This window comes from Ursus americanus, chromosome 7 (genome assembly GCF_024610735.1).
Source record: "Ursus americanus isolate L20-20 chromosome 7, mUrsAme1.1.p, whole genome shotgun sequence".
Classification (NCBI taxonomy): domain Eukaryota; kingdom Metazoa; phylum Chordata; class Mammalia; order Carnivora; family Ursidae; genus Ursus; species Ursus americanus.
In genome coordinates, this window is record NC_142133.1 from 65482980 (window position 1) to 65613588 (window position 130609).

The 130609-nt window shown below is 47.5% G+C and overlaps 1 protein-coding gene and 1 non-coding gene across 2 annotated transcripts; one reads left to right on the forward strand and one right to left on the reverse strand.

The window, feature by feature from the left end:
• Window positions 1-12680: 12680 nt before the first annotated feature.
• DPYSL5 (dihydropyrimidinase like 5) lies at window positions 12681-103975 on the reverse strand. Its single transcript, XM_045809236.2, has 13 exons — window positions 103831-103975; window positions 64349-64613; window positions 39666-39824; window positions 37265-37444; window positions 36381-36449; window positions 34595-34639; window positions 32755-32830; window positions 31670-31826; window positions 26449-26590; window positions 25117-25259; window positions 22431-22638; window positions 17542-17710; window positions 12681-15721 (listed from the first exon to the last, which is right to left on the reverse strand). Exons 2-13 carry the CDS (start codon window positions 64607-64609, stop codon window positions 15636-15638), a joined length of 1695 nt encoding a protein of 564 aa, XP_045665192.1. The 5' UTR covers window positions 64610-64613; window positions 103831-103975; the 3' UTR covers window positions 12681-15635.
• TRNAN-GUU (transfer RNA asparagine (anticodon GUU)) lies at window positions 82888-82960 on the forward strand. The gene has a single exon. It is a non-coding gene; the product is annotated as a tRNA-Asn (tRNA).
• Window positions 103976-130609: the final 26634 nt, after the last annotated feature.

The following is a 130609-nucleotide window of genomic DNA, read 5'->3' on the forward strand; positions in this document are numbered from 1 at the left end:
CATGTTGCAGAGAGACAGAACTCTTTTTTTTAAAGATTTTATTTATTTATTTATTTATTTGAGAGAGAGCATGAGTGGGGGGAGGGGCAGAGGCAGAGGGAGAAGCAGACTCCCCGCTGAGCAGGGAGCCCATCGACCCTGGAATCATGACCTGAGCCGAAGCCACCCAGGCGCCCCAGAACTTGGTTTTACCTAAGGAGGTACCATTGAGCAAATAGAACTTCTGGGGAGTGTGACGTGTGCCTGGTGAAGGCACATCTCTATCGCTGGGCCTGATGATCAATCAGGGATGTGGTAGAAATCTCTGCAGAGGTGAAATCAGATGTAGGAAATCTCCAAACTGAGAGAATCCACCATGAATTCTTCTTGCAAATCCTCTCTTTTTTGTCAGCTGTCTTTTATCAAGAGCGACAGCAATGCTTTCTGGGTGTTCCGCCATTTCCGAGAACCACTTCCAGCTAAGTCTTTACTGCACATAGTCACAAAAGAGCAAATACAGAAGCAAATGGCTTTTCTTGTCAACTATTGGGGATTTTCTCAGGACCGCCCCGTCTGGACCAGTTGTTCCCTAAGCTGCTGCGTATCCGTCTTCCAGAGGTTTCCCTCTACCGCCATTCCTTACCATTACCCAGAACCTGCTATTTCTTCCATCCCATATTTTTCTATTTTTTATTATTAGTTTAATATGTTGGGGCACGTCATCAAGGACATTCCCAAGAAAGATTAAGAGGCAAGTCAATCTTTTCAATCTTGCATGTCTGAAAGTGACTTTTTATTGGCACTTGGTTGACAGAATATTTGGGTATAGAACTCCAGGATGGAAATTATTTTTCCCTCAGAATGTAGAAAACATGCTCCATGATCTTCCATCTCCTAATAGTTTTGTTGCTAAGTCAGGTGACATTCAATTTCCAATTCATTGTATGCAGCTAGTGTTTCTTTCTCTTGCTGCCTCTCAAAGCATTGTTTTCATTGTTTAGAAATGTCATGGTGATGTCTCTTCGATCCGGAAACTCATATCTTTCAGAAAATCTGGAAATTTTCTTCTGTTATGTCTTCAATAAACTCCCTTTCCTTGATTTTTCTGTACTCCTATTTCTGGAACTGGTGTTAGACAAATTGATCATCTAATCTTCTTGCTTTTCCAATTTTTTTTTCTGGTCTCTTTTTCTAAGTCTGTACTCTCTGGAAGAGTTCTTGGAATTTTTCATTTACTCCTTGATACATCTCATTTTCCTCTGAGATAATTTGTTCTTATGTTTGTTTTGTACTGTCTCTCTTTTGAGGGTTTTTCTTCATCTTCAAGAGTAAGACATAAACAGACTGACTGGAAGGTTTGAGCTCATGGATGGGGCATGTTGGCTGCAGTGTTTCACCACAGAATTGGATACGAACTGGCCAAATCATTGCAGGACTCTCCAGATACCAGAAAGTGGGTATTTTCTCCTGGGCCAATTGGCTTGCGCAGAGGAATGGTCAGATTTCTCGTCTGGGGGTATACAATGTTCTACACTGGTTATGGGAGGGGACAGGGAAAGGAGGCTGGGGGAGGCTGATCTCACTGGTCAGCACTCTCCTCTGCACTAAATCCACCTAAATTTGTCCTCTCCCTTCAGCACCTGGAAGGGGGTGGGGCAGTTGCTCATCAGGGCCGCAGGACCTACGGGTCCTATTGCTCCTCATAGGGGATTTTAGCCAATCCTCCTGCTTCCACGCCTTGGCCTTTGGAGACCCCTAGAGCCTCTACCCTGGATTCTTCCCTGGGTTCTGGGGTGTCAGGTGGCTTCTTATTGGCGGCCCCCATCCTGGCAGAAATGTCAGCTTTCCTTACACTGCAGAGTTAGTTACCATTTCCCCCCCACATTTCTGTTGATAGCCCTCATTTGCCGTCATGTCATTTCCCATCTCGTTTTCCCTAGGGCTTAACACCTCTTTTGAATACCATTTTAGTGAGGATTTGAGACGGGGCAGAGAGAAATATATTTGTTACTCTGCCATATTTAACCATCAATCTATTCATTTCTTGAGTAGAAATTTCTTGTTTTGTTTTGGAAGCGTAAGATGATAAATTTAACTCAAAATACCACTTTAGCTGAATACCACAATTTTAATATTTCGTACTAAAACATTTATATTTTGCATAAACACGACTTACTTGTATTTTTCTCTTTAATGGATAAATTATTCAGCAGCTTAAAGCAGTTTCTAAACATCTGGGTTTATTGAGATTGTAGTTCACGTCTAATTCAACTGCAATGTGGGCAGAGAACGGGGTCTGTGCAATATTGATGCTTTGGAATTTTTTGACTCTTGCTTTGTGGTCTGGTAAATGGTCCATTTTTATAATAAATTCTCTCTTTTTATTGTAGTAAAAGACATATAAAATTGACCATCTTAACTATTTTTAAGTGCACAGTTCAGTAGAATTAAATATATTTACGCTGTTGTTACATAGATCTCTAGAATTTTTTCATCTTGCTGAACTGAAACTCTATTCCCATTACTCAATTCTCCTCTTGCCCCTTCTTCAGCCCCTGGTACCTGCCATTCCACTTCTATTTCTGAGTTCGACGACTTAGATACCTCATATAAGGGGGATCGTACATTACTTGTCGTTTTGTGACTGGCTTCTTCCACTTGGTATAATGTTCTCAAGGTTCATCCGGGTTATAACATTTGACAGGATTTCCTTCATTTTTATTTTTATTTTTGTTTATTTATTTATTTATCCTTCATTTTTAAAGCTGCATAGTATTCCGCTGCACGCACGTATCATCTTGTTAATCCCTTCATCTGTCAATGGACATTTGAGTTGCTTCTACCTTTTGACGATTGTGAATAATGTTATGATGAACATGAGTGTGTAAATTTCCTCAAGATCTCTCTTTTCCTTCTTTTGGCTGTATACGCAGAAGTGGGATTATTATGGGATATGAGGATAAGGGCATAGGGATCATATGCCCTAATCAATTTTTGAACACTTCCTTACTTTCTGGCATTATAAAATGTTTCATCACGTTCGTTGCAGGAATGGAATTGCTGGATCATATGGTAACTCTATGTTTTACTTTTTGGGGAACTGCCAGACTGTTTTCCAAAGTGGCTGCACCATTTTACATTCCCGCCAGCGGTGTGTGAGGATTCCAGTGTTTCACATCCTTGTCAACACTTATTATTATCTGACTCTGATTCTAGCCATCCTGACCGGTATGGTTTTGGTTTGCATCTTCCTAATGATTAATGATGTTCAGATTCTTTTCATGTGCTTATTTGTCATTTGTAGATCTTCTTTGGAAAAATGTCTATTCTGATCTTTGACCCATTTTTAAATTGAGTAATTTATCTTTTTATTGTTGAGTTATAAAGAGTTTTTTATGTATTCCAGATACAAGTCCCTTATCAGATACATGATTTGCAAGTATTTTCCCTGGGTTGTTGTTTTACTTTCTTGACAGTGTCCTTTGAAACACAAATGTTTTTAATTTTGATGAGCTCAAATATATCTATTTTTTCCCTCTGTTACTCATGCCTTTTGGTGTCATATCTATGAATTTGTTGCCAAACCCAAGGTCATGAGCATTTATCCCTTTGTCTTTTTTCTGGGAGTTTTATAGTTTTACCTCTCATGTTGAAGTCGTTGGTCTATTTTGAGTAAAATTTTACATTTGGTCTGAGGTAAATATCTAATTACATTCTTTTTTTTTTTTTTAAAGATTTTATTTATTTATTTGATAGAGACAGACAGCCAGCGAGAGAGGGAACACAAGCAGGGGGAGTGGGAGAGGAAGAAGCAGGCTCCCAGTGGGGAAGCCTGATGTGGGGCTCGATCCCATAACGCCGGGATCACGCCCTGAGCCGAAGGCAGACGCTTAACGACTGTGCCACCCAGGCGCCCCTCTAATTACATTCTTTTGCATGTAGATATCCAGTTGTCCAAGCACCATTTGTTGAAAACACTATTTTCCCCCATTAAATCATCTTGGCATCTCAATATTCTGCTCAGTTGATTTGTCTGTCTGTCTTTATGCCAGTACAGCTTAGTACTGTCTTTTTTTTTTTTTTTTAAGATTTTATTTTTAAGTAATCTCTGTATCCAGCATGGGGCTTGCACTCACAGCCCCAAGATCAAGACCCGCATGGTCCAACGACCAAGCTAGCCAGATGTCCCCTGTGTTTATTGTCTGGATCACTGTTGCTTCCTAGTAGTTTTCTTTAAAAAAAAAAAAATCATTTGTGTTTTAAATTCTAGTATAATTAATGTACAGTGTTATGTTAGGTTCAGGTGAACAAGATAGTGATTCAACACTTGTACACGTTACTCAGGGCTCATCGTGGTAAGTGTACTCTTCAATCCCCTTTACCTATTTCATCAGTCCTCCTACACCCCCTCCCCTCTGGTAACCTCCAGTCTGCTTTGTAGCAGCTTTTAAAATCAGGAAGTGGAAAAAATTATGTATCAATTATACTCAAGTTTTTTAAATCAAAAATAATAAAAAAAAAGAAATTTCAGTATAAAAAAATAAAACAAAATCACGAAGTGGGGTTCTTCCAACTTTATCTGCCTCTCTCTCCGATCTTGGGGGCATTGGTTTGCCCTGGGTCCTCCCTGTCTTGTAGATCCAAGAAGCCTTGCTGATTTTTCAGTCTGTTCAGCGTTTTACTTGTGGTTGGGACGGAGCGGCACCTTCCAAGCCCCTTACAAGCAGCAGGGGACACTGTCATGTACTTTGTTGTAAACCTGTTACACTCAAAGTAAAGCATTTTAACTGAGGGGAAAAAAAGGTACATTTTTAAAGGTATGAACACTGTGACCCTTTACAGATGTATATTCTGTCACTTCTTCAAATAGCCTTTTCTGATCTCGATTGTAACCGTAATACCCTCCCTTCTCCAAGTGAGTATCATGAGATCTTTCCCCTTCCTGGGTCTTAAGAAGCCTCTTTCCTTTACTGGCCGTAAGGCAATTCCTGGAGAGGGTCGTAGTTTATACCAATGGAGCAAAAAAGCCTATACTTTTGACTGTTAAGGAATTGAGAAGTGAATAGTCATGAAGCTATCACTTGGTGAGTGCTTGACCTCCTTCCTCCCTTCATGCAGAGCCTCGGTAAATGACAAAATCTAATTTTCAATTCTGTACCTGTCTCTTACTTCCTGCAACATTTTATTTTATTTTATTTTTTAAAAAGATTTTATTTATTTATTTGACAGAGAGAGAGAGCACACAGGGGGAGGGGCAGTGGGAGAGGGAGAAGCAGGCTCCCCACTGAGCAGGGAGCCTGATGCGGGGCTCGACCCCAGGACCCTGGGATCATGACCTGAGCCGAAGGCAGACGCTTAACCGACTGAGCCACCCAGGAGTCCCTCCCGCAACATTTTAACATCGTCATGGCGGGATCTGGCACAACACGGACCCAGAGAGTGGTGGCAGGGCGTTGCCAGATGAGGCCTGGGTGTACACACGTTAAGACCGTCTGATGTCTTGCTCTCTAGGCATCTTTCTTTCCTCCCCTCTGCTGCCTGGGGATGCCGTGGTTCAGCTCCACTCCTGGGGTGTTGTTAGTTAAAAAACTTTGCCATATAAGGTAAGCATCATAAATGAAGCTACCTCTCCCCTTTTTTTACAATTTTCCCACATGATTTTTTAAAATGCTAGAATTCCCCATTTTCACCCTTAGGTTAGACCAGGGTTTCTTAAGCTTGGTGCTAGTGACATGTTGGGTTGGACAATTCTTTCTTGGGGGGGGGGGTTGTTCTGTGGATTTTAGGATATTTAACAACACCTCTGACCTCTATCCACCGGATTCTCTCACCCTCCTGGTTTTGACAACCCCGAATTGTGTCCAGACATTGCCAAATGTCTCCTGGGGGACAAAGTCGCCCCTGGTTGACAAGCACTGAGCCAGACTGACTTAATGGGATGCTTCAGCTCAAGAGCCTGAAAGGGAGCCCCACATTTGCTCAGCTCATGTTAAACCATTATAAACCCCAACCTATCCAGTTTGTTTAAAAAGCAGAACAGGCACAGCAGAGATGCCCCAAAGTACAATTTTGTACTGACAGTTCCTGTGATCAGCACGCCAGGTGAAGCTGTGATGGCTATGACAGGGTGAGTTCGAAAAGAAAGGCCAAACCCTTTCATAGCTCTCCACCCAGATACCTGGGAGAAATGACCAAACCATATGTTGGACATCAAGTCAAAACTAAAAAGTGCTCCCAAGGCACAAGCTTAAGCCCTCACAACTTAGATAAGAGACAGGCCCTGACTGCCCACCAGCCCACGGTGGGAAAAAATTAGCTCTAAAGGCCTGGCCATTGGAAAAGTAAGTAAAAAGCCTCAGTAACCCCCGCATGTGGGGCTTTGTCCTAAAACGTCCTTGGGGGAGCTTCCAGATCTTTCCTTCTGTGGGCATCAGGAATTCTTGTGTTGTACAACTGAGGCTCTCGAGGTCCTGCCATCGACGTCTCCTTTCCCTTGGGGATCGAAGTGCCCCCCGAAGACCCCGCTGGGTCCTCCCCGAAGACATTGTTCCCCAGCGACTTCTGCTCCCACAGCAGTAAAGGGATCCGAGACTAACTGCAGAAGTCTAGTTTACGGAAAAGGGCTGCTGCAGTGCCTTGAAACTTGGTGTCTTTTGAAATTGATCAAAAGGGAACACCTCCAGTGCCGTCCATGTTGTAGCAAATGTTGAGAACTCGTTCTTTCTGATAGCTGAGTAATATTCCATTGTATATTTTAAATTTCCTGCTGGTCTCATTTAAAAAAATAAAAAGAAATAGGAATTGTTAGTTTTCAATAATATGTTTATTTAACCCAGCTATCCAAAATATGAGTTTAACCTATAGTAAACATAGACCTTGTTGAAATATTTTGCATGCCTTTTTTGTATCAAGGCTTCAAAACCCATGTATGTTTTATACTTACAGCACATCTTAATTTGAATACTAAATTTGCATCAGAGATACTTGATCTGTTTTTGTATTTAATAAAATCTATAGCTGAAAACCTAAAAAAAAAAAAAAAAAAAAAGGAACACCTCCCCTCAAGGTAAGGGGACGGCAAAGATTCTGAGGACAGTTCAAAACCAAGAATGCGAATAAACGGAGAGGCATGGTGAAATTTACATATGCACCAATGTAAACAATTGTTTTCCATTTTGAGGCGATCTTTAATTTACAAGTGAAGGATCTGTTTCTTCCCAAAGGGGCTTGGAGGGCTGTAATTCATATAACATGTTGTCAGAAAGAAAAATATTGTTCAGAAATCTCAGGGTCTCAAGAACGATCATTTGCTTCTACTAGTAAAAATGTGAAGAATTTGCATTTCCAGGAAAATATTCAATGCATTTGCGTGATTCAAGCCAGAAAGGCAGTATGACAGTGTGTGTGTAATTGTGTAAAGCTAAAAACTATGAAATTTAAGATGTTTTTAAATCAAATTTTTAGCATAGTCTTAAGATCAAAAAGAAAAATTCCTGATAAGAACAGGTTATAGGGCAAAGAATAAATAAAAGGCAAAGACGTTTCTAGAAAGTTGGTAGTTGACCCAGAGATCTCCACTCCTTTCGTTGGTAAGAGGATCATTTGTAACTCTTACTGCTGTTTTAAAATGCTGTTTCAAATTCGGGAATTTGAGAGGATTAACCGCCTCTCAAATTAAAAAGATATTTTAAAACATACTATATAACGTTTCAGCCAGGAAATTCAATGAGTTCATTTTTTTAAACATAATTTTGCTTTCCCCTCCTGAGATGATAATCTATGATGTGAGATCAGGGATTTTGAATTTGGCCTAACTGATTTCAACACGAATTTGAGTATCTGCACTAAAATGAAATAGCTAAAGCATTTTTGTAAATATGATGTGAGACACAGTGTTTTGATAGTAGTATAAGACATTGAGACTGAAATGTGCCACAACTGGAAAAATGTGTCTTTTATCAATTCATTCACTAAAACTCAGATAATCCAAAATTACATAAATCCATAGAAAAGTTTCAACTTAACTTCCTGTGTAGCATTAGAAGAATAATATACATTGGGGCACCTGGGTGGCTCAGTCGGTTAAGCATCCGACTCTTGATTTCAGCCCAGGTCATGATCTCAGGGTTGTGAGTTCAAACCCTGCGTCAGGCTCTACGCTCAGTGGGGGAATCTGCTTGATTCTCTCTCTCCCTCTGCTCCTCCTCCCTCACCCTCCCCCCAAAAAAGAATATATGTTTCCCCAACATTAGCTTATTAACTTTATCTGCTTAGTGTCCTAGAATTTCTAACTGAATTTTGGAAGTTTGAATTCAAATAGCATTAAGGTAGTAGATACTTTGTATTTATCCAAAAGTATTTATCCAAAGGCCTCATGAAATTGGGTTATATAGTGAAGATAAAAATGTGTGTGTGTGTGTGTGTGTGTGTGTGTGTGTATGCATGCATTTGTGTGTGTGTAAATGTCTACATTTTGACACAGGAGTTAAGGGTTCGGATAAAACCTCAAGAGCCTGTGTTTAATGTGACTATTTCTTGTTAATCACGCACCATTCTAAGACACCGGTATCTTCTTGATCTCCCATAGTCAAATTAAAGTCTTTGCAACTGATACTGAATAAAAAAGAAGTCATAACTAGGAGAATCATTTAGCAAATGCCTACAAAATTCAGTACAATACATAGCATGTTATATGTCCTTAGTTGCTTAAGAAAGTTGCATTAAAAAAAAAAGATTTGCTTATTTACGTATGTGACAGACAGAGAAAGCGCAAGCAGGGGGAGTGGCAGGTAGAGGCAGAGGGAGAAGCAGGTGCCCTGCTGAGCAGAGAGCCTGACTCAGTTTGCTTGATCCCAGGACTCTGGGATCGTGACCTGAGCCAAAGACAGGCACTTAACCGAATGAGCCACCCGGGTGCCCCCAGAAAGTAGCATTTTGTGAAAAAAGGAGCTTGGAGGTCTTAAAAGGGAATGGTGTAAATTTAAAAGGCAATGCCTGACTTTACCCCGGTGATCAAGGTCAACATCAATAGTAATAAATCATGCCAACAGTATTGCCTTCAATATGATGTGGTAAAACACACTTTATTTCTGTGGTCTTCCTCCCCCGAACCCCTATACCGGACTAACCTTTTATTTGAGAAAAACAGCAGACCCGTTCTAATGGAGGAGCATTCTACAAAACACCTTGACCAATACTCCTCAAAACTATGGAGATCATCAAAAACAAGGAAAGTCTGAACAACTGTCACAGCCAAGAGGAGCCCAAGGAGATGGGACAGCTAAACGTATTGTGGTGATTGTGGTGTCCTGGATGGGATTCCGAAACAGAGTAAGGACATTAGATAAAAACTAAGGAAATCTGAATAAAGTATGTTTTTTAAAAAAGATTTTATTTATTTGAGAGAGAGAGTAAGAGTGTGTGTGCACGAGAGAGAGAGAGAGAGAGAGAGGGAGAGAAAGCATGAGTTGGTGGGGGGAAGGCAGAGGGAGAGGGAGAAGCAGACTCCCTGCTGAGCAGGGACCTGACGTGGGGCTTGGATCCCAGGACCCTGGGACCATGACCCTAGCCGATGGCAGATGCCTGGCCAACTCAGCCACCCAGGCTCCCCTAACGTATGGGTTTTAGTGAATGAGAATGTGTCAATCAGTACTGGTTCATTAATTGTAACGAAAGTGCCACATGCATGTGAAATGCCAATAACAGGGAAAGCTGCTGGAGGGTATGTGCGATCTCTCTATACTAACTTTTCAGTTTTTCTGTAAATCAAAAACTGTTCTAAAAAAATAAAGCCTATTTTTAAAAGAAAGCTCTACAAAGCCAGAATTTGTTAAAATTTAAGGAAACCTTAAAATACAAAGGCTCTAATGTACTCAAAAACATGTAGGAGGAGGCAGAACTCATTTGGCTGCAACTTGCGTGTAAATCTTGCACTAATAACTACGTGGTTGGTGTAGATGGACCGGATTGTGATAAAGCGAAAATCTGGTACCTCTCTGGAAATCTGAGCCACTTGAGTGGAGCGAGGAAGCGGGCCTTCCTCACACCCTCTTAGGTGCCAGGATTCCCAGCCAAAGCCCAGTGGGAACTTAGACTTGGCACAAGGATAGAATTGAGAAAAGAAAGACTTTCACGAACCCAAACCATAGTATTAACAACTTTGTGTTGCAAGAACCCGCACATAGTAGGTATTTTGTGAACTTGTAAAAAAATTAGGGCCTGTTAGCGCGATCGCCTCATAACTAATTTAAAATGTGTACCTTAACATTTCGGACTTCGAGATGAAATCTATATTCATGTTTGGCAGCGAAACATCTAATGAACCTCTAAGTTCACCATATTTTTGGGCTTAATTGGCTAGATTGGCAGTAATTATTCAGCACCTAGGAAAGGTGCTTAAAAAGGAAGTAGAATTTCAAATGTAGTTAGAAATGTCGTGAAGCGTTCCATTACGTGCATCGATGGAATCAAAGTCCCCTTGAAAGTAAATGATAAAAGTCGATAGACTGACCATTTTTAATGCGACAGTAAATTAATAAGCTAAACTGAAAAGCATAGGAAAGTGCCCCTGCCCTTCACCCCTCTGCAGGACCCACAGCCACTGAGACCTCATGAGACCTCCCCGAGCTGTGAGGACTCAGGGCTTGTCACAGGACACCCTTGTCCCCACTCACTGCAGAAGGACCCATTTTCCCCACCTCCCACATCTGTCAGTGGCGGAAAATTTTTAACTCCTGCACGAATGGCCTGACGAATATATAGGCATGTATGAGGTGGTCATATGATTTACTGCCCAAACCACGACATATATGAAAGGGGGCAATATTCTGGAGCAACAGTCTTAACCCAGAACTGTCCTGGGACACCCACAAGATCCCGGCAGGTATGTGTGGTTCATGAAAATACCGGGGGAAAAATGAAGAAATCAGCTTCCATCGTAAGACGGTATCAAGTCTCAACAGAATGTTAGATCCTTTCATGTTTTAGTGGGAAAGCACTAAAACCCTTTCAAATGTGTGATCAGGAACACTGTCGAATAATCTTTTATTAACCTAGTACTCTAGGATCTCCCTCCCCTCCCTGTGTATCACCAAGTTTCTTCTTTATACCTGGGGTGCCATGAGGCTCTCCCGTCTCCTCCAACTACAAGGCAATTTTTAGTGTTAGGTTATACTTTTGTAAAAAAGTCCTCCTGGGGGCGCCTGGGTGGCTCGGTCAGTTAAGCAGCTGCCTTTGGCTCAGGTCATGATTCTGGGGTCCTGGGATCAAGTCCCACATGGGGCTCCCTGCTCAGTGGGGAGTCTGCTTCTCCCTTTCCCTCTGCTGCTCCCCCTGCTTGTGCTTGGCTCTCTCTTTCAAATAAATAAATAAAACCTTAAAAAAAAAAAAGTCCTCCTGTAATTCTGAGTAGAGAGACTGAGGGTGAAAGTTGCCCAGTGGCTGGCTGGTGAGGTTTCCCTGAATACAGATAATCCTATAACTGATCTTGGTAGATTGCCTTATTTTAAAGTCTGTGGCCTTATTATTTTCCCACAACTGCATACACACAAAGGCCTGCTGTGTCTTTCTGGGTATCTTTTATTTTTTTCTCTATCAACCACCCCATGCGGTGCCCATGGCCTGGCAAACATATGACCACGTTATTTTTCATCCAAACGCTTGAGACCAAGGATTTTTGGCAGTTAGTCAAGTTCTGGTGTGCGCTCACGTTAGGGGAAATCAGGGTAATGCAGACACTTTGGCCCAGTCCCATGCCAGGGACTTGGCATCCTTTGCAAGCCAGGTAATAGTGTTTCCATCTGGCTCGGAAACCCCACCGGAGCTAGTACATACAGCTCATTTCATGATGGCCAAGTGTTTGCCCCAACTACAGCACCCCGGGTATTTCTCTCAGTTGTGGCCTTATTTGCAGGGTTGATTATTTGGTGAAAGCTGGGAAAATTCCCTTGCCACCAACGATTTTCTACACTGCCTAAAATGCCCTCATTAAGGTTTTGTCTTCTGGGGCTAAGAACGAAGTACAAGTGACCGTATAGCGGTGGAAGCAATGGTTTCACTCTTCGGTGTGGGAGACTTTGATCCGGTGATCCCCTCCAACGTCGGGCTGAGATCTAGACAGAAGACAGAGGAGTCTTGGTGCAGGTGGAAGGGGTTGGAGGGTACAGTGGACCAATCCAAGGGGGGGGGGTGGCCTGGAGAACCAGAGAGCAGCCTGGAGGGCCTTCAAAGACACACTGGCCTTGGGACAGTCCTCCGTCCCGTGACCTTATGAGGCCACAGCTCCACTGGCCAAGAGTTCCACCGTGTGAAGAGGGGCTATGGGTTTCCAAAATGGTAGCCAAGACTAGGCAACAAAGGGTAAGTGGGGAAAGCCTACTTTCCCCACCTTTTATATGTAATGCTTTCCCCCAATTTTCCCTGTTTTAGTTAACTCAGCAAACTTGTCCTGGGAATCTGGCACCAAAAGCCTTGGTTTTGTTCCCGCTGGGAGTTGAGCGCTGAGCACTGGGCACGGGGCCCCCGCCTCTCAGCTGTTTTTCTCTGCAGACTCGGCTCAGGCCTCCCCGTGAGAGGCTACCTGCCACCGAGCACGAGCGAAGAACCGAAGCTGAGTTTTCTTAGCAACTGAAGCCTCGCGCCTGCCCCTGGGGTGGAGTCCCCCGCCGAACTCCCTCTTCTTTGAAGAAACACAAGAGACCGAGTGAGAAGTAGCTACAGTTTACTACAAACCTGCACCAGAACACAATGTGTCAGGCTGTTTTGTGTTTGCCTCGAACAGGTGGCCAAAGCACAGGACCATGTGTCGTCTTGGGGGTGACACAATCTTAGCACCATGACGTTTACAGAGGAGTGAGAAGTCACTTGGGTGCTGGAGGCTCCATCCCGACCCCAGGCTGTGCCTGCCGCCCGGGCAGCTGGAGGGGTTTGGGTTTTCGCGTGCTTCTGTGGTTTCTGGGTCAGTATTGGAAAAGCCCTCATCACGGCATTGGCTTGACCGAGACCTACTGCGGACTCCTAGCACTACACACACGCACACACACGCACACACGGTAGCACAATTTTCTGGTAACTTAATCCCACAAACCTAGAGAGCAGCTAAGGCAAGAACAACAGTATTTATTCAGCAAGTACAAGACCAGTTTGAGCGCTGCATTCAGTGCAACCAGAGACCCTTTCATTCCAACCAGGAGCAGTGGGGCTGCTGACGGAGCTGGCCAGAGCTGGCCGGAGCTCTGCACAGGGACAGGGGATGGGGGGGGCTGACCATTGCTTGGGTCCCTTGAACCTCCTTCTGATTTTCATCTAGAAGCTCCTGGGCAAGGGCGGGGTCTGTGGAAGGATCGGGGGTATGTATGTGTGGGGGGGTAAGATGAGGTGGAAGGCCTGTGGTGGACCACTGCAAGACGTGGTCTCCCAGGGCCATCCCAAGGGCCATGCATCTCTCGGGCGGAGGCACTCAGAGAAGGTAAAGCTTTCTTAGCCCAAGCAGCGATGCTGTGCCCGCGGGCTGCCACCACTGCTCGGCTCTTTGGCATCTGCCCAAGGCCCATGACCCAGCAACGGGCTGGGATAAAGATGACGATGTGCGTTGTACCGAGGGGTCTGTGTCATGGCTTCCTAGGCCCAGATCCCTACCTACTGTCCCCGTGGCTGCCACCCCCCATGAGTGAGGGTTGCCTCTGCTCCCTGGGGTACCGTCTCCGTCCTTTCAACTCCTAAGTGAGGACGATGAGCAAGAAGTGAGCAGGGAGGTGGTGGGAGCAGCTCAAGCCCCATGGCAAGTCCCCGACATTTGACCAGTTCTGGCTCAGACAGCGAACGGGCGCTACTGGTTTACACGAAAGATCTATCTACCTGTGCAAAACAAAGCAGAAGGCCTACCACGGGAGTGAGTCTTCTGGATGCTTAAATTCTCAGGTGGGATCTACGAGAGACGTCACCCACTCTTCCTTTCCACAGCTGGGGTAGACAGCCAAGCTCTTAAGGATCGTCATGGACACTCGTGGGGTCAGAAGGCCTAGACTTTCTGGGCCTCATCTGTGAAATGGGGAGAAGAACACGTGCTTTGCTGTCATGTGGAGCAATGGAGAGCTCGTATATGGAAGTGCTTTGAAAGCATGTGAAGCACTGAAGAAATGTGCAGGGTAGGACCACTAGCCCAAGAGCCCCAGGGCAAGCCCGGGGTGCGCAGAGCCAATGTGCAACATGAAACCACTTCCCCGACCGGAGGGCAAGGCTTGAGACGGGCAGGCGCCCGGTTGCTTCCCAGCTCACTCGGGGTGGATGGAGATCACCCAGCCTCTAGCGTTTCCTTGGAAACCTCCCGGCACTTCGGAGGCAGGGAGAGCCCAACTGGACGTGGGAGGAGACGGAGGTCACGAGGAGGGGAAGGGGAGGTGCTGACCCCAGGAGGCCATAGCACCCGGGCAGCAATGTGGGTTCTTCGGCCTGGTCCTGCTGGCCTGGCCTCCTTCCCTGGCCTCTAGCCTGCTCCCTCCAGAGTCCAGCTCCCCCTCTCTTAGCAGGCATGAGGCCTCTTGCCAATCACACGGGAGGAGCGGCTGGGCCTCTGTCCAGCCGGGGGAGTTTACAGGAAGCCGGGTGTTCGGGGGTGTCAGTGCTGGGAGTGCCCGGAGCCCGAGGTGGGAAGGGCGGCTCTGCTTCCCGGAGGACCCAGGGCTGGCGTACTGGGCATCCCCTCAGAATGTAGGAAACTACCCCAGGAGGGAAGTGGACGGGAGGAGGGCCTGGGACAGGGCCGTGGCAGCCTGGAAGACTCCAGGTGGGGAGGAGAAGGGCCCGTGAGTCCAGCTCCTCAGCCCGCTCCTGGTCTGTGCGCCAGGCTGTCTGGTTGGCGACGAGTGCAGCGTCTCTTAAGGTCCACATCTACTCCTGTTTCTATGCTATGCTAGTGACACGAAGCTCCGTTATTTTTCACAGGATGCACGAACAAGTCAAACCAAACCACTGCGCAAACCAAACGTGCAAAACAAAATCATGTACAGGCGCCTGGCACCAGCCCCGCGCCCCGCCCAGCGCGCCCCCCGGGGCCCGTGACTCCCAGAGGCGGGGGTGGGAGGAGGAAGAAGCCTGCAAAGGGTGCAGTGTCCCCACCCCACCCACCCGGGGGCCAGCATCGAGTCAGGAGAAACGGGACGCCCTGGGCATGGCTGGGGAGCCAACGCCTGTCTGACTTGGGAAAAGGGACCACAGGGCCTCCCTGCGGGAGGGGGTCCTTTTCCTCCAACACACGTCTGCGAAGTGCTCCGGACAGCTGGCGGGGCAGCCAGGGGGCAGGGCACTAAAGGCTGGGCTTTCCGAGCCCAGCACGTGGAGGCGGGTGTGAGGGGAGGGGCTGGGCCGGGCTCTATGCATTGGGCTCTGTGCATAGTGTGGGTTTCCTGGGCCCCAACAGCCTGCCGAGGCCAAGGCAGGAAAGGACTGCAGCGGGAGGAACACATCTCAAAGTGCCTGTTAGGGTTGGCTCTAAGCACAGTGAATCACGTGTCAGACATGGGGAGGGCCCCCCGGGTCCCGTGGCCCCCTCAGGTGGAGTGCCGCCCAGCCCAGCCTCTCCCACCCCCTGCAGCCGTGGCCGGAGGGTGTGCGGGCTGGTGGCGGCGGTGCGTCCTCACTTGGGGGGCTGGTCAGTGCCTTTACCAAATGCCACTTGACCTGCCTCCAGGGGGAGCGAGGATCCGAGCCGAGGCTCGCTTTGGAACGTGGTCATCGATTTGAGAACCTGCAGGGAAGGAAGCAGAGGGTGAGCCCGGCTGCTCTCGCCTGGGTTATAAATGCACAGTCACCATCTACCGGGGGAAGCCGGTAAGCCCTCTGCGGGTATGATCTAACTGAATCCTCACAACTCCATCCCGTTTTCCAGATGAGGAAACTGAGGCTCAGGGAAGTTAAGTGACTTGCGCAGGGTTACAGAGTGTGTAAGTGGTTGAGCCTGGATTCGAACCTGGGTCTTTCTGATTAACGGCCCCACATGTCTGGCAGGTGGTCTCTTTTGGGGCACACAGACCATGATCAGCCCGTCAGCCTGTGGGCCTTTGTATACACACCTCAGTGAGCAAGACAGGGAGAAGGCTGGGCACGCCATTGTTCTGGAAAACCAAAGAACCACACCCCAAAGGCCCAGCATCTTGAAATCCCAAGCCTTAGAGAAGAGGCTTGGTGTCCCAGGGAACGAGTGCGACATTCTTCAGTCCAGCCCATCCAGAACAGACAAGGGTAGGTGTAAGGAAGGTGAGAGGACGCCTGATATTTGCTACGTCGGAGAGCAGTCCTGCCCTGAGATGTGGTGGGAGAAGCCACTGGCCAGCAGGCCCACAGCTCTGAGCACCTTGAGGCTTCTCGAGGGGCTGGCTGATGCAGGAAGGGCCGTGCCCAGGCAGCCGTGGGAACCGACACCTCCCGGAACGGCCCTCCACACCGCAGATTCCTCTCTGACTCCAGCACACCTGTCTTGTCGCTGGTGCGAGTGGCAGTCGCCCTCAGGGTGGGGGAAGAATTATCTTGGCAACGAGACTGGCTCTGAGGATGGAGAGGATCCCTCCCCCAGACTACAAGGTCCTCAAAACAGAAAGCATGGGACTTTTGACCTGAGCTGCTCCCAGCACATAGGGGGGCACAGAGGAAGCTCTGCGGGCAGCCCTGCTTCCCTGGTACTTGGCCTCTCGGATTAGGGCAGCTTGCATGTGCCCGTAAATGCCACACCCTGTGTGGAAGGATCTGGATCTTGCTCCTTTCACTGTTCGGGCTCTAGTGCGGCCCTTGCAGAGCGATGCCAGGCCTTCACCTGGTCTGGCTCTGAAGGCCGCTCAGCGTGTTCAGGGACCCCCCCCCCCACCCCCAGCGGGGTCCCAGTGCCCATCAGAGCGGCCTGCAGGACCAGGCCACCTTCAGCCTCTGCTCATTCTCCGGGAGGGCTACCGTTTTTGTGGCAATGACCCCCACCTTTCGCTACTGCAGAACACCTGGGATAAATAAAGTCCCAGAGCACAGGCACACCCCATATAGCATACACGGTATTGCAAATATTACAATTGCTGGCAAAAAAGAAGGTGCTGGGGGGGCGCACATGGGGCTGAGGTGGGGGAGGAAAGGGAATAACAGAAACACTTCTTTCAGAGGCTGGTGATGAGCGGGGATGGGGACAGAGACACCGCAGTGGGGGTGCAGTCCCACGTAGCCCAAGTGGGTTAGCCCTTCTGAGCTCTGGTCATTTCCAGGGCACCCACTGTGTGCAGAGCCCTCAAGATGTTTCGAGGGAAAAAAAAAGTGTCTGGACTTAGAAACCATGGGGAGAGCACCAGACGAGCCATGGCCTCTTGGAGTGGCTGGTGCCCAGGGACCGGGAGAGCCCTCCTGCCCCACCTAATATTTGTGTGTCTCTAATGTGGGCCGTGGCACTCCTCTGTAGACACGAGATGGTGGGGGGAGGGAGAAGATGGAGAGGGAAAGCTGCAGAAGTCCCTCTGCCCAGCCAGGCCTCTGCTCCTGCTACCCCACCGCGGGGGAGACGCAGGTCCCAGGCAGAGGGGCCCTTGCTCTTACCGGAGAGGCTGAAGCTGGACTCATGAAGGTCCCTCATGCCCCCGTGTCGGGTCACGGGCCGGGTGGGGGTGTCTGCGAGCGGCGTTCCCATCTCTTTTTTCCCAGGATGCACGACGATGGCTACATCCCCCAGGTAGGGAGTACGGTCCACTCCCTTAACCTTTAAGGTCTAGTGAAGGGCGGAGGAGGAGAAAACGGGAAAAGAGGACACCGTTAGAGCCCAGACGCTGTCGCCAGCATAGCCTCCTCGATGGCTGATGGGAGGTTGGATGCTGCCACTCTGCTCAGGACCCAAATGACCGGACGCGACAAAAGTTCCTTACCTCTGGAGCTCAGGGAGTAGAGGATTCTCTTACCTCCTAAACAGTGTGTTTGTGTGTGTGTGTGGGCACATGCGAGCACGCTTGCATAAAGGGGTCTCTGCTGGCTCCCTGTCAATATGGGTGAATCCTTTCCAAGGCAGCAGGTAGATTTCTGAGGTATTCCCCTCACCTGGAGCAACGTTATCCCCTCACCTGCCAGGCTCCCAACAACTTTGTGGGGATAGCAGCAAAATATAGCTGATTTGGAGATGAGACGCCCCCAGCGGCAATACTCGCTGATTTCGTACTCACAAAGGCCGTCAAGTAAGAGCCTGCGTCCGGACAGTTTGGCTTCCGATCCCAGCTCTGCTACGGGGAAGCTCTGTGTCTCTGTCCTTATTTGTAAAATTAGGATGATGACAGTACCTATTAGTACTACATACAGAATTGTTCTGAGAGCAGATGAATTAATATACCTGGAGCTCTCGGAACTGCTCTGGCACATGGCAAGTGACATAGAGGGCCAGCGGCCCGTGTATGGCAGAGGTCATTCACGCGTGCTTATTTGTGACAAAAGGTGCTACTGCAAGGAGGACAGAGCGAGTTGGAGTGTGCGCAGAGGGTCTGACGAGCAGTGTCGACGATCCACACTCCCCCAGGGACAGAACCCCAACCTCCTTGCTGCTTGGGGTTTACTGCAAACTTGCTGAAACAATACATATGGGGAAATCCTTGAAGGAGCTCCTGTCTACACACATATTCCTTCACGTTCTCCCCCAACAGAGCTAGAGCTTAGCTCAACCCTCAGAACGTTGGGCCTGGTCTGCACTGTTTTGGCCTTTATTGGGCAGCACGTTGACATCCTGGCTTTGGAAGCCGGGGCCCCAGGGGTGAAGGGTGGAAGCGCGGGCTGGCTGAATCCTGAGCGAGTGACCCCGGCAGGCCACACCCCGGCTTCTGGCAGCCGCCCCCCCCCGCCCGCACACCCACCCCGCCACCGGAGATGCTTTCTCACCCAAGGCCTATGCTCTTTAGGGGCCGATCATTGATAATTTTTGGAAAACGAGACTTGTTGTTAGCTTTCTTTCTGTGCCCACGTGCATTCTTTTACAGAAAGGCTGCGGAGGCTTTTGCTTGGGAACCTGACATTGTCATTGTAATAAATGCTTCAGAGAGAGAGATTCTGGTTTGAATTTACATCGATCCTGGAAGCTGGTGGTCGTCCTGCGCGGCTGGCCCGAGGAGCTGTATTGTGACTTGGTAGTCATCTCACGTTTTTATGAGGTTGGCTTTTAGAAGGGCTTACAATACCTTCTCTGCCCTCCGTTGACCCTATTTCCTGACTAAAATATCTTTTTTGGAAAGACCACAGAACTGTCATCAGATAATCTTTTTTTTTTTTTCCCCCGAATTGGAATGTAATTCACGTACCATGAAACTTGCCATTTTAAAGTATACAGTTCAGGGGTCCTCGGTGGCTCAGTTAGTTACGAGTCTGACTCTTGATTTCGGCTCAGGTCATAATCTCGGGGATTGTGAGATCGAGCCCCATGTCGGGCTCTGTGCTCAGCACCAAGTCTGCTTAAGATTCTCTCCCTCTGACTCCCCACCCCCTCGCACTCTCTCTCTCTCTTCCTCAAAAAAAAAAAAAACAACCAATAAAGTACACAATTCGGTGGTTTCAGTGGTGTATATTCACAACATTGGGCCACCCCCACTACCATCTCATTCCCAAACATTCTCATCACCGCAAAAGCAATCCTCCACCCATTCCCCAGCCCTGAGTAACCACTGACGGATTTTCTGTCTACGGATTTCCTTCTTCTGGACATTTCATATAAATGGAATCATAAACTCTGTGGTCTTTTGTGACTAGATTCTTTCACTTAGCATTAGGTTTTAAAGGCTCCTGTCTGTGGTGTGCAGTATGTTAGCACTCCGTTTCCTTTTCTGGCTCAGTAATATTCTACCATATAGATATAGCTCGTTCTGTCTGTCTGTTCAACAGCTGACGGACATTTGAGTTGCATCCACTTCCTGGCCTCTACAAATAATGTTGCTAAGAACATTACACACAAGCTTTGGTGTAGATACATATTTTAATTTCCCTTGAGGATAAACCCAAGAGTAGAGCTCATTTGGTAACTCTAATATCTAACTTTTGGGGAACTGCCAAACTGCTTTCCAAAATGGCTGCACCATGTTACATTCCCGCCAGCAATGAATAAGGGTTCCAATCTCTCCGCACCCTAACCGACACATATTATTTTCCAGCTTCCTTTTTAAAATGACAGCCACCCTTTGTCAGACATTCTAGTTTGTGAATGCCTCCCCCTTCCTGCTCTTCTTGGCACACCCTCCAGAGGCTGGTTGAGGCCTCCTGCCCTTGTCCACATCCGCGGAGCAGACAGGAGATGGGACCATTCAGCTCCTGACAGACCCTGAGTCTGCTTTTGGATTGAACACTGTGATAACTGAAGTCATGGTGTTTTTTGTTTTTTTTTTCAGGTAACCCAAGCCTGCTCCCCCACAGCAGATCTGGCTTTGGATTTTTTCCTTTGTTGGTTTACGGGAAAGAGGGGTCTTTCATCATTCTGAGATCTCTGGGCCCTCATACACGGAAAGCCAGCAGAATTGATCTTTTCGTGTTCATATGCCCTGTTTACTCTGACGCTTTAGATGACTGCTTCTCAAATATCAGTTCTACATGCCCTTACTTCATCAAGACTGGGAAGGAACCAGGCAGTGGTGGAATCTTGAAGGCCCACAAGCCGGCAAATCAAGAGGAAATCAGCGGTCATGGACACGCTCACATTTGCCTCTTGAGCTTTTGGGAACCCAGAACTACCTGTTTGGCTGAGGACTTAAAATTCCACCTGGAAATCAGGGGAGCCTGGCTGGCTCGGTCAGAGGAGCATGTGACTCTTGATCTCGGGGATGTGGGTTTGAGCCCCACGTGGGGTGTAGAGATGACTTGAATAAATAAAATTACAAAAAAAACCCAAAAAACTTCTACCTGATAATGAAAGATGGGGAATGGAAACTGGCCCTCTCCTGCTCTGGCATTGCCCTGGTCCCGTCACACACACCCCTCCCAGCCCAGGAGGGCTGGACCATAGTTTGTGAAAGAAAGCTGTTGTTTTCGTGAATGAACTTGTACAGAGGGGCTCTGCTGAGGACCACACTCGGGGTGGAATGAAGTCTTGGTCAGGGCCCCGAAGAGTGCAAGAAGGCCTATTTGCCTTCCATTCCAACTGGTAGAACCTTCCTTCTGGAGCTGGGGGCTTGAGGCCAGCCAGAGTAGTGGGTGTTCAGAGAACATCTGGAAGGGCAGAGGCTAAAGCAACCAACTGCTTCTGAAAGCCTTTGGGTGGTTTCAGGAAGGAACCAGAAGGGGGACAAGGAGGGGAGGCCTGAGGCACCGAGTAAAGAAGCTTGGCTTTTGCGTAAAGGACTAGAGAACCAAGAGACTAAAAAAGTTTGGCTGAAGACGGAGGTCATATGATCGTTTCGTGGCAAGTGTGCCAAGCCCCAGGCAGCTTTTAAAAGGCCTATTCCTGAGGTACTGTTGAGCAGATTTCTAGAGCTCAGTCACATGGCAGCTGGGTCTATTTTCAGTCAGGGTCCTTTATATGTCTGGTCCCTGTTGGAAGCCAGAGCTGATGATGAGTGGAGAGCACGGGGCCTGGGAATAGGAAGCTGATGCTGGTCTGGGACAGTGACCACAATATGGGGTGTGGGATGGGGATGGGGAGGTCACCTGGAAGGGTCCAGAAAAGGTGCCCTTGCCAGCGGCTACTTAGGGCCTCCGGCTGAAAAACACAGACCATTTCACTGGGTCTCACCCCTGCACAGACAAGCGGCTGATAGACAAGGCTGAGCTGGGAACTACCTTCAGGCCTGCAGGTCGCAGCACCCGGAGCTGTCAGCAAGAACTTGGGCCAGATTCTCCAGGCCGGCTCTCAAAGATAAGGCTGGACCATCAATCCCCAAGCAATGAGGGTACAGCCAGTCTTCCTTTGGGTGACTGTGTCTACTCAGAGGACAGAACCCTCTGACGGGGGACGAGGAGAAGCCCAAAACTTTGGTGATCAGGGTGCTTATGGAATCCAAGGACTGGGTGGGACCCTTGAGATATGAACTGTTCCAGACCTGGCCTGACCATTTGTAGTGTTGGAGGGGGAGGTCAAAACCTGGGAAATCCTACCCACCCTACTATGGTCACAAGGGAGGTGGGGTTTCAGGGAAAGAGCAAATCCAGGGCAAATATGGTAACTCAGGGCAAGCCAGGAATCCCACTGGAGGGTGGGCAAGAATCCTCCTAGAGCCTAGATGTTGGGGACATCTGTGAGGAGCTTGTAGCATTCCCTTAGCTCCAGGGGAACTGGCGACTGTTCCCACCACGTTTTACTTTGTTGGAGGAACCCCTTTCTGTTCTTTCAATTGTTCCCAAAGTGACCATTCCAGGCAAGAGGATTCAGTGGGAGAAGAGAGTGAGAACATCTTGGAGATTTAATACAGTCATTATCGAATTCCCTCACAGGGGCTTCAACCTCTTCCCATACCCTTCTCCTTCCCTCATCTTACCTTTTCTCTCTGGACTAGCTTCTTGTAGACAGTGTCTGGGAAGGACCTCAGGGGATAGAACTTGCCAGTGCCCTCAGCACACATGAAGACACCATTCTCGTACACGACTCGCCCCCGGCTGATGGTGACCAGCGGGACGCCGTGGCAGCGCATGTTTTCATACAGGTTGAAGTCTCCTCCCTGTACCTGGGTGCTGGCTGAGATGGTCCTGAGGGAGAGGCAGGGGTGGAAGAGAAAGCTCTGAGAGAAGGTAAAGATGTCTCAGCTCAGTGGGAAGGAATAATCCCCAAAAGCTGGTTGTTGCAGGCCGAATTGCATCATCCCCCAAATTTATATGCTTTAGTCCTCACCCCCCGTCTCTGAATGTGCCTGTATTTAGAGATAGGGCTTCTAAAGAGCTAATTAAAGTAAAATGAGGTCCGATGGGTGGACCCTAATCCAATCTGACTGACGTCTTTATAAGAAGAGCAAATTCAGAGACCAGACATGGACACTCATAGAGGAAAGACCATATGAAGACAGAGGGGGAAAGACAGCCATTTACAACCCAAGGGAAGAGGCCTCAGATGAAACCAACCCTCCCGAACCCTGCGGACACCTTGACCTTGGACTTCTAGCCTCCTAATGGTGAGAAAATAAATTTCTGGTGTGTAAGCTCCCCCAGTCTGTGGTAGGGTTAGGGCAGCCCCAGGAAATTAATCAACTGGGCTAAACTCTAGCATTGTTGTTGTTGTTGTTGTTGTTATTTATTTATTTATTTTTGAGAGAGAGAGAGAGCGCGCACAAGCAGGAGGGGCAGAGGGAGAGGGAGAGAGAATCTCAAGCAGACTCCGTGCTGAGAAGTGGGGCTCGATCTCATGACCCCGAGTTTACAACCTGAGCTGAAACCAAGAGTCCGACGCTTAATCGACTGCACCAGTCAGGTGCCCCTAAACTCTAGGGGTTTTTCTGCCAATAGCGATCAATAACAGCCACACCTCTACAGCAACAGGGACCAGCCCCAGGCATCAGGATGCAGAACACAGCTTCTCGAATGCTCTTATGGAGAAGACAGCGTGGGTATCCTGGCATCAGGGCGCGTGGTGGTACACAGGGCGGACTTTCTTTTCAATTCAACCTATTTTCAAAATTCCATTCAGTGGTTGCCTATCTTGCTCACTTCTAGCTTGTGCACCTGGAAAAGTGCCTGGCCAGGAGTGGCACTTAAGAATCTCTTGAGTGGGGGCGCCTGGGTGGCACAGCAGTTAAGCGTCTGCCTTCGGCTCAGGGTGTGGTCCCGGTGTTATGGGATCGAGCCCCACATCAGGCTCCTCCGCTGGGAGCCTGCTTCTTCCTCTCCCACTTCCCCTGCTTGTGTTCCCTCTCTCGCTGGCTGTCTCTATCTCTGCCGAATAAATAAATAAAATCTTTAAAAAAAAAAAAAAGAATCTCTTGAGTGATTGAATGAAATTTAATATGAAAAAACAGTTTCCATCTCCCCTGCCTGGATCTCTGAGTAAAAACCAGGCTCTGTGTCCTGTGGCGTGGTGGCTCCTGACACACTTCATCCACTCGCTCAGCTCGTGGTCACTCATGCTGTGGCCGTTGAGCACAGTGCACTCAGGAGTACCCAACACTCTCCATGAGGGAAGCAGGGGGCGGGTGGGAGAGCCCGGAGCGCCAGGGTGTCTGGTTCACCTGCTTCTCAGCTCTGTGATGTGCGGAGCCCTCTACTCTCTGGTCTTAGTTTCTTCAAAAGGGAAATGGAAATAAAAACTCCAGCATGAGTGTTTCTTGGGGCTGTATGGAAATCGAAGGAGCTCACTGATGTGAAGCCGCTTTGAAATGCTGTAAAGAGCGGTACCCAGGGGCGCCTGGGGGGCTCAGCCATTAAGCGTCTGCCTTCGGCTCAGGTCATGATCCCAGGGTTTTGGGATCGAGCCCCGCATCAGGCTCCCTGCTTGGCGAGGAGCCTGCTTCTCCCTCTCACACTCCCCTTGCTTGTGTTCCCTCTCTCGCTGTCTCTGTCAAATAAATAAATAAAATCTTAAAAAAAAAAAAAAAAAAAGAGCAGTGCCCATGGAGAACCACTGGAGCAGGTCTTAAGACTCTCTCGTCCAGGGTTGGTTAAGCGTTCGACTCTTTTTTTGTTTTTTTTTTTTAAAGATTTTATTTATTTATTTGACAGAGATAGAGACAGCCAGCGAGAGAGGGAACACAAGCAGGGGGAGTGGGAGAGGAAGAAGCAGGCTCATAGCGGAGGAGCCTGATGTGGGGCTCGATCCCGTAACGCCGGGATCACGCCCTGAGCCGAAGGCAGACGCTTTAACCGCTGTGCCACCCAGGCGCCCCAAAGCGTTCGACTCTTGATTTCGGCTCAGGTCATGATCTCAGGGTCATGATTTAGAGCCCTGCGTTGGGCTCTGCACTGCGTGTGGAGCCTGCTTAAGATGATCTCTCTCCTTCTCCCTCTGCCCCTCCCCACTCTCTCTCTCTCTCTCTCTCTCTCTCTCTCAAAAAAAGACTTGTCTGTTCATTGCTGCTTCCCTAATGCCCAGACCATGGCAGGTCCTCAAATATTTGTTGAACTGAACCACACCTCAGGGTCAGACTTCGCTATGCTAGACGCAGGGTGAAGATGATAAGCTTGTGGAGTTTTGTAATCTAAGTTCCTTAACATCCCATGGAAGCTAGCAGCAGGTTTTACTTTGTGGCTTCTGGATCCCACACCACCACGTCGGCATCGGCTCCAGGGATGATGCGGCCCTTGCGGGGATACAGGTTGAGAATCTTTGCTGCATTGGAACTGGTAACGGCCACAAAACGATTCTCATCCATCTTTCCTCCAACCTGAAACATTGCAGAAATACCAAGTCAACCAAACCCTGCGTGTGCTTCAAGCCCCTGGTCACCCTTGCCTCCGGCCTGTGGCCTTTGAGTTGGTCAGAACAATGGTGCCGAGAAGGACAATGACGTGGGCACCATGTCAGATGAGCCAATCTGGCTGGGCTCAGTTCCCAGCCCTTGCTCACTCCTTACTCCTTCATCCAGCGACAATGGTGCGTGGGCCCTTTGCAAAAGGCTGTCTACCTGGCGGAAATCTACCTCCTGTTTGCACAACCAGCTCTACTCATGTGCTCACTATGGACAGGTCGGTAGCCTCCCTTCATCCACAAAGGGACATATATTCTGTTCTCTTGAAAAACATCTTCCTGCCTCACCCACCAATGAGAACACTGTGAACTCCCTTCAAGGGCGATTCCTCAGCCACTCCCGCGCCCCCCTGAGCTGGTGGCCTAGTCTTGAGGACTTCAAATCTCCTTAGGTTCATACTTTGGCTGTAGTTAATCTGTAATAGGTCAAGACCAAAAATACTTACTCTTCATGGGGAGAACAGGTGGTATTCAAATGAAGTCCTAGTCCCTATCTTTTTTGAAAAGCAATTAGACAAAATATATAAAAAGCCTTAAAATGTTTATATCCTTTGGCCCAGAAATCTGCTTCTAGGAATCTATCCTAAAGAAATAATTAGAAATGCTGACAATATATATACTCATGAACAAAGAAATTCTCGGCAGCGTTATTTTTAAGTGCAAAAATTTGAAACAGCTAAGAGTTCCAAACGTCAGGGAAGGATGAACAAATGTGGTACTTCCATTGGAGGAAATGTTATTTAGCTATTAAAAAAGAGGTTTTAAAATAATTTTTACTGATATAGGCAAACACTCAAGATAGACTGTTCTATGAAAAGAAAGATGAACCCAGTTATTAGAATAACATCTAGCCCACACATAGAACTAGAAAGAAATATATCAAAATATTAATCATTTAACTTCTCAGTATGGAATTATGGGGATTTTTTTCCCTAATATTTTTCTGTATTTTCCAAATTTCTACAATAGGCCACACTACCTTTCTGTTCGGGGGGGGGGGGGACTTTTTGGTTTTGTTTTTGGGTGAAACAAGGAGCCATTGGCGCAGCCCTCCAAAGAGTAAAAACCTTGTTGGGACTTGAGCAGGGAGGGGACCCGGAACATACCACTCCTCTCTCCCAGATGACGCTCATGCGGTCCTGTACGCCACTCACTCCGTGCGGGATCTTGGTGAAGTCCTCCTTGCCCATAGCTTTCTGCTTCGTAGTGAAAGGCCGGTGATCTGATGCCACAATGTTCAGAGTATCACTGGATAGAGAGAAGGACATGACTGGTAAGGGAGGGAGGCCAGAGTCCCAGAGGGCGGGGACAGACGCAGGGGAAAAGCCTTCCCTTGGGTTCCAGGCAAAGCTGACCTCTGAAGTATGAGCTCTAACAAGTTACTTAATCTCTGTGAACCTCAGTTGACTCATCTGCAGAATGGGAATATGGGCTGAGTGTGACACCGACTGTCAGCGTCACAGGAGACACTGATGAGAGCCTTTGGGACGTCAACTTTTAAGAGTGAAGACCATGAGCAGAGAAAGACTGAACTTAGCATTTTGCTCACGTGAGGTGGTTTCACTGCCACAGGCCCAGATGCCAACTTCCTCTCATCTCCTTCCTCAACCCCTACCAGTCCCTGCTGGCGACAAGCATGTGCTGGGCAAAACATTTACAGGTTCAATGTTAAACTTTGCTAATAATTTGCAGCCGTAGCCTTTCTTGGATGTGGGGGCTCGAATGGCACAGAAGGGGAAAGGAGGGCCAAGACAGAAGAGAAGTCTGCTTTCATAAACCAGCCATGATACGCAAGTCAATCAGTTTGTCACCCTGCCCTCCATGACCATCAGACGGTTACTGAGGCTGGCCTCCATGCAAGGCTGTGGGTGGCTATGGTGCGGTGGGGTTCTCCGGGGGTTCTGCGCAGAGACTCAGGATGGTGAGACCGTGCACGGGGCGGCAGACTCTGCCAAATGAGGGTGGCAGAGAACCAGGCCATGTCCAGAGATCTCTGCAGGACGAGGGTTCAGGGGTGGTGAGGGGCGGAGAGGGAAGGACGCCCACGTTGTCCAGGCCAGGACAACCTCAGGAAGAAACACTGTTGGAGGGCAGGCAGGGTCAGGCTGGAGCATAGGGGGTCATGTGGGAGAGGGGGACAACTGCTGGGACCACACAGCAGGAGTCCTGAGACTCTAGTTTCTTTGTAGGAGGCGATAAAGCCTTGGGAATGCCTGTGGGCCATGATGTCTGCCCAAATACGAAGGGGAATCTGGGAGAAGGCATTCACTGGCTTGGTGACTGTATTTGTAAGGCCCTCAGACGATTCGGGGTCACGCTGCACATTGGGCTGTCTCCATGGGGGCCTGGCAGGGCTCATCAGTCACAATTGTTGTCAAATGACTAATGCCCTTGGCCAGATCCACAGTGAGCTGACTGAGCTCTTCCTGAGGCATGGGCTGGTGTCTTCCTTACCCAAAGCTGCTGTGTGGGGCTTTCTCAGAGACTGCGCGAGGGACTCCCCACACAGCAGACGGTTTGTTCTAGCGTGTCCCAGGGTTGCCCACACTCCCTGGGCCTGCAGAATCCAACATTTTCACCTTCTTCTCAGGGGTCTTCCAGACACCCAGGCAGGGATCAGATCGGAAGAGGTGCCTGTTAGAGTCACCAGCTGAGGGTGAGGGACCTCAACTCCCATTCTTTAACCAAGTCTTACCGAGCACCCACCTTCAAAAGAGATTCCTACACAAGTAGGTGCCCCTGGGGCAGGTGTGAATGAATGTGGTCACATTCTAGAAGGGTTTTTTTTTTTTTTAAGGTTTCTTATTTATTTATTTGAGAGAGAGAGAGAGAGAACACGAGCCTGGGTGGGGGAGGGGGGAGGAGAGGGAGAGGCAGACTCTCTGCTGAGCAGGGAGCCCCACGATGCAGGGCTCCATTCCAGGACCCTGGGATCATGACCTGAGCAGAAGGCAGATGCTTGATGACTGAGCCACCCAGGCACCCCCTCCAGAAGGGCGTTTGAGGTCACCTAGGTGCTGCCCTGAATCTAGGAGATACGACACACCCAACCCAACTTCTTTAAAGTTTAAAACATGACTGGCTTTGTGAAGTCCTTTAAAATTTTACATAGTCAAATGAAAAAACTTCTGGCCCCTTTAAGAAATTAGATTTTACACAGAGAACAAACTGATGGTTGCCAGAAGGGAGGGGGGTAGCGCGAAGGGCACAACAGGCGAAGGGGAGGGGGCTGTACAGGCTTCCCGTTCTAGAATGAGTAAGTCACCAGGATGGAAGGCACCAGCACAGGGAATACAGTCAGTGGCTCTGCCACAGTGTCGTACGGTGACAGATGGTCGCTACGCCTGTGAGCCCAGCGTAACCCAGAGAGCTGCCAAATCACTATTGTACCTCAAACTAATGTCACATCATGTGTCAACTGTACTTCAAGAAAAAAAAGAAAAAAAGAAAGGAAAAAGAAATTAGATTTTAAATAAAGGATAAATCCTCCCATCCATAGATTGTGCTTTTTACCCTGATATATAAGAAAACATAACCTAGGGGCGCCTGGGTGGCTCAGTCGTTAAGCGTCTGCCTTCGGCTCAGGGCGTGATCCCAGGGTCCTGGGATCGAGCCCCACGTCAGGCTCCTCAGCTGGGAGCCTGCTTCTCCCTCTCCCACTCCCCCTGCTTGTGTTCCCTCGCTCGCTGGCTGTCTCTCTCTCTGTCAAATAATAAAATCTAAAAAAAAAAAAAAAGAAACACAAGAAATCATAACCTAAAGTAGATCGTGACGAAGCAGCACACGAAGCAGCTAACTGGTGTCCGGGTTTTCTATCAAGTATTTTGTACAATATCAATTACCAACAACAATGCGTCCTAACAAAGACAAAATGAAAGGAACCGTAAATTCCTGTAACTCACGAAAATGGTAAAACAATGCTCCAAATTCTATAAAATTGCACACTTTCACAACATGCGCTGATTTTAAAAAGGGATTCAAACTATTCTCAAAGCAGTTCACATGAAATTACAATTTGACTTGAGAGAATTTATTTACATAATTTAAATTAAAAATAAGCTAGACATAAAAACTGAAATCATTCAATTAACGATACTCTTTTCCCCCCAGCCTATTTGAATTTGGGTGGATGGGGGCATTTACCACTTTCTGATCTTCCAGGAAAATTGCCTGCGGCAAGCAGAGGCGTTTCAAAAAAGATTCTTTGACGTTGGAACTGAGCCTAAAGTATTACAGTGGGCTCTGGATACTTGTTTGTTTTTGTTGTGTTGATAATGATGAAAAGGAGGCTGGTTTTTCCCAATGAAAACCTTTTTTTTTTTTTTGTAAAGTAGGCTCTGCTCCCAGCGTGGAGGCCAATGCAGGGCTTGAACTCACGACTCTGAGATCAAGACCTGAGCTGAGATTGAGTCGGTTTAGACGGAGTCATCCAGGCACCCCTGAAGAGCATTTTTTTTTAAGGTTTTATTTATTTGACACAGAGAGAGAGAGAGAACAAGCAGGGGGAGCAGCAGAGGAAAGGGAGAAGCAGGCTCTCCCCTGAGCAGGGAACCCAATGCAGGACTCAATCCCAGGACCCTGGGATCATGATCTGAGCCGAAGGCAGATGCTTAACCGACTGAGCCCCCCAGGAGCCCCCCTGAAGAGCATTTTTTAAAGTAAGAGCTGATCTGCCATTTCTCCTCTCTCGTGCTCCCTGGTTTATTTCAGCCCGTAAGGGCGGCGGCTGCTCAGCATCCCAGGGATGGAAAATCCGTGCTGTGCTGTGTGCAGACTGCCCCTCTAGGGGCCTCCTTCTCCCTGAGGCCTTACTGACTGCACCTCACACCCCTCTTTAAAGTGTTAACACAGCAGAACGTTGAGTGGGAATTTTCCAATTGTTGGCAACCAGGATGGGAAAGTAAGGACGTGGATAAAATAAGTGCCCTGTTATCTAAAGACAGCAGCCTTCAGCCGGGGCTGGCTACTTCCCTCAGTTAGCCCCACCATCCCCTAGAAGAGAAGAGGCCTAGCCACACTCCCAGGTGTATAAAAGCAGAGGACAGGCAGGGAGACTGAGGTGTTGCAGAATGGAGAGTCCTGTGGTCTTTCCTTCCCTTTTACTTTTAGGTTTGAGTGGCCTTCCCTACTTCTTCTCCTAGCAGTCAAGGAAGGCACATTCCAACAGGTTCACCCACGGAGAACAGAGGTGATCATAGTGGGCATTTGCCTGGGAGGTGAATCAGTGGACCCACCCCGAGCCTGAGTGAGGAGAGCCAGTGGGATGGGGACAGCCTACCCTGCCACTGTAGAAAGTGGCAAAGCTGGGTGAGCTCTTGCTGGGCCCGAGACACTGTAGAAGGTGACCAGGCTTGAGCTGCCTTCCAGGGTCCTCGTTTGCGGGGACACCACTAGTTCTGGAAGCTAGGAAGGTGCAGGAGGAAGAGGTCAAGCTGGACTCCATCTCCCGGAGCAGGGGATTGTGTGAGGGAGGCAGAAGAGAGCCCACACCGGCCATGTGCCCTGCCCAGGGAGGGCCCCAAAGGACAGTCACTTTCTGCCTGAGAAGCAGGAGTATAGGCTGGTGTTTGGGTTTGGAGAAGAATCCCCCAGCCCCGAACTGGGCACGGGGAAGGGAGGAGATGGATGTTTAAACTAGACTGGACTTTAGTCACCAAAAGGGAGAGAAAGCAACGGATTCTACCCAAAATGTTACTAAAGGAAAGAAGCTGCAAACAGTTTGGGACGAAACAAAAGCTTTTCGTGTTTGTGTCCCTCTGAATTCAGACTGTTGGTTAAACCTTTGCCTTTAGATTCGGATCACGTGGGAAAAGTAGTGTCAGACAAAAGGAAACTGGAGGAAAGGAGATCTGGAAGGGGAGGGTGAGGGGAAAGAGGGAGAGAGGACAGAAGGTAAAGGGAAAAGAGGAAAGAAAGGAGGGAGACACATGCAAAACACTGAGGAGGGAGAGTGAAGAACAAAGAGACAGAAAGGTCCACGTATATTCTGGGACACATCCCACAGCCCTGCAGTGGTCTTCAGCGTAAAAAGCAATGTCCCTTGAAATTCTGAATCACCACTGTTCACACTTTTCTATATGCTCTTGGCTCTTACACGTCAGAAGCTCTCATTCCAAATCAAGTGGTCAGGGAAGCCCCATGGGATGGCGATTAGCTGACGGGCTCTGGAGAAGGGCAAAGTCATCCCACGGGCACAACGAAATGAGCTCTAAGTCGGATGCGGGGCCGCTACAGCACCACCGCGAAGAGCTACAGATCGCTGGGAAGGCCGCTATTACGGGGTAACAATGCGCTCTGGGGCCACAGCGCTCTCCGCAAGCGTCTTACTTGGCCAGCAGGCTCATGAGGTAGGTGGACGTGTTGGTGTCCAGTCTCAGGGGAGGCACCGTGACGTAGGCGGCCGCGTGGGACCAGTCCTGGTGGTAGTAGTGCAAGCCGGTGAGCGTGGCATGCGCCGTGGTGGTCTCGGCCAGCACAACCTTCCCTGCAAGAAGAAAGGTCAGACCGTAACTATGAAGCCAGCGACCAGTGAGGTCATGGCTCTGAATGGTCCTCAGTGAAGGAGCCGAAGTCGGAGAGAGGAAGGGACTTGTCCGAGCTCACGAGGGTGTTTGAGTGCACAGCTGGGTTCAAGGCCAGAGTGCTCCGTCTCACCAGGCTGGCTCCAGACAAGAAGAGAAGGGCAGGGCCGCTGAGGAGGGGCAGCGCTGAGGGGCGCTTGGAGGAGCACGGTTTGGCTAGAGCACTGGTGCTGCGGGGCACTGCTGGGAGGGAAGGGGGCAACAGTGCAGGTGGGACACGCAAGGGGCTCCCACTAGGGGAGAGGCGGGAGGCGAGATCTCACAGGCTGGGAACCCTTGCTCTGATTCATATCCCCAGGTCTATGACTGTGCCTTTGTTTCTCCTGTTAGCAGGACCTCACTGGCACCCTGAGCCGGACCGAGACCACAAGCACATATAGAAACCTCCAGGCGCTGTCTGGTGCTCAGCAACAGCAGACACACAGGTGCCCCGGGGCTTGTACACAGGGTGCTGGGGACAGGGCTGCGGCGGAAGTTGGGCTCATATGCTGTTATTCCTCCAGGGACTTCCCAAGCATCCCCTGAAATGTCCATTGGAACTGGTCCAGGATTTTATGTCGGTTACCAAGGCAACCGCTAGTAAAATCCAAGAGACCAAAAAAGATAGCAATTAATGAGTTGCCTGAAAACTTGGAAAATTTGACCAGACCCAGGGGAGGGGACAGATACTCGTGCAGAGGAAAACACTGGTTCTAAGGCACTGAACCCAGGCTAGTGCAGAGTGCTTCCGACGGTGACAGGAGACAACAGGGCATACACTGGGCTGGCTGGCCCCGGAGGGCTGCAATCCCACCACACATGCGCACTGGCTATTCTGGCCCCAGGACTCACCTTGCATCTTAGCAGCTGCGATAACGTCACCGGCCGAGATGCTGGACACGTTGACCAGGTAGATCGGGCAGTGAGTCTAAATAAGGAAACCCGGCGGGAAGGAGAGCACATCAAGCCCACGCACCTGCCGCGCACGAGCACAGCCCCAGCCACACCGGTCCTGGCCCCGGCATCTCCCCCTGTGTCTCTCAGCCCCACTCTCGGCGGGAGGGTCTTCCACCGGGAACGCGGGGCTGGCGGCCAGAGCACGGACCGTGTGAAGCAGGGAGGAGGCAGGCAGCACCCAGCCGCAGAGCCCAGTGCGAATGTCAGGGCAGGAAGTCGGCCGAAATCAAGATGATTTACAACATAAAACAAGCGACTGTTTTCTGTTTGTGAGTGTGAAGACCTAGAGACAGTCGTGGATTATACTCTGCATCTAAAATGACAAAGCCCGCCGGGTGAGGGCGGCTTTATCGGCAGAGAGAATGCACCCTGGGCAGGAAACAGAATACAGGAGGTTCTGGGTTCAGAGTCTACGTCCGACAGGACTGGTCTTGGACACCTGGATTATAGTATCGATTAGCCGGACGGCAATGGTCCATGGCTTCGCTCCTCTGGGCATATGTTTAAGCTAAAAAACAGGAAGCTGGCCTTGTGCTGTTCAGATCTTTCCTTACTCTGGAGTAAGTTTCTGTCAGGGAGTAATTGATATTGTAACTCTCATTGCGCCAGTAAAACGATGTCCTTGTCCAGCGCCCAGACTTGTAAATTGCTCATGGACAATTTTTCCCAAATGTTATTCTGATGCCTTCTCTGCTCATCAAAATGAGAGGACAGAGAGCTTAGGAACTGGCCCAACGCGGCGTGCGCTTGGCACAACTTCGCTAATTCTGAGATCTGCCGGGCCTCCAACCTCTGTGTTTCCCCTGCTGTTCCTAACACCACCCCTCAGGCTTACACCCTTGGGGGGAGTCCATGTCTTTCCAGAGGAGAGGTTCTGGAGCATGAGTGCCCCCTAGAATCAGGGGTAGGCTATTTAAAACAGATGGCTGGGCAACTACCCCCTCCCCCCGTTTCTGATTCAAGAGGTCTGCACAGGCCTGAGAATTTGCATTTCTAAACTTCCAACAAATGCCAATGCTGCTGGTCCAGGCACCACACTTAGAAAACGTGAGGGTTCAGATTCTCTGAGCAAATCGAACTCTACGCTGATCTTCTAGAAGGGGAAATAACCTTGGTCTAGCGCTTGGCTGTTTGTAAAGTGCCTTTCCTGCTCTGCCCCCTCTGAGCCTCACAACCATCCCGTGCGAAGGAATATTACCACTCTGATTTTGATAACAAAATAGTGCATCAGAGTGGTTGAGTGATTTGCATATGCTGAGAGCTTGTATTTGGTAAAGGCCTCACAACCCTTGCTCGCTTCCCACCACCACACTGCGTCTGCACCCCCAGACCCTGAGCGATACCAAGGAAAACTTCTAAGTGGTCCAGAGGCAGAGGTTTAAATCACGGTTTTCTAAGCAAACATCTACCAAATTCCTCTACCGGAAGCAGAGTTCAATCGCAGGGGGGCTCTGTGGCGCCCAAACCCACCTGCCGCCCATGGGAGCCATTTCCACTTGAGCAGTGAAGCCAGACCCAGCAAGCTCAAGGGGGTGGGAGAGAGAGCTGGCGGAAAGGACTTCTGCCAGGTCTGTGGGAACAAACAGCATTTACCCAGCCAACGGTTCTGGGGCCCTGCGAGTCAGGCATGGTGTTGGCAGCCAGGGCAGAATGGGACCCCACCGTGTAGACTGAAGAGTCTGGCTTCTGATCCCAAAGTCAAGAATGGGTTGAGGGCAAGCCGGGGTCTACTCACCCTGTTTGCAATGGTGATAACTCGGTGAGTGGCTTCAGCTTCCAGCTGTTAGAAACAAAGGACACGAAGGAAACAACCTTCACCATCTCTCCCAAGTAAGCCCACATCTGCTCAAGAGCCCACTTTGTAGAAAGTGCTGGAATATTCAACACAAGAGGTGGAAGGGTCCACCGCACCCACAGGGGCTGCAGCCCAGGAGCTCCACGCTCCAGCCGCTCTGCTCACCGAGAGAATCTGAGGAGTTAGTACGACAGGCATATCCTCGCTCGATGCTACTCAGGCCTCAAATAAAAGGCAACAAAACAAAAGCAGAAGGAAACCTAGAATCCCATCTCTGTGTTTTCTGGTGTATTCTCTCCACAGCCACCTCAGCATGGCAGCAAAGGAACCATACTCACTAACACCGCACTGGAAGTTAACCCAGACCCGGGTTTCCGAACCTCAGCACTGTGGACGTTGTGAGTCAGGTAATTCCTCACGGTGGGGGCTGTCTGGGCACCGCAGGCTCCTGAAGCAGCATCCTTTACCTCTACCCACTACATGCCAGCAGTACCAGCCCAGGTGGGACAACTGAAAACATCGCTAGACGTTGCCAAAGGTCCTCCAGAGAGCAAACTCTCCCCCGGTGTGGAGCCTTTAACCAGTAGACGATGACAGTGTTGACTCATGCTATTAATACCCTACAGTCAAAGCCTTGCTCTTGCTCTCCGATAACTGAACAAAGCCCAGGCCTGTGCCTACCCGCCTACTCCTGTTCTCACAGGCACGCTCAGGGCCTTGTCTGACAGATGGCAGTGCCCTCACATCCTATCTCTGGCTCCTCGTCCCTCATGGACATCCAGCCACCACTCTGCCTTCAGAGAAGGCTCTGAAGAAATGGAAAATAGCTTTCTCCTCAAGAAATGGCGGAGGATGTCTGAACAGGGTCACAGGACAAGAAGGCATTATTTGTCCAGTGTGGGCCCTCCGGAGCAGAATTCTCTAGCAGGGAGGGGGACTATCGGGGATGTGTGTGGACGCCCTGCAACACTGAGCAAGGATAAAACCACAGGGCAGAGGGATGGCAGGGCTTTCCGTTACCATCGCGTGGGTCACAGGGTAATAAGGGGCAGAGAGCACGCACATGAGTGTGCCTCTGGTTTCTGGTGGGAAGGGTCCAAAGTTTTCCTCAGATGCTCAGAGGGATCTCATTCGGAAAACGCTGAATCACTGGCTTATAGTCTGGAATTTCTTTTTTTCTTTTTTTCTAAAAGATTTTATTTATTTATTTGACAGAGAGAGACAGCTAGAGAAGGAACACAAGCAGGGGGAGTGGGAGAGGGAGAAGCAGGCTTCCTGCCGAGCAGGGAGCCTGATGCGGGGCTCGATCCCAGGACCCTGGGATCATGACCTGAGCTGAAGGCAGACGCTTAACTACTGAGCCACCCAGGCGCCCCTGGAATTTCTTCTAACACCTGAAGGCCCTTTCACTCTGTCTTTTCTCCCCCCCACCCCACCCCCTGTTCAATTTTGGGGAAGGCCACCCCTGCTGTCTCCCTCAGATCCCTGAAATCAGAATCAAATCAGGTGGGTCTGGTTTCCCCCAAATTGTCTTTCCCAAGGAAGCTCAAGGCCACGTCAGCCTCAGCAGGGAGGAGGCTGTTCCCTGAAAAGCTTCCGGAAGAGAATTTCACCCATGGAGAAAGCGATAATATATAACTTATATTTGCTAATGTCTCTTCTATCCTAAAGATTCTGTGAATTCATAGGAAAGAAGCTGACAAGAGGCACAGAAAGTTTTCCTCACCTCTTCTGGGCGGCTGATCTCGATTCCTTCTGGGCCTGTGATACCCAAATCTAGCGCCTCCTTGGCACCCTGAATAAAAGACAGAAAACTGAGAGAACCATGCAGATACGAGAAAATCACAAACCCCAGGGGCACTAAAATATGCTGGACACAGCCCATTCCAATAGGCTTGCTACTCTTCTCACTTCTGTAGTATTCATCTTCCAGAAAGGACAGAATCAGTACTGGGCTCCCTTGCAATAAGTCTTGAGTCTCACTTCATAAGGATTGAACATTTTTTTTCCTCTTAAAATTACAGTTGTGTAATTTTGGGACATCCAAGACAGTCGGTCTGAAAGTCAGAATTGCCCCCACTGAAAGTCTAGTCAAATCTCTAGCTTCCAGCAACACCTAGATTAACCCTTCCCAAGTGTCCTATTTAATTTCCAGTAGTACAAAGGGGCTCATCCACCAGTGAGGAGATTGCTAATAATATCTCAGCTCCTCTGGGGTGGGGGTGGCGGGGTAACAGGAAAGCAGAGAGCTGACTCTCATTTATTTTGATGTCAAATCTCATTAGAAATACTTCTTAGAGGTGCTCCAAATTCTTTTGCTATAATGGAATTTAAATATCCTATCATTAGAATGAAGACATCATTTCATTATCTAAGACTCAGAAACCATTTTGGACTGTAAAGAGATTTTTGTTTTACAGACAGTAGACAAGTTTGGATTTTCTGGCCTAAGATTTGTCATCTGGGGTGTCAACATCTCACACCTTCTTTTATAACTTATTTTGTCTGAACAAAAGCACGGGCTGGTGATGGCTGCTCAGGAATCCCCCTGAGAACTGTCTGTACTGGTGCCCCAGCCTCCCTCCTCCCCAATATTCTCTATTGCCTTGCCTCGGCCACGAGCTCCCCATTCTCAGCGTGGACTCGGGGGATGGCTCCAATGTCCTTGCACGCATGCAACACCTGATACAGCTCACTGTCCCGAAGCATATACAAGTCTTTGTAGGTCATGAACATCTGGAATGAGTTGACACCCTTCTCCCTCACCAGTGTCTCCATTTCTGCTTTCACCTGGAGAGCAAAACGCAAAGCAATGCCACGTGAGTACAGGTGTTCAAGAGGCTGACTGGCGGATGCCGGCCCAGGATGGAGGAGTTGTGGGTCAGTTGGCGGAGTGACCATATGACCACCCGCCACCTCGCAGCATCTCACTTCCTCACAGGCTGCGGCTATGAGGTCACGTGAGCAAACGGATGCAGAAGTACTTTGAAAACTGTCAAGTGCGACACAAACATAGGAACTATATTGTTACTGTCCAGGCTTGCTTCTGCTGTCCCAGAGGCGTGTCCTGTGTTTCTGACTCCAAGCCAGTCTTCTTGGTAAATGCACTAACATCTTTTACTCCCACGGCCTGTGCCCCCTGCCCTCGTAATGGAAGTGGTATTACAAAGAAGGCACAATAATGCTAAAAATCCTGAGCGCTGGGGTGCCTGGCTGGCTCAGTCAGTGGAGCGTGTGACTCTTGATCTCGGGGTTGTGGGTTCAAGCCCCAGGTTGGGCATGGACATTACCTAAAAATAAAATCTAAAAAAAATAAAATAAAAACAAATCCTGAGACCCAGGGGAAAATCTAATTTAGGAACATGAACAAAGCTACGTGACTAAGGAGATTCATCCCTATATTATTTATAATAGGAAAAATGGAAGCAACATTGGTCTGACAATAGGAATATAAAGTGAGGTTTATCTCCTCGGCAGGATGTGAGGTGGCCACTGCCCTGATGGTCATGAAGACCGTGCAGCCAAACCGAGAACGCTCCCACTTACATGAAAGAGTTACTGTGTGAAAAGCACATATGAAAAAAAAACAAAACTGGAAGGCAATAAGCTACAATAGTGGTTGTGTTGGGGGGTGACCAGATGATGGGCTTCTTTCCCATTTTTAAAATCTATAGATAGAAATTTTTTGGTAATAACAAAAAAGAATTTGAACTTCTAGAGGCGTGGAAGTCCCCACAACCTCCGGGGACCTAAAGATGTGACTGAGGATCGGAATGGACGCTCTATTCCAGGCCCACTCCAGGGGGAGGGACTAGAGAGGCTCGGGGTAGGGTCCATCCACCCAGGAGGGTGTCCAAAATAAAGAAAACCCCCACCTGTGGTAAGGGCTAACTGACATTCAGGGTGGCCTGTGCCTTAACCCAATACCATGAGGGAGATCTTCATGGTGTGAGGCTTGGGGGGCCTTCGAGGACCAGGTCGGAAATAATGGAGGACACTGGGTGAGCCCCACACTCACAGCTAAAACCCAAGGGCAGAAGTCCATGAGGCTTTTAATTACCATCTGGGAAGGAATGGCCCTTTAAGCCAGGCTCCACAGCTGAAGAACTTTGTAAAATGTCTTAATGCTTGTTTTTTTTAAATTAGATTCCATGCCCAATGTGGAGTTTGAACTCAGGACTCTGAGATCAAGAGCTGCACGCTCTACGGACGGAGACAGCCTGGCGCCCCGATGCTTGTTTATTTTTATGATTCTAGGGCACCCACACAAGTACAGGCACATGGTGATTAATACAGAATTGATGAAAGAACAAACACCCAGCCTGCTTCCCTGGGGTAATAAGCAATAGAACTCCAGAAACGAAGCAAAATCTAAACGCCTATCTGTTTTTAGGAAGAGCAAGGAGGTGGGACTCCAGGGCCTGGCCCCGGGGCCTGGGGCAGTGGGAGGGCCACAGAGGCAGAAGTGAGAAACGGCTGTTGGGAGCCGGCCTCAGCCAGCCGGCCAGGAGCAGCCTCCGGGCTCTCGGAGCGGGGCCTGGGCTCGAGAGGGAGGAAGTGGCCCTGTCCATTTGTTCCAGGCAGCACTGAGCCTGGACAGCACCCTCTGTTCTGTTCCGAGCCCTCAGGGCTACGCTGTCCCTTCCAGCACCAAAACGACAGGACCCTTGGAGCCTGACTCTTGCCAAGCCCGCTACTCAGCAGCAGCCCCCTTAGGTGCCACTGGCATCCAGAGATGCTGCTGTGGGCCGAGCAAGGACTCGGCGCTCCCCACGCCTCTGGTCTTAGGCCATGTGTGTCTGCTGGAAAACTGGTCCTTTAAATTAAGCAGAACAAGCCTTCTCACCCCCTTGTGGAATCAAGCGTTTTTTCTTCTGGCATTTGGGGGGGGCTAAGCTGGGGGTTCCCACACCTGTGGGAGAGCACTCCACCCTAGTCGACTCCGACCAAATGGCCCCTCTGCCTCCAAGAGCACTCATTCTTCTTTTGGGGTTCCAGCCAGCACCGTTACCTTGGGTGCCCACCAGGTGATCCCCACGTGCAGGGCGTAGTCACAGCAGACCTTCGGGTCGGCCAGACTCCGGCACTTCTCATAGGCGTCCACGAGGGAGGTCTCCTTATCGGGCAGGACGTGGCCGATGACCATGGTGGTGCCTCCAACCAGTGCCGCCTGCGGGGGACGGGAAAAGCAGTCTTGTCACATCCCTTCCCACATCCGAGTCACTGCCGCAGGGAGGCCCGGGGTCCTTGGGGGGACGTTCAGGCCAACCACTGACCCTATCAAGCAAGAGGCTGTGAGTCGCCAATGCAGCAACGCTTGGGAAACTGTAAGGAGCCAGACACGCTCGAGCCAGTGTGTGACCCTCACCGCCACTGTGGATCCAGCACCCAAACCTGCTTCTTCCTCATCTTGGGTTGTGGCTCGGCGCTTTGGAAAAACCGCTTAGGGTGTTACCCGAGCCCGAGGCCAGCGTCACCTTCCCGAAGAGCTGATTCCCCCCACCGCCAACGATTCTGGCCATCTTGAATAGAGAGATGACACAACCAAACGTTGAATGTAATATGTCTATTTATAATATTTATTTAGTCACCCAGACGTATTTAAATCCTAATGAAGGAAGTGTTAATTTGGATATATCATTTTGTTTTATTTTCTCATATTGCATGAAACAATTTTATTTATTTATTTAAAAAAATTTTTTAATTTATTTGATAGAGCCTAAGCAGCGGGGAGGGGCAGAGGGAGAGGGAGAAGCAGAATTCTCCCCACTGAGCAGGGCCCGACACGGGGCTCGATCCCAGGACCCTGGGATCATGACCTGAGCCGAAGGCAGATGCTTCATGGACTGAGCCACCCAGGCGCCCCTTCATGAAACAATTTTAATCAAAGTTTTCATAGGCACTTTCCACATGGGAGGTTATGTCTTCAGTTTTTCCAAGCACATTACGTTCATTTCTATTTATCTTGTTTGAGATAGAGCACTTTTTAGGTCCCTGTATGATTTATCAGTGATAAATTATCCTAGTCACAATCTCCACAAGATACCACTTAGAGAGAAATTCTTAAAAAGCCTCACTTGTAGAAAACAAACAAACAAACAAACAAACAAACAAACAAACCTCCAGGAATAATTACTAAATCTATATTAAAGATCCACTTCCCCCACACATATTTTTTTTAAACCAGTTTGGTTGGGTGAACAGCACAAGCTTCCAGAACTAGCATTGACCAAAGGCTGTTCCAGGCTAATGTGTGTTCCCAAACAAAACTTCATCAAAATAGAATAATAATTAAGAGAGGGCTCCACTACTTTGTGAAGGCTCTGATAGGTGATTCTCTTTTTCCGATGGGTAGAAGTTTGGATGAAACCCGTCCTTCTATTTGGGCCCAAATTTGAGTCCCCGGTCGCCATCTCCCAGCTGGATGACCTCAGCCACATTACTTAACCTCTCTGAGATGCTTTCCCTATAATAGCTACTCTAATAGCTACTTAGCCTCTCTAAGCTTTACCTAAATTAGCTTCCTTGCTGGATGGTTGGGAAAGTCAAGTGAAACATCTCGAATAAAACGGACTGACTGAAGTCTGTCCTAATGTGTGTGTTTATCCAGACTTTCGCTGTTTATCTCTGTTTTCTGTAGGGGAGAAAAACAGGACATGAAATTGTCTTAATGATTTCATGCTTCTCTGGTCAGTCAAATCCTTGATCACAAATCAGAAATATTACTGGGGAATGGGGAACTGAAAGAAAAATTAGTTCAGTGGCCAAACAAGAATTAAAATGAAAACTCTTGCAACACAGGTTTTCCACGCTGACCCTGGCTGGGCCAGTGAGACAACTAACTCCCTGTGTTGTCAGGAGGTCAGGGGTCCGACTTCTTGCATGGCTTAAAGCAACCAACAGAGGGCAGTAGTTCTGTGGTACAGGAAGGGGGAACCGCGAAGGGGGTGGGGGAGCAGGGAAATGGGAGAAGGGGAAGAGCAGCAGATTGTAGCTTTACTAGCTGCCTTCTATTTGTGATCCGGCTGGATGTGCCAGGCTGATTCATCCTTACAGCAGGTGGTTGTACTCTCTTCTGCCCTGAAATGCATTTCTTGCCTTTACACGTGGACATGGGGTGTGTCGGATATTGGGATTTATACACTGAATTGTTTTATTTTATACACTTAATTGTTTTATTGGTTCTAGATTGCTTTCCTGTGCATTCCCCTCAGTGTGTCTGTGGCCTTGGACAGAAAAAGGGGGACCTGGAAACAGCACAGTATGATAAGAGAGCCAGGACTGTTCTTAAGATCTGTGGGTCCCAGAGCAAGAGTAGAAAAGGAGTGCTGAAGATCAAGCTAACTGTTACACAGAATACATTCTATCCCCCTACTACTCTGACAAATAAATATATGGCCGAGAAGGCCAGGCCTGAATTTAGAGCTCTTGGGAGTCCTTGCAGCTCTGAGCTACATAGCAGGGGATGTTGGCCTTCAGTCTTTGCACCTGCCCCAGCTCACACCCCTGACCCTGGGTTCGTCCTACAGGCTGCGGGTCTAAGATCTGCTCACTCCCTGCAAAATGCTGTCCTTGGACCCAGGCGTGCACACACTGGTAGTCTGACCCCCAGGAGGACAGACTCAAGCTTGCATAGGTCCTGGAAGTGCTCAGGACCATTCGTTAGGGAATTCTAGGGACCGTGAGTCTAGAAGAGGACAGTGGGGTCTGGACAGACATGGCCCCTCTTGCCTGAGTCTAAGGACAGTAACTGAAGAGTTCTGGTAGGTGTCCCCAGACGGCAGTGCTGACTTTCCCACTTACTGGCTGGAATCCAGGGCCAGCTGTGTGCCCGCTCTGCACCTCACCTCGAGGGGGCCCAGGGAAGATCCGGTGGCAATGGATGTGAGAGCATCTGCAAGCTGGGAAGGGGCACATAAATATCTGGAATAATTATTTCTGCTATTACCTCCGGCCTCAAAACAAGAGTTTAACAGGATCAGCAAATACTCCCCCAGCTGCAGGTTCAGGAGCCCAGACCAGATGCTAGATGCACAAGGATGTACAAGCACTTGTCTCCTCTCAGGCAAGATAAACACAGAGCTGGCTTTAAAATACGTACAGTTCCAACCCACGGGATGAATGCCAACAAGCTCTGTCTTCCTGGGAGTGTGATATCACAGATGTGACAGACCTTTTTACTGTCATCCCACACAAAACAGCCTTGTAGAAATCAACAGAGAGCACGACCCAATCCTGCTCCTGAGGCTTTCAAAGGGATTATGTTTGTGAATATGGGGCTGTGTGACTGCTGAGCGTTCCTGGTCTTCTGCTAAATGGTGTGGGTTAAGCAAGCTGTGGACAATGTTTAATGGAAGTCAACAGAAATGATGTTCACAGAGTCTAAGTCATAACACGGAAAAAGGGTGATACTATAATGAGCGAAAAAGGCAGAATTCAATATGTGTACCCAAGATGCTGAGAAGTATGTTTAAACACACAGGCACCCACACAAGGAAAAACATGGGAGGAAATATACCAAAACATTAACAAGGACTGTTTTGAGTGATGAGAGTCTGAGTTATTTATTTTCTCTAGTTTCCTGAAATTTATTTAATAGACTATATTACTTTATTTATAATACCTTTTTAAAATATAAATTTGGAGGAAGCTAAAAATTATTTAAAATTTAGTTAACCATGTGGGGTGCCTGGGTGGCTCAGTCAGTTAGGTGTCTGACTCTTGGCTTCAGCTCAGGTCATGATCTCACAGTCCTGGGATAAAGCCCCATGGAGTTCCCTGCTCAGTGGGGAGTCAGCTTGAGATTCTCTCTTTGCTTCTCCGTTTGCCCCTTCCTGCCCCCCCCACATGCTCTCTCTCTCAAATAAATACATAAATCCTTAAAAAAATTTAGTTAGCCATGCTTATGTGCTCAAAATACTTTCTTTTAAAGTTATGAAACATTCCAAATATACAGTAAAAGTACAGAAAATAATACAACACCTAGGCATGAGCCCACTAGTCTAAACATAACAGATTTAACACTTTTTACTGTTTTTTTTAAAAATATTTTAAAAAATGGAATACAAGCAATCCAACCAAAGCCCTCTACCCTGTTCTAGCCCTGTTCTCCATCCCTCTCCCCTGAGGTTGCTATAATTGCTCCCATCTATGTGCTTATGCTTCAACTATGCTTGTTTTGTGAATTTAAAAATTTACGCAAATGTTATTGGACTGTCCATACCTTTTTGCAACTTGCTTTTTTAAAAACTCAACATCTTTAAGATCTATTTCATTCACTTAATTAATTGTATGAATACTCCTCCACGTAGGTATTCAATTCCGAGTTCAAGGACATTTACCACCATACGTGGTGCTTGAGTATTCCCGCTCACACCTGAGCAGTCCCCACGTTCAGGGTATACCGTACCAGTTCGCGGCGCATGCGCACCTCCAATTATACAGGCCCGGCCCTGGTAACAGCCAGCTCACCGGGGTCACCTGGAGCCTCGTGGGTGACCAAAACTGCCCATTTACCGACACAGGTCCTTAAGTTTTTACATAAACTGCTGTCCAGCCAAGCATCCCCACTGAGCATGTGCATTTGTTTTTATTGTGAATGTGGGACTTCACATCTCTCACTATTAAGTTAATATGGGTATTGGGACCATTGGTTTAACCAACAGACACAGCATCATGATACACATTTGGCAGGAGATGAAACATAGCTTGAGTATTTCAAAGGGTTACGGTGATTTGTTGTTGACATTTATGATATTCTGCTGGATAAATCTGGAATTATTTGATGCTCAGTAATGTCACCTCCATTTGTTTCCTAATAAAACCCAGGCACTTAATGGTAATCCATTCTATGACCCCTTTCCAGGCACACACTTGGCCAGCACTTGTACTGAAAGGCAACAAAACCTGATAGAAATGTCGCCTTTGTGCTTCAGAAGTTCATCAGACCACTGTGGGGCACACAGGGTCTCCGTATGGACCAGGGCCATGCTCAGCAAGTTGGAAAGAAATTTCAGAAAAATATGATTTATTTGCTGACATCACAGCATTGGAGAGGACAGTATATGGGCCCTTCCTGCCTCTGTCAGGACTAAGCTCTTTGGGGAGTCACTCTCTTACCACCTTCTGCTTTGCGGCAGCTCGAACCATGTTGTGCTGGGATCCCAGTAGCAATGGTTTTTTTATCTTCCAATTCCACACCCCTCCCTGCCCCTGCCCCGCAACCCCTCCTCCAAAGGAGAAGCTTGTTCCAAGGCTGAACTAATAGGTCAAAGCACGACCTTGGTGCTCTGCCATTGCAAAGGCAGTTGGGCCAGAGCTAACCCATGGGGTTTTTCACTGGGGAAGGGGGAGGGGCTTCCTGGAGCATATAGAAGGCTCCCTACGGAGCATAGAAAACAGAGTTTGTTTTGGGGTGGTGGTGACTGGAATCAGAAAAGCAGGCTCTGCTACTGCCTAGACCTATAGATCAAGGGAAACTTAGCCTTTAAAGAGGGAATGCTCCAGCACAGAGAGGCAAATAACAAGTATTTGGGTGTGTTTTGTTGACTAGTGAGCGTGATGCAAACACTTCTACATCTCCTGATGCAGCTGGAAAAGGCAGCATTGGTTCAGCTCTTGGAATTGCTGAACCACTTCTTTTTGCACATTAAAATGATCTTCTATCTTTTATTCACAATCTCCCAAAGTACCAGAGAAAAAAAAATCACTAGCTCGGTGGTTTCTCTCTTGCTCTGAGCAACTTCACCATCAGGGAGCTGTCGGCTGCTCACGGGCCCTCTGGAAAGCCAGCTCTTACGCGCCACCCATGTCTTGGGACTTGAGAAACTCTCCAGAAGAAGGACCTGAGCATTTCATCAAGTGAGATGACACACATTTGGTGCTTAGAACCATGCCTGGCATTCAGTCCACATCTTCTGCATCCAGAAACACAAGCCCCCCAAGCCAGGGCCAGCTTCGCGGGCACGCGGTCTGAGTGGTCCCACAGTGCCTTGCATGTAGACAGGCTCTCTGCTTGGTATTGAATGTTTTGCTGTCATCATCTTAAAATTCTTCACCATTTTTGAACCAGGAGTCCCACATTTTTATTAGCTACACTTGCCTGATCGACGGTGACCCGGCTCTTAACAGAATACACCGAGCATCGCCACCAACTCAGGCAGCTCGCACTGGGGGCTCAGGACACGGACTCTTCCTCTGACAATTCCCTTCCAGGCTGCCTGAGTGCAGACCACCGCCCTGACCCCCGCTCCAGTCTCTTTTGCAGTGACCCCCAACCCTTTTCTATCAAATGCCTCCTTTCTCCGAAAAAACAAAACCAAAACCAAAAAACTCCCTAGCTTTTCTACAGGGCATCCGACTGATGTGCGATCAGTTCCCTGGGGCTACCCTTTCTGTCCCTGTGGCTGCAGACAGCTCTCAAGCCTTTTCTTGACCCATAACTTACAGCCTGTGGAGCTCATCCTGCAGCTGACTGGTGTTCTCTAAATAGTACATCTGCAATTAATTGCGTTCCCAAACTTCCTTTTTCTTTCCACTCCTACCTTCTAGGTCCACGGCCTCTCCCAGACCATGGGCGGGGGGGGGGGGGGGGGCTGGTCCCATGTCTGACCTTGCAATGCTCTTACTCTAAAGCATTACCATGTCTAAAACTCACATTTCATTCTTTGATTTTTCTGCAGAGGAACCAGGCAACCTTCAATCCACAATGTATTTTGGGAAAAGGACATTTTCCCCACACTCACTCTGCCTGCCATTTACAGGCATATTAATGTTATATTTAGAGGCAAAATAGCATAGTGACAAGAACTGGACTTCAAGGCAGGCAGATCCAGGTTTAAATCCTAGCTCCATCACTTACTTGTAAGAACTGGGGCAAGTTGTTTAATCTCTGAGCTCCATTCCCTCATCTGTAAAATGAAGATAATAATATATACCCATGGGGTTACTCTAATTAAATAATGCATGTAAAGCACTTAGCACAGTGCGTGCACATAGTAGGAGCCCAATAAATAGTAGTGTTGGTGGCCAACAAGCATAATTTGTAGGTAGCATTAATACACACACTATGTGCCCTCCATGACATGTATCAGATGCTCCAGAAGGAGCGAGAAATGTAAGCACCTTAGGTACTTAGAATGCGGTTGGCAAACAGGACAAGGAGAAGGTTCATTTGTAATAGAGATGACGTCGAAGTGCTGCGAGAGCACAAGGCATCAAAAGTAACATTCCTCTTGGGGAGCCTGGGTGGCTTAGTTGGTTAAGCCTCTGTCTTCGGCTCAGGTCATGATCCCGGGGTCCATGTCATAATCCTGGGGCCCTGAGCGGGCTCCCTGCTCATCGGGGAGTCTGCTTCTCCCTCCGCCTCTCCCCCTGCTCATGCTCTCTCAAATAAATAAAATCTTTAAAAAAAAAAAAGGAACATTCTTTTTGGTGGCAGCATCAAGTGCAGAAGGCCAGAGGAAGGGAAGGATATACTGGATAGGCAGGCTATACTGGGTATACTGGAAGGTGGGCACGGGGGGGGGGGGGCACAGCCGGAGGACAGACAGCAGACCTGTCTAGTTAGGTCCAAACTGTGAGGACCCTGCCGGACCTGGATTCCATCGGGTCAGCAAAGTTTAGCAGCTTGTGTGCTGTGGAGGCGGTGGTCCCAGGGGGCTGAGGGAGTGTGGGGTTCCTGGGAGCACGTTTACAGAGAGGATGCCAGTCACACCCTGAGCCCTGGGCAGGTCTGTGGTCACAGCAGGCTGCGGGGCAGAGGAAGAGGGTGAAGTCTGACTTCCAATACTCTGGCTGAGGAGTGCCAGCTGCAGTGTGATGGCCCTGATCGGGGTCGGGGATGGAAGGGACAAATGTGAAGCTGTTTCCTGGAAGAAGCGGCAACAGCTAGGTTTGATGCTAGAAGGGGAGGTGAGGTAAATGATGAGGGAGGTTTCATGCTGAGAAAACAGTACGAGGAGAGGGAAGGGGGTTTTGTTCGTCTTGAGACAGAGCCGACTGAGGGACCTCCGATGGGGATGGACGTCACTAATGCTAACCGACACCCACTGAGCATGTGCTCTGTGCCCCTTCCACTGTCACAATGACCCCGTGAAACAGGTACACTACTGTCCCCCAGTGCTCCGATGAGGAAACTGAGGGTTGACCTTCGTATCTGTTAGGCTGGGAGGGACCCCTCTTCGCACCCATTCAAGAGCGGTGGGGGAATGGAGAAAGGAGGAGATGATCAGAGAGTGCTGGACCTTTGATCCCACACCTCTTAGCAAAACAGGAAATGGAGTCAAATTCCCAGGGGCTGGAATCAACACCGTGAGGGGCCAGGGAAGCCGGCTGCTGGGGCAGAGGAAGCAGCCCGGGAGAGCTGAGAGAGTGGGGAGCCCGGGGGGTGGAGAGGTGGGCAGGGATGGCCCACAAAAGGGTCCAGGCAGAGCTCCAGCAGGGCAATAAAAGGGGAGGCATCTCAGGCCGGCTCAGAGTTTGGTTGGGACTTAGGGTGCCATTTGCATTTTTACGCTTGGTAGCAGTGCGTGGGGGCAAGCTCTCTGGGGGGAGAGGCCTGCACTCTGGAGCCTGGCAGACCTGGGCCTGCCTTCAGCCTGTATTGCCGAGGAGTCCTGTGGTCTTGGGCGAGCGAGCTCTGGCTTGAGAGGAGGGGGTGCCATTCCTGGAAGGAGGGATCCCTGAGAGGGCGGCAGGGCTGTGGTGGACGTGCTGAGTTTGGGGGAGGCGCACAGGGTGTCCAGGCTGTAGCTATAACTGTGGGCGTCATCGCTAACAGGTCACCCGGGGAGACGAGGTGAGGAGGAGGAGGTGATCCAGGCTAGAGCTCTGAGAGGCAGCACATGAGGGAGGATTCAGACGGAGCTAAGACCAGGAGGAACACTGGGAAGGATAGCTAAGACCAGGAGGAAGACCAGGTCGGCATGGGGTTATGGAAGCCAAGCAACCCTCCTACCGAGGCATGAAACTCCCTGGCTCAACGGCTTCAAGAAGAGGGGAGCTGCCCTAGAGATTAAGCTGTCCCCCCGCCACAGGCCTAAGTGCACAAACCAGGGCAGTGTGGGGGTCTCAGGGACAGTGAACAAGCACCTCTGCTCTGGAGGCCCTGACGTAAGCCTGTCAGGCGCCCACTCACCTGGCAGCTCCCGGCACGCACAGCGCCCCCGGCAGCAGCACTGCAGAAGGGAGAGCAGGTCTGAGATTCCGAGCAAAGTCCTCCCCTCCCCTCCTCCTGTCAGCCTGATAGCCCTGCTGCTAGGAGCAGCTGGGTCACACACAGGTCAGGAGTCTGGCAAGAGCTCTCCTCCTCCTTCCCTTCTGTCTCCAATTCCTAAGTACAAAGGGGTGCTTGCTGATTCTCTCGGGGGGCCGCTCGTGGGGCGGGGCTGGAGGCAGAACCTCTCATTTCCGAGGACCCGGCAGGGAAGGATGGTTCCTGAGCTCTGGGATTCTCACTGCTGCAGGCGCCCAAGGCAGCAGAGAGTCACTCCTACTCTAGGGGTTTCGGATGAAACTAGACCCAGAGAGAATCTCCTGGAGAGCTGCGCCCCAGCCCAAGGACCTGGTCCCTTTGTCCCTCAATGCACGGAGTGCTCCAGGAGCGGGTCAGCTGTCCTCCCCTCATCAAGTCTTCGCAACCACCACGTGCAACAGCAGTGTGCCTACCTCAGTGTCTTAGAGCTGGGCCAAGACGGGGGGCTAGATATTTTTACTCCAAATCCCCCGCTCTTCTGTAATGCTAAGAACACATCTGATACCCATGAAATAGTAACGAAGCCCAGACCCTCATAGCCTGCGGTGTTCTCACCTGGTTTCAGGGTCTCCTAGAGGAAATACTTAAAATAGACAACTAATAAGGAAGTATATACATCAGCCCTAACATTCTCTCACTTCTGGAACTAAGAATACATGAATACCAACCGGAGGGAGAATGTTAAAGCATGCATGAGACGATGCACATTTTCACGGTTAAGACATTTCCTTTAAACCCTGGAATGAATTGTGTTAATTCCCAGGCATGGCAGATGGGCGTGTTGCGGGGAGAGAGAAGCAGCTTGCTCAGGAGAAGGTGACATCACTCTTCCGAAGCCAGCAGGCCGCTCTGGCAGTTAACGTCTGGGCTGAATGCACTTTCAGGAGAGGGACTCACATTTACTGACGGCCTACTATGTGCAGTGGTCTTAACATTTCTTATCTTGTTTGATCCTCAAAATGAGTCTATAATTGAAAGCAAGGATTCAGACAGATATATGTGTCCATAGCAGCATTATTCCTAATAGCCAAAAGGTGCAAGCCACCCAAGGGTCCCGTGATGCACAGACAAATAAATAGTGGCATAGATGAATGGTATCCAGCCTTTAAAACGGAGGAAATTCTGACTCACGTTACAACATAATTGAAACTTGAGAACATTATGCCCAATGAAATAAGCCGGTCACAAATGGACAAATACTGTACGAATCCACAGAGATGAGGTACCTAGGGTAGTCAAGTTCACAGTGACAAGTGGAATGGTGGTTGCCAGGAGTTGTGAGGGGGAGGGGAATTGGGGAAGTCATATTTAATGGGTACTGAGTTTCAGTTAAGATGAAAAAATTCTGGAGATGGATTTTTTTTTTTAAAGATTTTATTTATTTGAGAGAGAGAGAGAGAGAACAAGCAGGTGGAGGGGCAGAGGGAGAGAAGGAGAAGCAGACTCCTGGCTGAGTGCAGAGCCTGACGCGGGGCTCAATCCCAGGACCCCGAGATCATGACCTGAGCCGAAGGCAGACGCTTAACCAACTGAGCCACCCGAGCGCTCCTGGAGATGGGGTATTGCAGCAACAACATTGTGTATGTACTTAATGTCACTGACCTGTACCCTTAAAAATGGCTAAAATGGTAAATGTTATATTTTAGCACATTAAAAAATTTTAAAAATATGATTCTATAGGGTAGAGGTTACTCTTCTCCTTCTCAGATAAGAAAATGGACTCAGAGGAAATAGCACAGCCAGAATAAATGAGGGTCCATCTGCTTCTAGAGCCCCCACATTTCCTTTATAGTATGCTGCCCCTTCTAGAGCTCAGGATGGCCCTGGCCTGACTGAGGGGCTCCCTGTTTCCAAGATTCCTCTGTGAAAAGATGGAGAAAAGCCCAAGTGAAATTGGACCTAACTAGTTTAGACACAGAGAGGTAGGTGTGGCTTGAGTGTGAATTATAGGGCTAAATCTGAGAATTGTGCCAACATCCAAAATTATGAAATGAGGAGCTCCAGGCTTCTCTCTAATCCAGAATGATTATCTTCACTGCCGAGCATCCAATTTAAATTCATCGTGTTTAATACAAAGCCAGAGTACAGGGCAGGCTGTCTCCCGACATGCAGTTGCCATGGAGACCGGAGATGATCCTCAAAGGGAGTTATGTGGCGGAGAGAACGTGGCTGCCAGCTTCTAAAAAGCCAAGGGGCCTGGGGAAACCATTCTAAAATAGAGCCGCACAGAGGGGCCCTTTGTCATCGTCCTCCTTAGCAAAGCCCCTTCTAATCCCAAAGCGGGGAAGTTTACAGGCAAGCAGGGCACGACCATCTTTATTAAAAGCCCAGGCTGCCCATGGATGCCAGAGAGGAGGGATTTATCAACCATCCAGAAATAAACCACATGCAACCCAACTTGCTCTCCTGCCCCCGTCTACCCTGACGTGGGTGAGTCCTCATGTTGGTTCCAAAGTTAAGTGATAACAATATCATCAAACTGCCAGGGGAGGCGGCCCTGGGGCCTCCCTGGATACAAGGCGGCCAGGAATGGGGCTAGAGTCGAGGCTGGGAGGCAGGCAGACCTGTCCCTGCTCTGATTAGCATGGCAAGCATTTCACTTTCTAAGACTCAGTTTCCCCACCTGGAAAGAATAGATAATAAGATAATAATAAGACCTGCCCGAGGGGGGCTTTAAAGATCAAAGTAAGTGAATAATGGATATACAGGTGCTCTGCCAATGGGCCTGGACAGCTCCACATACCGCTCTTGTAGAAGGCAGGGGGCAGAAGCTCATCTGTGGGTCTGTGGAGAGCCACTAAGCCACCAGGAGCCACCTGGGGGCCTGGGATCCCAGAGCCCATCAGAGGCTCAATTTGCTCCATTCTCAACCGTGTATTTTCCACACAGCAGTAAAAATATACTCTTTGATGGGCCATGAAGTCCAGGGCATAGAGATTCGGAGCTAGCGTGCTCTCCCAAACATGAGTTCTAGAGAATCTTAAGCCTGGGAAGTGACTCAGGGCACCAACCCAGACGAGAAGCCACAGCCCAAGCCTGGTGGTAACAAGGGATACCAAAAAGAATGGAAACCTGACAGAGGAACCAGGAGAGGGTGGCAATGGCTTAGTGGTTAGAATTCCAGTCCACCAAAACTCTACCCTCCTCTAGTTCCCTCAACACGACCCAGCATACCCCTATTCACCACGGACTGACTGTAAGGCAGAGAGGGAGCAGAAGGGACTCTTCCCCATGACGTCCTCACAGTGTACTGTACAGTAAGATACGGAGCACGTGAAGACAGTACAACCACATCAGTGTATAGCCCAGCTTCATGGAGGACAACCTTGAGGCCCTCATCTGGACCCCCAACACCCAACAGAGTTTCTTTTAACACACACACACACACACACACACACACACACACACACACACACACACTCATAGCTTTTTTCCCCCCTTTTTTCCCCTCTCCAAATAACTTGAGAAAATTTTAAAGAAAAGTCTTAACTTTTAGCTAGCAGAAAGGGACCATGCCAAGGGCAGAGAAAGTTTATCAAGTGTTTGGTTAATGCACTCAGTTTACAGTTCTCTTAAGTTTTTGGCTTATAGCCTGTACTAAAAAAAATTTGCTCCCAAAGACAAAATAACCAAAACAACTTCGAAAAAGAAGAACAGGGGGACCTGGGTGGCTCATTTGGTTGAACGTCCGACTCTTGACTTCAGCTCAGGTCCTGATCTCAGGGTTGTGAGACTGAGGCCTGCGTTGGGCTCTGTCCTTGGCATGGAGTCCGTTTGAGATGTTCTCTCTTCTCTCCCTCTGCCCCTCCCCCACTGCTCGCCCTCCATCCCCCGCCCTGGCCAAGTAAATAAATAAATATAATCTTAAAAAAAAAAAAAGATGTACAAAGCTGGAGGACTTACACTATCTGCTTTCAAGTCTTATTATAAAGGTATATGTCTACCATATGACCGAGACATTCCATTCTTAGGTAATTATGTAAGGGGAAGAAGCATATGTCTGGACAAACACTTGTATCCTAATGTTCATAGCAGCTTTATCTGCAATAACCAAAAACTTAATAATGCTGAGTGGAAGAAACCAGGCCAAAAAAGGAATAAATACTGGATTATTCCATTTATATAAAAATGTTGAAAATGCAAACTAATCTATTGTGACAGAAAACAGATCAGTGGTTATCAGGGGCAGAGAAGGATGACAAGGGACACAGAAAGACTTTTGGGGGTGATGAATATGTTTATCATATTAATGGTGATGACTTCACAGTGTATACATAATACAAAATGGATCAAACTGTATACTTTAAGATTTTATTTTTTTAAGTAAGCTCTCTACACCCGACCGTGGGCCTCGAACCCACAACCCTGAGATCAAGAGTCGCACGCTCCACCAACTGAGCCAGCCAGGTGCCCCTCAAACTATACGCTTTAAAAATGCATGACTTATTGTACGTCAATTGTACCTTAATAAATTTGTTGAGGAAAAAAAACACATGGATTAAAACAAAAAAAGTTGGTTTCCAAGGTTACTGAATCATGACCTTCTTCATTCTATTCATACACCTCCCCAAAATAAAGTGCGCCAACATATATTAATTTTTTAAGAAGATTTTTTATTTATTTATTTGAGAGAGAGAGACAGAGAGACAGAGAGAGAATGAGCGGGGCGAGGCAGTGGGAGAGGGAGAAGCAGACTCTCGGCTGAGCAGGAAGCCGGACGTGGGGCTCGGTCCCAGGACCCGAGGATCACGATCTGAACCAAAGGCAGACGCTTAACAGACTGAGCCACCCAGACGCCCCTAATTTTATTTCTAAATATTAATTGAGAATACTGTGGCGAGTTCAAATCTAAACATGAAAGTTATTTATGGATTAGGGGTTGGAGTCATGAATCTTTAGCAGTACTTCCATCTCTAACATGGTGTGTGTGATTGAGCATGTGTGAGTGCGAGAATGTGCAAATGTATGACCGTGTGTGAGCATGAGAAAGAAAAACTGATCAGTGAGAAAGTTCTTCCTACAGTTGGCCCATAGTTTTGTCTTCGTACAGTCACTAACTAAGGATCATGATAGCTCCTAATTTTTAATTAACAAGAAATAAAAAAGGATCAGAAGGAGAAAAAATGTGCTTGGCGGCACTGATCACTTGAGGGAATCACGAGGCTGAAACCACCAGGGGAAAAGATGTGGCATCTACACACATTCCTACCTGTCCATCAGGGCATCATTCTAAGACATGCACCTTACTCTCAACACAGGACTATGACGACCTCATATCAGAGGCAGCTACAGCAAGGCTTGGGAAAAGAGATATTTACAATTGAGATTTCTGAGGCTTTCCATAAGGCTATGTTCAAATATTTCTTGAACTATTAAAAAATATGCAGGCTTTAAGAAAAGAAAAAGGAGAAAGAAAAGGAAGAAAAATACATCATTCATGTACTATATGTATCACTGAAATACACATGCAGTACATGTATTTTTTTCTTCTTTATTTTCTTTTTTTAAACCCCAAGGGAGGAGAATATAAACGCAGAACTTCTTGTACGAGGTATGAAAGGTTTCTAGTATGTTTGGGATCACAGAAGGGGTGTTTATTTCTATTCTTGAGCCAAAGGTTTTAAGATACGATAATCTCTGTATAGATAAATGCTTTGCAAAGATATTCTAGAAATTGAGGAGCTGCTTGGTCCCCATAGGAGATTTTTTTCCAATACTAGATGTAAAATTCATAAGAAACAATAGATCTCCTCTTACATGTGTTCTAAGAAGGGTCAACCTGGCCTACATTTTGCCTGGCCAATTAATGTAGGTGTAGAATGAAAGTTGCCAGCAAGGCATTGTTAAGCAAGGTAACTGATTTGAAGCAGGACATCTTTAAATAGCTCCTGATGCCTGCAGAGTTTATGACTGGCTATTTCTGCTTTTAAGAGAAAGAAGAGAGAAAATTATCTAGAATTTATCACCATTACTATTAGACTCCATTTGAAATCTAAAACACTCATAGTTGACCTAACAGGAACAGAATCCAACTTTTTAGTTCCTATTTGATGCCTAAGAGTTTAATATGTAGGCTCATGAAGAAACTGTATAAATTTATTTTCCAGGGGGTGGGAGCACGATCAAGTGATTGATTGATTTAATGGACCCTCATATAGTACTTGCTGAGCACCAAGTATTATTTTATGTTCTTTACAAATAGTAACCCAGTTAACACATAAAATGCTATTATAATCTCCATTTCCCAGAGAAAAAAATTGAGAGACGGAGAGAGATTAATTTGTCCAAATCACACCGTAGACCATTCCAATGGTCTACGCCAGTCTGTGCTCATCACCACCACACGGTGCTGACATTCACCTGTTTCTTGAACATCTACTCTATGATTCAAGCTATGTGGGTCTGTGGTGGGTCATGAGTTAAATATAAATTATGGTCTCTGTCTCTCAAATACTCTTCAATTTAGCTGTAAGACAAACTGTGCAGGAGTTTCAGCTGGGAAGAAGAAAGTGGGATCCTGGATCTGAATTAGCTGGAGGGAGAACCGGATGTGGGCTTGGTAGGCATTCAAGGGTTCCTCGGATGGTGGGAAGGGACGGCAGCAGGGAGCATGGGACATTCACAGGGAAAGAAAAGCCCCTTGCTGATGCATGTGCATGTGTTGGGAATGGGGACTGGAGGGAGAGGCAAGGTCAGATGGGGAGCTGTCCAGGGTGAAGACCCAGAAATCCCAACTTGACATCTTAGACAACAGGGAGTCGCGGCAGGTTCTCAAGCAGGAACATGACACGAGGCGCAGAAAGCTGTGAAGTGAAGGATGGCCAAGGTGATTTTTAATTTAAAAAATGTAAATATGGAGACTTCAAAAGATTTCAGTAGCTGAAGCAAAATCGGTGGAGTGGAGATGGACCAGGGCAAAATGTCTATAGGATGGCCATGGTTTTGCATGGGATCCCCCCAGCCCAATGGTAAACAGATGACTCCCAGTGAACCATGCCCTGTGCAGTCCCCTCCCATGAGTGTGAAAGGGGCCCTATGAATAAGATGGGGCACCATCACCCATGTGTTGTTATATGGCACAGTTGACTTTAAGAAAGGGAGATGAGGGGCGCCTGGGTGGCTCAGTCGTTAAGTGACAGCTTTCGGCTCAGGTCATAATCCCAGAGTCCTGGGATCGAGCCCCACATCGGGTTCCCTGCTTGGCTCCTTCTCCCACTCCCCCTGCTTGTGTTCCCTCTCTCGCTGTCTCCCTTTCTGTCAAATAAATTTAAAAAATCTTTAAAAAAAAGAAGGGAGATGATCTCAGCAGAGCTGAGGCTAACCAGGTGAGCTCTTAAAGGACCCGGTTCTTTCTGGCAAAAAGAGATTCTAAGTTTGAGGGATTTGAAATAGAAGAGGGATTCAAAGAGTCTCTGTGGCTGGCTTTGACGGTGGAGGGGGTCCATGGCAAGGAATGGTGACAGCCTCAGGTGCTGAGATGGGCCCTCGGCTGACAGCCAGCAGGGAAGCAGGGACCTCAGCACTCGAACGGCAAGCAGTTGAATTTTGCCACAGGCACATGAGCTGGGAGGAGGACTCTGAACTCCAGATGAGAAAGCAGCCTAGCTGAAACCTTGACTGTGTCCTTGTGAGACCCCGAGCAGAGAGCCCAGTCACACTGTGCCCAGACTTCTGGCCTACAGAACTGTGAGCCAGTAGTAAGTGGCTACTGTTTTAATTTGTACTGACGCCGTAGAAGACGACTACAGCCCTGCACAGGTGGCCAGGTCCCCTGGGGAGCACACAGAAGGGACGACCTCCAGGTGGCTTGGAAGGGGAAGCCACTTCATGAGGCACCCATCAAGACCTTCAGTGGGACTGTGGTGATTCAGAAAGGGGAGAGGGGCCCAGCTGTGCGGATCCCAATTAGCACAGCCACACCAGAGGGGTTGCGGGTCTGCAGGAAGGACAGGCATGCTGTGGCTGCGGCCGGCCCAGGAAAACAAGCCAGGAGGAGGGTGGATTCTGAGAGAAGGCCTGTTGGGTGGCCGGCAGGCCAAGCCAGGGACACAGAGGCAGCACGGGCTCTAGATGGACAGAACAATTTCATTGCAAAGCCAAAGTGGGTGATCTAAGAGACTGCAGACAGAGCCACGGCCAGGCCATCACAGCCTGGGGACCAACATTTATCACAGATATACTCTGCGCCGGGCACTGTGGGGAGCCTTTTTCATGCGTCCTCATTTAATCCCCACAACGCCCATTTGTAAATGGGCGAAAACTGCAAACATCTAAGAAGGATGTTATTCCTCCAGGGACGAGTGGTATCTTCTAAAGCCACCATTTCAGGGAGGCAAAGACATGCCTAGTGCATGTCAGTTCTGGGATGATTTCGTCTGGTCCAGGCAAGAGCCATCGTGTCAAGGAAACCACCTGCACGCGGCCCACCGAGAGGAGGCCGGCTATCTGAAAGCAGTGACTATCCTGTTCTGGGGTTTCAGGAGAGCCCCCGAGTGGCAGGGTGAAAAGACCCTCAGGCTGAGAACCTGCATTCTGGTCCAATTATCGCAGGGACTTGGGGCAACACATTCATTTCCCGTCAGTGGGAGGGTGGAACTCGATTTCTAAGGTCCCTTCTAGCTTTTTACAGGAATGAAGACATAAGTGAACTTGGGAACATCGATTAATAAGCAAGACCACAGGGGTGTCTGGGTGGCTCAGTAGGTTAAGCATCCAACTCTTGGTCTCGGCTCAAGTCATGATCTCAGGACCTGATCTCCATGCTGGGCATGAAGCCTACTTAAAAAAGAAACAACAACAACAGAAAAGCAAGACCATGTGAGTCTGGGTCCTGATAAACAGGAAGCGTTATTGCAGAGCTAAAAGACTGGAAAGACATTTTGGCCAGAATTAAACAGAAATGGACAGAGTACTGGAGTTAAGAAAAAAAGAAAGAAAGAAAGAAAGAAAGAAAGAAAGAAAGAAAGAAAGAAAGAAAGAAGCAGCATTTAAAGGTTTAATTCTAAAAGAGCAAATTTCAAAGGGAAAGTAGAAAAACAATCTGCCCAATGGATAAATGGGATCCTTGGTAAGGATGCTGGCAGACCGGATACCAAAGGGAATTTATGTCCTAGCCTGTCCTATCTCAGGACTCTGCCAGATAGGGCCCAGTCCTCTGCAGTGAGACAAGGGGAGGGATGTGGCAGGCTATCCCGACCTATGCCATTGAACAGCCCCTTGGCTGACCTCATGTTGGCCAAACACTTTTCTTGCATTTGGCTTCCCTTGTAGAGAAGAATAGGTGTCCTGCTGATGCTGATTTTGAGTTAATGGGAGGCTGTCTCTGTGACAGATGGCCCTGGCACAGACGAGAGGGAGTCTCTGGGCCCTCAAAGAAGAGGGACAGACCCAGCCGGACTCCCATTTGATGACACCTCTACCATGGCCAACTTCTCACTCCCTGATGATGTCAGAGGGATATAGACAGGAGGGGAGAACACAGGGCCAGGGAAATCTAGCAAGTACAGGGGTTCTCGGACCCAGGCTGGGATTTGGGAGCCCATTGATCAGACCCTGGAATGTGAACAGAAGGAGAAAAGCAAATAAATAAGACTGGCAAGGGCAGGGGCGCCTGGGTGGCACAGCGGTTAAGCGTCTGCCTTCGGCTCAGGGCGTGATCCCAGCGTTATGGGATCGAGCCCCACATCAGGCTCCTCCGCTATGAGCCTGCTTCTTCCTCTCCCACTCCCCCTGCTTGTGTTCCCTCTCTCGCTGGCTGTCTCTATCTCTGTCGAATAAATAAATAAAATCTTAAAAAACAAAACAAAACAAAACAAAAAGACTGGCAAGGGCAAAGCAAAGCAGGCCTGAACTTTCAAAGCGGATTCAGACGTCAGCCTGACACATAAGGTGAGGGTCAGACGTGCAGGAGTCACAGCCAGAACAACGTGCTATTCAAGATTGGAGAAAATTCCTTGTTAATCCATCTGCTAGTGTCAGAATCATCAGGGATGCTTTAAAAAAAAAAAAAAATACTGATGGAGGGGCACCTGGGTGGCTCAATCGGTTGGGCAGCCAGCTCTTGGTTTCAGCTCAGGTCACGATTTCAGGGTCCTGGGATCGACCCCACATCGGACTCCGCACTCAGCAGGGAGTCTGCTTGGGATTCTCTCTCTCCCTCTGCCCCTCCCCCGGTTGCACCCTCTCTCTCTAAAATAAATAAATCTTAAAAAAAAATACTGATGGGGAAAGAGGCAGACCTAGAGACAGAAATTTCACCGATCTGGCGTGGGCCCTTCATACCTGCGTCTTTAAAAAATTCCAAGTTGTTCGTTCGTTCTTTCTTTCTTTCCTTCTTTTTTTGAAGATTTTTTATTTTTTGTTTGACAGAGAGAGAGACAGCCAGCGAGAGGAGGGAACACAAGCAGGGGGAATGGGAAAGGAAGAAGCAGGCTCCCAGCGGAGGAGCCCAATGCAGGGCTCGATCACAGGACTCTGGGATCGCGGCCTGAGCCGAAGGCAGATGCTTAACAACTGAGCCACCCAGGTGCCCCTGTTCTTTCTTTTTTTAAAAAAATATTTTATTTATTTATTTGAGAGAGAGAGGGGGTGTGCAAGCAGGGGGAGGGGCAGAGGGAGCGAGAGAAGCAGACTCCCCCACTCAGCAGGGAGCACGATGTGGGGCTCCATCCCAGGACCCTGGGATCATGGCCTGAGCCGACAAAGCAGACTTTCAACTGACTGAGCCACCCAGGCACCCTCCCCGAGTTGTTCTCGTGTAATTTGTTGCTGAGGGTTGAAAATCACTGGCCTAGATGGTGGTTCTTAATATCTTTTTGGAGGAGCAGGAGGCAGAAAAGGCATCTAGGAAGCTTTTCGCCATTGCCCATGCCTGCCCCCTCTATCAACATCTTAGTGACAGGGCTGTGTCTGTAGGTTACAAAGCCCGATTCGCTGCGGAGAGCCATTGGTGGGGAGGAGCTCAAGAGCCTGAATTAACATTCTTTATTATGTAATATTAGCTCCCCACCAGAGAATAAATATAACTTATAAGTACTTTAAGCAGAATAATAGTAAAAGACCTCATGACCCAACTGAAATCCTGGACCTTTATAAACACAGTTGGTGTTACTTGGTCTCCCTCCTCCCTCCCGCCCCCTGCCTCCCCGCGGGAGATAACCTCCTTCTTCAATGGGGTCTGCATTATTACCAGGCAGACGGTCTTGGTGCTTTGCTTCCAGGAAACCCAGGTTCTGGGCCTGGGGAGGGCAGGGCCTGCAGGTTGGGAGGGTGGAGGAGGCGGGGAGGAGGATCAAGGGCCCGGCTGTGAGCACGGGATGCAGAGCCAGGGGAGCCAGGCAGAGCCTGCCACGGCCTCTGAAAGCAGGCAAGGCATTTGTTAAAGTGCTAGAGAAATCCCTTTAGACCCAGTACAATGGAGACCCAGATGCTCTCGGAAAAGCCAGGCTTTCAACTGTTTTGTTTTCACAGCCCTGGCTGCCACTGCCAAATTGACAGGCACGCAATAGCTCAGGGGGTGCAGAGTTCAAGGCCCCGCGGATGTCGGACAAGAACAAAAAGATGCAACTTGATCTCTCTTTCTCTCTAGGCTAATCACTTGGGTGAGCCTTTCCTTAGGATTATTATTCTATTATAAACCCAGATGCTTAAAGCAAATCAACCGCTACCTTCCTTAGAACGTACAAAGTAGGTCAGCGTTGCTCACCAGGGCGCACAGCCTCTGATCGAGCGCCACAGGCCATGTGAATAATTAAATCGACACGGCCCCCAGAGCGGCACTGCAACAGGAGTGCGTTTTCTCTCCCCGGGAGATTGTCAGCACCCTGAGGAAAGAGGATGCCCAAGCGCCCCGCTGTAGGAGCACCAGGGGGACGGGGAAATCGGGAGTGGAGGGGTGGGAATACCAGGGCAGGAAACTAGCTCTCGGGAGGCCGGGAGACTGCGGCAGAACCCGGGGCAGGGTCTACGGATGGGATTCAGGGGAGACGGAGTCAGGGGCTGCTCGAGGAAACAGATGCTCAGACTGCGGGCTGGGACACAAGGACGTCACGATCCAGTCTTGCTTACGGGATGGATAGAACAAAGGGTGGGTGGGCTTAGGGGACACCGGTAGCCAGGGGGGTGGCTTAGGATCTATGGGCCTTTAAACACTCCACAACTAGAGCCTGACATGGACTGGGGGGCCTTAAATCACACAGGGGCTTTTATGTGTTTCCAGACGCAGCTGCTCCCATGGATGAGAAACCTGGAAAAGATCAAGAGTTACCCGCTACCTTGCACAAAGATCCGTGTGCTGAGGTTTTCATCAGCTATGAAGAGCTAAAGGCTCTCAGGGGAAAAGCTGTCACTCCTGGCTAATGAGTTCCCAGCAGATGACAATGTGAAAAATAAGACAAAGAAGGCCAGCCTGCCCTCTGAAAGTCTGGTAGACAGCGTGGTGACAGCGTGGATCCGACCTTGGACTAAAGGTCTTCCAGGAGGGGACAAGAGCCAGAAAGCTACAGTTTTGGGTGCCAGGCCTGAGCCTACTACAGAATAGACCCCAGCAGGGATCCAAGGGGTAATCAGTCATGTTGATGGTAAATACTACGGCTTCTCTTCCATTCCTGCTGGGAGTAGACCTTCTGACAACCAGTTGGGAAAGGAATTTGGTGGCATCTCGTAAAGCCGAGTACATGTGTAGCCTATGTACCCAGCAATTCCACTCCCAGGAATGTGCCCCACAGAAATGTGTGCGTACATTTGCTGAAAGAAGTCTACGAACATTCATAGCGACAGTATGACTGGCAACCACCCAAATACCCATTGGTAAGTACCGTGCGGTACATCAAAGTACCAAGCAGTAAAGGCGAACAAAGGACAACCTGACTGAACTTCACAGAAATAATGCTGAGCTAAGGAAGCTAATACAAAGGTACCAACCACTTAATTTCATTTATATAAAGTAAACAGAACCAACCTATGGTGAATCCACGAAAAACAACTGACTTCTACACTTTAAATGGGTGAATTATATCTCAATGAAGCTGTTTTGGTTTTGGGTTTTTTTTTTTTTTTTAAAGATTGTATTTATTTATTCGACAGAGATAGAGACAGCCAGCGAGAGAGGGAACACAAGCAGGGGGAGTGGGAGAGGAAGAAGCAGGCTCATAGCGGAAGAGCCTGATGTGGGACTCGATCCCAGAACGCTGGGATCACACCCTGAGCCGAAGGCAGATGCTTAACCACTGTGCCACCCAGGCGCCCCTGGTTTTTGTTTTTTAAACTGTGATATTAGAAGTCAGGGTAGTGGTTATCCTTGGTAAGGAGTAGTGACTGGGAGGGGGCATAAGGAGGGACTCTGGTCTGACAATGTCTGGCCTCTTGATTCGGATGCTGGTTACAAGGGTGTGTTCAACTGGGACAATTCTATATACATACGATTTGGGCACTTCTTGGTATTTATGCTATGCTTCAAAAAAAAGAGCAACAACAGTGACCACAAACCGAACAGGCCCGGCCTGGCTCCAGCACATGGGGGTGGGGAGTTCGATATGCTCACTCACCCCGGAAAGGTCCTGCCACTAGCATATCCTGCAAGAAGACCCTGCAAAAGTTTATGGGGCTGGGGCTCCCCATTTCATCAGTGAGGCATTACCCAGAGGTCCTGGGGGAATTCTCAGAAGAGAAAGTAGGAAGGGTCTGCCTATGGCCTCCCTTCTCTGGGCTCTCCTAGAGTAGGCAGATTTGGCCCCAGATGTGAAAGTATTAGTCCTGGGAGCCTCTTTGCGTCAGAACAGGCTAGGCCATGGCTACTAGGACTCCTCACAGCCCAGCCTTCCAGGGGTTGGGTCTGTTGCTCCGGGACTGGAAAGGGAGGATATCTTCAGGGAGACCTAAATGGCCAGCTGCCTGAGGTTGGCCAGTCCTAGAACTGTGACCCCCCCCCCCCCCCGCAAGGCCAGCCTCTGCCTGCCCCAGCCAGGCTCTTCAGGGATGGGTTTGGAGAGCCTTGGCAGTCCTTGCCTAGCAAGGACACCTGAACCCCCAGGAAAATGGATCCTAGGGAAAGACACCTGAGCGTGGGAGAAGGGCTCCCTGAGAACCCCAGGTAGAACAGAGACAGGATTTTAGGGTGCAGGGCCATTGGAGATTTGAGGCTGTGGGCCAAAGTAGGACAGAGGACTGATTATAACCCCTGGGCCAGTAGCTAGTGGATCCCTTTTTCCCAGGGAGTGTTAGAGGCCAAGGCCTTTGGAAGTCAGACCCTGCCTCCAGGGTCAGGGACTTTGTGGTCCTTGAGATTCTGATTCAATTCTGCACTTAACAAAATCTTCAGGGGCGCCTGGGTGGCTCAGTTGAGTGTCTGACTTTGGCTTGGGTCATGATCTTGGGGTCCTGGGACTGAGCCCCACATCAGGCTCCCAGCTTGGCGGGGAGTCTGCTTGTCCCTCTCCCTCTGCCTCTCCCCCTGCTCGTGCTCTCTCTGTCTCTCTCTCTCAAATAAATAAAATCTTTAAAAAATGTCTTCATAGGCGACTCTGATGCATTGCGGGGTACAGAGACCCCCATAGATAAGCATCACTCACTTATTCACTCAACAAACATTTACTGGGTAGTAACTCTGGTTCTTGGTCAGTGCCAGGCTCTGGGAAAGCAGAACGACACAGTCAGGCCTTAAGGAGCCCACAGTCTGGTGTTCACGGACAGGCTGGCACGTGACAGATAATTACAATGCAGAGGAATGACAGCAATAACAGAGGTTCTGGAACACAGAAGGATAAAAGAACCCACATGTGACTCTTTTTGCAAATTGTAATTTCCTCCTAATTCATTTGTTTCACGCATTCAGGAACATCCAGCAGCTCAGGCCCAGCTCAGTAACTGTAAGCATTGTCCACGGCCACTCCCTCGGAAAGAGGCCCACCACCAATTTTTTTCCAACTGTTTTTGAAAATAATGAACAAGCTAGGAGAGAAAATACAAGACAGCTAGCTATGTGCGTTTCATAATTACTGCCATTAAAATCATCTAGAAGAGGCATATCTATTTGTCACCATCTTTGGGGAATGAATTTAGCTTATCACACATAAAGGAGCCCACCAGATCAATACCTCACGCCTGTCACATACATGCACAATAAAACACACCAGCAAATTCTTCTTCTAGGTTTGCATTACATGACACAGAAATATAAACATAAAATCAGTGTGCGGCCTCGGTACACAGGTAAGTGACGTGATCAGTAAAACAGACCCACATACCTCCTTTTCGGTAGTCATGGAGATCTGGAACACCTAGCCTGGAATTTCCTATGTCAGTTGCCACAGTGGCCCCATGAGAGCACCCTTCTCCTTTTAGCAACACAGCGGGGGCATCCTGTTCACATGGGTCTAGTCTGGAGCAGCCACGCAAACGGAAGAAGCCAAAGGGAAGGTACCTTCAGCAAACAGGAGCATTACCTTGGTCCCGTGGTAGAAGTCATCCACACATGTAGCGTTCATGAAGGTCTGATGGAAGTGGGTGCTGGTGTCAATGCCTCCAGGGATCACCAGCTTCCCAGTGGCATCGATCACCTTGGCCCCTCCGGGGATCATGAGCTCACGGCCCACCTGCTGGATGATGCCATTCTCAATGTAGACATCAGCCTCGTGGGTGCAGTCATCGTTCACCACCTTGCCTCCCTTGATGAGAATCCTCACGCTGCCTGAATTGGCAAGCATGTTCCTACGGAAGGAGAGAGGGAGGCACCGGTCAAGGTCAGAGTTCCTTTTCACTGTAACCGAGGTCTCACTTCTTCCCATCAGAGCCCAAACTCCACGGGCAGAGTAAGTGAGCAGGGAAAGGGAGGAAGTTTTCTCCACAGCCTGAGAACACCGGTCCTATAACCGACTGGGTTCACAAGCCTCCCACTGACCTCATAGTGGGATTTCCTGGGAATCATGACACAGTGGCAGTAAGGACGAATCTGGGGCCCAAAGAAACATCAATGTTTACCATCCCGAAATGTTGTGTAGGTTCCAAAGCATTTTCATACCGACTGTGTTGTTTTATTCTCAAAGCAACCCGAGGAGTCACGTTTTGGCAATGAGAAAGCTGAAATTGCCAAGAAAGGAATCGATGGCTTCTAGGCAGCCAAGTCAAACCCAGATGCCTTGTGTGACCAATGTCCCCATTATACCATATGGTCCCAAAGATATCAGTGGTTCCTGGGGCATGACTCTGAGAGCCAAATTCTCTAAGCCTCCCCATTGTTTCATTTATGTATTCTTCCGATGGATTCTGCTTCAGGCCCCCCTCCCATCCTTCCTCAAGGCCACTACCACACGGAAGCTCCACCCTGCCTGCACAGTTAATAAGCTCATCTGCAGAGCTTCGGATAAGCACCTTCACCCAAGCTCCATGCGCAGAGATTCAGCTTTATGTGCTCCAGATTGGGTCCCCCAGAACCACTATTTTTAAAAGCTAGAGCATTTTACCATATGCTTAAAGAATGAATGCCAATCTCTTGCAGAAAGGAGAAGAGAAGGAAACATTCCCAGCTCATTTTATGAAACCAGTATTATTCTGATACCAAAGCCAGACAAAGACAGTACCAAAAAAAAAAAAAACAAAAAAACAACAACTATAGAGTAATATCCCTCATGAATATAGATACAGAAAATCTTAACAAAATATTAGCAAGTGGAATTCAGCAATATGTAAAAAGAATTCTACACCATGCAAATTGGATTTATTCCAGGGATGCCATGTCGGTTCAGTATTTGAAAAGTTAATCAATGTAATCCACCATATTAACGGGCTAAAGGAGAAAAATCACATAATCGTATCATTTGATGCAGAAAAAGAAAGCATTTGGCAAAATTCAAACATCCATTCATGATAAAAGCTCTCAGAAAAGTAGGAATAAAAGTTAACTTCCTCAACTTAATAAAGAACATCTATGAAAAACCTATAGCTAACATCAGACTTAATGCTTAAAGACTGAATGTTTTCCCCCTACAACTGGGAACAAGGCAGGATGTCCACTGTTTTCACTGCTGTTCAACAAAGGGAGTTCTTGCCAGCTATTAAAAAATGAAATGAGACAAAAGGCATATAGATCAAAAAGGAAAAAATAAAACCTGTCCCTATTTGCAGATGACATGATGGTCTGTGGAGAAAATTCCAAAGAATCTACAAAAAAAAAAATTCTCCTAGAACAAATAAGTGAGTTCAGCAAGAATGCAAGATACAAGATACAACATACAAAAGTTAGTTTTTCTATATAGTAGCAATGAACACATGTACATGCAAAAAAATTAAAATGCTTAGGCATAAATCTAAGAAAACATATACAGGATTTATATGCTAAAAAACCACAAAATGCTGATGAGAGAAATCAAAGATCTAAGTAAGTGAAGAGACACACCATATTCATGGATAGGAACACCCAACACAGAAAAGATGTCAATCTTCCCCAAATTGATATACACGTTTAATGCAGTTCCTATCTCAGCAAAAATCTTTTGTAGTTAGAGGCAAGCTTATTGTCAAAGTTTATGTGAAATGACAAAGCTAAAATAATTTTGACAGGAGCACCTGGGTGGTTCAGTTGGTTAAGTGTCTACCTTCAGCTCAGGTCATAATCCCAGGGTCCTGGGATTGAGCCCCATGTCAGTGGGGAGCCTGCTTCTCCCTCTCCTTTTGCCTCTCCCTCTGCTAGGTCTCTCTCTCTCTCCCCAATAAATAAAAATTAAAAAATGAAATAAAATAAAATAATGTTGACAAAGACAATAAGGTGGGAGGACTTAGTCTACCTGCTTTCAAAACCTATTACATAGCTACAGTAATCAAAACAGGGTGGTATGGGAGGGCTAGACACAAAATCAGTGGAACAGAATAAAGATCTAGAAATAGCCCATATAAGTATGGTCAACTGATTTTTGACAAAGGTGAAAAAAAAATCCAATGGAGGGAAGAAGATAGTCTTTTTACCAAATGATGTTGGAGCAACTGGCTATCCATAAGCAAAATTTAGCCTTGACTTCAATCTCAGGTCTTACACAAAAATCAGTTCAAAATGGATCATCCACTGAGTGGCCACATTTGACCACTAACCATTCTCTTCCTCTTGGAGCTCCCTCTCCTTAGCATTAAATGTGGCCATAGAGGGGAGGGGGATAAGGACCACAGGGAGATCTTGGCCACTGTTATGGAGAGGAGCAAGTCTTTGATAAATGGTGGTTGAAGGCAAGTTTGTGGAAACATGTCAAGATCTTTGTGAGTAAAGGGAGACGTAAAATGGGCTGAGGACAGCATGCCTGCGGGAAGAGATCAATTTAGGACAGATCTAAGATTTTTTCAAACAGCTAGGAGAGAGTCAAAGGAGAGATTAAAGATAGAAGAGGATAAGAGATTATTGTGGTGGAAGGTCTTGCAGCATGGAAGAATGAAGGCCATCATTAATGGAAGCTGGGTCTCTGTCAACTTAACACGGTTTATTTGATCCTTCCAACAAAGCTGTGAGGAAGGTATTATTATGCCCATCCACAGAAGAGGAAACAGACTCAAGAGAGGTTAAGGTCAAGGCTTGCAGAAAGGAGATAACATGAAGATGCAGGCCAGGTGGGGACACATAGGAATTTGTGTTCTCTCTGCTCTGAATAGCGGGAGGCGGGGAGCTCCTGGGAGCAGCGAGGAGCCAAGAGGATGTGAGCAGAGTGGGGGAGGGGGAGATGTGGAGGAGCCACTGTGGGACCTGAGAGGGGCAGCAGGGTGGACACAGGGGAGGGGGTCAGCGTCCAGACAGCTGCCGTGACGGTGAGCTAATCAGAATCCCGTCCAGGGAGCACCTTCGGTTGGATCTGCAACTCTCATGACCCTCAGGTAGCTGAACAGAAATGATTCATTTAGACTTAGAAAAGATAAGACAAAGCCTGATCAGGAGGAAGGAGACTTCATCATTGCAGGGTCTCCCTAGGCATGAATGAAGCCCACGTTTCCACTTGGTAAACTTCTCACTCTTCAGGACCTAATCCAATTGTCCCCCTTTCTGAGAAGCCTTCCCTGACTCTCTGCCACCTTCACAAACTTCATGGCCCTGGAGTCTCTCTGCACCTCTGAACTAAGGTCCTCAAAGTCAAAAGCATTATCAGTGATCATTGTTTCTGCTCCCTCTTCAGCCCCAGCCCCGAGTATGGGATACTCAAAGCCAGTGAACAAATGAATGGCTTCATCCACTTGTTGCGTCCCAACACGATCGAATGGCTTAAAGCAGTGAGTGGTAGGCCGTTCCATATTTGGTTTCTGGGATATCTGGCAACTCTCCGTCCAGGGCAATGCTCGGCTTTCATGCCTTTTCCAGTAGAGCAAATTACTGTGGACAGAGCAGGGGAAGCAACATATTTCCTCTTATTCTTGTCATTTAATTTGCCTGCCACCAGGTAAGCTGTGAGAAGGCTGTGTCCCAGGATGAAAAGGCCTTGGAACCTGTTGAAGGAATACATCTTACAAGGAGATGGGTCAGCTATCTGGAGATCTTAGCCTGCTCTCCTGGACGCACTTGGTTAAACAGTTTGTTTTTGTCAAGTTGACCACTATGGAGTGCGTGGAATCTCCACACCAAGAAAGTTGGCTGTGCCCATTCAGGGTCAACCACTAGACTCTCCTGCTGTTAGGAGAGGCCGGCCCCTTGTGGGGCTGCTGCTGGGGGCGGTGCTGGGGAACAAGACAGGTGGTGGGAGCGAACCCTGTTCCCTTACACAGCAACAGCTGTTTCCCAGGAACATCTGCTCCCCCCAGGGATCAGTCCAACCTCTGGGGAGAAGGGGCCCTTTCCCTGGTGAGGAAGGTAGTGGGCAAAGAGGCGGTGGGGAGGAGTCAGGCTGAAGAGATGCGAAGATGGGACAGTCCCAACCACAAGCTTGTTGTCTGAAGTGAGATGAAGCTGGGTATATTTGATCTTTTGTCCTAAAATCTGAAAACTGGAGTTTTAATTTAATATGCAATTAGGAAATGAGCTTGTTCGCAGGTTTGTTCCCTGGCCAAAGGAAGCCCAGAAAGGCTGACTGATGCAATCTCCCTCTCTCTCGTTACGAAGCCAAGGCCAAGTGTGACCATGAAAGGAGAGATGCGACTTCTCAGTTTGCACTAGAGGAGAGAAGTGATGGTAGTGGTAGGGGTGGCCGAAAGAACACACCTTCCTAGCCCCCTGTGCAAATATATAATCTTCACCTTTTAAAGCTGCTTTAGGGCAAGAGGAAAAATAAGAATATTTATGCTGGCTAACTGCTATTGTTTATGTCAGTAAAGGAGAATATTATAAAGGAGAATACTGATTTGCTTGTTAACCTAGAACACATGCTTCAGAGTGTACACCTGGACGGTGGGGGACCTGGAAGGGTAATGCAATAATGAATTACTGGGAATTCCTGTCTGAGCTTTGATGCCGGTATCAAAGCCAAGGGTGACTTCTCAGTAGAAATGAGAGCAATCATTCTTGGTAAGCTAACACCCCGTGCCTGGGACACATGCATTTGACCACGTGGCAACCAACCCCGAAAAGTAGGAACAAGCAGGAACCTTAGCCCCCTTCTTAAGAGGAGGAAACAGAAGTTTTGGAAATGAAAGGTCCCACAACTCCAGATGAAGGATCGGGTTCATATTCAGGTCTGTCTGAGTTAAGGGAAAAGTTATCAGAGTTAGCTCTGGGTAGAAGAGTTATAGGTGATTTTTATGTTTTTCATAGTTTTCTAGGTTTTCAAACTATATAGGATAAAATTGGGTCCCCACCCAACCTTTTTCTTCTTCCTTGTAGAAATCCCTGAAGGTTAACCTGGCTCTGAAGAGGCTGGATTCCCGGGATTACCTCAGAGGGAACTCCGTCTCACGACTGAGACAGGCACCATGAATGTCCCATTATTGCTCTGAGATGGCCGAGGCTTAGAATAGTTAAAGGAACGTCCTCAAGGTCACACAGCTAGTCTGTAACAAAGTAGGGACTGAAAACTAGACAACTGTCTAGAGCTGTTGTGGACTGAATGTTTTGTTCTTCCACAAGTCACACACGAAAGCCCTTATCTCCAGTGTGGCCACATTTGGAGATGGGGCCTCTAAGGAAGTTTCTAAGGTTAAATGAGGTCATAGGGTGGGGCCCTGATCCCACAGGATTAGTATCCTTATAAGAAGAGACCCCAGACGGCTCAGTCCCCCACCCCCTACCGCCACGGCCTTTGCATAAACGCTGAAAAAAGGCCATGTGAGAAAGGAGCCATCTACCAGCCAGGAAGAGAGTTCTCCCCGGAAACCTACCACACTGACACCCTCATGCCAGACTTCCAGCCTCAGAACTGTGAGAAAATACATTTTATTGTATAAGCCCCCCAGCCTGTGGCATTTTGTTACGGCAGCCTGCACTCCTGGCCACGCGCCATACTGCCAACATGGAGGGGGCGCGACCCAGAGCCTGGATCTCAGGCCGCCTGGTAGACCCACTTCCGTGGATGCTGGGAGCTCCATCCCCACCCTCTGGCAGACGTCCAGCTTCAGACTAGGGGCTGCTGTCATCAAAACGGCCTGTAGGCTGTCAGCCTTTGGGGTGACTGAGGCCGCAGAACACGCTAGGACTACGTGTGAACAAAAATGAACATTCGTGTGCACTAAAATACGCTGGAACCGCACCCTCTTCCAGTGTCAAGCACCGGACACAACTCTGAGGACACAGGCCTTGCTCTCAAGAGCTTCAGTCTAGTGGGTGACAGAGACCCAAACTGTTACAAAGTGACTACCAGGTAATGGGACACTTCTTGCCTAAAAGCCTGAAAACAAAGTTACCAGGTATTGGTTTAAACTGGGTGTGTCTCACGGAGAACCAGACACCAGAGCTGTGAATGAGTGACAGGAGCTGTTTGGTGATGGTGGGAGGGTTTTGCTATACCAGTATCCCCGCCCCCACACGTTTCTAGATTTCCAAATTGTCTGGGTGGCCACAATGCCTCATCCCACTCAGTCCCCCTTCACCATTGACGGTTGACATTCATTATGCTTCTCACCTCCCCCAGTAACCTCATTAGCACCACATTCCTCCAGCTTCCCCTGCTAGTCTTTGCTAAACTAAATGAAGAAAAGACGTTCCTGGACTCTTTCTCTGCGGCGAGCCTTCTGTCTGTGTACGTACGAGTTTGTGAACATGATGGCGTGAGGGGGTGGGTGAGTGGGGGAGATACCTTGGCCGTCTTAGGAGAATCCCTCGGAAGGGAAAAATTTGAGCACCATTGTTGAAATGCATGCTCGTAAGTTCTGCAAATGCCACCAGCTATGACTGTCTTTCCTTCTATATTCAGAAAACATTCTTGTCAGTGGTCATGGTTGGTATCAGTTTTACTAATTTATGATGCTTCAAAGCACTCATTTATTCCAAACACAGTTACTGTGTAGACAGAGCCAATATCTGGCCCACTGGTTTACTACATAGGCTGTGGACTGAATGTTTGTTTCACCCCCAAAATTCATATGTTGAAGCCCCAATTCCAGCGTGATAGTATTTGGAGCTGGGGCCTTGGAAGGGGATTAGGTCGTGAGGGTGGAGTCCTCATAAGTGGGATTAGTGCTCTTACAAGAAGAGACAGGAGATCTCTCTCACACCCCCTCACCCGTCTCTCTCTCCACCCCCCTCCCCTGGAACCCCCATCCCACGTGAGGATACAGAGAGAAGGTAGTCATGCAAGCCACGAGGAGAGTCCTCGCCAGCAAGTGAATTGGCCAGCACCTCGATATTGGATTTCTCAGCCTTCAGAGCTGTGAGGAATAATTTCCTGTGGTTTAAGCCACCCAGTCTATGGTATTTTTATTATAGCAGCGTGAGCTAAGATACTACATTAGACAGAAGTGAACATTATAATCAAATCAGCATTAAGTAACAACTGTGTCTTAAAATAAATGTCACCTCCTTTAAGGACTTCTGGCTGTATCCCACATTCCCATTTGTCTAACCAAAAACTTTGATCACCCAGCTATTTCGTCTATGCAAATGAAAGAATTCAAACCACATGGCTGTCCTCCCAGGCAGAAATGGAAACATGCCAGATAGTTAAATGGTATTAGAAGGAATAACTCAGAACCATGGAATTCTAGAGCTGCAGAGATTCATCAAGTCTACCCTGACTTTCCCTTTTGTCCTTGGACTTCACCAACAGTGACCTTGAATAGAGGGGCAGACCAGGGCTGACAGGGTGCCGCTACACTGCAAATGTGCAGATCTTAAGAATTCTACAATTTATTTGGGGAAGCAATGATGCCTTCCACAGCAAGATGGATATCTTTGATATGCCAAGATTTATTCAGCTGTACACGGCTTATATCCCCCAATTTCCCAGTTCCATGGCATGGATTCCTTATGGTCCTGAACCCCTGCTGGGTGACAGCCAAGGTGATGTATAAGCTGGGGAAAGAGCACTGTACCACCTCGGAACGCAGTCTTTCCTGAGAAAGCCTTTTTTATGTTTAAAACAGTGAAAATGACTGCTATTTGCCATCTAATGACCGTCTTGCTGGGTAAAGGACAATTTCCCGTACTGCCCACCCTCCTGCTTCTTACTGCTATGAGCCATTCCAACGCAGAACTGCACAGGGGGCACCTTGCCTGCCGGACAGTCAAGGTTATGGCAGCTGCTGCTTCTCGTTCATGAAATGCACACAACCCCGTGCTCCTAGAAGGCACGCAGTGTGGTCCTGCCAAGGAAATGCCAACCCCAACGCTGTGTTTTGCAACTGCCTGCTTCTGTCATCACCTTCCCCAGCTCCCCTGTGCCTGCGGGGAGGTGCGAGACACGGAGAGCCTGCAGTCTGGCCTGCACAGCTGCCTCCTGCCAGCAGCTCAGCTGGAGGATGCCGGGGGACCCTGCGGCTCAGAGACATGTGGGGCCTGAACAGTGCAAAGGGGACACTTCCTGCAGAAAGACCTTAAAACGAACTTGATAGGAATTGGTTTGTATGGTATGTATTTCCTTTTTAATAGGCATTGATTTAAGATTCACGTTTCCTCTTTGGGTCCAACCCACGGAAGAACGTGTGATTTTACAGACAATTGGTCACTGTGAGATCAAGGCACGTGCAAGGCAAGAGCTACAAAAGTGCCCTGAGTCACGAAGGATCCACAGCATGTAAGCCAGTCCTAATGGCAGACGGGCTGCTAACTGGAGGGGTAGGGGAAGCCAGTTCTGGTCGCTGGGGACACACGGAATGATGTGGCTTTTCCTTTGCTCCAAGCAGGTAACATTTGCCAAAGGATCAAAAGGCAATATATGGCAGTGGTTAGGAAAAGAAAACAAAAATATGCAGCTATTTTTCTTCCTCTGATCAACACGTAGGAAAGAGTAATGGAACAGTAATGGAAGCAGCAGCTGCCATAACCTTTCTACGCTCTCGCCAGCCAGGGAGCCGATCCTAACAGGGGTTGGTGGGGGGGATTGTGGTGTTTGTACTTATGGAGTCCTGGGATGATTCTGGAAAGGGATTGTCTCTGAGATGAAAAATGAAAACAAATGAAAGGTTCGCTAGAACATAAGAGCCAAAAAGGGAAGTCTGACTCTGTCAAATGAATAAATACAATCTTAAAAAAAAAAAAAAAAAAAAAGGGAAGTTTGAGGTGAGTGGGAAACAGCTAAGGCTTTAAGTTAATACACGTAGTTTTTTAATAAAGTGAACTGCCTTTCTAAACTGCACTACACAATTCTTAACTAATATTAAAACAAGTATAGTTTTTTAATTCTTAATTGGCTTTATCAACTCTTGAGTCGATTTAAAATGGTATTTGTAACACCCATGTCAGGTATAAAGAAAAATGACAAACACCTGTGAACTCGCCATCGTCACTACTCTTGCTGTCCCCGCACCTCTTTTGTTTCACCCCACCCTCAGACATAACCACTTCCCTAGTCAATTTGTATGAACTCATGAAAACAACAATTAGGTGACAAGTAAAAATAAAAAAGACAAGCTCACAGCTGTTTCTGCCGCACGACCTCTCCCCACATCCCATGATCACACTTCACCTGCCTTATGACTGACTTCTTCAACACCTAGGACCCTGCTTTCCAGGGTAAATAAGCAGGAATCTGAAACCTATTCTATGCCAATAATGAGGGTGTGAGGACATTTAACATCCAAATGCCCACAGACCATTCCACTGGAATGTTCCACAGGCACACACACTCAGCCTGTCCAAAAGCAGCTGCAGCATCCCTTATCACCCACCCAGAATCCTGAGCCTCTTCCTAGACTCCTCTCCAACGAGGCCAGCGTCAGCATCGAGGGCTGGTCTGAGTGGTGGGCCTGGTTTGGGTCACCTAGGAGTTTTGTGCAAAAGGCTTTGAGAGATTCTGGAGGTAGAACCCAGCCATGGGGAGAACTGGGGAAGGTGAAACAGCAGGTCTGTCTTTCATGCGGAGCTCAGGCATCTTCTGGGGATCTGGAAGCAGAAAGAAGGGCCTATCAAGCCAAAGGGTCACACATGAGGGCAGGGGCTCCACAGGCTGTGGCCGATGGTACAACCCCCTCCCCCCAACCAGACACTCTGGACCCATCATCCGGGAGCCATAAGCCATAAGAGCCCAGCATCAAGGCCACACTAAGAGGACAGGCAGGCCAAGGTGACCCAATCTGTCCACGGGATGGACGTGAATGTGGAGAACAAGGGCTTGTTCTCGTAGAAGCGTAAAGAAACAAGGACGAAGGAGTGGCTCCAAGTGTAGCCCGAGAGGTGGGCCTAGGTTCTGGGAAGGTGTATATGGACCCATGTGGGCTGAGTCCTTAGGCTAAGATAGTATAAGAAGTCTTAAACCTATGGCTTCATTGGGTCTGGCCTGGCCCAGCCTGGCGGGACTCCACACGCAAGCACCATCAGGGCGCAGAGGGCAAGAATGAAATTCCAAGGGATTAGCCCAAGAGGGTGGTAAGAAATGGAGCCTCAGACCACTTGCTCGAGATTAGCTGTGAGAGAAACCGGACAGTTGTGGGAAGGCGAAGCTGACAGTACATGCGAGCGTGTGTGGCGTCGGGACCAAAGAGGCCACCTGCGTGGGGACGCTCACGTGCGCCTTGGGGGGCATCACGGCCCCTGCGTGCAGTCTTTGCATTTGGGCAGAAATCTTGCTCCTTTCAAGTGTTCCCTTGCTCACTGAGGTCGGGAGACTGGCGGAGACCGAGTACCAGCAAAAACCAGTAAAGAGGAGGAGATCCCCTGCTGTGAGCCTAGCGGCTCCAGGGCCCTGGAAGAAGGGCAGGGAGGTGTATGCACACTGGAGACAAGAATCTGGCCTCCTGACTGAGGCCTCAGCCAGAAAACACCAGGCTTTTGTGACCAGTAGTCAACATTACCACCATAACCCTTCCCCAGGCGGACCTTCTGGCAGATTCCTCAGCACTGCTGTGCTTTCCACGCTCTCGCCAGCTGTCTGCAGGCCCCAGAAATCATTCCATCAGCTCTCTTGGAAAGATAGCAGCTGCAGCTCCAGGGCCTCCAGTGGCCCACAGAGTGGCTGCTTCCTAGAATGCCAGCCAAAGGGCAGAGGCACCAGCGCCCGCCCACTGCCAGAAAGAAGGAGGGGGCAACGATGTTTCTCAGTCTGAGACCCCCCATTCTCTGACTGAGGGTGGGGAAAGTCACAAGCAGGGGAAAAAAATGCATTTTCCTAATTATAAAAGTGTCCTAGGGGCACCTGGCTGGCTCAGTCGTGGAGCATGAGGGTTGCAAGTTCAAGTCCCACATTGGGTATAGAGATTACTTAAAAATAAAATCAAAAGAAAAGAGTCTCAAACTTGGGCTACCTGATAAGGTCTAGATTTGGGATAAATATTGGGTGGAAATACATAAAAATTTCACTTTTTCTCTTTTAAATGAAAAATTAGTATGAACTAATAACGACAGCCACGTAGAACATCTCAAAAACAACTGAAGACACAAAATAGTAAATACGGGACAGGGCCATATAACATTCAAAACTGAACTACAGTGTTTAGGCATATAGTCATAGAAAGGAAAAAAACCCAAGAAAATCAGAAAAGTCGGAGTGGTTGGTTATCTCTGGGAGGCCAAGGAGGGGCTGTGTTTGGGACACATGGTGGGGAGCTTCTCGAGAGCTGCAAATATTCAAATCTCCTCCTTGAAAAGGGTGGGAGTTACACAGGTGTTTGCTTTAAATTACTCTTTAAATTAGACATATTTTCTGTACGTATCTCATAAAACATTTAAAAATTTTAAAAGAAGAACTGCACGTCCGTATATGAAAATGATATGCCATGTGTTACTACAATTACGTAAAAACATCACACACAAAAAACAGACCAGGTGAGAATACATAACAAGGTCTGTGTTGATTGGGATTATAGGGGATTTCACTCCTCTAATTTTTCAAATTTTCTATATAATATTATACTGATTTTCTGATGAAAAATAACTACACTAATTTAAAACCACACAAACAGCTTTATTCTGTTTGGGACAAAAACTGAAATAAGGTGAAAAACGTTCCCTCTTTTTTTCAGGATATCTTGCCATCCTCCTGCCACCTCCTGGGAAATTTCCTAAAAGGACTGGGCTTTAGGACAAACCAATCTCCTTCCTTATCTCGACTCAAATAGATTTCAGAAGGACACAGACTTTTTTCCCCGGTGATGTAAGTCTTTAAAGACGTACTGGATCCTTCATCTTGTGCTGAAAATGTGTTTCCATCTCTCCCTCCCAAACACAGTGTTTTTACCTGCCATCGACTTTACACCCAGAATGTTTCCGCTGGTCAATGCCATCCCCTTTCCTGTGCCTACTTCTGCCAGCTGCCTTCTTATGAACCTGACTCACCTCCGTCACTAAGGCAAATAGGTATTTTTACCTTAACCCAGAATTCTGGAGCCTCAAGAGCAAATCTCACCAGTGCTTGCAGCAATACATGACAAATGGAGCCCAACTTTGGGGAGATGGGCGGCAAGGTGGGAGAACACTGTGAGCTCCATCACCCCCTCTGGGAGACACTTTCTCATGGGCGACACCCCCAGGCATATGTGAGAAGCACCGTGCCCACTGGGAGTGGCAGGTCAAGTGGGCACTCTTACTTAGGAGACTTGAAGGCAGGTGGGGGCTGAAAATGATCAGCTTCCCTCAGCTGGGGGGTGAGGCCACGAGCCTGACTGCATTCCAGCGGCCTGTTTAAGAGCAGCAAACAGCAGCAGATGGGGCAGCAAAGGGTCCGAGGGGTAAGAGAAGGAAACGGAGCGGGCGATGGGTAGAGCAGTGCCGGGAGCGCTGAACTTGGCTTTGCCCCTCTGGCCACATGACTAACTGCCCCACTCCCATCTTCTCAGCTGTAAAGTGGGTGTCAGCACCATCAACACCACATCGTCACCACCGAGCGCTCTATGTGACAGGCTCACACACAGTTTCAAAGAAATCTTCTAGCACCCCTGTGAGGTAGTTAGACAGGATTATCCCCGTATTACGGAAACTGGGTTGGAATCCATCCATAGTAGACTGGAGCGCCTTGACATTAGAGACTAGGCTTCATTTAATCTTTCTAAGGGCTTGGCACGCAGAGGGGCTCATTGAATGCTAGTTGAAGGAAGCGAGGCCTGGCCAGAAGAGATGGGGACGTGAAAAGCACTCTGCATGTATAAAGTGTTCGCCACAGTAATGGGCTGTGAGCAATGGGAAGGAAGGCTTCTCCGAAGAGAGTTCCATGCTGGTTGTGAGGGTGTCCGGTGCAAGGCCTAGGGCAAAGGAACAAAGCTGGCATTGTCTGGGTTGGGAACCAAAAAAAAAACCAAAAACGGCAGAATAAGCAGGTAGAGGCTGGGAATGGCCGGCAGACGAACTGCCTCGGGACTGAGAGGCTAGACTGGGCTGAGCAAGTAGCCGGGGGAGCCAGGAGATGAGGCCTAGGAGTGTCGAGCCAGAGGCCCAGCCTTCTGAACGAGAGCCAATTGGGCACAGGATGACCTGGCGCACTCCGAGCAGGATCGAGGCTGGTCAGGGGGTGGGCACATGATCTGGGGGCTGGTCCTTCTGCTTCTTTACCTGGCACAGGCTGAGTGGAGGCCGGGAGAACAGTGACGGTGGTAATCCAGGCATGAGGATGGTGTGAGTTCAACTGGTGGTGCCAACGGAATAGAAAAGGAAGGAGCAGGGCTGAGCAAGGACTGCATGCTGGTAGGTTCTCTGGAGGAAAGGGAAAACAGACTGGGAAAGACAGGAAGAATGGAAGCATGGGCAAGCCCAGCAGAGTGCTGGCGGGGACAGATGGAGACCAGCTGTCAGGGCATGCCTGGAGTTGATGGAAACCCAGTGAAGAAAGCCGATTTCAACTTCTCTTTCTAGGAACTCTTTAGATCAATCAGACGATGGCAACTGACCCAGTCACCCAAGGTAAGGAGATGGCAGGACCAGAGAGCTCACACCTACTAAATGCTGGTCAGTGCCAGGGGCCCTGAAGGCTCTTATCACTGTGACGTTTAATTGAAAGCACCTCACAATTGCCCTTGAAGATGACGGGCCGTCTCTACTTCACAGACGCTGACTAGTGGTAACTGACAGCCAAGGTCACACAGCTTCGTGGAAAGGACTGGGAGTAGAGGTAATTCTAAACACCACATAATACAAGGATCAAAAGGCCTGGACTGCGCTAATGGGCTAACATTCGATTTACTTGTTGTTGAACATTTAGGAGACGCTTCAGACAAAACACCGTACTCAAGCACTGTCTGTTGTACCTACTAAATCTATTTCTTATCCACCCTCTTTTCTTCAAACCGACCGCCTCAGTTCAGGCTTGTCATCTACCTGCATTAAGATATCACCATTACCTGGATACTTCTAACTGGCCTCCCGGCCTCCACTGTTAGCATATCGAGTTGGCGAAGATGCCAATCAGATCACAGAGGCAAGCTTGGCACCCACACTTGGCCCCCACGTTTGGAGTGGAAAGAGATGCATAAACAAAAATCTCAGTATGAGTGAAGAGAAGGGCTGTGTCAGTACCAGGAAGGGGGGCGGGGGAGAAGCACTTAACACTGACTGGGATAGAGGATGGTTTCTCAGAGGAAGTGCCTTTGAGAGGAGTCTTGACTGTTGCTTAGGAGTTCACTATGCGGGCGGGGGGGGGGGGGCAAACCTGAGCATTCCAGACAGAAGCAGAGCAGTGTGGTCTAGCTGGGTGCTTTCCTGATGGCTGGTGTATTTGGTGAGCTGATGAGAGCCCAAGCCATTCAAGGCCTGGTGGGACGTGCTCAGAGCATGGACCATAAGGCTTGCTGGTAGGGCAAGCGAAGATGTGACATCATTAGATTTGCATTTCACATAAAAATTCAAAGGGTAAAGTACTAGAAGAAAACATTGAAAAATATTTTTATAAATTTGGATGGGTTATGGCTTTTTAAGCATAATCTAAAGCCAAAAACCAGAAAAGAAAAGATTGGTGCAGGTGTGACTATATGACAATGAAAAACTGTAATGTCAAAAGATGCAGCAAAAACTTTGAATAAAGACAAAAACTGGTTATGACATGTTTGCAACATAAAACCAAGGATTAATATCTGTAATATGTAACAGTGTTTATAAATCTTAAGAGAAAGACAAGGGCTCCAGTGGAAAAAATCGGCAAAGGTCATAAACAGGCAACCTGTGGGAATGGAGAGGACATAAATAGCTAAGAAGCAAATGAAAAGATGTTTGTCTTTATTAATAATCAAAGAGATGCAAATGAAAACAATGAGATTACATTTCTCACCTATCATAATGGCACAGAAAAAGAGTACAATGCCCAGACAGAGAAAAGCAAGCATCCCATACACTGTTCATAGGGCTTCAAACTGATACAACCTCACCAAGAGGAAATCTACAAATCTATATGAAAACTGAAAATGTGGGTTTTACATCTAAGAATTTCTTCTAGGAAATAATCAGGCCATTGCACAAAACTGTATTATGAGGGTATTTTGTTGCAGTGTTGTTTATAATAGCAAACACTTTGAGAACAAGCTTAAGGTGTGTCAATGTGAGAACTGTTTAAACAAATAATGGTATATTCACACAAGAGAAGGCTATGCAGCCATTGAAAAAGATCATGCAGATCTTCATTTTTTTTAAACGATTTTTAAATTTATTCATTCCAGAGCGAGCGAGCACGAGCAAGGGGGAGAGGCAGAAGCAGAGGGAGAAGCAGACTCCCTGCTGAGTTGGGAACCCGCCCTGGGGCTTGATCCCAGGATCTGGAGATCATGACCTGAGCTGACCTGAGCCAAAGGCAGACGCTTAACCATCTGAGCCCACCCAGGTGCCCCTCATGTAGATCTTTAAGTACTGACTGGGGATGTTATCCAGGATACAGTACTAAGTGAAGAAAGCAGATTACAGAACAGGACTCATGGTATGTGTATCTACGTCTGTATATATGTGAGATGTCATAGATAGCTGAATATATATGAATATGAAATCTCACTTATATATAAACCTTTCATCTATATATGAAAACTCACTTACATATAAATGAGCTTTTTCCACAAAACACTGGAAAGGTTATTCGTTAAACTATAACTGCAGTTGTCTCAGAGAAAAGAACTGCAAATTGCGACAGGACTCAAATCTCTCTGCACTACCTGATTGTAAAAATATTTGTATGAGAAACCAGCTATGGAGTCGACAATCGCTCTGGTCAGGGGGGCGGGAGCAGCAGAGTACCCCAGAGTAGGCTCTCAGGAAGTCTGTGCCAGGGCAGGCAACTCACTAGCGAGTCAATATCCCTCGTACATTTATTTAACCACCATCAACGTGTTCATCTAATGGCCTTAGTTCCTTCTCCCTTAACGTCTCACTGGCCCTTCCAACTGATCACATCTAAAACTGAGCTCATCACACTCCGTCTCCACTTGGCTCCTCTTCACGTGTCCCCCGGCTCAGTGAAAGACCGCACCCCCCGTGCCAGGACCAAGCCAGCAGCAAGGGCATCATTTTCTTTCTTTCTTTCTTCTTCTTCCTTTTTTTTTTTTTTTTTTTTAAGATTTTGTTTATTTGAGAGAGAGAGAGAGAGAAAATGTGCGAGCAAGGGGAGCAGCACAGGGAGAGGAGGAGGGAGGGGGAAAGAATCTCAACCTGACAGGGGGCTCGATCCCAAGATGAGCTCATGACCTGAGCCGAAACCAAGAGTCGGACACTTAACCGACTGAGCCACCCAGGTGCCTCGCAAGGGCATCATTTTCAATGAGGAGGGTAAGTGTTAGCTCCACAGGCGATAGCGTATGGCCCCCTTCCTATTTTTTGTTCACTGGCGCCCCAGACAAGGCAGTGTCTTCTCAAATGGCTGCATAAAGGAGCAGAGCACCCGCTTTACTACGGCCCATCTGGCTGCTGCCTTCCTTGAATGAATGGTTGGAGAGATGGAGCATGTGACTGACTGGGTTCAAAGGCTCTTCCTGGCGGTTGAGTCTGAAAATGTGGAGACACCGTCATTCACTTAAACAAAAAGAGGTAAATGAGCCCTTACTTGGAGCCCTTGCTAGGCAGGGAGCACCTGCTGAGTAACTGCCAACAAAAGAGATGAAGTCAACGTCTCTTGAAACAAGTAAATGGGAGTAAATGGTTGTCTGCTCACTTAATTCATCCTGAATGCCAGCATTTCCTTTTTTTCTTGTTTACCTGCCTCTGCTAGAAGAGAGGTGGGGTTGGAACTGATGACAGACACCAATTACTTTTATAAATACAGTTTATTCCCCTCTACTTTTCAGAGGAGCTGGCCAGATTCCCTTGGTTCCCAGTCCCTGGCAGCCTCCTCCCCACCTCCAGCCCAGGCCAAGGACCTAGCCCTGAAGGCAAATCTGAAGACTCGAGTCCAACATGCTGAAGCTCGAGGTCAGGACACCTGGCTCTGGACAGGCCCTGACTGTGCTCCAGATCTTCCGCGGCTGAGGGTCAGACCCCAGACTTCACATCGGGTACTGATTCCCTGTGCCCACACCTTGTTTGGTAAAGGGGCTACTACCTCATTGCCAGGAGGCTGGCACACCCTTTCTGGTTGTTGCCTATCACCTTCTCCAGGGAGTGGAGGCCTGCCCATCCACGTCTGAGGCCTCTCCACCTGCTGGCACACTCTGCTGACCCCAAATGCCTCCTCTTACCCACACTCCTGTCACTGGATTACTCGGCTACATAAGTATGTCCAAACCTTTTGAAATGTACATTGAAAATCCTTGTGTCTACTGTATGTAAATTGCACCCCAACAAAGCTGACTTAAAAACAAACAAAAATGGGTACCTAGCTGGCTCAGTCCATGGGGCATGTGACTCTTGATCTGGGAGTCATGAGTTCAAGCCCCACACTGGGCATAGAGCTTACTTAAAACAAAACAAAACAAAAACAAAAACAAAAAAACCCACAGAACACATCTAAAAGAGAATTGCTAAAGGGAGACCAGAAAAAAATGAGATAGAACTTAGTAGGAATTACATTTAGTGCTAAGCTTCCTGGCAGTCCAAGCAGAAGAGGAAATGGTTTGGGAAGGAAAAACTTTCTATTGCCAGATAAAAGGGAAGCCTGATTAACCCAGGAAAAGCCTTTTGAATCCCAAATAATTCACTGCTCCCCTCCATCCAACTGAACATTTAAGAGAAGGTATCCGTCAGAATGTTTTAGAGAAAGCGGGTCTGCCCTCTATGTAGATAATTCCAGAAGGAATTTACTGGATTACTTTTTAAGGAATAAGAAACATGCTGGATATATTTGACTGCAGTTTTGCAGGAGGTGCAGAAATATTCTCCAATGACCATTTTTAATATAGAGCAAACATCAATAAAAGGTTGAGGAAATACCACTAAATTTTTACTTTGTGATGACATTTCTATGGGGTGTTAAAGTACTATACTCCAACTACCAGTTTATCTTTGGTGCTCCAACCTATACTATAAAGAGAATGCAAATATGTCTTGTCCATCCTTTAACTAGTAATGGTAAGAAAGGTGTGTAAATGTTACTCCTCTAGGGACACCTGGCTGGCTCAGTCGGTAGAGCATGAGACTGTTGATCTTGCGGTTGTGAGTTCGAGTCCCATGTTAGGTATAGAGATTACTTAAAAATAAAACCTTCAAAAAAATATTACCCCTCTAGTGGGGCCACCACCACCTCAGCCACCACCTAAGTGCAATTCATGCTCTTTGATTTCCTTTCCCCTCAGCCTAGTGTTCCAAAATTGAGGAAAACATGTACAGGTGAGTTTAGGAGGTATACTACTTGGACACAAATGGCGTTGAATCACGAGCTCTCTTTCTATACTTCTGTTTACATCAAGGAAAACATCTCAGTGCGTGGGTGTGCATCTGCTAATACCTCGCTCTTGTCAATTTCCTTTCTTTAGCAAGGGGAAGAGCAAGGTCCGGTTTGCGACTGGAATTTAATAACATTGATTGGCTTTCATTGTATTTCTTTTTCTAGATATTTACTTCTGGCAAATATTCCCATTTACAGTGTTGATATGATGTTTCTCTTCAACATTTAAGCAAAAAAAGTGAGCTATTTAAAGAAAAATATTAAGGGGGGCATCTGGGTGGCACAGCGGTTAAGCGTCTGCCTTTGGCTCAGGGCGTGATCCTGGCGTGATGGGATCCAGCCCCACATCAGGCTCCTCCGCTGGGAGCCTGCTTCTTCCTCTCCCACTCCCCCTGCTTGTGTTCCCTCTCTCGCTGGCTGTCTCTATCTCTGTCGAATAAATAAATAAAATCTTTAAAAAAATAAAAAAATAAAGAAAAATATTAAGCATCAGCTCGTAGATGGCATTATGAAAAATGGAAGGAAGGTATATGCAAACGACTCAGGTGAGGAGACAATGCTCTCGACCAGGGGTCACCAAACTTTTCCTGTAAAAGGCCAGAGAGTGAATGTTTTAGGCTTTGTGGGCTACGATCAGGATCTGTCCACCCAGGTGCTGGAGCTGAGCTGTCAGATGAGGTGGCCACCAGCCCTGTTTGGCTACTGAGCATGGCTAGTATGACTAAGGAACTGAAATTTTATTTTATTTATTTATTTTTAAGATTTTATTTATTTAGTTGACAGAGACAGCCAGCGAGAGAGGGAACACAAGCAGGGGGAGTGGGAGAGGAAGAAGCAGGCTCATAGCAGAGGAGCCTGATGTGGGGCTCGATTCCGTAACGCCAGGAGGAACTGAAATTTTAATTGTATTTATTTTTAAGTTGCTAAGGCACTACACAGTGCAGCTCCAGCCAATGATTAAGGAAGTGTTTATTCCATTCCAGGCTTAAAAGACAAACGTCAATGGAAAGATAACTCCCCCTCAACCTTCTTCTAACTTTCTCTGCCTCTACCAGCTCATCAAGAGTTGCCAATACATTACATTTTGATGGCAAGTCATTGTCGTTATAATCAGAAATAAAGCAGGGATGCCTTCTCTGACCACAATTATTAAACAGTGTTTGTAATTTCCTTAAAAAATGCAATAAGAAAATTAAATCCTCAAAATAAACATGAGAAAAAGGACATAAAATGTGTTATGATGGCATACCTAGAAAACCGAAGAAAATTGGTAAGGTAACAGATAATTAGATACTTAGATAAATGTAGTAAAATTAGTAGCTTTTTCCCCTACACTAGCAGCCAGCCAGCTAGAAATAGAAACAGGAAAAAAAAATGTGTTCACAATAGTGAAAAACACTGTGAAACACTTCAGCATAAACAGTAAAGCACTTAGAAGGGTTCAGAAAAGGCAAATCTAAATATAAAGTATTTTCTCTATTTTGATAGATTTTGTTTAGTGGCTGCTCAGAACTGGGGTTGAGAATGGGAGTGACTGCAAATGAGCTTGAGTTTTCCTTTTGGGGTAATGGAAATTTTCTAAAATAAAATCACGTGATTAAATTACACAACTCCTTAAATATACTAATGATCAGTGAATTGTATAAAGTGGGTGAATTTTATTTTATGTAAATTACACCTCAATACAGCTTCACAGGGGCACCTGGGAGGCTCAGTCATTAAGCGTCTGCCTTTGGCTCAGGTCATGATTCTGGGGTCCTGGGATCGAGCCTCTGCATGGGCTCCCTGCTCAGTGGGTAGTCTGCTTCTCCCTCTCCCGTTCCCCCTGCTTGTGCTCTCTGTCAAATAAATAAAATCTTAAAAAAAAAAATACAGCTTCACACACACGCACGCGTGCACACACAGACACAGAGCCAAGGAAGGCACAAATTCCTCTAGAGCTTCTCAAAGTGCATAAAATAGGATCTAAACAAAATGAAATAAATATATTCCTAGATGGGAAAAGCTAATATCAAAAAATGCCAATTCTCCCAAAATTAATATATAAATGTAATGCAATTCCTATTAGAGTTCTTAATGTATTTATTTTGAAATGGATAATAATGGAATTGAGAAGAGTCAAGAAAACTATGAAAAGGAATACTGCGGGGGTGGGGAAAGGACTGTCCTAGGAATATTAAAAGATGTTATATGCAATTACTATAATTAAAACTATAGTGTCAGCATATGATTAGACAAATAGATGAAAGGAGCAGAATAAGATGCTTGGTAGCAGATTTCAATTAAATCTAACAAAAGTGATACTTCAATTCAGTGGAGATGAAATGATTTACTTAATAGATGGGGCTGGCATCACAGGCAATTTGTCTGGAAGAAAATTCAGTCAGTTCTCTACCTCACAGCATTTACCCAAATCCGTAATCCATCTGGAATTTATTTAAATGTAAAACCTAAAGCAATAAAAATATTAGAAGTAAGCTCAGGAAACGACATAGACAATTTAAGAGTGGGGGAGCCCTTTTAATTCAGTCTGGAAATCCAGAAGCCATAAAAGAAGGGTCACATCTCTGGCTTTATACACATTAAAAAATTTAGTGAAGTAAATGATATCAGAGAAATAGAAAAAGTCAATAGACAAACAATAACTATCCTGAGAAAACATATGCAGTGCATGTGACAGCAATGAACTCTAACAAATTGATAGGAAACATACAACCATGAGAAAGACGGGCTCAGGATACCACTAAGTGCTACAGAGAAGAGCAAATGGAAATGACCAACAACGTGTGAAAAGAGGTCCAACCTCCCCAGTGATCAAGAAGATGTAAATGAAAGGCACAAGGAGGTGTCACTCCACATCCATCAGACTGGCAACAATTCCAGGGAGACGGCTGACCTTGGCAGGACTGGTGGGGGCAGGGGGGAGAAGAGTGTGGGTTGGGAGTGGTTGCCAGGGTGTTGCTAATGAAATGCTAATGAAAACATGAATTATCCAACGCTTTTAGAGAACAGTCTGAAAAGTTGTCTATTAAAATTTTAAAAAGCTCTCTGACTTGGCAATTCCACTCCCAGGACTCTATCCATAGGAACGGAAGCAAGAGAACACAAGGAGCCGGGTAGAGAGAGGCCCACAGCAGCAATGTGGGTAGGGCGACAAGCCACCAAAAACCTGGAAACAAACTGAATGCCCATCAATGGGGAACAGTACTATCTAAAGGAAAACTGTTCCTCTACCCACAACACTTCTTCTTTTTTTAAAAGATTTTATTTATTTATTTATTTATTTATTTAGAGAGACCATGGTGGGGGGAGGGTCAGAGGGAGAGAGAGAATCTCAGGCACACTCTGCACTGAGCGTGGAGCTGAATGCGGGGCCCGATCTCCCGACCTTGAGCCAAAACAAGAGTCGGATGCTCCACGGCCTGAGCCACCCAGCGCCCCCACCCAGCGCCCCCACTCATCGCACTTCTGATGCTAACCACTGGGAGTGAGTGCAGGCCCCCAGGCTGAGCGCTCCGTCCCACAAGACTGCTCCCCCACCGTAGACGTCAGTCACATGGACCAGGTTGTCACCTGCACTTCTGATGACTTCTATAAATCAGGGGTTCCTGTGACCCCCTCCTCAATAATTTGCCAAAACAGCTCACAAAGCTCAGAGGAACACTTTACTAAGACTGGAAACAAATCAGGAACACCCAACCGGAAGAGACGCATGGGGCCAGGTAAGGGCGGGGCACATGGAACTCTCATGGCCCCCCCAGGTGCACCGCCCACCCAGGACCTCGATGTGTTCACCAACCTGGGAGGTCTCCAAACGCATCTCTTTGGGGTTTTTATGGGGGTTCCATTACGAAGACATGATTGATTGAATCATTGGCCATTGGTGATTAACTCCATCTCCCGCCCTTCTCCCTCCCGGGAGGGGTAGGGGATGGGGGCTGAAAGTTCCAACCCCCTCATCACCTGGCTCGTTCCCGTGGCAACCAGCATGCAATCACCACCATCACCGGGAGAGTCACTTCATTAGCATAACTCAGGTTTGGGGAAGGGGGCTTATTATGAATAACAAAAGATGTTCCTCTCACCCCTGTCACTCAGGAAGCTACAAGGGTTTTAGGAGCGCCATGGTAGGAACTGGGGATGAAGACCAAATACAGATTTCCTATTATATCACAATATGGCATTAGGCATGCCTTAAATATCATGCAACTCTTAAAAAGTCAGATCTATACCAATTGCCTTAAAGCTTCTTCCAGGGGTGGGGCGCCTGGGTGGCTTGGTGGGTTAAGCATCCGACTCTTGGTTTCGGCTCTTGGTTCCAGCTCAGGTCATGATCTCAGGGTCGTAGGACTGAGCCCATGTGGGCTCAAGAGTCTGCTCGTCCCCCCTGCCCCCACCCCACTGCTGCTCTCTCTCTCTCAAATAAATAAATAAGATCTAAACAAAACAAAACCCAAAACCTTCTTCCAGGGGTGTGTGGCTGACTCAGTCAGTAAAGCACGTGACTCTGACCTTAGGGTTGTTAAGTTCAAGCCCCATGTTGGGTGTAGAGATTATTTCAAAATAAAATCCTTAAAAAAAAAAAAAGCTTCTTCTGAGTTGTAATGATAAGAAAGACAAGTCGTAGAGATAATATATTTTACCAAACTGGAACTCCAATACCCGTATGCATAACACCCACACACACAGACATAATAGGATCCCATTCTGGTAAAATGTACAAGGACAAAAAATATCTTGGTATCTTATTTATACACAATAATGTGTAAGGAGCAAAATATGGGTGAAAACACCCCTGTTTGTTTATACCAATTAGCAGAAGGTGAGGAGGTGGCATTTAGTTGAAGAGGATGGAAAAGAGAGGGGGGAGAGTCTATTTAAAAAAAAAGAAAGAAAAAACGCCAACAATTAAAACAGGATGGATGTGTGTGTGTGTATGTGTGACGAAGATGGTGAAAATGGCCACCAAAATGTGAATGGTGGCTGTCTTAAGGTGGTGGGACTTCAGGTGACTTTTACTTTATTTCATTTACATTTAATAATTGTTTAAATTTTTCACAGTGAATATGTATTATTTATAAAACCAGGGGGAGAGGAAAGCAATCAAATCATCATCACTGAAGCGAAACCTACCTATCTGACCTCTAAGGCCGGTCAAAGGTACCGAGCCCCTGTTCCATGCCCTGCACTGTACCAGACCTGCTTCATTTCTAAGCCTCGCAGCCACACTGCACGGAACCGGCAATGGGGCTCAGAAAGGCCAGGCGGCTTGCGTGGCATCACACAGATTATCAGCAAGTCTGGAAGGCAAGATCCGCACCCAGATTTAACTCCCAGACGTTCTTTCCCGCCTCTGCACTGCACTCTCCCGGTGTGGGCTCTGCGGGGCACCGGGCATTTACCTTCAGTCTGGCCAAACCATGTGTCCTTCCGCCCCCCCCCCCCGCTGTCCCTCACTGTCCTCGACATGGGCACCACAGAATCTCTGCCCCGAGAGTCTCAAGTCTACCTCCGTGTTAGCATTTCAGCCTGGGACTGCTGGAGGGGTGAGGACTGGGCATCACGGGTAGGTATCTCCGTGTGAACAACTGGGTTCCTACCGGGCACAGGGTCCTGTCAATATTCACTACTACTTAAGAGTTGAAAAAACAAACAGAGAAGCCCTGAGCTATGTTTTCCCAAGCTTTCGATGTTCTCTTCACCCACAGGGTCTTTCGCATGGGCCATACTCATTACTTTAAATTCTTTTTTTCTTTTTTTTTTTAAGTAGGTTCCACGCCAGACACAGGGCTTGAACTCACGGTTCTGAGATCAGGAGTCATGTGCGCTACCAACTGAGCCAGCCGGGCGCCCCAACCTTAAATTCTTCTACAAGAAAATACGCGGATTACTCCAAGCTCACCATAAACTTAAAAAGAAAAACATAAACCTATTTACACATTTTAGCTGAGAACAGAGGATTCCACAACTGGGAGGAAAGGGCGCATTTTCTGTGCTATTTACTGGCTATTTGGAGCATGAAAGACATGCACAAAAGGTGGGCAAAGAAAGAGGAACGAGAGAAGGCATTTTAACACAACCTTAAGAGGAGAAAAAATTCACACGATTTTCTTACTTTAAACACACACACATTAAGCATAATATATTTTCAACCTTGTCATTATATTGTCATTGGTTTTCATTAGGAAAGAAAAATCACCGAGGGTGGTCTGGAGGCCAGGGAACTGGTCAGTCTGTGTAAACTCATGCAGATAAAGACAAGGCCTCATTTTCCTCCCTCTGGGCCCCCTCTTTGTCACTCCCCTGAGCACACAGACCCCCAGAGGGGAAGAGCTGGGAAGGGACAGAAGTGTGGGGGTAGGGATGTGCTCAGTTGCCCCTAACGCCCTTCAGTCTGCCCCTCCCCCCCCCCCACCAGCCAAGCACATCCCCTCCACCTCCTTGGCCCCATCCTGTAGCTTCACACCCAACCCTCTGCCCAAATGTCCTCTTCCCCAAATTCTGCCCTAACCCCTTGTCGGAAAAGGCCTTTGATGTATCCTCAGGGCCATATCATTCTCTCAGCCCGAGGGCGACATTAGCTATCCCCTGCCACTTCACAGACAGAACACAATCTGCAAGGCCGGGCCTCCCCCCACCTTTTTCTTCCCACAGTGCTTAGGATGGTGCCTGGTGAGCGGCAGATGCACAGAGAAAGTTAATCACCTTTCCCTTTAAGCATCTACTCAAATAATCCAACTTTTGGATTTTTATCTGCTCTAGATAGAAAGATCTAGATGCTGTCGGAATTATCTAGGCCTGCTCTTTCAGAGCAGGGCCCAAAGAGAATGGCATGAGTGAGCCTCAGGGCCCACAGGGCCCCTCTTCCTGGAGTACTTTGGTGGGGCTGAACATTTTAACGGCATGTATTTTCCAAAATTCTTTATAACTTCACGTCAACACAAAAGAAGGGTATATTGTGAATTAGAGTGGACACACGGTATTCATTTTTTTTTAAGATTAAAAAAATGAACGGTCACGAAAAGCCATACATGACTCCATTCATATGAAACATCTGGAACAGGCACAATCTATAGAAAGCGGATTGGTGGTTGCCAGGAGCTGGGGGTGGGAGGGAATGGGGAGTGACTGCTAATGGGTAAGGGGTTTCTTTCTGGGGTGATGAAAATGTTCTACGGTTAGAGCATGGTGATGGTTATACAGCTCTATGAATATACTAAAAGCCATGCATTGTATCCTTTCCAGGGGTGAACTTTATGGCATGTAAATTATACCTCAATAAAGCTGTCAATATGGCTTCAAAGATTTCAAACTTGCATCAGGGTGCCGCAGGCTAAGCCCACAGGGCAAGCTTCAAGAAACAGTAATAGGGGAGAATGGAAATTCCAGGCTGGTCTGCAAGTCAAGAAACAGGTGCCCAGGAGGGCAGCTAGAGTACAGGTGTCAAGAAATGTCCCCACTGCTCCTGGTCAGCAGCTGGAACTGAACCAGTGTCAACCGAGGAAGGTACCAAAGGCACAGAGCCAGGTCCTGGGGGCCAATCTGTAGTCCACGTCAGAGCTGTGCCACTGGTGTAAAGGGGGATGTGGGTTTCCAGAGCTGAGAACCAAGGGCAATGCAGGTGGCTAGTTCGGTGTGCATGTAAAGGGACATTCAGGTGACATGCAGGAACCTGCCTCGAGCTCCCTCAGATTGTTGACAGAATTCATTTCCTTATGGTTGTAGGCTTTCAACTAAAGGCCACTCTGCGCTCCAAGAAGCCACCCAATGTCTCGCCAAGTGGGCTTCCCCAACACAGACACTTACTTCACAAGAGAGCAAGGACAGTCTCCAGAGCAAGTATGCTAGCAAGACAGGGTCTCGTATATTACCCAGGCATGGGGATGACATCGTCACCTTTGCCATCTTCTATTGGTTAAAAGCAAACCATAAGAAGAGATTACACAAAGGTATGGACACCAGGAGTTGGGGATCCTGGCAAGGGACACACCAAAAGTCTGTCTTCACAGTCCTTACAGAGAAAACGTGCCCACAAGTAACCAAAATGTTAAGCAGAATGGAATGAATTCTATAGGATGATCAAGAAGGCTTCTTTACCTGTCATTTCTCTGCACTGAAATAGCTCATTGGAAGTTAAACTGCCCTGGAGGTTCCTCCTCTGTGAAATGATGAAATGCTGTCGAAGGTTCTTCTTAGCCCCCATGTCCTATGATGCCACCTGGCCCACTGTAGGTGTTCAATAGCACCTGTTCCATAAAGGAAAGGATGAAGGAATGAGCACTCGCACACATTATGGTGGGAGGTTCATGGGGCCCAGTTAGTGCTTCTCATCTTCTGTGTCCCAAGATTTACACCAAATTTTCCTGAATAAAAATGATGAAAAGGGGAAATATTAGAATGCTGTGTGTTAACTGCAGGAATGGGTCATCCTCACTTCCTGGTCCCAGCAGCTTTCTTTTTTGCATGGGTTACACATTCTATCTCTTCAGTGGCTCAAAAGCCCTACTCTGCATGTTTGTGTCTTATTTTGGGGGGTCCTCCACATGTGGGCCCATTTGAGAACAGAAGCCATGAGCATGGGGCCAAGAACTAAACCCTTCTCAAGTTTTTGTGAGTCCCTAACAGGGTAAGTCAGAGCCAGTGAAGGCTGCCAAATTATTGTTGTTATTGTTTGAACAGGTAAAAAATATATATGACAAACATTTAAGACCATATAAATAGTCCCCTCCCCTAGAGATCAGCACCATCATAGTTTCTTTGCATGGACAATCTATGCATATTTAAGCATCTATGTATCTATTTTGTATTGCACAAAGAGCAGCATGCATTAAATATTGCTCTGCCTGCCTTCTTTCCATTGTGATATAAATTGGAGGTTGTTGTATATCAGAACAGAAACATCTGCCTTGTTTTCTTTTCTTTTTTTTTTTTTTTAAAGATTTTATTTATTCAACAGAGACAGAGACAGCCAGCGAGAGAGGGAACACAAGCAGGGGGAGTGGGAGAGGAAGAAGCAGGCTCATAGCAGAAGAGCCTGATGTGGGGCTCGATCCCATCACGCCGGGATCACGCCCTGAGCCGAAGGCAGACGCTTAACCGCTGTGCCACCCAGGCGCCCCATGCCTTGTTTTCTTAATGGCTGTATAATATTTCTTTGCAAGGATGTATCAGAATGTATTTAACTAGCTCTCCAATGATGGGAATTTAGATTCGGTCTAATTTTTCGCTAGTATAAATAATGCCGCAATAATAACCCTTTGTATTTCTCATCGTGCACGTATGCATGCAGATCTTTAGGATAAATTCCTAGAAGTGGTCTTGCTGGGTGAAAGGGTGTGTGCCGTTTTCATTCTGATAGTGCCCAATTGCAGCCTGCAGGTTTCAGGGGTACGACATCGTGACACACTCCTGGCGGAGACACAGTATGGCTGTCACAGAACATCAAAGCTGTCGGTTAGCATCTATAGCACCTACTCTCCATTTCCTCACTGGACAGAGGGAACGAAACCATTTGGACTGAATTTCGTGTGTGGTCTCTATTACCTCTGCACCAATGATCATCTCGTCCAGCCCGTTCATTTGACAATCACAGAGCTTTGAGCATACTTTCACATACCTTTACGTATCTCCAAGTACCGAACTTATCACCTAGAGACTTCCATTAGCTCTGCTTACTGTGCTCGGCCCGCACGCACCCACCAGGCTCCACGCATGAATGCCGTTAGTCCTCTTCACAGACAAACATTCTTGTAAATCACGAGAAAATCGAGGCTTGGGGAGACTGACTCTTGCCAGAGGTCTCTCACCCCTAGAAAGTAGCAGAGTCGGGATTCAAACCCGTCTCTCTCCCATGGGCAAGCTGCTCCCCGGAAATTGCTCTGAGCCTCGCAGGCACTCAGGAAATAACGCGAGAAGAGGTTCCAGCTTATCGCAAATAACAGCTCCGCGCGAGTACTGTTACCGCGTGGTTAGTAAACCTCTCACCTGTCAGGCTTCTCCAACATTCATTTCCGGTTCCTGGCTATTTGCGTTCTACTCCCAAATATTTACGATTTAACCAAGTACGGAGTGCTCCCGATAACTTCATGATCCCTCCACTACGTGGAGACCATGTCCTGTCTTTCACGATGGCCAACTTTGGGTGCTCTTTGCTATTAAGAAACTGCACAGTTTTACAGAATTTATTGATGAAAATCGGCTTTACTCGGGGTCCTTTGCCCTCCAAATTATTACCACAGCCCTGTTTTTAATGACCGATCATCTCAAACCATTTTATGCCTACATTTACACAAATTCTTTGATGACCAACTTGCTAACTAAGACTGTTTAGAAAGCAATCAGGGGGGCGCCTGGGTGGCACAGTGGTTGAGCGTCTGCCTTCAGCTCAGGGCGTGATCCCGGCGTTATGGGATGAGCCCCACATCAGGCTCCCCCACTATGAGCCTGCTTCTTCCTCTCCCACTCCCCCTGCTTGTGTTCCCTCTCTCGGGGGCTCTTCCTATTTCTGTCAAATAAATAAATAAATAAAATCTTAAAAAAAAAAAAAAGCAATCAGGGAACTTTGTGAAGTTGGTCCTTAAATCAAGAAATTAACATACATTTGTGCATTTGTCTTTACGTACAAACTACCAGGTACTATGATTGAAATTGTATTTATGATTAAAAACGCACACCGAGAACTCTTTTTAAGGGAACCTCAATTCTCACAAACGTTATCAGCTGGGTGATAAAATCATGTATGTGATTTCACAAAGATGTGAACGGTATTTAAAATAATAGAAAAGAATTGGACATAATCTAAAAGTTCATCAATAAGTAAATGCTTAAATGGTATATGGGGTGCCTGGGTGGCTCAGTCGTTAAGCTTCTGCCTTCCACTCAGGTCTTGATCCCAGGGTCCTGCTCACTGGGGAGCCTGCTTCTCCCTCTCCCTCTGCCCCTCCCTCCACTTGTGCACGCGCACTCGTTCTCTCTCTGTCAAATAAATAAGATCTTTAAAAATATATCTAATAGTGTACCTTCTAATAGAATGGCAGGCAGCCATTTAAAAGTTTACGTTTCTAAATTAGGTAGAGACATAAAAAAAATTTTTTTTTAATGTCAAGTGAAAAAACAGAATACGAACCAGTATCCATGTTGTGGTTACAACTCAGTAAAAATTATGTGAGCATATGGAAAAGGTTTGACAGAACAAGCGATCATTACATTAGCTTTACTAGCAAAACGGTCTAGAGGTGTTTATAATTGGTTAAATATTAAAATATTATACATTTTATTTATTTATTTATTTTTATTTATTTTTAAGATTTTAGTTATTTATTTGAGAGAGCATGAGCGGAGGGAGAGGCAGAGTCTGGAGAGGTAGAAGCAGGCTCCCTGGTTCCCCATGTGGGGCTCGATTCCAAGACCCCAGGATCATGACCTGAGTGGAAAGCAGATGCTTAACCGACTGAGCCATCCAGGCTCCCCGGAATATTATACATTTTAAAGTACAAATTGAATCTTGTATTATATCTAAGTGCTTAAAGGACTCGGAGTCCAAGCAGTAAACCTAGGTTTTAAAGCCACGATAAATCTTGCCTCGCTCACTTGATTGTATGAGGACCGATACAAACATTGCCAGCCACGTGACAGGAAAAAAGTCTTTCTCAGGAACCTGGGCTCTGAATGGGTCCCTTAAGGAAAAACCTGCAGAATTAGGAATTCGTGACTGTCTTGTCGTGCTCCCTTGGTGGCCCGTGTTTCATTACCATCATCCCGTAATCACGCCTAAACTGCTGTCCATGATCTACACTGGCCATGTTTACCGCTGCCATCTCTCATAGAACAACAAAGACCAGCCATGGCGATGAGATGGGTCTGCCTTATAGCCACAATCTGAACGCTACTGCTCTATCTTTGTGCCTCATCTCTATTGGTTTTCAATAGTTGCAGAGGCTTTTTTCCATTATAATCCAGTTGTAAAAATCATGTCCATTTTAAATCTTTTTAGAAACCTGCAAAAAAAAAGGGGGGGTATACACTATAATTCTAATTCTCAAATAAGAAATCTGAACTCTGTGATTCCAAGCTGCCACCCTTTGAGGGATTTTTGTAAGCCACAGACGCGACACAATTCAAAATTGCTATTTGACCCAATACAAGAAACGCAAAATAGTTAAAAAAATCACTGGTTAATCTTGTTCAAGGCTGATAGGACATCTCTGGAATGATCCTTGGACCCATGCTACAATTATAATCTGATTCTCATCTTTTCCTTAAGGAACAGGAGTAAGGAAATTGCTGTAGCAAGACTAAGGCTGAACCACAACCATTAGTTTAAAAATGTTCATTTCAGCTACTGTGGAATCAGACACAGCTTCAAGTTCTATTTTTTTGCTGAAGAATAAGAATTGGAAACCAAACTCTGATCAAGCCACGACATGATGCCAGCTCTTGGGTTTCTAAAAATGGTTTAATCACAGCAGTGCATCCCTCAGAGTGTCTTTTAAAAAAAAATCTTTTAAAAAATGTTTTTAAATCACCATTAATCTTACTATTTGGCACAGTCTACTAAAAAATAACATATGCAAACCCTTGACCCAGCCATTCCACTCCTAAGGATATACCCAACAGAAACACACATATGTTCACGAATAAAACACGTACTAGAATAGTCACAACAGCGCTATTCAGGATAGCGCCAAGCTGTAAACTACCCAAATACCCATTAACAACATAATGGCTAAGTGAATATGGTACATTTATACCGTGGAACAATATACAGCAATGAAAATGAGCAAATGAAATCCAACGAGCATAACACTGAGCAAAAGAAGCCACTCACGAAAGAGTGTCCACTATAATGATTCCATTTGTGAAACTTTCAAAAGTAGGCAAGGCTTATCTATGCTGTAGGAGGTCATGGTGGTTAGTGACACTGGGGGAAGATCAGTGACTGGGAGGGGACTTAGGGGGGTGCTTTGGGAGGGTGCCTGGCTAGTTCGGTAGGTGGAGCATAAGACTCTTGATCTCAGGGTTGTGAATTTGAGCCCCATGTTGGGTGTAGAGATTACTTTAAAAGTGGGGAGGGGGAGGCTTTGGGGGTATTGGTAATCTATTTCTTGGTCTGGTGCTGATTACATGGATATGTTTAGTTTGCAAAAATTCATTAAGCTACACACATATGGTTTGTATATTTTCTGTATTTCTATTATATTTCACTAAAGAGTTTAAAAATATTTTAAAAATACACCCTCACCTACCTCACCCTCCAAAAGAATAATCCAAGTAATTTCATTAAAGTTGAGTTTCACATGTTTTGGAAACAGAGCTTAAAACACATTAAATAAAAAAAATCAGAGGCTGTGTTTGAATTTTATAACAGAATGAACCTATCAATCCACAAAGACAGAAATCTGGATGAAGTAGTAAAAATGAGAAAGGAGAGGGCTTCTCTGTCAATAGTGGGTCATGCTCTGCAGAGGGACAAAGGCAAGGACAGGACCAGACAAAAGCAGGGAGAATAAAGACCCAAAGCCTGAGAAATTAGAGTGAGCCCATGGTGGATTTGAAATCAACAAAGAGGCTGCCTGTCAGTGGACACGGGGGTGACACAAAGATGGTGTGGCTGAGGACTGGGCACTGCTGATGTGTGGAAGACACATTCACAGGGAGCTGAGACAGCGACAGACCCAAAAAACTTTGCTGAGCCGTGAAAATGCACAGGTGTTGGGGGTGGGGAGTGACACCACGCTCAATGCAAAAGGCAGCTACTCTTCTTTTTCCAAGAGAATCTAGTCATTCATAAAACCTCAACCACACTTGAGCCAAATGATTTTAAGTTTAAATGGGGAGTCAGGGGTCTCAATGACTGGAAAATATCATCAAAATCATTCAGCCATTCTTTCAATATTATTGAATGCTCACTCGGAGTGGTATTTCGTGCTGGAAGCTACATGGACCAAAAAGCAGGTCCAAATACTATTTGAAATAAGGCGAGGAGAATCATTTTGTAATGAATAGCCCATTGGAAAATTCTTTTATTTACTGTAAACTTTACACCCACCAGCTAAGGTTCTTAGCTTGGAGTAGTGTTCAAAAGCATAGACTCTGTGATGGTTGGTTTTTGACGTTAACTTGGCTAGGCTCTCGTACCTGGTTATTCAATCAGACTCTCACCTGTAGATGTTGCTGGGAAGGTATTTTGTAGATGTGGTTAACATCTATCATCAGTTGACTTTAAGTTAAAGAGATTTTCCTCATTAATATGGGTCGGTCTCATACAATCAGTTGAAAGGCCTTAAGAGAAAAACTGAGGTTTCCCTGAAGAAGAAGAAATTCTGCCTTAAGACCCTCAACATCAGGGCGCTGGGTGGCTCAGTCGGTGAAGCGCCTGACTCTTGATTTCAGCTCATGTCAGGAGCTTAGGATCGTGAGATCGAGCCCCAAGTCAGTCTCTGCACTGAGTGTGGAACCTACTTAAGATTCTTTCTCTCCCTCTACCCTCTCCTCCCCTCTCTCTCCCTCTCTCTCTCTCTAAAAAAAAAAAAAAAAAAAAGAGGCCTCAGCATCAGTTCCTGGCTGAGTTTCCAGCCTGTTGGCCTACTGTATACCTATCAGACTTGGCACATTCTATAATCGTGTAGGCCAATCCTTATTGGTTCTGTTTCTCTGGAGAACCCTGACTTACACAGACTCTAAGCAGACTCCTTGGGTTTGAAACTTGGCTCTGCCACTGCTCTAGCTGGGTCATTTCTGTACCTCTGTTATTTCAACTGTAAATGGGGGATAATAACAGTACTTAACTCATAGGAACTAGAACAACCCCTAGCACGGAGTAAATGCTTTGAAAGCGTTTGTTAAATAAGTCATTCTGTGGTGCTGAGTTTATTTCTTAGCTGAAAAATCCGAGATATTTTTATTCCCAACAAATTGCCATCAACCAAACATGACCGCTCTTTCCCACACGAAAACCATAACAACCTCGGGGGAGCAGCACCTTGCCGGTTACAGGTGTCAGATTATTCTTTTAGATGGTGTAGGAGCAGGTGAGATGCCAGGCCAGCTCCACACATGGTGATGATTTGGCAAAGCGGGAATCAGAGCACTTCTGGAACATTCTTAACTGCGAGTTCTCAGCTGCTGACAACAGCTGTGCTTAAAGAGGCTCAGACTCAGCACAGAGCTATTCCTACTATTTGCAAGGGTGGCAGTTCATAAGGGGGTCCTGATTATTCTTTCTGTTCCCACTGTGGATACCCCACAGCAGCCTGCCCTGGCCCCTTGCAACGAAAGATTAAATGGAGAAAAAAATTAACAAAAAAAGGGGAACCTGTCTGGCTCAGTCAGTAGAGCATTCGACTCTTGATCTCAGGGCTGTGAGTTGAGCCTCACGTTGGGCACAGAGATTACTTTTAAAAAATCAGAAAAAAAGATTAAATGGGGAATCTAAATGCTGTTTTGTGGGCATATTCTGGGGAAGATTGTGACGATGGTGATAACTAAGATTTGTTGAGCACTTACCAGGTGCCAGGCACTACTCTCAATGCTATATAAACAATAACTCAGATAATCCTCATTGTATAGATGAAGAAACTGAGTCCCCAAGAGAAAAGTAATTCGCCTAAGGATAGAGGGACAGAAAGTGCAGAGTGGGTATTTGGCCCCTGGTTTTCTGGCTCAGGCCCAGGCCGTCCCTCCTGTGCACGTTGCCTCTGAGTCTGGATTGTAAGAAGAGGGTCCAGGCAGGAGCACAGGAACAAGGGCCAAACTAGGCTGATTGATGGGAGGGTATAAGGGGGGCATCTGGGTGGCTCAGTTGGTTAAGTGTCTGACCTCTGTTCAGGTCATGATCTCAGGGTCCTGGGATCGAGCCTGGCTTCGGGGCTCCACGCTCAGTGGGGAGTCTGCTTGTCCCTCCCCCACCCCTGGCTCTCTCTCTCTCAAATAAGTAAATACAATCTTTCAAAAATGGGAGAGCATGAGGGCTCAGAGGATTCTACAGTTAAATTTATTTCTTTTAAGTTAAACAAGTTTCAAAGACTGAAATAGAAGAAATCATAAATATCCCTTCGTGAATTTCTCTTGTTAAAGTATATGTGTTTGCTTTATACAAAAATATCAAATTTCATTAAAGATTCATATAACAGCATTTGAACTTTTCTTTCATCTTCATAATAAAAAATTTAAGGCGGGTGGCTCAGTTGATTGAGTGACCAACTCTTGGTTTCGGCTCAGGTCGAATCTCAGCGAATCTCAGCGTTGTGAGATCTGCCTGGCCTGGGGCTCCCTGCTCAGTACAGAGTCTGCTTGAGATTCTCTTCCTCTGCCCCTCCCCCCACTCAAGCTCAAGCTCTCTCTGAAATTAATTAAATTAAAAAAAATTGAAGGTAAAGTGATTCTGAAATTATTTCTTTTATTCACTAACAGTGCAATAAAATCAAACACGTTTCTTGTTATTCTCATTCGATTTCACATTACGCCAACTTCTTCCTACAGGTTTTCACACTGACAAAGATTTTCTGGGGCGCCTGGGTGGCACAGCGGTTAAGCGTCTGCCTTCGGCTCAGGGCGTGATCCCGGCGTTATGGGATCGAGCCCCACATCAGGCTCCTCTGCTATGAGCCTGCTTCTTCCTCTCCCACTCCCCTTGCTTGTGTTCCCTCTCTCGCTGGCTATCTCTATCTCTGTCAAATAAATAAATAAAATCTTTAAAAAAAAAAAAAAGATTTTCTGTATTATTGTTCTCCTATAGGATCCTGTGAACTAAGTCTTACAAGACTTTTCTGAGATTCTGATAGCTCAGAAAACAAAAAAGAACAGGATCAGATTCTATCAGAATCTGATAGAATATTGTTTATTGTTTTCTAATAATACCGACTTCTCTGGTTCTGTATAATTATCTAAATCCTAGCTTACCCCAGAGAGGTGTCCAGTGGTGACGGCCTTTGGCCTCCAGTTCCCTGGAGCTAATGTAGGATCATGCTGAATCCTGGGTCAGAGGAGCTGTTATTAAGAAGGGAAAATTCCCAGATATCCATGGGAGAAGAGCAGAGAGAGGTGGGGGTATACCACAGACGGAGCCTATGCCAAGTCCCCAAGCTTAACTGTGGCCAATTCTGTACACTTGCCTTGCTGCATGGCTGTTCCCATAGGTGGAAACACCCAGTGCATTCAGCATATTGAAACTATCCCGGCTTACATCTCCATCTTGGAGAGGCTCTGCTGAAAACAGCCAGGTTTTCATGTCCTATGACATCTTTTTTTTTTTAAGATGTTATTTGTTTATTTATTTTAGAGAGAGAGAGAGAGAGAGCACGCACACACAGGCAGGGAGATGGAGCAGAGCGGGAGGAGGAGGGCGGGGAAAAGAATCTCAAGTTGAGCATGGAGCCCAACGCTGGGCCCAATCCCATGACCCACTGGAGATCACGACCTGAGCAAAACCAGAAGCTGGATACTCAACCAACTGAGCCACCGAGGCGCCCCCAAGAGCATCTTGTGTATATACTGCCTAGCTGAGGTCCCCAAGGTCAGGGGGATGGGAGATAACAATGGCACCCCAGAATTCTGGGATCACCTGCCTCTCCCTTCTGGGCTCTGTCTCCCAGACATTTTCATAGGAGGTAGGAGGGGGATGTTTCTTTCTTTCCAATTTCCCTGTAGAAATGGGCTGGTCATACTGGCATTCCTCATCTACGGACTCCCCGGGAGGAAAATATTGGGTTGGATGTTCACACAGTGCTTGACAGGATTATACCCTTAAACAAATCCATCAAATTCTTTCAAAAAGAATAAACCAACAAAACATTCCTTCCTGAAACTTTTCCCCTTGGGTAATGACATAAAAATATTTCCTATTGGAGCTTTTTCATGAGAAAAAACCTTCATGTCAGATTTTAGGTTTTCTAATATTGAGATTCCTGGTTTGTACCTACTCCAGAGATAGACAGGTCTAGTCTATTAACTTAGCTTGAAACAGCCAATGAACAACATTCCAGCTAAGCCTCTCAGACCAGGTTTGTAAATTCTGAGAGGCACCGCCTCAAAACACCATCCTTGAAAACCAGCAAGATATAGTCTACTTGCTTTCCTGTGGCCACTCGGTACAGCCCAGAGAGGAGGCCTTCAGGTTAGCAACTATCAAACGTTCTGGGCAAGAGCCAACAGTGACATCACAGCTTTATGCATCGCCCTTATGCATCAACCTGGTTAATGGGTTTCAAGGCTAGACAGAGCCAAAGGCTCATCATTAAACTGAATGGCAAATATAAGTTACAATGATTAGTCCTGTGATGCTCTGTCTTATACATGCTTCCTTCACTCTTGGAATGAAAATGCTTCTGCCTTGCCCTCCCTCCCCACCTTTTTGTTACATGAGCGGAAATTTAAAAGTATAAACCTTACGCTAAAGAGTCACGTTTAATATAAGCTAAACAATGATCAAAGAAAACCTCTAAATCAGAATTTTAGGATTGGGCAAGCCTTTCACATGTCAAGATGCTGCAGGCTGCCATGAAAGATGCTTACACAGCCAGCAAGACTATGAGTGCACGGAAAGCTCTGCTGAATCCCTGTTTTGTGCTTCCATTTCTGTTCATCTGCTTTCCCATGGGCAAGCAGCCACCTCCTATCACAGAACCATCTCCGTCTTAGGTCAGCAGACAATATGGGCAAAATCTGCAAAGGATGGACACTCTGGCTTGGGTGTGGTCACTGGCAATGGGAAGCTTTAGTGTCTCCACCCCAGGCAGGCTCTAAAAACCAGGAGCCGCACCCTTGGCGGGTAATCTCCAAAACCACTTCTCTGGATTTTAGCACACAATCGGCACCAACCCTGACTGCTCCCTCTCTGAACACACAGCAGACCTTAGACGTGGCCAGCCTCAGCAGACAAAGCCCACGGTTCAGGAGCTCACCCTGTACCGAGCCAACCTCCAGGTCACCGCAGGGCCACCACTCCACGCCTGGGCTGCTGGTCAACAGCAAGGGGCAGGCGGCGGCGCCGAGGCCAGCAGGCACCAAAACCTGTGGTGGCGGCTTTCTGCCCGCCCCCCCCCTTCTGGGGGGACGTGAGACTCACACCAGGGAATTAACAGCGGGGCTTGATGCCCCAACACAAACCCCAAAAAACGAGAGCATGCCCTGAGATTTCTACGGGAGCATTTTCGGCACCAGAAAACTGCACACTCGAGTTCTGGGGGGGCCCTCGTTCGGGGTCGGGTGGATTCCAGTGCCGGCTATTGTTCTCCCGGTCTCTCGGCGGGAGACGTCCCCCGTCTCGCCTCCCAGCCAGCATCTGCCACTGGACCAAGCCTTTCAGCTCCGAGAAGAAAGGGGTGTGCCTGAGGCGCTGCGGATTATCGCAAAAACCTGCAGGGTCCCTACGGGCTGTGTCAGGCCGGGAGACAAAGCTCCTGGTGGGGACAGCTCAGCCCAGTCTCCCGGGTCTGTCCCCGGTACAAGGGCCACGCCCAGCTGGCCACCTGGACCGCCAGGCTCCACATCGCGAGCCGAGGGTCTTCAGGCTCGAGACCCGCGTCCCAGCCGCCCACCCCTCCGTTCGCCGGAGACCTTCCTCCCCTGGGAGACCTCCCTCCCCAGAGAGACCCTCCCCCCGGCCGGCGCGGGTCTCCTCCTCCCAGGCGTCTACCCTCCTCAAACCCGGGCGGTCTCCACCCTCCAGCATCTCTCCTCCCATCCTCATTCTTCATCAGCCCCGACTCGCCCCGCCTCGCGCCACCTGCACAGCACTCCTTCCCTCCCTCCTCAGACCCGCCCCCCGCCCCCTCTCTTTCCTCTTCAAACCCTGGTCTCCACTTCCCCCTCCACCCAGACCCAGTCCACCTGTCCCCACCCAGCTTCCCCATCTCCCCATCTTTACTCAGACGGAGGCCTCCGCGTCCGCCTTTCCCCATCTCAGCTTCTCTCTGGCTCAGGCTCTTGCCCCTCCCCAGGCCTGGGGCGTCGATGTCTGTCGCCCGCCAAGATCGATGCTGCGGGGAAAGCTCCCTCACTGGGCTCCAGAGAAGGGACCCAGCTCGGCGTTCGCTCTGGGCCGGGCAGCCACAGGCGGCCTTTGTGGTTCAGGCAGGTGCCTCGGAGACGGCAGGCGAATCGTCCTTAGGCGACCGCTGCGTTAGCCAGACGGGTGGAACGGGCCGTCGGGTCCGGTCCAGGCTGAGCAAATCCCAACCCGCAGGCGAGACAGACGCAGGGTGTCGTACGGGTGGTAGCAGGGGGCCAGAGGCAGCGACGATCTAGGGACTCGGGCATGACGGGCCCGTAGCCAGGGAAGCCCCCGCCCAGTCTTCCAGCCATTCACTGCACCTCGACGAGCGAGGTTAGGCGCCTACTGTGTGCCAAGAGTGAAACCCCTTCGACCAAGCCGTCTCCTCACCCCAGTTCTTTGCAATCCCTCGGGCACACATGAAACGCCTACTATGAGCAAGGCACTGCACGGCGCTCTGTGGGCGTACAAAGAGCGCCGGATTCGGGCCCCAGTTTAGCCCCGTCGGCCGCCCCAATCCCAAACCACACCTCCCGCCGCGTCCCCTGCGGCCGGGCCCCTGGGCGCACCCCTGTCCCTGCCCTTTTGTGCGCCTCCCAGAGAAACAGAGGCCGTGAGAAGGATGTCCCAGCCCGGGAAGAATAAGTCCACCGCCCGCCCCGCCATCACGCACTCCTCCGGGATGCTGCGGCTGCGAGGATCCGTCGGTCGGTCCGTCTCTCCTCTGTCTCGCCGCGGCGCGGGAGCTGCGGGTGCTCGGGGCGGCGGCGGCTGCACGCGCGCTCGCTCGATCGCCGCCTTAGCGCGCGGGGCGCTGGAGTCGGAAGCCGGGAGCTGGGGAGGGGACGTGGGTGGGGGCTGGAGGCGGCCTCGGCCAATCACCGACCCGACACCTCCTCCCCAGTGCTCCCCACCTCGCGCTAGCAGGTTAGGGGGAGGCGGGGACAGGCGGCGCCCCGCATCTTCGCCGCCGCGCGCGGCCGCCGCCGTGGGACTACAACTCCCAACAGGCCCTGCTGCAGGGCCGGGGTCCGAGAGGGGAAGGACAGTGAGGCCCGAGAACCCGCCGACACCCCTGGCGCCCTTCTCCGCGTTCCTTTGGGTTTCCATGGTGACTCACGACACTTCACAAAGCCCCAGCGCTGGGACGCGCTGATGCACGAGTCCCCTGGGAGGGCTACGGGGCGGGTCCCGAGGACACACCACCTCCCCTCCCCCTGCAGGACCCTACCCGAGGGGCTGAAACAATGCCCCGGCCACCTCACACGGCTGCTGCCGGGCCTGCCCTTTGCCGCCTGGCTCCCTCCAAGACCCAGTACGACGCCTTCGAAGTGGGCGCTCGGCGGGTCCGCAGGATGGAGAGGGCGGGGTGGTCGTTATAGCAAAATGTTCTGACGTACAGTACATAGTGGATGGCCGCCCAGGGCCAAGTAAGTTCGCCTCTGTCCCCTCTGGGGGCTCGAACCCCGAGTTCATTCTCTGGGCTGCTCTGAGCTAGAGCTTCTCCATCCCGAGCTCTCAGGTCCAGCTGCCTGTCCTATTTCCGACACCACCTTTCAGGACATGGTGAAGTTCCTGGAAATGTTCTATAACTCCATTTACACTCATCTTTTTATCCTCACGTTTTAAACACATAATTTAACTAAATCAACAAATCTAAAAAAGGAGAGGGTGGATCCTCAGGCCTTTGTACCACGTACCTAAATCCCTCTCAAGCCTTTACTGTAATCTTTTATTTTATGTAGTGGTAATTACAGCTCAGATAGGGTTTAGTAATTTGCCGCTTTTCACTTAATGTCACTTCAAAGGCGTTCCTATTGATCAAAATGCATCATTGAGTCCTCACCTCCAGCCCCATCCCAGAGTCCCCTCCGGAAACGCCAGTGGGTTACTGCAGAAACCCCTCTCTTCCCAGCTGGAGAGAAGGGGTGAAGGAGAGGAAGTTCCCAGCTGCCCGCACTGCACAGCCACCACAGAGAGGTAGTTCACACCTCTCTTCAAGTTATTTTCAACCAAAATGGCGCTTCACTACTCCCCCGGGTACCCCCCTCCTCCTCTCAGCAAAACCTACTTTGGCGGCAGGCCCTCAGAGCCTGCCAAAGTGAGGTGTCCATGGACCACTTTCACTGCCATCCTTTGCAGTGGGCTCAGGGTCGGGAGCGGGCCAGGCTGGCAGTTGGGGAATGCACTGCTAGATACCCACATGGGGTTCTGCTTCTCCAGGAAGGAAGGTTTACTATTCTGGCCCCTGCCCCACATATCCTGAGTTTATGCAAGGGACCCCCAAATGAGCCCAGGGCTTACACCAAAGCATCTCCAGGGAGCCCAGGGTGTGACTGTGAAAACTTGGGGTAGGGGGAGTAGCTTGTCCTCCCACTGCTCCAGCTTGGGGCACTGCCCTAGGGATTCACAGGCTGGCCAGGCTCTGCAGAGACCCAGGGATTTCGGCAAAATGGATTGAGCCTCAGGTCGGTGGAGTGAATCCCCCTGCAGGCTGGCAATAACTGGATCCCTGGCCAGGACCTTCCTTAAAGCGGCCCTTTTTGCCTAAGGGAGAGGGAGTCCTCTAGTGGAGGAAACATTTTCTGCAGCCTGCAGACTTCAAATTTGGACTCCGCTTTCCTGGGTCTACTTCCCTTGGTAAGAGAAGGAGCAGCCTTGAGGTCATCTGTCTACCTGGGACATTGAGGAAAGTCGCACCCAAACCTGAGGCTGCAAATGTCCCCAGTACTTGATTTTAGCTTTATTCATTTACTTTATTCATTGACTTTCAATCTAGGTTGAAATATCTCTCCTGGGAAGTAGAAAGGACATAGGGCATGGAGTTATACATCCCCAGGTTGGAATCATTGCTCGTTTTTCTGGATAATTGACCTTGGGAAAATTACTTGTGCCATCTGAGCCTTAGCTCCCTACAGAACACGAGGATCGTAATACATTTTCAAAAACTTTGCTGTGATGATTACATAAGGAAATACCCATAAACGGCATAGCACGCTGTCTGGCATATAGCACGCACTCAGCAAATGAAGCTGTGGTGGTTCATTTATTCGAGAACAGACGGTTATGGAACGGTGTGAGGGATATAAGAATACGACATTGCTGGGATACCTAGGTGGCTCAGTCAGTTAAGTGTCCAAATCTTGATTTTGGCTCAGGTCATGGTCTCAGGGTGGTGAGATGAAGCCCAACCTCTGACTCTGCACAGAGCATGGAGCCTGCTTCAGATTCTCCCTCTCCTTCTACTTCCCCCCCATCCCACCTCCCGCTCCTGTGTGCGTGAGCTCTCTCTCTCAAAAAAAAAAAAAAAAGGAAAAAAATGACATTCTCATTATGACAGCTACAAAAAGCAGTATGTTGTGACCTTTATTATAAAGCTCATATGACCAGCTTAGATGAAGTACAATACGGATTCAGATGAGAGAGAAATCAGTTCTGAACAGATCATGATGGAACAGAGGAGTTTGATTTGGATTTCACCTGGATATTGATTTGCTGGATGATTCTAAGCAGAGGTGTGAGATTCCAGGATGAAGGAGTAGAAGTTTGTGGGAGAGAAGCTGGGAAGTGTTTGGAAGGCAGCAGAGGAACCCATCATGACTTGAAAGTCCAGTCCATGAATGGGGGTGGTGCGGAGAGAAAGAGGACGGTAGATAGGCTTATGGTGTTGGGGCCAGATTTCTTGAAGCTGAGGGTTACTGGCTTTTATCAGTAAATGTGTTTGAAGTTCCAAATCGCCTTAACAACAAGGTTCTGAATAATGGGCAAGTGAAGGGTTATCATAAGGGGGAAGGGGCATAGGACCAGTAGGTGTTTCGGGAACACACTGGATCTTTACAATGCCACATGACAGATACCATTGCTCATTTCTTATAGACAGAGGGGGTCCAGATTTAGAGAGGGCAAGTGACTTGCCCAGAAAGTCACCCTGCTACAGTGGCATTACCAGGGCTCCAAACCACATTGCCCGATACAGAGCAGAGCCCTTCCTGCCCCAGCATGTCCTATCCTACGAGTCTCCAGTGCAGGGACTGTGGTGCCCATGAATGACTCTCAAGGAGTCATGTCCCTTCCTCTGCAGTTTCAACCTGTTACTCCTCGAGGTGTCCACCGAGAAATGGTGTTCTCCAACATTCCCAAGCAGGTTTGTATTAGATTTCTTCCCCAGCCTTCTCTTTTTGCCCTCCCCCACCCCTCATAAGTCAATGACAACCCTCGCATGGAGAACACGTTGTGAAGTCTACTTAGCCATTAAAACAATTGTGAGCCAGCAGTCAAACTTCTATATGAGGTCAGTGCCACGGGGCAGGAACCAAAAAGGAGTCAGGAAGATGGGCAAATGGACATTGAGAGGAAGACAAGAGAAGAAGCCTGTAGAAAATTTAAAGGCATAGAGCTAGGGGCATCTGGCTGGCTTAGCCTGTACAGTGTGCGACTCTTGATCTCAGGGTTGTGGGTTTGAGCCCCATGTTGGACCTAAAGATCACTTAAAAATAAAATCTTAAAAAAATAATTTAAAAAATAAAGGCATAGGGCTAAACAGATACACAAACAAGGGCAGTGGGGAATGAGACTAACAGAGTTTCAGATTCCAGAGCTGTGGCCACCCAGCCCAACACTGAGACACAGGGGAGGGGACCCTGGGGTCGCTGTGCTTGAGCTGAAAACATCAAAGTAAATTCCAGTGGCTTATCACTGCTCTTGAAATGCTGATGAGCTCTCCAAAAATTTAAATCATTCTTTTTGGCCTAGGAAACTTTTTTTTCTGCTTTTATTTTTAAATTTCAAAGTTTAATTTTAAAATAAAAGTGTGTCTTGTCTTGGAACTAGAATAGCCACAAGCCAACATAAAGAAAGAATCTCTGGGTGATTCCAGCAACCCTAGCGGAAATCTACAATGTGAAATTTGCATTTATTTCACACCCACATACAGAGTTTTCAAGCCCAAAGGAAACTATGAACTTCATGGTCTCACAATGCCAACATTATACAGATAAGGATAAGCAGGTTTTTGTTTCAAGCCATATTCTCCCTTAACAAATCACCTTCAGCTGGGCATTAGCAAGAATAATAGTGACAACAAGAAACAACTTAAATATATGGAACAACCTTCAGAGAACAAAACAGTTACTCTAAGAGGCAGATCTTTAATCATCTTTTTGTTCCCCACCTGTCACGCTCCACAGCACAATGCTTTATTAAACCCCTGATGAGTGCCGAAGAGCTGAGAATATTGGAAAGAATCCCCTCACCCTGCCACCAAATTGGATTTTCATTTATAAAATGAGTCCAAAGAAATACAACACTAAAAAAGACCAATCACTGCCTTTACCTGATTTTTTTCTGTTCAGCTAATTTTTTCCTCTTAAGTTGTATTACTCAGAACTTATCTCAATAAGAATTAAAGTGAGTATTTATTGAGCATTTCTTGCATACTTTAGGTACATGATTCATTTAATCCCTGCAGCAGACCTGTGAGAAAGTTATCACGATCCCCACTTTATGAAAGAGGGAAGCAGGATCTCAAAGGCAAGTAACTTGTCCAAGGTCACAGCTCCAAGGTGCAGAGCCCAGATCAAAACCCAGATCTGACTCCAGGATCCGTATTTGTTTGTTTGTTTGTTCGTTTTAAAGATTTTATTTATTTATTTTACAGAGAGAGCACAAGCAGCGGGGGAGTGGCAGGCAGAGGGAGAGGGAGAAGCAGACTCCCCACTGAGGAGGGAGCCCAACGTGGGACTCGATCCCAGGATCCTGAGATCATGACCTGAGTCGAAGGCAGATGCTTGACCAACTGAGCCACCCAGGTGTTCCCGTACTTGTTCATTTAAACCACACTGCCTGTTACTGAACATTATTCTATTTACATTTTTGCCCTTTTCTCAAATCTATAGTGGTTTTGGGGGATTCACAGTGTAATTTTCAGAGTGGCGACCATCCCGTCCAGCTTGGTGGTTCTGTTGACTTTAGTTTGTTTGCCTCCTTACCTTCCAAATGAAAAACCCCACGTGGGTGTGCTGTGAGGGACCCAGAGAGCGATGAGTCCTGCTGTTCACAGTTACGGTGTCTCAGAGCACTTGGAATTGTCCCACGTGTTTACATAAGCTGTTTTGTTTTTTCTTTTTTTTTTTTTCTTTTTGTATTTAGTTTGAGAAATTGCTATTGGCATATTTTCAAGCACACTGATTTTTCCTCAGCTGTCTTAGGTCTGCTGATGAGCCCATCAAAATATTCTTCACTTCTGTTACACTGTTTCTTCCTAGTACTTCTTTTTTTTTTTTTTTAAAGATTTTTATTTATTTATGTGACAGACAGCCAGCGAGAGAACACAGCAGGGGAATGGGAGGGGAAGAAGCAGGCTCCCAGCGGAGGAGCCTGATGTGGGACTCGATCCCGGAACGCCGGGATCACGCTGTGAGCCGAAGTTGGACGCTTAACGACTGTGCTACCCAAGCACCCCCCCCCAGTACTTCTTTTTGACTCAGAGTTTCCATCTCCCTGCTTGCGTTCCCCATCTGTTCCTGCATGTTGTCTATTTTGTCCATTAGAGTCTTAACAATCATTGTGATTTTAAATTCCCTATAGTATCATTCCACACCTGTCATACCTGAGTGTAGTTCTGATGCTTGCTTTGTCTCCTCAGACAATATTCTTTCGTGCTTTTTAAAAAAATTTCCCAACGTGGGGCTCAAACTCACGACCCCGAGATCAAGAGTCACATGCTCTGCAAACTGAGCCAGCCAGGTGCCCCTCTTTTGTGCTTTTTTAACATGCATTGTAAATTTTTGTTGAAAGCTAGACATGATGAATTGAGTAAGAGAAACTGAGGTAGGTAGGTTTTAGTGTAAAGCTTTGTGCTCATCTGGGCAGGAGCTGGGCTATATTTAATAATTGCTACGGCTGTGAGTGTCATAGGCTTGTTTCCTCTAATTTCCTTGTTTTTTCTTCCTCTGTTATCTTTGGGTTTCCCTAAGAACTCCTTCTTAAATAGTCTCTGTGATTTGCAGCTTTCCCAGTTATAACCCACTGTTATTATCCTGGAGTGTTGATATAGTGGAAAGGTGTTGGAAAGTGAAGTGTTCTATAATCTTATGGTTAAATCTCTCTCTCTCTTTTTTTTAGCATTCCGCATGTCCCTGGGCTGTGACCTTCAGAAGCATTTCTTAGCCTTTTTTCTCCCTTCTCTTACATGAGACAGGGAGGTTAGACAGTGTCAGAACTGGCTAATTGCTCTTCCTTCAGATAAGAGAAGGCTCTGGTAAGGTTCCCCCTGGAGGGCCCTTATTATGGAGAACCCTCTGGACTTATTTCAAAGTGGTTACCATGCCAGAACCATAAGGGGGATTTTCTCTAGTTTTTACCTTGAGAAACTGGTGGGGTTCCTGGAGATAAAACCCCTGAAAGGGTGAGGGCCCTTCTAAGACTGGGCTCTGCTATAGGCTGAATGTTTGTACTAAATTCATATTTCGAAATCCTAATGCCCAATGTGATGGTGTTTGGTGGTGTGGCCTTTGGGAGGTGATTACGTCATAAGGTCAGAGCCTTCATGAATGAGATTAGTGCCTTATAAAAGAGGCCCAGGAGAGCAAGACAAAGGTGGTCCATCCTCCGGCACCCATCATAGCCTAGAATGCGATGGGGAAGAGGAGTGGGGGAGGGCAGACCTCCCTCCCACAGAGCTTTTATGGCAGGTGGTGATCATAGCTATTTCGTTCGAGGGACACCTTGGGTCACTTTGACACCAGGAGCCTCTGACATTTCCTGCACATGGGATACTACCCAGGAGTCAGGGTGGGGGGATTTTCTTGATAATGGACCGTCTCTACTTTTCTGGGAGCATGGAAGCTGCTTCTTCAGTCTCCAAGGACTCTCTCTCAGGGTGGTCTTTGAACCCACTGGAAACAATTTGGATTGTAAGATTTAAGGAAAAAGAAACTAATCTTCTGTAACACTGCATGGCCTCGGTGCTCCTTAGGAGACAAGGAAAAATGGCCCATTAACGGGACATTAAGCTTCAATACGGTCTATCCGTTAGATCTCTACTGCAAGAAACAGACAAATGGACAGAGGTACCCTATGTTCAGGCTTTCTTGGCTCTAGATCAGGACCCCAACCTAAGGGCCTCTTGCAGAATGTGTTTGGCTACTAATTGGACCAACAAACCCCCACCTGATACATTGGATGACAATTCTTTAAACAGGCCTCCTCCTAATAAATCTAAGCTGTCCGAGGAAGCACGGGCCTCTCCCAATGATGAGGACATTGATTCTGTCACTTCTCCTCCTTACAAGCCTGAAGGCCCTTCTCTACCCAGCCCAGCCGAGCACACTAGGAGCGGGCCTCCTTATCTCCCTGGAGCTCCCCCTAAATCAGGATTATATCCTCTTAGGGAGGTTGCTAATGGAGAAATGGGCTCTATTTGAGTCCATACCCCGTTCTCCATGGCAGACTTGGGTCCATAAAACAATAAGTAGGACGATAGTCTGAAAACCCTTCCCAATTTATTAAGTATTTTCAACAAATATCCATTATGTTTGATTCGACCTGACAAGATCATATATATATATATATATCATACTGCTTCACTGCTGAACCTCTGAGGGGGAAAAACAAAACAAAACAAAATGCATCTGGGTAGGCGCCCGGGAGTTTGCTGGTGAACCAGCAACAAGGACAGAGAACATGATCCGGGGGCGTGCTGCTGTCTCACGTACTGAGCCACGTTGGCCCCATCAGGAGGATAGTCAGGGAAGAGAGGACCGAGGTCATAGGATCACCTGCCTGAAAGAAGGAGTGACAAAAGGCTTCACTAAACATTTAAATTTTAACAGAATTCAGGAAGTCGCTCAAAGAGCTGATGAAAACCCTGCTCTATTTCAGGGTCGCTTAGCGGAAGCAATCTGCAAGCATGCAAACCTGAACCCAAGGACACCTGAGGGAATAACTACTTTAATTTAATTTAATTTTTTTGAAGATTTTTATTTATTTATTTGACACAGAGAGAGAGAGAGAGAGTACAAGCAGGGGGAGCTGCAGGCAGAGGGAGGGGGAGAAGCAGGCTCTCCATGGAGCAGGGAACCGGATGCGGGGCTTGATCCCAGGACTCTGGGATCATGACCTGAGCTGAAGGCAGAGGCTTAACCATCTGAGCCACCCAGGCGCCCCTGAGGGAATACCTATTTTATTTATTTATTTTTTAAATTTATTATTATTTTTAAAGATTTTATTTATTTATTTGACAGACAGCCAGCGAGAGAGAGAACACAAGCAGGGGGAGTGGGAGAGAGAGAAGCAGGCTCCCAGTGGAGCCTGATGTGGGGCTCGATCCCAGGACTCCAGGATCACGCCCCGAGCCGAAGGCAGACGCTTAATGACTGAGCCATCCAGGCGCCGGGAATAACTATTTTAAACAGGCATTTTACAAATCAATGGGTGCCTGACATCTACCGGAAGTTAACTAAAATGGCTTTAGGCCCTCAAATGTCCACTCGGGACCTCTTGGAGGTGGCCACAGGAGTTTTTAATAATAGGGACATGATATTAAAACAGGAAAAGGACCAGAGGCCTAAATTAGAGGGTGAGATACAGGCTGGAATATTGGCTGCCTCTATCTCGAACTCCGAACGACACCTGACTAACCAGGGTCAAGGCAAGGGCTGATTCCCGGAGAAAGGTCAGGTCAGATGCCACGCTTCCAGTGCGGCCAGACTGGACATTGTGAGAAAGGGACAGGTGGGGCTAGATAAGGAAACATAGGTAAGGGGGCTATGCAATCAAGCCCATAGAAATCCCGAAAATGTGGAGGTGTAAGGAAACCAGAGACAAGGGAACACTCCAGACCACCCTGTCCCAGGTGTCTGGGAGGGGGGAAGTCTTATTTATGACAGTCTCCTGTGGTCAACAGAAAATAACCAGACCCCAAAAGAAGTAAGCCATTAAAGATGTTGTCACTAGTCCTTAATCAATGGGGCCGTCAGGAGAGAGGTAAAAAAGATGTAAGTTCCCTGCTTAGCTTTCTATAAAACACCAACCCTAAAAGTGCTCAGTGGCCAGGCTGTCGGGGACTCCTCTCTCTCCTGAGAGCTTTTCTTTCTGTATACCCTTGCCTAATAAAAACCCTATCGCTTTACTCACTCTCCTTCGTCCACGAGATTCATTCTTTGACTCCATGAGACAAGAACCTAGCTCTCCTGCTTCAATTGGAGTAGTAAATGTCCCAAGAAGGGCTGTCCCCCTGGGCCGTGTCCTGCTTGTAAAAAAGAAGGACATTGGAAGAGACACTGTTCTCGTCTCGAGAGAGAGAGGAGGTCAGGCCCTCGTGTCTCTGCCGGACAGGAAGCGGAACTGGAGGGTCTGGCATGACAGGACCCTGAGGCTGGTTGGTCCAGCTCCTTTGACATCAAGATGACTGAGCCCCAGGTTACCCTGGATGTGGGAGGTGAGTTTATCAATTTTCTTATTGATACAGCAGTCACTTAGTCTGCCCTTGTTCAGCACTCTGGCCCTACTTGTCTTTCTAGCCATAGAATCGTTGGTATAGAAAGGGAGACTAAAACATGCCATCAGACCATGCCCCTAATTTGTAAATACAAAAGCCATTTTGGTTACTCATGTTTTTCTGGGCCTTTTGTCTTGTCCCATCCCCACTCCATTACTTGGGTGAGGCTTGATGTATAAACTAGGAAGCAGCTTTGCTCTTAGGAAAGAAGAGGACGGCGTGTTCTCTTTAATACTTGGAGAACAAAGCCCTTATCCTGATATCCTTTTTGATCTTTGGAAGGAAGTTAACTCACAGGTCTGGGATTGTGATGTCCCAGGACCAGCTCTTAAAGCACAACCAAGTTAAAGTGACCTTAAAAGACCAACTGCTATACGTTATAGAACACGGTATGCCTCGAAGCCTCAGGAAAAGGCTGGGTTACAACCGCTCATGGGTAAGTTTCTCAAACATGATATTTTAAAACCATGTCAATCTCTTTATGACACTCCAATTTTACCAGTAAAAAAGCCAAATGGAGACTATTAAATGGCACAAGATCTAAGGGCCATAAACGAAGCAGTCATACCCATTCATCCCACAGTGCCAAGTCCATATACTATGCTCACCCCAGTCCCTGGGGATGCCCACTGGTTTCAGGTACTTGATTGGGACGCCTGGATGGCTCAGTTGGTACTCGATTTAAAAGACACCTTCTTTTGCATCCCTCTAAGTGGGAAAACGCAGCCACTCTTTGCCTTTGAATGGGCCTCCCCTTCAAGCCTGCTCCATGAGCTTGGACAGTCTTGCCACAGGGATTGAGACAGTCTTCACTTCCTCCGGGCTGCACTTAGCAAAGACCTCCGTGATATCACGTTGCCTCAAGGGACTATAATTCAATATGTGGGTGATATTTTAATCTGTAGTCCTATAAGGGAAATTTGATAAAAATTCTATAACCTTACTTAATTTCTTGGCAGACAGAGGGTATCATGTCTCCCCTAAAAAGGCACAAATATCTAAGCAGAAAGTACAATATTTGGGATATGAGCTAACACCACGTCACCGCACTCTATCTACTGATACAGAAAAAATGCCATATTAGATCTTGAGCCCCCAACTACTAAGAAACAACTCCGAATTTTCCTAGGCATGGTAGGCTTTGGATGGCACCCCTGGATTTGGGCTCATAGGCAAGCCATTGTATGATTCAATTAAAGGTCTTGACAAAGAGCCTTTACTCTGGACTAAAGCCCAGCAGACAGCCTTCAGAATGTTAAAAACTAGACTCCTATCAGCCCCAGCCTTGGCTCTACCAAATTTAGAGAAATCTTTCACTTTATATATGCAGAGAAATAGGGCCAAGCTTTGGGAGTGCTCACCCAAAAATTGGGAAATGAAACAAGACCAGTGGGCTATTTTTCTAAGCCACTTGACAATGTAGCACAAGGGTGGCTGGCTCACCTCTGAGCAGGGGCTGTGATTGCCCTCCTGGTAGAGGAAGCCTCAAAACTTACTATGGGGCGGTCCCTAACTGTGATGACCTCACACCAGGTCCAAAGTGTTTTAGAAACTAAAGGCCACCAATGGATGATGGGGGAGGGACGACTTACTAAATACCAGGCTATGCTTTTAGACACACCTGAAGTGGTCCTTAAGACCCATCAGACTTAGGGGCGCCTGGGTGGCTCAGTCGGTTAAACGTCTACGTTTGGCTCAGGTCAAGATCCCAGGGTCCTGGCATCAAGCCCCACCTCGGCTCCCTGCTCAGCAGGGAGTCTGCTTCTCCCTCTCCCTCTGCACCTCCCCCCCGCTTGTGGTCTCTCTTTCTCCCAAATAAATACAATCTTAAAAAAAAAAAAAAGACCTGTCCTTATGCCTGGACCCGACCATTGTGGTTCTATAGAACATAACTGTTCAGAGGTTATTGATCTTGTTTATCCTAGCCAATCAGACTTAAAAGACTCTCCTATTGATGATGCAGAGGGCAGCTGGTTTATTGGCAGCAGTAGTTTCATGGGAAAGGGGGCTAAGAAAAGCTGGGTGTATAATCGTCGGTCTAACTCAGACCATTGAAGCCAAAGCTCGCGCAGCGGATACATGTGCCCCATGGCAGAGTCCATAGCGCTCGCTCGTGCTTTACCATTGGCAAAGGGCCTCAGAACCCACATCTATACTGACTCTAAATGCCTTCCCAGTCCTGCAGGCGCACGGGGCAATGTGGACAGAGAGGGGGCCAGAATCAAGTCACAACTTTCCCATTAAATATGGACCTGAAATCACAGATCTCTTTGAGGCTGTGCGTGAGCCCGAAGAGGTGGCTGTAATTAATCTCAGGAGACGTCAGAAGGATGGGGCTGTGGAATCTAAAGGGAATAACACAGCAGAGCATGCAGCCAAGCAGGCTGCTCAAAGCCTGTAAATACCGAGTCTCATGCCTGTCCTGACACCAATAAAAGATATGTCCCCCGACTATTCAGATCAAGAAACCTGAGTAGCCCAGGAACGGGGATTTTCAAAAAATGCACAGGACTGGTTTATAAATGATAGAGGAAAAGGCTTTATACCCAAAAGCAGCCAATGGAAAGTAATGCAGGGTATACATCAGACTACTCATTTGGGTAAAGAGGCCCTGGAACAAATGGTTAAAAACACCTTTGACGGGATTCACTGAATTAGAAACGAAAGGTTACCATTAAATGGTCTGTCAGTCCTGTGCTATCTGCGTACCAGCAAATCCAGATGGTGCTATGTGCACCCCTTCCCTCATTTTTAAGGTCAGACCAAAGGTGGGGGACATATCCTGGGGAGGACTGGCAATTAGGTTTTACAAAAACGCCATCACGTAGAGGATATAAATACTGCTTTAGGAAGACACCTTTACTGGGTGGATAGAGGCCTTCCCTTGTAGAACAGAAAAGGCCACTGAGGTAACAAAAACTTTGCTATGGGAAATTGTCCTTGGATTTGGACTCCCTTGGTCCCTACAAAGTGACAACGGACCATCTTTCATTGCACAAATAACTCAGCAAATAGCTTGGGCCTTAAAGATTAATTACTATTGGGAGCAAACCGTAAGAGACTCTTAACTCTAGGGAACAAACTGAGGGTTGCTGGACGGGAGGGGGAGGGGGTGGGGTAACTGGGGGATGGGCGTTAAGGAGGGCACTTTAGGTAATGAGCACTGGGTGTTATATGCAACTGATGACTCAGTAAACTCTACCTCTGAAACTAATAATACACTGTATGTTAATTAACTGATTTTAAATTTTAAAAATTAATTACTATTTACATTCAGCCTGGCATCCACAACCTTCTGGAAAGGTGGGAAACGCTAACCACACCTTAAAGCAGCATTTTACCAACTAAGCATTGAGACTCAAGAAAACTGGATTATTCTTTTACCGGTAGGACTTCTCCGAATGAGGATTGCCCCAAAACCACCAACAGGGTTAAGTCCCTTTGAGTTACTACATGGAAAACCTTTTCTCACTGCAGACCTATTAATAGACAGAGACTATAATGCTCTGTTAAATTATTCACTTGAGGCCGGGTTAATTCATAAATCTCTAAATGAACATGCAAGCCATATCCTCCCTAAGCCTGATCTGACAGTCGCTAGCGGCCCACCCCCTATAAACCCCGGAGACACGGTTTGTTTAAAGGATTGGAAGTCTAATACAGCAGGGGATTTAACTCCAAAGTGGCAGGGCCCCTACCGGGTCACATTATGTACTCCCACTGCAGTAGAATTAGAGGGACGCTCTTCTTGGGCTCATATATCTAGAATAAAACCTGGATCTGCTTCACAGGAAACCAGTGAGCAAACTAATGAGCCTTCTTATTCCCCTGAACCCGTGGAAGATCTCAAATTTCTTTTCAAAGGACAATAGGTCCAGAGGAAATTTTTAGTTAACCAGAGGAAAATTTTAGTTAACTAGCAAAGGTCTCTTTTATTCAGAGTTCTTGATCTTATCATAATACTAAGCTTCTTTGGCTGTCTTTTCTGGCGTCTCCCTGGCAGGGGGCCAGGACTCCTTACTGCCACAACTTCCCACTGACGGATGATCCTTTCTACTCAAGGACGGTCATCCATGTTGTCTACCTTGGGTTGGGTGCCTCTGCCTTTGGTAACTCCCGTATATAAATTCCCCAACTGGCCAGTGTGGACCCATAGGTAGGGACATCTCTACGCCCCTATTCAGCAGGAAGAAGTTACAGAAGATGAGACCTCCCGTTCTCAACAACCTCAAAAATGTAAGGGGTCAAAACTGTTCACGGGGGACTGGAGTGGGAAACAAGGGCAGAAGGAAATGTAGATAAAATTAAATGTCCTCATAACCTGCCGCCCATTCATAAATCCTTGAGATAAGCAGATTGTAACATCCCTGCAGGAACCTGAGTCTTCTCTAGCACCTGGAAGTCCTTTCAGAACTTCCCATATCTTTACTTCCCCCAACCCCAAGGTATATAATCAGCCGCTCTTCAGAGTCCCGGGGGCAGCAGGAGGCAGCCCCTCTTTCTGCCCACGGGTCCTGTCCCTGTGCTTTAATAAAATCACCTCTTTGCACTGAAGACGTCTCCGGACCCACCAACGCACCAACATTCAAAAAACAAGTTAGGGTTTTCTCCCACTGGCTTCTTATTCAGAAAAGTTTGGCGGAAATTATTTTGAAGTGCTTTGATCTCCTTGGCAGAAAAGCACTGAATAAATTCAGGATGTCACAGCAAACTCGTCTCTCTGCTGTGGAACTGAGGGTGACCAATTTCATTCAATAGCTGGTGACAACCTTTCAGAATTGCTTAAAACCCCTGAACCCACCAAGCCCTCTCCCTCCCCCGCACCCCGAGACTGCTGTCCTCTGAGCTATCCTCACCTAGCCATCCTGAAAAAGGGCCCAGGGTGACCTGGGGAGACTTTTCCAAGGCTAACACCCTGTTGCTTGGTGATGTGGAGAATAAAGGCAAAAGGAAACGTAGACAAAATTAAACTTCCTTACTACTTGCCGCCCGTTGACAAATACTAGAAACAGGCAGAGTATGACATTCCTCCAGGAACTCCCAACTGTCTTAACGCTGTTGTTTGGTTGAGGCAAAAAACCGTGGCCGGACCAGAGCCAGGCCTCCAAGATCCTCCTTTAACATATGAAAATCCTTTTGGAAACTTTCTTCGTCTCTGCCTGCCACCCCCGCAACTTAAAAATATAACCAATGACCCTTCACAAACCCAGTGCAGCTCTTTCTGCCCACAGGTCCTGTTCCCAGGCTTTAATAAAACCATCTTTTTTGCACCAAGAACATCTCAAGAACTCTTTCTTTCTTTTTTTTTTTTTTTAAGATTTTATTTATTTATTTGACAAAGATAGAGACAGGCAGCGAAAGAGGGAACACAAGCAGGGGGAGTGGGAGAGGAAGAAGCAGGCTCACAGCGGAGGAGCCTGATGTGGGGCTCGATCCCATAACGCCAGGATCACGCCCTGAGCCGAAGGCAGACGCTTAACCACTGTGCCACCCAGGCGTCCCTCAAGAACTCTTTCTTGACCGTTCACTCCGGACCCCACATGACGTCACTGGGAACCAGGGTGTCCGCTCCTGGTGGTGGTTGTTCCGGTGACTTGGGTCTGCCTACTGCTCAAGCCCCACTTCTGCCGAGGCGCCTCAGCCGCCCAGAACGCGTGACTGTGGAACCGTAAGGATAATAGCAGCTACCATTGTCCGGGCGCCGGGTGCTTCCCCCACATCAGTGTGTTCAACCTTCACAAGAGCCCAGTGAGAAGGTTCTCCTGCCCCCACCTGCTGACCCCGAGGCTTAGAGGGAATGAGCAACTTGCCCGGGTCACTGAGCTACGGTCAGACCTGGGGCTGTCCCGAGCCAGGCTTAGGTTCCTGTCTCCTGTTATTGACTACCTCGTATGGAAGGTGGGGAACCCGACCCTCACCTCTCAGACCTGTCAGGAGCAGCAGGTGCGATTCGGCTCATGTGAAAGCCCTTCGAACATAGAAGGTTCTTCATCAGTGTGATCGTTCTTTTTACAATCATTTTTTCTTTTTTAAAAATTTCTTTTTAGAAATGATTTATTTATTTGAGAGAAAGAGAGAGAGCACAAGCAGGGGAAAGGGCAGAGGCAGAGGGAGAGAACCCCAAGCAGACTCCCCGCTGAGCCTGGAGCCCTACACGGGGCTTGATCCCACAACCCCAGAATCATGACCTGAGCTGAAACCAAGAGTTGGACGCCTAACCGACTGAGCCACCCAGGCGCCCTTTTAGAATCATTTTCTAATTTAAATGTCTGCACAGGTGTTTCTCATGTAATGGTCTAATCAGGTTTCTATTTTCCTTTATTTTTTTATTTTTTAAAAGATTTTATTTATTTATTTGACAGAGATAGAGACAGCCAGCGAGAGAGGGAACACAAGCAGGGGGAGTGGGAGAGGAAGAAGCAGGCTCATAGCAGAAGAGCCTGATGTGGGGCTCGATCTCACAACGCTGGGATCACGCCCTAAGCCAAAGGCAGACGCTTAACCTCTGTGCCACCCAGGCGCCCCTCTATTTTCCTTTAGATTTCCTCCAGGGTCTGCAGCCTGCTGTTCTTGCCACCCGAGAAGGTGGGCGTGAGCTGGGGGGTCGCAGGCTCCTCTTCCTACCATGAATTCTACAGTTCTTCCTACTCAAGATTCTCCGCCTGGGGGTTCCAGCGGAAAAGGCTTCAGATGAGTCCGGGACTCTCTCCCAAGCACATAGGGACCCGTTCCCACTTCTTCTACTGCTGCTGTGGTACCGGTTGGCCTTCTCACCCCACAGCCTCCACACGCGTTCCCTGCAGTGGGCCCACTGCCCCCTTCCACGGTCACACCTGGCCTGTCTTCTTGTGCGTGCCCCGTAGCAGCCAGATCTGGGTGGTACCTGAGGGCTGGATTCGTGTGCCGGGGCTGACGTGCAAAATACCACAGACTGGGGGTGCCCGGCTGGCTCGGTCAGAAGAGCGTGTGACTCTTGATCTCGGGGTTGTGAGTTCGAGCCCCACGTTGGATGCAGAGATTACTTAAAAAAGAAATGACTTTAAAAAAACAACAACGAAGCACCACAGATTGGGGTGCAACAGAGATTTATTCTCTCACAGTCTGGAGGCTGGACATCCAAGATCAAGGTGCCGGCAGGGCAGTTTCTTCTGAGGCCCCTCTCCTTGGCTTGTAGATGGCCGTTTTCTCCCTGTACCTCCGTGTGAGCTTTCCTCTATACCCATCTGTGTCCAGATGTTCTCTTCTTAGGAGGAGACCAGTCATACTGCATCGGGGCCCACCCTAATGACCTCAGTTTACCTTAATTACCTCTCTAAAGGCCCTGTCTCCCAGTACAGGCACATTCTGTCCGGGGTACTAGGGTAGGACTTGAACAAATGAATTGGGGAGGGGGCACAATTCAGCCCATAGCAAGGGCCGGAGGTATATTTTATTTTTTTATTTTAATTTTTCAAAATATTTTATTTATTTATTTATTTATTTATTTATTTATTTATTTGACAGACAGGGAGCACAAGCAGGGGGAGGGGCAGAGGCAGAGGGAGAAGAGCTTCCCTGCTGAGCAGGGAGCCGGATGTGGGGCTCCATTCCAGGACCCTGGGGTCATGACCCTGAGACAAAGGCAGACGCCCAACTGACAGAGCCACCCAGTGCCCCAGGCCAAAGGCATATTTTGGAGGGTTCTCCAAAGTCAGGATCCTGCATGTGCAGTAGGGAGGGAGGGGGGACGGGAAAGGTCCCCTGACTCCTGCCTTGTGTTGCAGTTCCTGGGTCGGGTGGTCACTAGGGTTTCAGCCCTTTTTCTCCTCACAGAAAGGCAGGCGCTGGAGTGCTCCCTGCGGTTCCAGGAGGATTGGACTCTGCTTTCGGTGGGAAGAGGTTTGGGGAGCACGAGGACACAGGGACCTGGGGCCCCCTAGCATCTTGGGGGTGACTCGGGGCTGACTCATGTCACAGTCTAATGCTGTGTCTTTCTTTTCTCTGTCACTTCTTTCCCCTCCCTGTCTCCCTGGCCGGTCATCCCCATTGCTGCGGCGGGACGAAGTAAGAACCACCCCCCTTCCTGCCCCGCTCCACCTCAGACCTGCAAAGTCTCCTTGGCCTCAGACAGAGCAGCCTCTCTGCCCGAGATTTCACTTACCCTCCCTGGGCTTCTGTTGCCTTGGCTGTGGAATGGGGCTGGGAGGGACCCCAGGGGGAGAGCCCAGTGAGCCCCAGGCCTATGCAAGCCCCTGGAAATATCTTGGGGGCATTCTTTTTTATCCCCCTCTTGGGGCTTCTTGCAGGACCGTCCTCTCCTGGTCAGCCTAGGTTCTGGGAGAGACTGAGAGGCACTGGTTACCACTAACAGCCCCTGGGGCTGGGTGTGCAGACCCAGCGAGCTGTTCCTCCTTCCCCAGTACACCCTCTGGGGTTGGTGACCTTGGGTTTGGTGTGTCCTAATCCCGATCCATCAGTTAGCTGGGGAGTCACCCCCGTACGACCCGCTCATCACCACACCGAATTACCAGGCCGTCACTTGACTGTCACACGTATTTCTAACGGGCCTGGTATACCTCCGTGTACGTTTCCGTTGAATCAGTCTACCAAGTCTGTAGTTTACCCAGTAAATTTATCTGCTCTCAACTTTACACATTTAGTAAAAAAAGTGGCTCAGTCTCAGGGAAGAAAAGAGGACATGGGGCAGGGAAAGAGCTGAGGTGGTTGCCAGACATCTTGGCGCCGGGCGTGGGAAAGCCCAGACAGAAGCCGAAGGCACGGCAGGGCCGGGAATGAAGGTATGGCGGCCTTGGGGGCGGCGGCCTCTTCTTGCGACTTGACCCAGCCTGGCTTTAGGGGTCCTTTGTGAACAGCTCTGCTCATAGAACACTCCTCAGAGAACTAGAAGGCCCAGGGTGGTCCTGGAAGCTGGCTCCCCACCCCCACTGCCCTAGGAGCCTGCGGGCAAGAAGCTCCCCTGGGAGCTGAGAGGGGGGCTTTGTGTCCACCTGAAACCTTCTTTTCCTTCCCTGATTGGAATGGCATAATCAAACTCAAATATCCTCCAAACCAAGGAGCTGGGGTGTCTGATGTAATAGTCAAGACGGACAGCCCAGTGGTGACATTGGAACTGGTCACATGGCTGTCTCTTTATAGGAAAGCCTGTCATGTTGCGGAGGGCTGGGGTCCGATCTGTATGGCCCCAAGAGGGGGAATTTAGAAATCGTTGGTGGAAATTGCAGACTTTTCTGGAGTGGCAGGTGTCAGGGATGGTATAGGCTGCCTCGGGAGGTAACGAGCTGCCAGTCAATAGAGGAGTCCAAGGGGAAGCCAGGGAGCTAGCAGGGAGGGGGTTGTTGGAGAGAAGATTCAGGCATGGGAGCGTGGATAGGTTGACTGGACATTACAGATAGGTGCGTCTGACGCTGACTGCCTCCTGTTCCTTGCTGCTTTTCCTGTAGGAAAGTTTCAGAAGAGTGTCATGCTGCTATTATTATTATCATTATCATTATTTTTAAGTAAGCTTTATGCCCTCACGTGGGGCTTGAACTCACAACCCTGAGATCGAGTCACATGCTCTCCTGACTAAGGCAGCCAGGCTCTCCAAGTGCCATGCTATTATTTTTATTTTTAAATTTTTTTAGTTTTAAAAAATACAAACATGTATTTTCATAATAAAAGTAATGCATATATACTGGAGAAATTTAGAAAGCACAGGTAAACCAAAAGAAACCATAGAAATCACCTAAAAGTCCACTTCTTTGGGATACCTCTGTTTACACTTCAATGTCTTTCCTATCTTTATACGTGCGTGTTTATTTCTAAATCCTGGGATCATACTTTATATACTTCTTCAACATTATTTTTCACTTCACCATCGACTGTATTATGTTTTGCTTAAAAATAACATTTCAGTTCAGGCGATTTTCATTTTCTTAGGAGTGTCATCTCCATATTCATGAAAAAATACTGTTCTTCCGTATCAGTGGTGAGTGTCGTGCTGTTAACAGCAGAGTTGGGTTTTCAGTTCTCCGGGTGTCTAAGCGTGAGCTGATAAAATGGAGTATGCAGTGTGTTTGTGTACTTGTACGCTGGGGAAACCGAGGCAGCTTGGAAGGCTGAAGAGACTTGGACAGACACTTGTTACGGGGAGGATGGTTTTGAATGACAGGGGACTGAATTACGTTCTCTCCGCACAGCCTTGGCTGGCATCTCAGGGTTGGCTCATTGCCTTCTACTCTGCTGAGCCCCGCCTCAAGACCAGAGACGGTGTCACACGGCCACCTGGGGCTGGAGACTCTGAAATGAGAGTCTCTTGTTTCTCTGCTGGATTGAGCTGCATTTGCCTCTCTCTGGACGCCTCTGCAGGCTGGGGATTTGGAACCACTTGTATGTTCTCATCAGTTTAGCCAGGGAGAACAATAGCTCTGATCAGCAGGGATGCGAACATAGAAACATCGAAGCCTGAGTCTGTTTGTTTTTTTTTCTTTCCCTATTGGAAAGATGTAAAATTACAGAATTTGAAAAACTATTTTATTGAATGTTTGTAAAGACAAAACTGACATTCTCTTTGCAAAATATTCAACGATCCAGAGGCGCACGAAGGACGTTTAATGATCTTTCCCTCCTTTCCCAGTCCCACCCCCATATGGGCAGCTCAGGTTGGATCTTCCTACGCTTCTCTCTATACCCTTGCAAACATGCCCAAACACAAATTAAAAGTTATTAAAAAAAATAACAGCTTTTTTGAGATATCATTCACATGCCGTGCAATTCACCCTCTTAAAGGGCAGAGTCCAGGGGTTTTTAGTACATTCTGAGTTATGTACCCACACGTGAGTTTTATTCCTTCTTAAAAAAATACCATGCTTCACACTTCTATCCATGTTACTTCACAATTTTCCTTTTTAATTAAATTTTTTTAATTTAGAGAATTATATATATATATATATATATATATTTTAAATTTAGAGAGTGGAGGGGAGGGGCCGAGGGAGAGGGAAAGAGAAACCCAAGCAGACTCTGCACTGAGCGTGGAGCCTGAGGTGGGGCTCAATCCCATGACCCAGCGACCAGCCCTGAGCCAAAACCAAGAGTCAGACATCAAATGACTGTACCACCCAGGTGTCCCGCAATTTTCCTTTTTACTTGTTGCATCACAAAAGTTCCTCCAGACCAAGGTAATAGATTTTATTTTTTTTATTAATATTTTTTTAGAGGGGGGAGGGGCAGGGGGGAAGGAAAGACAGACTCTTAAGCAGGCTCCATGCCTAGCATGGAGCCTGAGGGGGGTCTTGATCCCAGGACCCCAAGATCACGACTGGAGATGAAATCTAGAGTCAGACGCTTACCCAACTGAGCCACCCAGGCGCCCAGATATAGGTTTTATTTATTACTTTCAATAGCTACGTAATGTACTATGGATATACCGTATTTCATTGTTTGGGTATGCCATAGTCTATTTAACCATTCAGGTAATTTCCCATTTTTTGTTACAACTAACAGAAGAATAGGGAGTGAGCAGAAATAGATACAAGTCTATGGGAACTTAATATACAGCAAAGGAGGCCTTTTCATTCTATAGAGGAAATTCCATAGGCACTTTACTTCATAAATGATGCAGGAATATTTCCTGGCCATCTGGAAGAAAATAAAATTAGATACCTCTTACCATATATATGAATATATTCCACCCAGAAGTCAAAAATATTTGCAATATATTTGATTTAGTAAGGGTTAATATCCCTAATATATACAAGTTTCTAGGGGTGCCTAAGTGGCTCAGTCAGTTCAATGTCTGACTCTTGATTTCAGCTCAGGTCATTATCTCAGCGTGTGTGATCGATCCCTGCATCCAGCTCCTTGTCAGGCTCCGTGCTCAGCAGGGTGTCTGTTTCTCTCTGTCCCTCTCCCTCTCCTCCTCCTGCTCATTCTCTCTCTCTCTGTCAAATTAATAAATAAATCTTAAAAAAAGTTTCTACAAATTGATAAAGAAAAGTAGGTAAAGGATATGTAGGGTTTATAAGGAGGGAAGGTAAATGGCCAATAAACACACGTTCAGCCTCTCTGCTGGTTAGGGAAAATAGGAATAAAAACAATAAGATACCATTTTTGTCATACTCATACCTATGGCTTGGGTGTCTTCCCTTTCCAGCTGGGAGCCTGAGGGTCTACCGCCCAGGGCCACAGAGCCACGCTCTACGGGGGACTCTCTCTGAGCTGGTTTATGGCCCAGCCAGACAGCAGCAGTGGCTAACTGGACTCTTAGAGGCGGGTCTTTTTTTTTTTTTTTTTAAGATTTTATTTATTTATTTGACAGAGAGAGACAGCCAGCGAGAGAGGGAACACAAGCAGGGGAAATGGGAGAGGAAGAAGCAGGCTCACAGCGGAGGAGCCTGATGTGGGGCTCGATCCCAGAACGCTGGAATCACGCCCTGAGCCGAAGGCAGACACTTATCGACTGAGCCACCCAGGCGCCCCTAGAGGCAGATCTTGAGTGAAGTGGCACATGAGTGAGGGGAGGGTACTAATCTGATGACGATGATGACAGATATCTCTCAAACTACTCAAAGAACAGTATCAAAGCAGATCTACAAGTATGGGCAAAGAACTGCATGGGGATGTACATGGAGGGTGGTGTGGAGATGGGTGGGGACAGAGAAACTTCATGGAGGCAGTGAGTGGGAAGTGAGTGGGGAGAGGAAGAACTGGCTGTGGGCTTCCCTTTGGAGAGCCAGCCTGCTTTCTCTGTTGATTGTTGATATTCCCAATAAGGAACACTCAACAGCATTTCTTCCAAGCTGTGATCTGGTTCCCTCTGCTTATGGTTTTCTGTAATGGATGACTTGCTCGACCATAGAAGCAAGAGGTAAGTATGGTTGTCTACACCCATCTCTTCGGTGCCCTCTTGGTTACTTTGGGTTCTAGATGCTATAATTATCATAACTTATATTAAATTAAATTAATTATTTAGAAAGGGAAGGAGGGAGAGGGGCAGAGGAAGAGGGAAAGATAATCTTAAGTAGGCTCCACATCTATCGGGGACCCTGTGCGGGACTCAGTCTCACAACCCTGAGATCATGACCAGAGCCAAAATCAAGAGTTGGATCTTTAATCGACTGAGCCACCCAGGTGCCCCTATAATGATCATAATTTAGAAATAAAGCTGCCTAGTTTATTTTTTTTTGAAGATTTTTATTTTTTAAATGTAATTTCTACACCCAACACGGGGCTCAAACTCAGAACCCTGAGATCAAGAGTTGTATGCTCCACCCACTGAGCCAGCCAGGCACCCCCAAATCTGCCTCATTTAAACCTCTTGGACTTAGAAGAAGTTTCCAGAGGCTGGCAGATGATGCCCAGGCATGTAGTGCCTCAAAATCTCTAACATGTGTAGTTTACTATGGGTTCCAGCCACAACTCACTCCTTCACCCACGCATTCGCTTGTTCACTCGAATCGTAGTTATTCCAGGCTGAGAACCGGGCTCCGAAGCGGAGACACGGAAACAAGGATGACCCAGGCTCTGCTCTCCAGGAGCTCGGAGCCCAGCAGGGCTGCTCACCAGCCAGTTCTGCGAGTGAAGAAAAACCTTTTCTTCTCTCTTTGGCTCAGTTTCTGTTTTTTAAGAGAGAGGCTGTGCAGGATGGCTTCTAAGGTCCAATTATGAAGATTCTAAAATTCTGCATTGACTGAATTTCGAGATTCCAGGGCACAGTTGTTACCTAGCTCTTCGGGCGAAGAGAGTGGCAAATGTGGTTTCTGTCGTGCAACTGTGACTGCCTCCAGCTTAGGACCGTGAAAATGGGGTGGCGTTCTGCTGGTGTCCCTGAGCCAGCACTCCACCGCTGCGGACAGCGGACACACGCCCATCTGTCAGCAGCAGGTCTCCTCAGGTGCCTGGCGCCCTCTGCTGGATGGAGGCTGCGGATTCGTGTTTGCAATATAAACCGGCTCATGGATGATGATAAAACTTTTTTTTTTTTTTTACTATGGTAAAATACACATAACATAAAATTTACTATTTTAATCATTTTAAGTGTACTGATCAGAGTATTAAGTACATTCAGATTATTGTACGACCATCACCATCATCCATCTCCAGAATTCTTTCATCTTACAAAATGTAGAGTCTGTACCCATTAAATATTAACTCCCCTTCCCTTCTCCCCCCAGCTCTAGCCCCTGCCAGTCACCATTGTCCCTATGATTCTGAGTGTTCCAGATACCTCATGTAAGTGGAATCATAGAGTATGTCTCATTGTGACTGGCTTATCTTGTTGAGCATGGTATCTTCAAGTTTCATCCATGTTGTAGCATGTGGGAATATCCTTCCCTTTTAAGGCTGAATAATATTACACTGTATGTATGTGCCACATTTTACTTATCCATTCATCTGTTGACGGACACAAGTTGCTTCACATTTTAGCTACTGTGAATAATGCTGCAACGAACATGGGTGTACAAATCTCTTTGAGATCTTGCTTTTAATTCTTTGGGGGATTGCTGGATCGTATGGTAAATCTATAAATTTTTGTAGGAGCCACTCTACTGTTTTCCATGGCAGCTGCACCATTTTGCCTTCCTACCGTCAGTGCACAGGCGTTTGAATTTCTCCACATCCCAAAGCTGATTATTTTCCGTTTTTGTTTTGTTTTGTTTTACTAGTAGCCATCCTAACAGACACGGGGTGGTATCTCATTGCGGTTTTCATTGGCATTTCCCTAACTATTAGTGATGCAGAACATCTCTTCATGGGCTTATTGGCCATTTGTAATATCTCTTTCAGAGAAATGTCTATTCAAGTCTTTTGCCCATTTTTGAATCAAGTTTTTTTTTTGTTTTGTTTTTGAGTTTTAATTTCTTATATGTTCTGATATTAATCCAATATCAAATATAATTTGCAAATATTTTCTTTCTGGGGGCTGCCTTCTTACTTTGTTGATAGTGCCCTATGATGCACAGAAGTTCTGAATTTTCATGAAGTCCAATTTGTCTATCTTTTTTCTTTCTTTGCCTGTGCCTCTGATGTCACATTCAAGAAATTACTGCCAAATCCAATGTTGTGAAGCTTTTATCCTATGTTTTCTTCCAAGAATTTTATAATTGTTGGTCTTACATCTAGGTCTTTGGTCCATTTTGAGTTGATTTTTCTATGTGGTGTGAGGTAAGGGTTCAAATTCATTCCTTTGCATGGGGATAGCCAGCTTTCCCAGCAATCCTTGTTGTAGAGACTCTTTCCCCCACTGTCAAGAATCACTTGGCCATATATGCAAGGGTTTATTTCTGGGCTCCCTGTTCTGTCCTGTTCCATCGGTCTGCCTGTCTTTATGCCAGTGGTTATTTGGTTCACTCTCCTACTGAAGATGAAAAAGCTGGACAAATAGATATTTTTTCCTTAAAAGTATTAAAATGCTAACAAGATAGTGATTATTAGTCATTACTGATCCAAGATCAAAGAGAGGATGGAAATCTAGAGATGAACTTAACAGCAGATTCGACCTAACACTTTCTCGTGGGAGTATTTGCCAGTCCTAAAAAAGTAGCCAAGAATGAGCCATGTTTTTGGCAGCCTCGTGGGGCTAGGGAGAAAAAGGTTGAAGTACAAGCCCTCCAAGGTAAGCAGGATAAGCAGGTTGGCTGTACCTTAGGAATAAGGTGAATGAGAAGAAATTCCCACCTGTCACAGACCTTGGCTTTGAATCACCTGGGTACCTCAGAAAATCTCAAGCTCTGAAATTGCATTAAGGTGGTTCTAAATCTTTAGTGCCTCCAGGCACCTGGTAGAAAAAAAAAAAAACAAAGCTCTCTAGAGAAAGATATTCTAGGTTTCAAATTATTTCCTCATATAGATGTGTCAGGCATACTATCAAATGTAATCAAGCACCGAAGAAAAAAAAGGTGAGGAGTGAGACTCAACAGAAAGCACGAATAGAAACAGATCCATAGGGACTCTAAATATAAGACTTATCAGACACAGCCTACAAAGCACTGTGCTTACTATGCTAAATGATATAAAACCCAAGCTCAACACTTTTAGCAGGAAACTGGGAACTATAAAAAGTGACATGTCAGGGTTGCCTGGCTGGCTCAGTCAGTAGAGCATGCAACTCTTGATCTCGGGGTTGTGGGTTCAAGCCCCACATTGGGTGTAGAGATTACTTAAAAAAAAAAAAAAGTGACATGACAATTTCGAAAACAGCCAAATAGAAATTCTAGAACAACAACAACAAAAAAATACAATAGCTGAAATTAAGATATCAGTCAGGTTTTTTTTTTTAAGATTTATTTATTTGAGAGAGAGTGTGCGCATATATGTGGGGAAGGGGCAGAGGGAGAGGGAGAAAAAGAATCTCAAGCAGACTCTGTGCTGAGTGCCAAGCCTGACTCAGGCAGATTGAGCCCTGAGATCCTGAGATCATGACCTGATTGGAAATCCAGAGTCAGATGCTTAACTGACTGAACCAGCCAGGCACCCCTCAGTCAGGTTTAAAAGTGGATTAGACATTGCTGAAAGAAAATCAATTAATTCCAAGGCAGGGCAGAAGAAACAATTAGGTGTGCAGCAAGGGATAGACAAAAGGATAGAACACAGAAGAGGGAGAGAAACATCATCGAGGATTCAGTGGTAAGAAAACCGGCAACCCAGAAAGAGGAGAGAGTATGGGGAGAGGCATTATTTGAGGCGATAATGGTTGAGAATTTTCCAAAATTGATGAAAAGTCATCATTCCCTATCCAGGAAGCCCGACGAACAGTGTTAAGATAAATAAAAAGCAAGATAAATAAAAATAAATCCACACATATGATAGGTCCTAATGATATTGCAGCACACCAAAAATGAAGAAAAATCTTTTAAGGGGAGATAGCCAGAAAAATAACATTAGCTTCAAAGGGATAACTGTTGGACTGACGGCTGACTTCTCAGCGGCAAACATGGAACCCAGAAAATAGTGGAATCACTCTTCTTTTGTGAAG

Coding starts and splice junctions, on each gene's coding strand:
- DPYSL5 (XM_045809236.2), bottom strand. CDS start 64,609: ATGCTTGCCAATTCAGGCAGCGTGAGGATTCTCATCAAGGGAGGCAAG. Junction 39,825..64,348: donor ACTTCTACCACGGGACCAAG/GTAATGCTCCTG, acceptor CGTCCCCCGCAG/GCGGCACTGGTTGGAGGCAC. Junction 32,831..34,594: donor TTATCACCATTGCAAACAGG/GTGAGTAGACCC, acceptor TTCCTTATTTAG/ACTCACTGCCCGATCTACCT.